This window comes from Lithobates pipiens, unplaced genomic scaffold (genome assembly GCF_037356315.1).
Source record: "Lithobates pipiens isolate NorthernLeopardFrog02 unplaced genomic scaffold, aLitPip1_a1.2 Scaffold_28, whole genome shotgun sequence".
Taxonomy (NCBI): Eukaryota; Metazoa; Chordata; class Amphibia; order Anura; family Ranidae; genus Lithobates; species Lithobates pipiens.
This window is the reverse complement of record NW_027507789.1, coordinates 7,840,810-7,975,818: the sequence shown is the minus strand read 5'-3', so window position 1 is coordinate 7,975,818 and position 135,009 is coordinate 7,840,810. Positions and strand designations below refer to the sequence as shown.

The 135,009-nt window shown below is 46.4% G+C and overlaps 1 protein-coding gene across 2 annotated transcripts; it reads right to left on the bottom strand.

The window, feature by feature from the left end:
* Positions 1–16,456: 16,456 nt before the first annotated feature.
* LOC143935046 (uncharacterized) lies at positions 16,457–78,363 on the bottom strand. 2 transcript variants are annotated; one of them, XM_077458634.1, is made up of 6 exons: positions 78,141–78,363; positions 34,939–35,035; positions 31,086–31,373; positions 27,758–28,042; positions 24,281–24,409; positions 16,457–19,602 (listed from the first exon to the last, which is right to left on the bottom strand). In XM_077458634.1, exons 2-6 carry the CDS (start codon positions 35,000–35,002, stop codon positions 19,538–19,540), a joined length of 831 nt encoding a protein of 276 aa, XP_077314760.1. In that variant the 5' UTR covers positions 35,003–35,035; positions 78,141–78,363; the 3' UTR covers positions 16,457–19,537. The 2 variants fall into 2 exon arrangements, with proteins under 2 accessions (XP_077314760.1, XP_077314761.1); XM_077458635.1 differs by lacking the exon at positions 78,141–78,363 and adding an exon at positions 74,937–75,108.
* Positions 78,364–135,009: the final 56,646 nt, after the last annotated feature.

The window sequence follows — 135,009 nt, the reverse complement described above, 5'->3', positions numbered from 1 at the left end:
CTCCTGGAGAAGAAGAAGAAGAAGAACAGGCGGCGGCGGCGACAGAAGACCGGGCCACCACCTGTAAAAGAGCTATAAGAAGGCGCGGTGGCCCGGCAGAAGAACCGAAGAGGGGGACAAGACCCCCGAAGTCGGAAGAAGAGGCCGGCGGCGAGGAAGAAAGCCGGACTCCTCCGCTAGCAAAAGAGCTACAAGAAGATAGCGGAGGAGTCTGGCGAGAAGACCCCCGAAGACGGAAGACCCCCGGAGCTGTGCAATAAAATATTTTAACCCTGTGTTGTGTTTTTTTTGTACTTTTTTTAACAGGTGAATGGGTAGGGGTACATTGTACCCCATACTCAGTCACATAGGGTGGGGGGCCGGTATCCGGGGCCCCCTTATTAAAGGGGGCTCCCGGATTCCGATAAGCCCCCCGCCCGCAGACCCTGACAACCAACGGCCAGGGTTGTCGGGAAGAGGCCCTTGTCCTCATCAACATGGGGACAAGGTGCTTTGGGGTGGGGGGGCCGCACGCCCCCCTCCCCCAAGGCACCCCCCCCATGTTGAGGGCACGCGGCCTGGTACGGCTCAGGAGCGGGGGGCCGCCCGCTCGTCCCCACCCCCTTTCCTGGCCGGCCGGGTAGCGTGCTCGGATAAGGGTCTGGTGTGGATCTGGGGGGGACCCCCACGCCGTTTTTTCGGCGTAGGGGGTTCCCCTTGGAATCCATAGCAGACCTAAGGGCCTGGTATGCTCTCGGAGGGGGAACCCACGTCAAATTTTTTTTCAGAAATTTGGCGTGGAGTTCCCCCTTCAGAGCTCATTCTCTGATTGGCCACGGCAAAAGTCGCCTGGCCTGGGGAAACCTTTCTGGCTGTGAAAGCTTTTTTCCATTCATTCAGCTAAATGCATGAACATTCTCAACAAAGTAGAAACTAGAAAGCCTTTATGTGGTGACTCACCTGTCTCACTGTCTTGCAGCTCCGCTCGGGCTGAGGAACGGAGCTGCCGACGTCACTTCCGGGTTTCGTGAAGCAGCCGAAAGCCGGAAGTGACCTGCCTGTCTAAGAATGACAATGCTCCCGCCCGTAGAATCACAGTGATTTTACGGGCGGAAGCTAGTCGGCGTTTTGCAGTGCGCCGCAAGGCGGGTTTTTAACCCGCAAATGAAGCACCATGGATGCAATTTTGTGATTGCATCGATGTGGCGCTTCTCATAGTGCACTGTTACCGGCGCCACAGTACACTATGTTAAATTGTTAAATGACATTTTTTTTTTTTTAAATGTCTTAAAGGGCCCGTTTTTTTTTTATTTTTATTTTTTTTACTTTTTTTTTTTTACACCTAGGGGGAGGGGGGGCGGCGCCCGGGCGCCCTCTATGGGCGGGCCGCCACTGCACTTGTGGCCAGAGGCAACTCCATCTATAACAGATACACTCTTCTGCCCGGCTACTCATTGACATTTGTTGCTCGTGGTAACTACATGGGTTACTTGCATTAAAGTAACTCTTTAGTATGTTAACTCTTCATACACCATGCACACCGAAGAGTCAATCTGATTTCCATTTAGGGCCGGTGATCTGTATGGTGGCACACAAACAGAAGCTAAAACAATGACCATTTAAAGGCCAAAATATACCCAGCCTGGCTGCATCTACAGAAATCAATTACAGAGCTCCATTGTGTGGGGTTTATTTTAATTTGTTTGCAGTTGCAGAAGGCATTCCATGGAAAAATATTGTTGGAAAATTACAAGAGCTTTCTGTCAGGCAAGGCATGAAGAGACATAGCCAAGACAACAGAGGACCATGCCAGGCATAATACTGAAAGGGGAACTTTAATATGTTTAATGTTTGTTGTTTATACATGCCATTTTACAGTAAGTCTTTATATCCAGCATAGCTTGTAAAGTATCAGAGTATTAGCTAGATCAGAACCTTGCAATCAGACAAGGCATCCATCAGAAATGTTGGGGCCCCTTGCACATGTAGCACCCTCTAGTGTGCTAGGTGTGCATAGGTTGGTGGTGTAGAAAAATGAAGCATGGCTGAGAGCCTGTCCCCTGCCAGCTCGTTTGCTGGTAATTGGCTGGGGCCCTCATAAATATGGCAAGCAGCTCCTCCTAGCTTCCGCCCACTACATCTGGAAGCATCTCCAAGGTTCCAGAGGGCAGGGTTTAGTGACTCAGTGTAGGCTGGATGACTCAGAAAGCAGCTAACAGCTCAGAAAAACAGCTAGTACTTACCTGAGAGCGCAATGGCGAAGTCCTCAGTGCTGGGTGGCACTGCTCCTCCTCTGTGTCATAGGGGCAGGGAGGGTTCTGTGCCTGAGCCATTAGCAGATGTGTGCCGCTGTTCCTGGTAAACACAGAAGCCGGTAGAGGAAGCAAGTAGTGCAAAAAACTTGCTCTACTGGCTTTTGTGTTTAGCAGCGACAAGTCGATGAGCACATTGCAATACTGTAGGTGGCAATACTGAGTACAGCCATGTTCTGGCCAAAAAAAAAGCCCTGCAGATTTTTAATCAATTCATTATTTTGAGTTAAAAATTACATTAGTCTTAGATTTGATTCAAAGTGGTCCTCGTGGTACAGCCACTGAACATTTTATTCCGTAAGCCCTGAGGGGCCCCTTGTCTATTTGAACCCAAGAAACACAGTTCCAGTTCTTGTAAAGAGAACGTTAGTCTCTGGCCATTGACAAAAACATATATATATATATATATATATATATATATACACCTTATCCTCCCCCTCCCTTGCCAATCTCACCACCACCTCAGATAACACAGCAAATACATCTGGAAGCTCATCACACAATTATAAAGTTCAGAAACCGTATGGGAAGGCTCTGAACGAAGCTGATGGTTTGCCTTGGTAGCAGGGGCGTAACTATAGGGGGTGCAGCAGTTGCGACCGCAACCGGCCCTGTGATGCAGGGGGCCCATGCAGCCCCCTCTACATATGGCTGCTCTTTAGTTGTGCATTACCCGCATGACCTGTGTCCTCAGCCGGCTCCTCAGAGTACCCCTCTCCTGCTCCATGCATTGCCGCTCAGTCCGATGTCTGTTCTCCCCAGCCAGAGTCCCGCCCACCCCGATTCCGGCCCACACTGCACTGCATACTTCTCCCTGGTAAACAAACTTTAAGCACACAGATGCAGTGCAGCCCTATGAGAGCCGGCTCCCCGGAGAACACTGCAGGCTTGTCTGCCAGCCCCCCCTTGGTCATGGTGAATGAGAGGACCCCATCCCCCACACACCATTACATACCCCCTCCATCTCCCCCTGGGGACAGGGACCCCTTCTCACGTGGGGACAGGGACCCCCACCTCCCCTGGGGACAGGGACCCCTTCTCACCTGGGGGCAGTAACTTCATCTGCCCTGGAGAAAAGGACCTCATCTCTTCTGGGGACGGGGACCCCATCCTGCCTAGGGACAGTCCCCCAATGGGGCACCTAAAAAAAAACTAATAAAAAAAAAACTACTGATACCAGTGGTGGAACTACAGGGCTCACAAAGGGAATACCTGTGACCACGCCCTGGAGTTCCACCGCCGGACTCAGAGGGAAGGGCCCTTTCTGGGGTTCAGGGGGGGCCCTTCATGGTTTCTTGCATCGGGGGCCCTGAAGGTTCTAGTTACGCCACTGCTTGGTAGATATTTTTTTCTACTCCTCCTGATTATTTACTGTATGCCTATTCCCCAGGGACAGGGCCGGATTAACATAGGGGCTATTGGAGCTGCAGCTCCAGGCCCCTTTCTCAAGATAGGCCCATTTGCCCAAAAAAAAAAAAATCAAAAAATCAAAAAAAAAAAAAAAGATCGACTTCGAGGATTGTAGCTCGGCGATCAGGAGTCACAGAGACCCCATATTTGGTGGGTAGGTAGCTAAAGACCCACCCCAGCACTGGTTAAAATATGGGGCTGCTATCATATATGGTTCCAGAGATACGGGGCTCCTTGCGCAGCCTGTCAGAAGCTACATACAGAGCGGCAGTATAAATACAAGCTGGAACACTCTGCAGCAGACGGAGAGGATGACCTCACAGTACTTATAATAATTATTTGTATATTACTTATGATAATTAACCCCTCGCCACCCAGCCCCATTCTGAGACTTCTCTCCTACATGTTAAAATCATCATTTTTTAATGCTAGAAAATTACTCAGAACCCTCAAGCATTATATATTGTTTTAGCCGACACCCTATGGAATAAAATGGTGGTATTTGCAACTTTTTATGTTGGAAAGAAACTGTTTTATTCATTAAAAAAAAAACACTAAAGTTATCACGATTTTTTGTTGTGTACTAAGCGATGCTTTACATTTTTTTACAGGTTACATGTTTAGAGTTACAGAGGAGGTCTAGTGCTAGAATTATTGCTCTTGCTCTAATGATCTTAGCGTATGTAACCTGTGTGTATCTGGCTCTGATACTAACCAGTACCTACCCAGGGACTGACTAGTATCTCTCCCCAGCCTGTCCCAGGACACCCTCTCACCTGCTGCCCTGTGAATGGGGCGATCACTCCCGCAGTGTTATTGTGTTCTGCCAGTGAATACAATGATTAGTGTTGCTAACTATAGCTGGCAGCAATGATTGTTTTGGGGAAAACCTGACAGGCTGGTTGCACTCAAGTCGCTTAATAGGTTGACTTGTGTAAAACCAGCTAGCCCATACATAGATCGACTATGGCTGGTCTCTGCTTAATTGGTGTAATTTCAATCCATGTCTGGCCCACTTAACCACTATGCAGTCCCTAAACATCCTTCCACAAACCTTTACATTTTTCCTTCCCAGATTACTTCATCCTCCTCTCCTATATATAGTGCACACTGTCATACTCTCCACACTTCTCTCCTACACATAGTGCCCGCTGTCATACTCTCCACACTTCTCTCCTGTATATACTGCTCACTGTCATACCCTCCACACTTCTCTCCTATACATAACGCCCGCTGTCATATCCTACACTCTCCTCACCTGTACATAGTGCCCGCTGTCATACACTTCTCTCCTGTACATAGTGTCCACTGTCGTACCCTTCACACTCCTCTCCTATACAGTGCCCACCGACATACCCTCCATACTCCTCTCCTATACATAGTGCCCACCGCCATACCCTCCATACTCCTCTCCTATACATAGTGCCCACCGATATACCCTCCATACTCCTCTCCTGTACATACTACTCACTGTCATACCCTCCACACTCCTCTCCTATACATAGTGCCCACTGTCATACCTCCAACACTTCTCTCCTATACAAAGTGCCCACTGCCATACCTCCAACACTTCTCTCCTATACATAGTGCCCACTGTCATACCCTCCACACTCCTCTCCTGTACATACTACTCACGATCATACCCTCCATACTCCTCTCATATACATAGTGCCCACTGTCATACACTTCTCTCCTGTACATAGTGTCCACTGTCGTACCCTTCACACCCCTCTCCTATACAGTGCCCACCGACATACCCTCCATACTCCTCTCCTATACATAGTGCCCACCGCCATACCCTCCATACTCCTCTCCTATACATAGTGCCCACCGCTATACCCTCCATATTCCTCTCCTGTACATACTACTCACAGTCATACCCTCCACACTCCTCTCCTATACATAGTGCCCACTGCCATACCTCCAACACTTCTCTCCTATACATAGTGCCCACTGCCATACCTCCAACACTTCTCTCCTATACATTGTGCCCACTGTCATACCCTCCACTCCTGTACATACTACTAACTTTCATACCCTCCATACTCCTCTCCTATACATAGTGCCCACCGTCTTACCCTCCCTCCACACTCCTCTCCTGTAATTACTGCTTACTGTCCTACTCTCCTGTACATAGTGCCCACTGTCATACCCTCCACACTCTTCTCTTATACATAGTGCCCAATTTCATACCCTCTACACTCCTCTGCTGTGCATACTGCCCACTGTCTTACCCTTCACACTCCTCTCCTGTACATAGTGCCTTCTGCCATACCCTCTGCACTCCTCTCATGTACATAGTGCCCACTGTTAGACCCTCTGCCCTCCTCTCCCTCACCTGCACATACTTCACACTTTTATACCATCCACACTCCTCCCCTATGCCTCTTACCCACAAAAACTGTTCTTTAAAATTATATGTTAAAATGATATGTTAAAATTATATGTTCCTCAATGTTACCAGCTCTAGAATGGGCCCTTTTGTCAGTTCAACTAAAGGAAATCTCACAGTCCTCATATTTGTTCTGCCCCATTATTAGAACTTATTTTATTTTGTAATTACTATTGTGATGTATAGAGGAACACGGGGGATGTCAGCTACTCTAAATATAGCACTTGTAAAAAAAGCGTCCCTAAAATATATTTGAAATGTTGACAACTATGCACTTAGGCACTGCCCAAGGGCCACAGGGTCAGTAGGGGCCCCATGAGAGGCTCCGGTGATGGTAAAGCGGTAGTAAACTTTTCTAACATTACTACTTTTTAGAGGCCCTTGGGGAGGTTATGCCATAATGTACAAGTGTGCCCAGCATATTAGCACATTAGAGTACACTTAAATTGTCAGACCTCCAGTGCTGTGCTGTCATCAGTCCGGCGGTGCCCGGGCACTTCCATCTTCACCCGGTCTTCCTTCTGGGTTCTGTGCCTTCCGTCATTTGCCTTGGCCAGGCTGCGTTGATGTCATTCCCTCTTTCTCCCATCCCCCCCTTTCTCTCTCATCCTCCCTCCCTTACCCCGCACACCTCTTTCATCCCCTTTCTCTCTCTCTCTCTTCCTCCCTCTCTCTCTTTAACCCTTTCCCGCCGAGCGTACGCAGATCTGCGTACTCGGCTTCCGGGGGGTATACCGGGATGATGCCCGCACCTGCAGGCATCATCCCGGTACCGTTTAAAACAGCGGGCGATTGGCTTTCCAGCCATAACAACCGATGCGGCTAAAAGCCGCTCGGCTGTTATGCCGGAGGAGCGGGAGGGGACGTCCCCCCTCCCGCCGCCTCTCGCCGCTGTTACCGGTGCTCCCGCTCGATCGGGAGCACCGATTAGCCATCCGTCGGCTCCGGCTGCTGGGGAGGAACTGGAACGAAGCCGTAATCGGCTTCGTTCCAGTCTCCTCATCGTAAACACGGAAGCGACGTCATGACGTCACTTCCCGTTTACTCGGCTGCCAATGGCGCCGGTTTTAAAAAAATATCCGGTATTCAGAATCGCCGTTTTCGGCGATCTGAATACATTGAAGTGTAAAGGAGGGGTGGGGGGTCTTTTAGACCCCCGATCCCTCCATAAAGAGTACCTGTCACCACCTATTACTGTCACAAGGGATGTTTACATTCCTTGTGACAGCAATAAAAGTGATCAATTTTTATTTTAAAAAACAATTTAGTCATTTTTAAATAAATAAAATAAATAAAAAAAAAAAAAAAAAAATTTTCAAAGCGCCCACCGTCCCCGCGAGCTCGCGAAGCAAAGAAAACGCATACGGAAGTCGCGCCCGCGTATGTAAACGGTGTTCAAATCACACATGTGAGGTATCGCCGTGATCGTCAGAGCGAGAGCAATAATTCTAGCAGTAGACCTCCTCTGTAACGCTAACCTGGTAACCGTAAAAAATTTTTAAAGCATCGCCTATTGAGATTTTTAGGTACCGTACTTTGTCGTCAATCTACAAGTGCGCGCAATTATAAAGTGTGACATGTTTGGTATCTATTTACTCGGCGTAACATTATCTTTCACATTACGCAAAAAAATTGGGCTAATTTTACTGTTTTTTTTTTTTTTTTTATTCATGAAAATGTCCCTTTTCCCAAAAAGTTGCGTTTAAAACACCACTGCGCAAATACCGTGTGACATAAAATATTGCAACAATCGCCGTTTTATTCTCTAGAGCCTCTGCTAAAAAAATATATATAATGTTTGGGGGTTCCAAGTAATTTTCTAGCAAAAAATATGGATTTTAACTTGTAAACACCAAATTCCAAAAATAGGCTTAGTCATGAAAGGGTTAATTAAATTTGTTATAACAAAAAATAGTTTGCATTTTTATTTATTTATTGTTTATAAAAGGCCCCATCAAAATCCTCAGCACCAGGCCCACGATGTTCTTAATCTGGCCCTGCCCAGGGAGTGTTGAGTTTTAAAAGCACCCACACGCACCTATACATTACCTTTCATTTTTATTGCTTTTGGCCTCACAAATATAGCTGCCAGCCTGCCAGAGAAACCCAATTATAGAGCAATGGAGTTTGTGGGAATAGTAACAATCAGTGTTGCCAAACCGTCAGTATTTTTACTGGCAGCCAGTAAGAAACAGGCAATTTTCTCCTGCCAGTAAATGCCAGGAAAAGTAAAAGGTTGCCAGTAAAAAACATGCCTGTGAAGCTTTGTCCGGAGGCCATCCGAGTGCCTTCTACAGTGTGGTCGGGCGGCACTGGCGGGAGATGGTGCAATTGAGCCAAGCGGCCAGAGCCTCGTGCGCGGGTCTGCGGTATGAGAGCAAGGCAGGCTGGGCCCGGGACTCATTGCTCTGGGACCGGGAACGATGTTCTCATTAAATGACAAGTGCTATAAAACACGAATAGTAAAAGAAACAATACTACGTAGGAATATGAAAAAGATAATAGCAGGGTTATCTACCCTAACTTTTTTTTAATACCCAACATGTTATACTTACCTGCTCTGTGTAATGGTTTTGTTGCAGAGAGCAGCGCCGATCCTCCTCTTCTTGGGTCTCCTGGCTCCTCCTTCTTGGCCAGTGCCCCCATAAGCAAGCCGCTTGCTATGGGGGCACTGGTGCATGCCCTACTTTATGCGTTCATAAGACACACAGAGCCGCGGCTCAGTGGCTCAGCCCCGCCCTCCGCTCTCTCCTAAGCGGCTCACTGGCTGTGATTTGGTGCTATATAATATATAATAATGACCAGACACGGCTCCCAAGCCCCAGATGATGTAAATTGTGACGAAAACCCATCAGGTGGAGCTCGTGTCCATGACATCATTGCATTGCATCATTGCATTTTCTGATACAGCACTTTATACAGCGCTGTACTTCACCAATATTCACCATTGTAAGTGTTTAGTACATTTTAGAAATAAATAAAAAACAAACTGCGCTTGTCCAAAAATTAAACTAAAGTCCAAATTTAACCACTTACAGACCGGACCATTTTGCTGGTCAAAGACCAGACCACTTTTTGCGATTCGGCACTGCGTCGTTTTAACTGACAATTGCGCGGTCGTGTGACGTGGCTCCCAAACAAAATTGACGTCCTTTTTTTCCCACAAATAGAGCTTTCTTATGGTGGTATTTGATCACCCCTGCGGTTTTTATTTTTTGCGCTATAAACAAAAATAGAGCGACAATTTTGAAAAAAACGCATTATTTTTTACTTTTTGTTATAATAAATATCCCCCAAAAATATATAAAAAAACATTTTTTCCCCTCAGTTTAGGCCGATACGTATTCTTCTACATATTTTTGGTAAAAAAAATCGCAATAAGCGATTATTGATTGGTTTGCGCAAAAGTTATAGCGTTTACAAAATAGGGGATAGTTTTATGGAATTTTTATTAATACATTTTTATTAGTATTTTTTTTACTAGTAATGGCGGCGATCAGCGATTTTTATTGTGATTGCGACATTGTGGGGGACCCATCGGACATTTTTGACACATTTTTGGGACCATTGTCATTTATACAGTAATCACTGCCAGTGTAAATGACACTGGCAGTGAAGGGGTTAACCAGTGGGTGGCAGTGTAGGGGTTAAGTGTTCCTAGGGGTGTGTTACTAACTGTGGGGGGGTTGGGCTGTCATTTAGTGAACACTGATCTCTGCTCCAATCACATGGAGCAGAGATCAGCGTCACTAGTTGCTAGGCAGAATGGAGAAATGCTGTTTACACGGCATTTCCTCCATTCAGCCGTCCCATGAGACGATCGCGGGGGTGCCTGCGGCGATCAAGTCCGCGGGTCCCGCGACCGGACTCACGGGGGACCCGACCGGCGCGGGAGTGCGCCGCTGGCGGCGCGCTCCCGATGGCAGGGCGGCATTGAATATTGGACGTACATGTACGCCAATATGCCTGCCCGTGCCATTCTGTCGACGTACATCGGCGTGCGCTGGTCGGGAATCGGTTAATTTCAAGTCCCAAGGAAGGAAACGTCTGAATATTTGTAGGAAACATAATTAATGAGATCGCTAATTCCAGACACCACAGTGTGCATGCATGAACTCCAAACAGTGCCCAATCACCGTAAATGTAAGTTATGCTCAACAGATAGCAAGCAATAAGGGCGATTGGCTAAACCCAGCCTAGGGCCTTTACGCTTGCAGATGTCCACACCAGGAAACAGCATACACTAGGTCCGTTCGGAATCCGCATATACTCACAATTCACTCGAAAAGAAGAAAATGGCTTCCATAGTGTAGTATATTAAAAAATAACAAATACATTTGTTTAAAAGTTACACTTACAATTCCGTAAAGCATAAAACGCATATGAACGATATTGCCGGCCGGCATAAATGAACAGAGCCTGTCCTCCTCGAACAAACAGCGTGGTGACGTCACTGTGTACCCTCCCAGACGCACTTCGTCACTAATCTTTCCCCATTGAAAATGTCCGATTAGTGACGAAATGCGTTTGGGAGGGTACGCAGTGACGTCACCACGCTGTTTGTTCAGAGGTGAGATAAAGAAGGGATAAGGGGCTCCAATGTGTAGTACATCAATAGATAGTTTTAGGTAGCCGGGACTAGCGAAGGAAGTCAGATTGACACGTTGCTGGCCCCGTCACCTGGTATGGACTTAAAGGGGAAGCCCTACCCCGGAAAAAACGGCGGTCCCGGCTACCTGGAGCCGCGTTCAAAATGATTGGACTTTTCTCCGTGCGAGAAAGTCCGTTCATTTCAAAAGTACGGCGGACTAGCACACACGCGGCCGTACTGTCCACCGGACTGGAGAGTCTGGCGGACAGTTTTTGAGTCAAAACTTCTTTCTAAGTCCGCCGGACTTTTGGGTAAAAAAAAAAAAAATTCCGCCTGAGCCTACACACGGGCGGATTGTCCGCCGGACTTTTCCGCCGGATAGTTTGATCGTGTGTACATGGCATTGGGAAACTCAGCACATTTATGAGTTGGACACAACATTCTTTGACTTTTGCACTTTACTATTGTGTTTGCACTTTACTTATTGAATATTTATGCACTTTAAGGTTCAAACAGAAGAATCAATATTAGGATTATTGCACATTTATTGCATATCGCACTTAGTTCGCAGGTCATTTTGCACTGCTGTTATATATTTATTTATTTTTATTTAGAAGATTGCTACGGAAGATTGTTTTTTTTTTTGTATATATATTTTTTTATATATTTACCCATACAGGAGGATCGGAGGTGGGTGCAGGGAGCGGCAGTGGAGAGGCTGACAGAGTCCAGGGAGGTGACGGCTGTCTGAGCCCAGGTAGATCAATGAGGTTTACTTACAATTCTTAAACTTCTGAAAGGGTGGCTGGGAGACGAAGAGCCGGCCGAGTGTTGCCCCTCCGGGAGGCACGAAGCAGGAGTCGGGGGGTGGAGCAAGGGGGTCCTGAAGCAGTTTGGAGGATGGTAGTTTCTACCTAGTGTGTGCCTGCAAAGCATGTGATCAGTTGCTAGGATGCCAGCGGTCCTAGCAACAAATGACTTTAAGTAAGGATTGAAGTGGAGGGCGAGCAGGAGAGGCAGAGAGTGCAGGCTGTGCCAGGACAAGGTCATCCGGCGCCCAGGGCAAAGATGTCAAACTGAAACCCCCATGCCCCATTCATGATGTGCAAGCTTGGGGGGGGGGGGGGGGGGTCCTACACCCAGCAGTCACTCACTTGTTAAGATCACTGCTGCCATCACTACTCCTGTCAGCCTTGCAAAAGAAAGAAGCGCCCCGTCTCTACAATAAACCACTGCGCCCAGAGCAATCGCCCCTCCTGCCCACCCCTGAGGACAGGCATGCAGGAATGCTCACTGGGGGGGGGGGCAGTGTGAGAGCATGCATTGCATCCACTAATGCTCACTTCCTCTGAGGGAACCAGCAGTGGCCTCCGGGACTCCAGCCCAAATCCACGGGACACTTGGACTTACTTAATATACCTGGACTGTCCCGCGGAATCCGGGACGGTTGGGAGGTATGTAAACTGACGTCACTAGTGACACCAATACAGTGATCATGCTGTACACTAACACTGTACTAATGACACTGGCTGGGAAGGGGTTAACATCTAGAGGAAATCAAGGGGGTTAACTGTGTGCCTACCAGTGTGTAATGTGTGCTGCTTTTACTTTACTACCTGGCTGTTTTTTTTCTCCCTGCAAAAACACCCAGATTGCTGGGGAGGGGAGGAGAGGGGAAAAGAAGGGGAGGAGAGGAGACTAAGGAAATGCTTCCACCTCCGCGAAACAGACTGATGACATCATCTCAGACTAGGGCTGGACTGGGACAAAAATTTGGCCCTGGACTTCATCCAGACCGTCCCACTTTAATTTTGCAATCGCGCAAAAAACAGTATATAAACTGTATGCAATTGCGCAAAAAAAGCCCCTAGAGAGCCCCCCTTACATCAGGGTCCCCAGAGAGCCCCTCCTTACATTTAGGTCCCCAGAAAGCCCCCCACCTACATCAGGGTCCCCAGAGAGCCTCCCCTTACATCAAGGTCCCCAGAGAGCCCCTCTTACATCAGGGTCCCCAGAGATTATCTGCCTTACATCAGGGTCCCTAGAGAGCCAACCCCTTACATCCGAGTCCCCACAGAGCCCCCACTTACATCCGGGGTCCACAGAGAGCCTCGCTCTTATATCAGGTTCCCCAGAGAGCCTCTGGCTTACATCAGGGTCCCCAGAGAACCCCTCCTTACATCAGGGTCACCAGAAAGAGGGCAGGTAGTGGGCCGGGGACCCTGTGGTTGGCGACTACTGGACTGACTTGTGGCTATGGGCCCCAGATTCGGGGCTATAGCCCCAAAAGCCCCCCCCAGCGATGCCACTGGCTGTCACTGAAACCGGCCCACTGAGCCATCGGCCCACCGGGAAACTCCCTATAGTCCCTATGGCCAGTACATGCCTGGGCACTTGACTAAAGCCTTTTTAATAATAATTAAAAAAAAAGAGCAACTTTTATGAAAATTGATACTGTTGTGTATTGTGACATGCCAGAAATGTAATGCTGCAGACTTGTAAAGTTACTGAAAAAAGTCCAACCATTTATTTTAACATTATACTGTATATCAGACAACAACAAAAAAAAGAAAAGAAAAGACAAATGAAAAGGCGTACAAATATAAAATTTTATTTGTTACAAAAAAAAAAAGGTAAAAAGTGTGCATATATTTACAGATATACAAATTAACAAAAAAAAGTAAAAAATTTACACCATGATACTTACAGTTATATTTCTATATGTTCTCTCTATCTGGGGACCCCTGTTAGGATGATCACCGCAGGGTGTCCCCACAGATTAGTGCACCAAAAAATGGACAAAAATGTCCCCCCCCCATCCCGTCCCCAATGGCCCATAGACAGGAAATCTCTACATTAGAACAGGAAAATAGGTCTAAACCTGGCCATACACTAGTAGAATTTTGAGAAAAATTTTATTGGCTTACAACAAAATTGGCTGATAAGAAAATAACTCTCTAGCAAAATTTCTAAGGGCTCGTTCACACTAATGTTGGTCTCCGAAGAGCAATTTGCATTAAGTGAGCACTTGATAGGTGTACAGCACCTGCTTTGAACCCCCCACTATTGTGCCTGCACGCAGCTGCAGAGGGGCCCCCCTCCCCGCTCACTTGTATGGATCACATTTGGAGAGCCATATGATACAACAGATAGTAGCATCTCAGGCCGCGTACACACGCGGGGACTGTTCGCTGAAACTGTCCGCTGAAACCAAGTTTCAGCGGACAGTCCGCCCGTGTGTGGGCTTTCAGTGGACAGTTTCAGCGAACAGTCCGCTGAACAAGGTTTTTCGGAAATTCCGAAAAACTGTTCGCTGAAACCTTGTTTCAGTGGACAGTCCCCGCGTGTGTAGGCTTGTTCGTCAAACAAAGTTGCGCGCATGCTCAGAAAGGATTTTCACGCCGAAAGTTATAATGCAGTGTATAGGACGTTTTTCGTCCCGTCGTATGTGCCGTTCACGTCATCGCGCACGGTTTCAGCAAACTGTTCGTCCGTCGTGTGTGGCCATGTCCGTCCATGCTAATTTTGAGCGGACTGTTTGCCGAAACTGTTTGACGGACAAAGTTGGGCGAACAGTCCCCGCGTGTGTACGCGGCCTCAGGCACTGCATGTGTCCAATCGTGGTTGCTGCATTTGCAGCTAAAAGGGGTAGGGGGTTGGGGGAAGGGGCAGTAAAAGCAAAGCTCTGCCACAGGGTTTTACCACCTCCAAACCACTGGTGTGGGCAGGGCATGTGGCTTTCATTTGGGAAAGGCTCTTCATTCCATTCGAATGGTAAAAGGAAAGCGATAAATAAGTACTTTGGAGCAGTATTCATTGAGGCATCTGATGTACTGAGAGTTTTCAATTTTTTTTATATTTGCTCAAATATCTACTAGTGTATGGCCAGCTTAAGGATCTTGGTCGTTTGTGTAAGGGTAGACGTATATCCAAAGAGCCGCTTTGTATTGCATCCCAGAAGACTGGAATGATTTGTGAAGGGAATGAGAAGTACAGAATAAAGGTAAATGGGTTTGGTAAAATTTTCGGAAGTGATTGAACAAGCCAACGTGCTAAACCTAGAAACTCTTTGAATTAGCAGCTCTTGTAAACATCCCCCTAGAACAGTGGTCTCAGAACTGTGGCCTGGGGGCCAGATGTGGCCCTTTACTTGCCTTTATCTGGCCCTTGGGGCACAATTCCTCCCTCTGATACAAGACACTATTCTGCCAACTGTCAATAATGGGGCACCGTTTCTCCCACTGACATCAATAAATGGGGCACTATTCTTCCTTATGACACCAATTATGGGACACGATTCCTCCCATTAATACCAATGATGGGACACTATTCCTCCCATTGATACCAATGATGGGACACTATTCTTCCCTATGATCCCAATGAAGGGGCACTATTCCACCCTATGATACCAATAATGGGGCACTATTCCTCCTATTAATACCAACGATGGGACACGATTCCTCCTTATGATACCAATAATGGGGCACTATTCCTCCCGATAATACCACTGATGGGGCACTATTCTTTCCCTAGGATACCAATGATGGGGCACTATTCTTTCCCTAGGATACCAATGATGGAACACTATTTCTCCCTATGATACCAATACTGGGGACAATTCCTCCCATTGATACCAATGATGGGGCACTATTTCTCCCCCTAATAAAAAAAAATGTGGCAATGATTACTTCCGCTAATGCCAGGAAAATTTCCATTCCCGATGGCCACAGTCAAGCCCCCTCAAAGTCTGGAGAACAACAAACTAGGTCTTTGTTTAGAAAGTTTGGAGACCCCTGCCATGGACATTACCTGGCTCTTATGAGGCCAAACAAATCCTTCATCCTAAAAAGATTCAACAACTGCCAGACTACAAGAGGTTCATATACTGTAGTACCAGGGCCTGCCTGGCTGGACAAAAATGTAATGGGTTAGATGGACCCTCACAATTTTGGTAAATCTTTGGTAGAGGAAGCTGTACAATATATGTACATTCTGATTGTGGTTTTTGATGTGGTCAGTCATGGCTGATGCCACCAGCTGGTTTTATGGAAAGATGACATCCACCCATCCGGTATTAGTGAAATTACAAAAAACAGGACCTCAACATCCATAGAAGTTGTTCTACCATTTTTCAGTGTTCATCTTTATGCAATTAACATCTTGTTGACTGCATAACACATATGCAAGAAAGATGGGCTTTAACACCCAGCCACATATATGTGTCAACAGAGGGGCATGAGGTTTGCGTGCTGAGAGCATGCTCACTGCACACCCCCAACATACTGAGTGAGCTCTCACTGATAGCTCTCAGTTGAGGCTTCTGATTGGGAGCCAACAGGATGGGATCCCGATCATGTGACCATTGTGACAGCCAATCACATGATACAGAAGCTGTGCCGCCTCTATGGCATTAAAGCTCACTTAAAGTGCCACCAGGAGGCATCGTTGAGGGCTGAATATCAAAACATTATATATATATATATATATATATATTATATATATATATATATATATATATATATATATATATATATATGTATATATATATATTAAAAAATATATATATATATATATATATATATATATATATATATATATATATATATATATATATATGTATATATATATATATATATATATATATATGTATATATATATATTAAAATATATATATATATATATATATATAAAAATATATATATATATATATGTATGTATATATATATATATATATTTATTAATATATATATATATATATTATTATTATTATTTTTTTTAAACTGATTAACAGTTTTCAAATATGCACTTAATAGTAGATTTCAATTCTTTAAGATATAAAGAATTTGATTCAGAACTCTTCCTTCCCGAATATCTATTATTCTTCCACACAAAGAACAAAGTCAACCGGACTTCCACTTTGGAGCATCTAATTTCCTAAATGTTCTATATTACAACATCATCAATTAAAAAGACCTTCATTTTTCTTGAGACCAAGGTAGCCTCAAAAGAATACCCAATTCAGTATCACCCAACCACCACAATCCTACATCTATGGGATTCGAAAAATCTCTCAATGTTATTTTTATTGACTTCTCTTTGTCTGTTTTTAGTCTTGTGCATGTGGTTAGCCTTAGTTGTAGTTAACCAGCTTCTTTGGTTTGCATCCTCAAGGAACTTGGCTACCACATTGGTAGAGTCCTATTGACCAAGCATTGTCCATACTTTTGGCTTCCATCAGTAGAATAACACATCATACAAAGCCTGTTAGTTCTTCTGGGACCTACAATTATCAAGCATTGGATCTTCATGTGACATTTGCAAATTGGGTCTCCAATGTTCCAGCATGGGTAGTAGAGTCCATTACTATGGTCTTTTGTGAATCCTAAATTATATATATATATATATATATATATATATATACACACACACACACACACACTAGACATTTCTAGTGTAATCCCTTATATTCAAATATATGAAGGCCTTTTTTGGTTTTGAATAAAGTAAGGAATTAAAAATGTACATCCATTTTTATGAATTGCCTAATTCCCTGCCCCTATGACACCAGAAAAAGAAATGGTAGGACAGGAAGACATTTACATTAAAACATTATCAGACATTTTAACTTTTACAAAATTTACTAAAAATGTATTTTTGTCTTTCGCTGATGGAGAAATTGTTCGATAGTCCTTGTCCGAGAGCAAGGGGTCAAGTCTCACCACCAGGAGACAGACCACAATAAAACATCTAATGGGGGCTTTACCCTATCCCCACTCCATTGAAAATGAAAAGGCTGAAGTTGGGCTTGGACAAACCCAAATATGCCATAAGCTGCCTTTTGGTTGGTTCCTATGAGCTACAACTCAAAAAATTCTCCTTGTACTAAATAAGGCCTTAATAATGCCCCAGTAGCAAAACTTTGAATGAGATCATGACTTTGCCCGTTCTTGCCAGCTCACCCTCTGACCTATTTACACACACACTTTTGCTGCACCACCCCACCGATCTGTTGCCCTTTTGGCACCCCGGTTGAAATTCTCGGTGCTTTCAGATATGAAGAAGCATCAGACCTAATCCAATGATACCGTACTCTCGCTTAGGAGATCATTTCCAGGAACAAACACTAATCTGAGCTGGAGACCACGCTGGACCGATTTAAAACGGGCACTGGTAGTTATCAGGTGGTTCCATGGGCGAGTGATAGTGCTAACCCACCTTTTTGAAGGTTTGGGCTGTTAGTTTACTGGTACAATGGGGCCGTTGTTTCAACGTAGACAAAACCAGGGTGAGGAAATATATCCAAAATAATGTGACCCTTGATAGAAGAACACAATAGTTTTGGGGGAAATGCCGCCCCCTTTTATGGAGTGCCCGGTGTCTAAAATAATGCGACTCTTGACAGAGGAATACAATAATTTATTGAAAGGCTAAAAATTTTACAGATCGTGCCAACGTGTTTCGCCTCCCCCTTCAGGACTGTAGGTACATGCTTATGGATGGGCGTTGGTTCTAAGCTTGCTTCCTCTGCATCAGAACAAGCAACTCTTCCAAACTATAGCCTGAAATATAGGACCTGCTTTGGAGCCCACGCCCATCCATAATCACGTACCTACCTGTCCTGAAGGGGGGAGGCGAAACACGTTGGCACGATCTGTAAAATTTTTAGACTTTCAATAAATTATTGTATTCTTCTGTCAAGAGTCGCAGTATTTTAGACACTGGGCTCTCCTTCCTCATTCGAGTTTAGGGCCAAAATACTAACACTTGAGGAAGACTATGTAGTAAACCTTGCGTAAGCTCCAACACCATCTGACACAAAAAAAAATTAAAAATATCCCTAGCGCATTCAGAAGATGAGCATTTCAGTAGAAAATTGTCCCATATTTTTAGTGTTCATTCATTTAAATTACCAAAGCAAGGTTAATATTATGGCCAATGAAATGGACACCCAAACACTCGATAGGCTCAAAAAGGCACTTGCACAATGCTAGGAGTTTGAAAATGTTGGGCAAACGCTCAGTGTGTTTAAGACCTTATTATTCCTGAGGAGGCTCAAAGTTAGGAGATTCCAATGGAAGTTGTCCCCCATCCGCTCCTTGCCCGAAACCTCTTACATACCAGGTCCCAAGAGGCTGTGGTACCATTCACAAAGCGCAGTGCAACTCGCGGGCGCATAGCGGGAAACCACAAGGAGTCACAGCCAGATTCCCACACTGGGCATGCCAGCGCCGGTGACCCGAAGACCGGTGAAGAAGTGGCTCAGGTGAGGACGACACTGCATCCCTGGACTAGTAGTTGTAGCTTCTGACTTCAGGATTAAGTGATAGTCTTTCATAGTCTTTCATAGTTGCCTGGCAATATACAAAACTGTTAGCAGAGAAATATGGAGATTCCCTTGGCCAGACTCCTATTGCAGCGGTCCGGCTCTCTTACTGTATTCAATTCACACAGCCGAAACAAGAATGCAGAAAACGCAGTGACCGCAAACTTTTTAAAGCCACCGCATGAGAGTCAAGGTTTTACCAATTTATGACGGAGAGCTCGGCCATAGCAGCCTTCAGTCTTCCTTTAATGGCCGGTTTCCTTAGAGGTATTTTGAATGGCCAGTGCTGTACATGTGTTGGCGCGTGAAAAAAAAAAAGTACACTCAAAAGTGCAGTGAATATCAACAAAGTATACAAATAACCAAATCAATTTTTACCCCATCGTGACTACAGCGAAATACACCCGATTGGCTGCTTTGGGTCGTTAAACTTTGCAACCGACCACTTGCCATTTTTTTAAACAGGGCCTGTTGGGTTATGCCTTTCAGACTGGACAAGTGTCCTTTCCTGCAGAAAAATCAGTCGCTCTTCAGACTTGGGGCCTTTGAAGTAGTTCTGATGGTGCACCCTCCATGTTCTCTGCTTGATGGTCTTCTGTGAAGACAAAAATAGAACAACCTCAACTGACTTGTTGGAAAAATGGGGCTTTATGGTGTAGTGCATGGGTCTTCAAACTATGGCCCTCCAGTTGTTGAGGAACTACAATTCCCATCATGCCTAGTTATGTCTGTGAATATCAGAGTTTTATAATGCCTCATGGGATGTGTAGTTTCGCAACAGCTGGAGGGCCGTAGTTTGGGGATCCCTGGTGTAGTGTATATCCCAGTCATGGCACCAATATGTCAATGTATACACTACATTACCATAAGTACATCCTATGAACTTTAATAGCGTCTTAGTCGGTAGAGTTCAATATTGAATTGGCTCACCTTTTGCAGCTATAACAGCTTCACCTCTTCTGGGAAGGCCGTCCACAAGGTTTAGGAGGGTGTCTATGGGAATGTTTGACCATTCTTCCAGAAGAGCATTTGTGAGGTCAACACTGAGGTTGGACAAGAAGGCCTGGCTCGCATTCTCCGCTCTACTTCCTCCCAGAGGTGTTCTATTGGTTTGAGGTGGGGGGGGGGGGGGGGGTTATGGTGTGGGAGTTGTTGTTTTTTTCCAGGGGATGGGCTTGCCCCTTAGTTCCAGTGAAGAGAACTCTTAAGGCATCAACATACCAAGGCATTTTGGACTATTTCATGCTCCCAACCTTGTGGGAACAGTTTGGGGATGGCCAAAGTGTACAAAGCAAGGTCCATAAAGACATAGATGAGCGAGTTTGGGGCGGAGGAACTTGACTGGCCTGCACAAAATCCTGACCTCAACCCAATACAACAGCTTTGGGATGAATTAGAGAGGAGACTGAGAGCCAGGCTTTGTCATCCAACATCAGTGCCTGACCTCACAAATGTACTTCTGGAAGAATGGTCAAACATTCCCATAGACACACTCCTAAACCTTTTGGACAGCCTTCCCAGAAGAGTTGAAAAGGGAGGGCCAACTCAATATTGAACCCCATTTGGTAAGGCTGGCATGCAATTAAAGTTGATGCGTGTAAAGGCAGGTGTCCCAATACTTTTGGCAATATAGTGTATACAAGAGATAAACAAACAAGTTACCTTTTGAAAAATGGCATTTACTACAAACAAGTACTCCATAAATACTTAAGGCCCCTTTCGATGTGCAATTATCATTGTTTATGGCCAAATTCCATTCCTTTGTCTTTGATCGCTATGATTCTTTTAAAGTCCGACCAAGCAATAAAGACATCCAGTTGTCTGACAAGTATTTAAAATGAGTCAAAAATAAAAATCCCAAAAAGGCCTCTCGTAAGACCAATAATCACTGACCAAAAAAAGACAACAGACAGTGCACATGAATAATCCCAATGCTACTTCTTACCAAATGACAGCTCCCCGAAATGGGTGGGGATGGTGGCAACATCATTGGCCATAGCTGGTCCATAATGTATTTGGCCAAACATGACTGGTGGCTGCATTTTGCAGTGATGTCACCGCAATCCCTACCTTTTTACTTAAATGGCCACAATTCATCAAACTCACAGAAAATTTCTGAGAGACTTACCTATATTTAGGGTGTAACATGAAACATGGGAAGGAATATACAGTTCTCCTCCTCCCTCCCCCCACTGAATCTCAGCATGCTTCTCCCCACAGGCTCTTGATTTTATTTTTTATTTTTTTAAGAATTCAGACTGGAATTGTGCGACTCCAGCTGCATCATCCATTCACACACACACACACACACACACCTCTGTCATTGGCAACACTACAAGTCCCACCGGCCATGGCAGCCGAGGGACTTGTATCTTATTAAGTAGAACATTGTTCTTGTAGTCCATTGATACTTCCTCCAGCTCTGTAATCGAAGGTACATACCAGCTGCTGGAGAAAATAGTCAGTGTAATGACATCATCACTGGAGGGCTACCTACCACCGGCTCAAGACATGGTGTGAAATGATACAACTGGAGAACCTTCAGACTTGGGTTCTAAATCTCCAACCACCAAAGAGACCCTAACGTTTACTGGCATAATCCACTGTGCGCCTACAGGGGTAGGTGCATGCCGGAACCCCCCCCCCCCCCCTCCGGTCTTTGAATATTTAATTTTATTATGACTTGGGGGCTCCAACACAACCAAGTATGGCCACCTACTGGCTTCAGAGTGATACAAATGATCATAAAAACAAAATTGTTCAGATTTAGTGCAGTGAAAATGTATTTTTAATACATTGTTTTTATTCCATAAGTATTATCAGCCAACTCCTTGATACTTCTAGATTGTTTATAGGCCTGACATCTATACTTGCATGTGATCAAAGTCCCCCAATGAGGGTGCCTGTTCCAATGACAAATGTCAACTAAGAGAGAGCATCCTGCCCCCCCCCCCCCCCCCAACTTTCAGAAGAAAAAAAGAGTGACACCTATTAGTAAAAGTATATCATAGGACACACCCCTTCCAAAAAGGAGAAATATTTATATATCTCTCTATCACAATTGGTTTAACCCAAAGAGTGCTTTTTTTTTACCACCACTATTCCTTTAATAGCTTTTGGAATTTACAAATGCAGCCATTTAGAAATCGGATGAAAAAAAAAGGCATGGCATCATAAAACAAATTTGGATAGATAAATAGTGCATTTTATATACAACTTTATATTCGGGACTTTGTTAAAAATGAGGGACAGCCCCTCGAAATCAGGGACAGTTGGGAGCTTTGCCTCACATTGAGGCTGGGTTCACACTATAGCGATGCGGGAACGTCGCGAATCCGCGGCGTTTTCCCGCAACGCATGTCTCCCGCCGGCAGTTCACACTGCCCTATGTGGACTGCTGGGAGTGTCAATGAAATCTTAATGACACCCCCAGATCCGTCCGCATATCGCAGTGCGATCTGCACACTCGCACAGGAATCGGATCGCATGGTGTGAACCCCCATGCGATCCGATTCTGCTGCGGACCAAAAAAAGGGTCCCGTGCGAGTTTGCTGCGGGAGCGATGCGAACTCAGCCATACTATCTGTATGGCTGAACTCGCATTGCTACGGAGATCGGATGTGATTTGCACTGCAGTGCGGTGCGAATCACATCCGGATCTCCCCCCCGCAGCAGTGTGAACCCAGCCTGAAGGAGATTTCTTCCTCCTTACTGCACAATAAGTGGAGAATAAAAAATTATATTATTATTTATATATATATATATATATATATATATATATATATATATATATATATATATGTATATATATACATATATATATATATATATATATATATATATTTTTTTTTATTATTATATATCCATCCCCTTTCCCCTACACTAACAGCTGTTTTAACTCTTACTTTGTCTACCAAAAAAATAAATAAATAAAATAGATTAAAAAAATTGGCTTCAGATACTACTGTTTAAATCTGCTTTTATTAAGTCTTACTCACCCATAAGACCTGTTTACAAGGTGCGCTCTAAAAATATATAAAATAAAAACGTATTGTTAAGAACTAAATTAATAATTTTGAAATTGAATTTCATTTTAAAATTACATTTTAAAATTGTAGTCACCTGACAATTAATAGATGCTATGAAAATTAACCACCACTGTATTGTAATTTATATTGATTTTTCTAAATAATTTTTTTTTTTTTAAATCATCATTTTCTAATTGACATTATGTTTTGGTGTTAATTAAAAAAAATTTTAAGCTTCGGATGAAGTTATGGGGGGGGGGGGGGGGGGTATTATTACCGGTGTCACGTTTGTTGTCTTGCATCCCCACTAGGAAGAGCTACCCTCTCTATACTAATGATCATTGTCTCTGGTACTGAAAATTAAGTAAAATCCAAAAATTTGAGTGGTCACTAAAAAAAATAACAAATAATAAAATAAAATAAAATAAAAAGCCCCACACAAGAGATTGTTATGAAAACAAATGGATATTGTTTATGGTCATTCATCACATATAATATTGTGAATGATTTTATTGCACAGAGAAATTTAGCATAGTGCGACCCATTAGGGTTGAGTTACTAAAAGACAAATAAGTTGTTCACTTTGCAAAAGGATGTTTCACTTTTCAAGGAAGTTCCTCCCCCCCCCCCCCCCGCCCCCAAGAGCTTAGTGAATAAGGGAAAGCTCTGCTGACTTCCATCATCCAATCAAGTGCAACAGTGGTGGCCCGTCCATTAGGGGTGCCTGAGTGCTGCCCACCTCTATCCACTCATGCGTCATTTTTTTTTTTAAGCAACCGATTAGAGCCAGAGGCACCAATAGGGAGGGCTTGTGGCACAGAGCATTACTGTTTAAAGCCACCCCCAAATATATATATAAAAAATAAAAAAAAACGCCCGCTACTGATGTGCAAGCAAAAATCCAGCTCCTTATTTTCCTTGCACGTGATTGGGTATTCTTTGCCACTCTGCCACATTCTCTAAGCTGTAGGGAAATACTCCCTTGCAAAGTGCAACTTCCCTTTGCAAACTGAACAAGCTTATTGCCTCCGGTACATCTCCCCTCCCCCCCCCATTGTGCTTCTATTGGATATCTGGATGGATTCATTCCATTGTGCTGCCAGCAGATTTTTATTGGAGTATTTTTGATTGGAAGTTTTTGCCCGATCATTTCTTCTTCTATAGATTCAGATTTATTGAATGATTGATTGATTTGGCTCAGACATGCACTTTACCCTCATTGTGAAAATAAAAACGAATATTTACCTCTGTTTTTCTGAGTGAAGGACATTCGGCGACGCCGCAAGATATACAGAGCAACACCGATTGCAAGGACCAGCACCAAGAGAACTGGAATGATGACAATTTTTTTGGTGTCATTCATCTTGTCAGTTCCTGTCAGAATAAGAAAGATAAATCACTTAAAATGGTTCTTTTCGGGGAATATGTACCTTATGATTTTACCAAACTGATTAGAATGCAAAGTGCTTGTGTTAAAGCGACACTAAACCATACCCTTATCCTCCAAAAATAATCCAAGTTTGCCCACTTACAAAAAAAAAAAAAAAGGGAAGGGTCTATCATTTTTATCATAGGTCTATTTATGATCGAGAAAGAATATCAACCAAAAATCCAAAACACACAGGATACAAATGTTATAAATGGAGTTGCAGTTCAGTGAGTAAAATAAGCATTTGATCCCCAAGCAAAACAAGACTTAGTAGTTGGTGGAGAAACCCTTGTTGGCAGCACAGAGGTCAGATGTTTCTTGTAGTTGGTGATCAGGTCTGTAGACATCTCAGGAGGGATTTTGGTCCTCTCTTCTTTACAGATCTTCTCTAAATCCTTAAGGTTTCTTGGCCGTCACTTGGTAATTCAAAGTTTCAGCTCCCTCCATAAATTTTCTATAGGATCAAGGTCTGGAGGTCTGGCTTGGTCATGGACTTCTTCTTGAGCCACTCCTTTGTTGCCTTGGCGGGATGTTTTGGGTCATTGTCATACTGGAAGACCCATCCACCACCCATCTGCAGTGTTCTGAGGGAAGGAGGTTCTCATCCAAGATTTTAAAATACATGGCCCTGTTATGGTTGCCACCTCATCCCTTTAAACCAGAACACATATTAATTACACAGGTTCTGTGGCTGATTAAGGTGGTAATTAAACTCACTTGGTGCCTTATCTGCATTTAATTAGCCTCAGAACCTGTGTAATTCAAAGGTGTTTGGGTTTAAAGGGATGAGGTGGCAACTCTAGGCCCCATCCATTGGCCCCTCAATGTGGAAAAGTCCACCTGTACCTTTATCAGAGAAACAGCCCCAAAGCATCATGTTTCCACCTCCATACTTGACTGTAGGGATGGTGTTCTTAGGGTCATAGTCAGCATTTTTCTTCCTCCAGACCTGGTGAGTCGAGTTAATGCCAAAGAGCTCAATTTTGGTCTCATCTGACCACAACACTTCCTCCCAATCCTTCTCTGAATCATTTAGATGTTCATTGGCAAACTTCAGACTGGCCTGTACATGTGTCTTCTTGAAGAGGACCTTGTGGGTGCTGCAGGATTTCAATCCATGGCGGTGTATTGGGTTACCAATGGTTGGTTTGGTGACTGTGGTCCCAACCGGCTTGAGATCTTTCACAAGCTCCTCCCGTGTAGTTCTGGGGTGATCCCTCACTTTTCTCATGACCATCTTCACCCCATGAGGAGAAATCTTGCATGGAGCTCCAGACCGAGGGCGATTGATGGTTATTTTCTATTTCTTCTATTTGCGAATAATCCCTCCAACAGTCGTCTCCTTCTCTCCAAGCTTCTTGCTGATGGTCTTTTAGCCCATTCCAGCCTTGTGCAGGTCTCCAATTTTCTCCATGATGTCCATTGACAGCTCTTTGGTCTTGCCCATGATGGTGAGGGTTTAAATGGAAGGAGATTCTGTGGACAGGCATCTTTTATACACATAACGAGTTTGGCTAAGATCAAGTGTAGTATCTGTTCTTATCAGTTACCAATAGGGGGCGCTCGCTTCCGTCCCTGTTCTACGGCGAGGTGGAGCAGGGGTGGCAGTTGCTATGCAAAGCCTGTTGGTGTAAAGGTGACCAGGAGCGGTTCGTAGCCGAAAGGGAAGCCTTCTGATGGGGACGGAGAACCACTGGTCGGCACCAGGGGAGGGGACCCTGGCCTTCTGGCCTGGATTGTGGCAGCTCTGGTCAGTTTTTCGGGAGGGAACGTTTGTTCCCCCTTTCCTCTTGGGGGGGAACGGCCAGTACTTCCTGAATGTAATTAGGTGCGAGTGATGGGAGCAAGGGTGTGACCTGATGAGTAAGGGTCTCACTAAGCTCCTGGATCTCCATACCTTCCTGATCAGGGGTGGGGGCTGTTGTGGTCTGGGCTGGGGGCCAGGGACGCTTCTGTTGAAAAGCCTATGGTGATGTGCCCCTGGAGTGGCAGTCCAGGGGTGCCTTATGTTCACTGTGCTTTGCACACTGATATTTGGCACCTAGGTCATGTCACCAGATACACGCTTTTTTACACCTGCCTCTAGGGCCCGGCCTTTTGGCTAGGACCAGAGGAATTTTTGATTCCTGGCCTGAGGGCCTGGTGATTTTATTACACAATGGCAAATTTTTCACTCTCCTCTTCACTATCCCTTTCCTCACTTTTTATTTATTTTATTTGTGTGTGTTTCTGTCACTGTTTGTCACTGCACGTGTGATGAGTAGGGTGTCGGTCCTCGGACCAATCCTGAAAGTCTTTGGGAGAGCGGACATAGGCCTTCTGGCTTGGTCCAATCTCCATTGGGGGGGCCTACCTTCGGGGAAGCCCCCATAGTACCTAGTACCTAGTACCTAGGAGGTTCTGTTTCGGCAGTCCTCCCGGGGAAAGGAGGTCTCCCGGTTTTGTCTGGGAGACCACTTGTTGAGTCTGGTACCTCAGTCCCTGTCCGGAGCCTAACGCCCCGGGGGATCAGGGTATGGTCCTTCTTTTGGAGGACATCAGGCACCCGTCTGCACTTTTTAGTGTTTCACTCTTTATGTGTGTGCACTTTTTTTATGCACCGGGTGGAAGTTTTTTGGGTGTGTTTTGCACGCCATGGGCTTTTTCAATCAAAAAATGAGTTGTCATTAGGAGAACCTTCTTATAAATGACAGGACCATCTGTGTACCACATTAACACCTACTGTAGCCACAATTATTGTTGGCTGGGGATCAATTATTTATTTTACTCACTGAACTGCAACTCAATTTATAACATTTGTATGATGTGTTTTTTTCTGGATTTTTGGTTGATATTCTGCCTCTATCATATAAAATACACCTATGATAAAAACGATAGACCCTTCATTTCTTTCTAAGTGGACAAACTTATAAAATCTGGAGGGGATCAAATTATCATTTTTGCCACTGTAGACTATAAAGGTCACATCCTGCTCCCCGGCTCCCAGCAATACTAGCCTGGCCACAGGTTTACATTAAGGGGAGCCGTCTCAGCTTTGGCTATGCATACTCCCATACCTATAGCCCATGGTCGGGAATCCTCCATTTCATGAATTGAACGTTCAAATGATCAGGAGACGGCAGTAGAACACACTTTATTGATGTTTCACAGCACTAAAGTAGCGCAGGTCAGCTCAGCCCATCCTGCTCCCCCCTCCCAGCAGTGACTTGGCAGCACTAGCCTGGCCAACATTAGAGGAGCCTCCATTTGTAGGTTGCACATTCAAATGATCAGTGGGGGATAGCGGGACTCACCAAGAGGACTGGATTGGTTATGGCAATTCTGTTTCTCCTCCTTTTTGCCGTCTTTCACATAAGATACGGTGCAACAGATACCCACTTCCCTGGTCTCATCCGTCAGTTTAAAGGTGTCTTGCAGCTTTTTCGCGAATTTTTCGGTCTCGCTTTTTGGAAAGGGTTTAATCGCATAAATTTTTCTATGCTTGTCCATCCAGACAATTGTTGAATTGTAAGTGTTTTGCATATCAACTTCACATGTCAGGTTATCTTTACCCAATGAGAGCTTCGGCTCGCACACCCCTACGGAGAATCAATCAGTCAATTAATCCAATCAATCAATAGGTTACAGTTAATATTTAACATTCTTCTGAAATTTGCATTCACTTGAATAGGTTCTGGATTCACTGATACAAAATGTGTCAGTAGTGTGCTGGACCCACATGTGCATGAGAATGGGTATCAATTCTAACCTTCGGGGGGCGCTATCCATCAGATTGGGGCGCTCCTAGAAACCCCCAGAGCAGTCTCAAAGATTTAGTCCATAGAATGTTTATTAATAAACTTCAAAAGGTCATAAAATTACCGGTATATCCAACATGTTTCAGGGGCTTGCTATTCCTTCGTCAGGGCTGGGACTGATAAAGGAGGACCGGTGAGCCCCCCCAAAATTATTATCTGTTCCTAGAGATTAACAAGGCAATTTGAATGCCTATATTTAAAAAAAAGGGATGAATGTGCCACAACTCATGATTTAGGATAGTGAATGTTTATTATTCACTTCAAAAAGGTTCATAAAGTAAATCCAACGTGTTTCAGGGGCTCACAAATCCCTTCATCAGGACTGGACCCAATGAAGGTGGATTTGTGAGCCCCCAAAAATACTAACTGTTCACAAAGTGTTTTGAATGTCTATAATGTATGAAAGATGGGAGTGTCACAATTAAAAATTTTGTACAGTGAATGTTTATTAATCACTTCAAAGGGTTATGAAAGTATATCCAACACATTTTGGGGGCTCACAAAACTCTTTATCAGGGCTGGACCCAATAAAGAAGGAGGATTTGGGAGCCCCCTCAAAATATTAACGGTTTCTAGAGATTCACAAGGCAATTTGAAGGTCTATATAAGATTAACAAAGTGGCACAACTAAAGATATAGTCTAGTGAATGTTTATTATTCACTTGAACTAGTCCTACAATATAGCCAACGCGTTTCAGGGGCTCATAAATCCCTTTCGTCAGGACCAGATTAGGGAGAATTTGTAAGCTCCCAAAAATATTCACAGAAAAGTAGAATTTTTTTTTTTAGTTTGTATAGATTCATTATATTACAAATTTAGTTTTGTCAAATGTATTCATTTTCTAATGAATTCCATTTTTACAGAATGATTCGAATCCAGTTCAGTCAAAAAATAAATATATATTTTTTTTTAAAAAGATCAATTTGAACTCAGTGAGAATAGCTGGTTGTTAGGGAGTGGGCTAGGAAGCTGGTCACTGCATCTATGACAACAGATGGCTCATCAGCATGTCAGCGGGCTTCCCCACTGACAGCTGAAATGTAAACAAAAGAATGCCAGCAATAAATAAAAATAAAATAAATAAAATAAAATTCAGAAATAAGGAAAACAACTGCGTCCCCCCCCCCCCCCCCAATCCATACCAGGAATCCATAGAATCCATCCCTTTGGATGTGGTATGGATTCTAAGTGGGAACCCCACACACCAAAAAAATATATATATATATATAATAGTGTAGGGTCCTCCCCCCAGCTATTCTTCACACAGAATTCGGATGGGTCGATAATTTTTAAACCAATCTGAAAAATTTGGAATTCGTTAAAAAACGAATGTCAACAAAATTCGTAACAATTTTCATTTGGAAACATTCACATCTCCGAAGAATTAAAAAAAAAGTTAATAATAATAAAATGCACATGTCTACTGAAAACATCATTCCGAGGAGGTTCACAAAGCAATTGGCAGCTATATAAAAAAATAAAAATAAATAAAATAAAAATAAAATAAAGGATGAGAGTGCCACGATGCAATATTTAGTCCAGTGAACGTTTATTATTCACTTCAAAAAAGGTCATAAAAACTATATCCAACGTGTTTCAGGAGCTCACAAATCCCTTTATCAGGGTCGGGCCTGATGAAGAATGTGGGAGCTCCTGAAACATGTTGGCTACACCTTTTGTTGTAAATATGAAATATTCTCTGGAATAAGTCTTGAGTTGTGGAGCGCTCATCCTTTTATATAGAGGCATGTCATACTTCTAAAGGCCCCTTTCACACTGGGGCGGTGGGTGCGTCGGCGGTAAAGAGGCGTTATTTATAGAGGTGCTTTACCGTCAATCTCGCTCTGCTATTCGGCTGCTAGTGGGGTGCTTTTACCCGCCCCCGCTAGCGTCCGAGAAAAGGGTTAAGACCACCCGCAAAGAGCTGCTGCAGTAGCACTTTTCCGCTGGTATAGCCGCACTACCCATTAATTTCAATGGGCAGGAGCGATGGTGGAGCGGTATGCACACACCACTCCAAAGATGCTGCTAGCAGGACTTTTTTTTTGTGTCGTGCCAGCGCACCGCTCCAGAGAGAGACAAGAGCGGCTTTTTTCAGGGCGCTTTGCAAGCGCTATTTTTAGCGCTGTAGCGCCTACAAAGCGCCCCAGTGTGAAAGGGGTTTAACAGCATTTACCCCATCTGTACAAGTAACAGCTACACTCGATAGGTCCCTTTCATCGAGCAATAAATAGAAGTCCCAACAGCATAATTATATTAAAAAATGTTTTTTTTAATATATATATATTATATAACTAATAAAAAAGTGAAGCTGTATTTTACTGGGGCTCCCATTGTCCAGTACCCCTCCCCTATCCATATCAATGGCTGCATAAATAAATATAATTAAAGCTGAATGTCAGGGAAAAAAAACTTGGCATCCAACTCTTGCAGCCCTTGTACAGCTCTGAGCTCTTGTACAGCAGAGCTCAGACCGAGGGAAGGGAACATGCTGATGGGTGGGGTAGAGCAGAGTGACAGATGAGTGCATCACTGTGCTGCTTCTGCTTTCACTGTGCAGTCACAGGGCTCGGGGTAGGTCCATGACCGGTCAGAGTAAGTAGGTTAAATGGATGCTGGCCATCATTCAAACTAGAAAACCCAAAAAAGTGGCATCTAGTGGCAGAAAAGGAGTATTGCAGTGCAGCTCTGGATGGAAGGTCTGTAGTGCATCAAAAACCTGGCTTTTGTTGGAAGTTTTGCTTTAAGTATAATATTGCCCCTGTCGCTCGATGTTCAACCACCAAAATCTCCTTTAGCGCACTTTATTTTGCCTTTCCTTACCTGTCACCATTAGATGAAAAGTGTGGGGGTTTAATAAGGTATGTTCATAGTAAAGGGCGTATAGCCCCTGATCCTCGAAGGTGACACTGCGCACATTCAGGGTCATCCGTCTTCTGCCTTCTTCCAACCGAACACAATACTTTCTATCCTCTGTGCACTGCAAATCTTGAGTCTCATTGATTAATGTTTTTTCTGTCCCAGAGATCCCATAGATTTTGAGTCCTGCAATTTTATTTTCCTCATTTGTGGGGATTTCTAGATCTTCTCCACAGTCCTTTGTTATTATTTCTAACATAGAAGGAAAACGAGTCATTTTAACTGAATTCATAATTTTAGCTCTTTTTAGTACAGTATGTGTGAAAAAAAAAAGAAGTATATATATATATATATAACCGGTATATATATATATATATATATATATATATATAATACACGGAGTGTGTGAAATAAAAAAAATTATATTTTTATATATACTTTTTTTTTTATTGGCTGTGTGTGTGTAATAAATATATATATATATACACACACATAGTGTGTGTAAAAATAAAAAAATAAAAAAGTAAAAAAATAAAAATCATATATATATATATATATATATATATATATATATATATATATATATATATATATATATATATATATATATATATATATATATATAAATATATATATATATTTTTACTTTTTTATTTATTTATTTTTACACACACAGTGTGTGTGTATATATATATTTATTACACACACACAGCCAATAAAAAAAAAAGTATATATAAAAATATAATTTTTTTTTATTTCACACACTCTGTGTAATATATATATATATATATATATATATATATATATATATATATATATATATACACACACACACACACACACACACACACACACACACACACACACACACACACATATATATATATATATATATATATATATATATATATATATACACATACATATACACACATATATACATACATATATATACACTGCCATTATTTAAAAAAGCCAGAAAAACCATAAAAATCTTTACCATAGTTAGACGCTATAACTTTTGTGCAAACCAATCAATATACACTTATTGTGATTTTTTTTTTTTTTTTTTTACCAAAAATTATGTAGAACAATACATATTGGCCTAAACTGATGAAGATTTTTTATTTTTTTGTTAAATTGGGGGATATTTATTATAGCAAAAAGTAAAAATTGTCTCCATTTTTTTGTTTATATAGCGCAAAAAAACAAAAACAAAACACAAAAAAAAAATGCAAAAGTGATCAGATACCACCAAAAGAAAGCTCTATTTGTGGGGGGAAAAAAAAGGACGCAAATTTTGTTTGGATACAGCGTCGCACGACCGCGCGTTTGTCAGTTAAAAGCGACGCAGCGCCAAATAGTAAAAAGTGCTCTGGTCAGAAAGGGGGTAATATCTTCCGGGGCTCAAGTGGTGAAAAAAAAAAATTACAAACACCAAAAAGCATTTTCCTTTCCATTCATTTGTAGCCACAACACACGTTTGGGGGGTTTGTTTATTAAGCATTGGTTGGATGACTGCCACAAGGATTTGCAAAACCATGATAAATTCTGACAGTATTCGCGGTGATGCTCTGGGGCAGAGGTCATCAGCTCCTGTCCTCGGGGGCCCATTAACAGGCCAGGTTTGCAAGATAAATACATGACAGGTGATATCATTTGCTGCTCAGTGATTGCCGTATTCTAGTCCGCATCTCCCCCCCCAAGGTAATCCATAAAACCTGGCCTGTTAGTGGGCCCTGAGGACTGGAGATGAGAACCGCCGATCTATGGGCATCAGCTCCATCTAGTGGCCTTAATGTGATTGTTTCCTTTATTGGAAAATTTAAGGAAAAAAATTGATAAAAATTTTAATTAACCCTTTCAGGTCTGTTGCTAAGAGGTACCTTGGAATCTGCCTCTTCCCTGGCGCCTGATATCATTTCCCTCGGCGCCCGTGCTCGCTACTGCTCCTGGGAGATTCTTGTCATCATTTCCCAGAAGTCAGTGGGCAGCGTTGAGGGCTTCGTTGCCATCACAGCGAGGGCGGGCACTTCCGATGGCAACATCAGAAGTGTACGGCGCATGCACGAGAATGGGCACCAGAGCCCGGAAGATAGCGCTTGTGGGCTTCACATGCCCACAAGCAAGATGAAAATTACCAAGAACAAGGAATAAAACATAGCCTGCTCAAAAAAAAAAAATAAATAAATAAAATATATATATATATATATATATATATATATATATATAATTATATATATATAAAAAAATATATATATATATATATTTTTATTTTTTATTTTATTTTTCGGCAATTTCGAGCAGCGATTAAAAAGATAAAAACATGAGTGCTCGTAATAAGTTCTTTAACCGCTTCCCGACCAGCGCACGACGATGTACGTCAGCAGAATGGCTCGGACAGGCGTATGGACGTACAGGTACGCCCCTTTAAATTTGCCGCCGTGCCATCGAGTGCGTGCGCCGGTCGGGACCTCTGTGAGTCGGATCGAGGGTCCCACAGACTCGATCGTTGTGGGGATACCTGCAATCGCCTCACGGGGAGATGCTAAAGCAAACAAGCATCTCCCCGTTCTGCCTAGCAACAGTGATACTGATCTCTGCTCCCTGTGATTGGAGCAGAGATCAGTGATGTGTAAAACACAGCCACGCCCCCCCCCCCCCCACAGTTAGCAACACGCCCCTAGGACACACTTAAAGCGGGATTCCACCCTAAAGTGGAACCTCCGCTGATCGGATCCCTCCCCCCCTCCGATGTCACAATTGACACCTTTCAGGGGGGAGGGGGGTGGAGATACCTGTCAAAGACAGGTATTTACACCCACTTCCGGCCTGCTGGGACACACACGGGTCCCAGTGACAGCGCAGAGATTTCCTATTGCGCGGCGCAACTCCTGATTCCCTCACCTAGAATGGTGGCGGCATCAGCCGATGGCCAAGCGATCGATCGGCCTCGGCTGCCGGCATCGCTGGAACCCGGGACAGGTGAATGTCCATTTATTAAAAGTCAGCAGCTGCAGTATTTATAGCTGCTGGCTTTTAATATTTTTTTTTTTTGGTGGAATCCCTCTTTAACCTCTACACTGCCACCTCCTGGTTAGCCCCATTCACTGCCATTTACACAGGAATCGGTGCATTTGTATAGCACTGATTGCTGTATAAATGGCAATGGTCCCAAAGGGAAAAAATAAATAAATAAATAAATCGCTGATCACCGCCATTACTAGTAAAAAAATAAAAAAAAATAAAAAAAAAAATTATAAAAATGCCTTAAATCTATACCCTATTTTGTAAATGCTTATTGCAATTTTTTTTTAACCAAAAATATGTAGAAGAATACATTTCGGCCTAAACTGAGGAACAAAAAAAAAATGTTTATACATTTTTGGGGATATTTATTATACCAAAAAGTAAAAAATAATGCGCTTTTTTTTTTTTCAAAATGGCCTCTTTCTTTTTGTCCGGTCTGAAAGTGGTTAAAATTAAGATATTCATATAAAAAAAAAAAAAAAACAACCTCCGCTTTCAGAAAAATATGGGTCAGAATTTGTCACAGCTGGCGAGTCGTTCAGGCTTATTATTACGGTTATTATTGTTACTGGACAGGACAAAAAAATCCTAGGGCACAAAATATAGAAGCTGATTGGCTGGATTTTGGCAGGATCAATATTCAACAGATCAAAAGGGAGAAAATGTGAGAGATAATCCCTCTTAGGGTTTATGTATATGGTAGATAAAAGTCACTTTCCCCCACAATAAGTACTTTCATCAGTCTGTAAAAGCATCAAAAATAAATAAATAAATAATAAAAACCTACCTGCACTGAACACACTCATTGACACAAGGAAAATAAATAAAACCAGAGAGGATCCAGAAATCATCCTGCCGGCTTTTCATACAGAGATCAGAAGATCCTGGAGGGAAAACAAAAGCAGACGTCAATGACATGGATTGAGGAAAACGCAGAAATTTCGGTCGGGTTTACACAAAGGAGCGCCTTATAACTCAAGCCAGCTGTTCCTGGCTGCTGTAGGGGGCAGTGTGGAGCGTGATTAAGCCAATCACACTGAACCCCCCCCCCCCCCTTTTTTTTTTCCTTCTTTTTTTTTTTTTTTTTAAATAAACTATGACTTATACAAAAATATACATTTCATTTACAGCAATGTATGGCAGTACAATGGTTTGCACATGCCATTGAGTATCGCAGTGTATCAATGCGTTGTTACATTGTAGCTACTATTTCACTAATCTGTAGCGCAAAAGATGTGACCTGTAAACTGCAGAGATCATCATCACGGCACCATCTGCCTGGAGTTTGCATGTTCTCCCTGCGCCTGCGTGGGTTTCCTCCGGGTACTCCGGTTTCCTCCCAACACCCCAGAGACATGCCGGGAGGTTAATTGGTTAATTGGCTCCTGTCTAAATTGGCCCCTAGTATACGAATGTATGAATGTGAGTGAGGGACATTAGATTGTAAGCTCCTTGATGGCGAGAACTGATCTGAATGTACAATGTATATGTAAAGCACTGTGTAAAATTGTTGCCACTATACAAGTAGCATGTAATATGTAAAGTGTAATATATAAAAAACCTTCCAAGAAAAAAACAAAACAAAAAAAAACCCCCATAAAAAAAAAAAAAAAAAAAAAAAGGACACCGTATTAACAATCCGATAAAAAAAAAAAAAAAAAAAAAAAATATATATATATATATATATATATATATCGGCAGATTGATCGTCAGACAAATTTTTACTTCCGATTTTTGTATTGTATGCACAGGGTTTTACTTAAGTGTTTTTTTTGTTTTTTGTTTTTTTTTATTAAATAGGATGAATTTACAGAATAAAAAAATGTTCATTTTTATTTGCTTCTTTTTTACAGTTATATAATTTTTTTGATGATCAAAGTAGAAAAACAAAAAGACATCCTTTCATGTGTTTTGTCTATAGGATTAAAAAAAATTTATAAATAAAATAAAAACCACAACAAAAAACACCCCATACATTATAATGCGTGTGTTTTTTTTTTTTTTTTTTTTGTAATCTATAGACAAAACACATGAAAAAGGATGTGTTTTTGATGTTCTACTTTGATAGACTAGATCTCTCTCATATATAAATTTTAATAATAATTATTATTATCATTTCAGGTTTTTTACTTTCATTTCCCCCCCCCCCCTTTTTTTATTTATTTATTTTAATGGGAACCAACAATGCTTTATTTTTGCAACATGTTTTGTGAAGTTATAATATTATTATAATTATTATTATTATAAAGATTATCCATTACTTTAAAAATCTCCAGAAATATATTATTATTATTGTTATTATACAGGATTTATATAGCGCCAACAGTTTACCCATCGCTTTACAACAGAGGGGCAGACAATATATATATATATATATAATTGTAATATATAGAATATATATATATATATATATATAATATATGGTTTATTGTGTGTTAGGTTTGCCTTTTATTACACAGCTCTGTGGAATATGCTGGAATTTTTTAAAACTGTAAATATTATTAATATTATTATTATTATTATTATTCGTTTTATATGATGGGATGCAGTACCTCCACACTCTCACTAGATGTCGCTGATGTACTGCTTACACATTGAATGACATTAGAGCAGAGTTATGTAGATTGTTCCCATATGTCGACTTTTCAACGCCATCAGAGGACGGGGATCGTCCAATGAGCAGCTTTGGATTTCTGTTAGAATAAATTGTAATTTCTGGGTTGAGGGAGAATTATATTTGGCTTTTATTCTATTCCGTTCCGCACATTTTCCATGTTTTTCTCACTTTAAAAACAGTGATTTAGTAGGGGTGTAGTAGCAGTGTAGTAGAGATTTAGTAGAGGTGTAGTAGCAGTGTAGTAGTGATTTAGTAGAGGTGTAGTAGTGATTTAGTAGGGGTGTAGTGGAGGTGTAGTAGTGATTTAGTAGAGGTGTAGTAGCAGTGTAGTAGGGGTGCGGTCATAGGCGTGCACAGGGGGGTACACCCTTATTACTCTGTGTGGTGCCAAATCCCCCTACTGCCTGGGCTCCCCCAGCCCCCACCCTGCAGTCCTACTTGGTTGCCTCCTCTCCTCTCCCCCCGGCTGCTGTGGGGGATGTTTTAGGATGGAGGGGGGGGGGGGGGTAGTGAATATGTCATTTACAGGCCCCTTCCTTTTCTTTTATAAATACACTCACTGTGAACTCACCGCTCCTCCACCACTCCTCCCCCACACCTACACCGCTCCTCCACCACTCCTCCACCGCTCCTCCACCGCTCCTACACCGCTCCTCCACCGCTCCTCCACCGCTCCTACACCGCTCCTCCATCGCTCCTCCACCACTCCTCCACCGCTCCACCACTCCTCCACCGCTCCTCCACCGCTCCTACACCGCTCCTCCACCGCTCCTCCATCGCTCCTACACCGCTCCTCCACCGCTCCTCCACCGCTCCTACACCGCTCCTTCACAGCTCCTCCACCGCTCCTCCACCGCTGCTCCACCACTGCTCCACCGCTCCTGCACTGCTCCTCCACCGCTCCTCCACCGCTCCTCCACCGCTCCTACACCGCTCCTCCACCGCTCCTCCACCGCTCCTACACCGCTCCTCCACCGCTCCTCCATCGCTCCTCCACCACTCCTCCACCGCTCCACCACTCCTCCACCGCTCCTCCACCGCTCCTACACCGCTCCTCCACCGCTCCTCCATCGCTCCTCCACCGCTCCTACACCGCTCCTCCACCGCTCCTCCACCGCTCCTCCACCGCTCCTCCACCGCTCCTACACCGCTCCTTCACAGCTCCTCCACCGCTCCTCCACCGCTGCTCCACCGCTGCTCCACCGCTCCTGCACCGCTCCTCCACCGCTCCTCCACCGCTCCTCCACCACTCCTCCTTTGCTCCTCCACCACTCCTCCACCACTCCTCCACCAATCCTCCACCGCTCCTCCACCATTCCTCCACCGCTCCTGCACTGCTCCTACACCACTCCTCCGCCACTACTACACCACTCCTCCACCGCTCCTACACCACTCCTCCACAACTCCTCCGCCACTACTACACCACTCCTCCACCACTGCTCCACATTGAAATCAATGGGGCAGCACTGCGATACTACCAGAAAAACGCTGCACCAGTGGCGTTTTGCGGGCATATTTAACCCTTTTTTGGCCACTAGTGGGGGGGGGGGGTTGAAACCGCCCCCGTTAGTGGCCGAATAGCGCTGCTAAAACAACGCCCTCGGCGGCGCGGTGTGAAAGGGCTCTAAAGCAGAAAATTCTCCCGTCTCTGATAATTCCAGAATACAAGAGGTGCCTCTTTGCCTCTTCCGGGCTTTTGGGCTTTCAGTACATTCCCGATCTGCACCGCGCTCTCTCTGGCTCCGGCCGCTCGCTTCAGGTTAAGACTCAACGTTTTTAGTTTCATTATTTTTTTATTTCTTTTATTTAAAAATATGTCGGAGGCATCATAAAAAGAGACATTCTCATAGCGTACAATCCGTCTCCAATGTATGGAGCACAAGCGAAGCTTTGTGACGTGTTGCAAAACACAGAGAGCAGCACAAAGACCAACAGAAAAACGTGTAAGGAAAGACGTGAAAGAGGATCTTATTCCGCCCGTCAGTATAGCGATGTGTGCCAAGTCATGACTTTCCTCTTCTGTATTCCTGTGCAATATTCTATCTACACCTTCCTAGAAATCTCACTAAGAAAACAGCGAGAGGAAGTGGGGGGTTTATACATAATGAGAGAGCCAGCATCTATATATATATATATATATTTTTTTTTTTAATAAAAAATAAAAAAACTTCCAGCTAAAAAAATAAAAATGGAAAATTGTACTGAGTACTGCGATTGTCCTTACCTGGCACTATGCTGCCATGTTGGAAACATATTCCTAACCATAATTAACTCCTTCCTACCCTTCTCCCCTTAAGCTATAATTTTCCACTGATTATTATTTTTATTTTATTTTTTTATTTTTTTTCCACTAATATTTTTTATTTCTATAATTTTTTTTAAGTTTAGATTTTCTTTTTTATTTGTTTAGTTTCATTATTTTTTTTTTTTTTCACTGTCACATTAAAAAGTGAGTAAAATAAAAAATAAATAAATAAATAAACTTTATAAATAACGAAAAATAAGATAAAATAAATAAAATTAAGTGTCATTTTCTTTTTAAATAGGACAATTTATAAAATAAAATGTAAATGTTTTACAGTTTATTTTTTTTTTTTTTTCAGTAAAACTTCAATACGTTTTTAAACTCTGGTCAAAATAGAAAAAAAAAAAACGTTTTTTTTTGTATAGATTACATTAAAAATCAAATCTATCTATCTATCTATCTATCTATCTATCTATCTATCTATCTATCTATCTATCTATCTATCTATCTAGTGTCTTGAAAAGGTATTCATACCCCTTGTCATGTTACAACTATTGGGATTTTATGTGATGGACCAACACAAAGTGGCTCATAATTGTGAAGTGGAAGGAAAATGATAAATGGTTTTCAATTTTTTTTGACAAATAAATATGTGAAAAGTGTGTGTGTGTGTGGGGGGGGGGGGGGGGGCATTTGTATTCAGCCCCCTTTACTCTGATACCCCTAACTAAAATCTAGTGGAACCAATTGCCTTCAGAAGTCGCCCAATTACTAAATAGAGTCCACATGTGTGTCATTTAATCTCAGTATAAATACAGCTGTTCTGTGAAGCCCTCAGAGGTTTGTTAGGGAACCTTAGTGATCAAACAGCATCATGAAGGCCAAGGAACACACCATGCAGGTCAGAGATACAGTTGTGGAGAAGTATAAAGCAGGGTTAGGTAATAAAAAAAAAAACATCCCAAGCTTTGAACATCTCACGGAGCTCTGTTCAATCCATCATCGGAAAATGGAAAGAGTATGGGCACAACTGCAAAGCTACCAAGACATGACCGTTCACCTAAACTGACTGGGCCGGGCAAGGAGAGCATTCATCAGAGAAGAGCCAAGAGGTTCATGGTAACTCTGGAGGAGCTGCAGAGATCCACAGCTCAGGGGGGAGAATCTGTCCACAGGACAACTATTAGTCGTCTCTCCACAAATCTGCCCTTTATGGAAGAGTGACAAGAAGAAAGACATTGGAGAAAGAAAGTCATAAGAAGTCCTGTTTGTAGTTTGTGAGAAGCCATGTGGGGGAGGGGGCAGCAAACATGTGGAAGAAGGTGATCTGGTCAGATGAGACCAAAATTCAACTTTGTGGCCTAAAAGCAAAATGCTATGTGTGGGGGAAACTAACACCGCCCATCCCCCGAACACACCATCCCTACTGTGAGACATGGTGGTGGCAGCATCATGTGGTGGGGATGGTTTTCTTCAGCAGGGACAACGGAAGCTGGTCAGAGTTGAATGAATGAATGAAATACTTGTATAGCGCACAATGCGAACTGAATCGCCTCTAGAGTTGATGGGAAGATGGATGGAGCCAAATACAGGACAATCTTAGAAGAAAACCGGGGCGGAGGGACACCTTTCAACAGAACAACGACCCGAAAACCTAAAGCCAGAATACCTGAAAGCCTAACAACAAACTATATACAATATTTACAAAAATGGGGAGCACAGAAAAACAAGGGAAACCTGGAATCAGGAAAAAGAGGGAGCAGGTACAAAGCAGCAGGGTTCGGGGTACAGGGCGGGAGCAAGAACAGGATAAATAGCAAAAGATCTCGGCAGCAGAAAAACACTAGAGCAAGGGGCACTAGTAGCAAAGGGCTCAAATACCCTCCCAGCAGCCAGCGTTGTGTATAAGCAAGATTACTGGGATCTGCTGGCTGCTGGTAGACATCTGGTGGTGGACATAAGAACTACAACCTTCTGCTCTGGGAAACACAGTGCCACCAGCAGGTGATCCAGGTCTTTACAATCGGCTTGCCAATAGCACACTATAGTCGTATTGTTTGTTTTAAAATGTTTGCATACATGGTTATACTGTCAATGGCAAGCTAAAATTGATACAGTAATTATTTTTATATTGAATTGTGCACATACAACACACGTTACCGTTAATGTTATTGAACAGCCAACCGGATCTGTAGTTTCGGTAGTGATCCCTGCCTAAACTTAGTTGCCTCGAGACTTACTATGTCCTTTCTGAATTGCACATTCTCAATATGCCTCGGCGGTGGGATGAATGAACTCCTGTATGCATGCAAAGGAGTTGCGTCACCCCGGCCTGACCAATTAAAATGGACACAGCCCCCAAGCTGAGAAGAGGTCGGGATAAGATGTTGGCACTGGTGAGGGAGCCTATTGATGTCACATTGCTGGGGGGGGCGGGGTCAGTGTTGGGTTTAGTTTTGTCTTATTGTAAGTGGCATGTCGCTGTTATCTCTTTTCCCTTTATTCATGGACTTCCTCATATGGTAGCTGCATTTGGAGTGGGCTTTCATCGAGGGCTCCGTGCAGCTTGCCAACAATCTATTGTTTTCAAGTGAATTGTTAGAGCCGGATTTACATCCTTCCTCTTTCTATGAGATGGGACGGGTGATAGCGCGCCGCCAGAAGTATTGGCAGGGAAATATAAATACACAGGAACGCATTGTCTTTTCTTATTTAGAATTAAACTTTAACTAACAGACCAAAAGAAAGAAACTTTCGATGACAACAGTCATGGGAATAGGTAACCGATGACACTCATTCTTCGTTTAAGGGAAGTTCCAGCGCTCCAGTCAAACTTTCTGCTGGAGTAGCACCTTCACCTCAGCACACCACAGATTCATTCCCCTGCTTATCTCCATTCTCCTGCTTCTCTCCATTCCCCTGCTTATCTCCATTCTCCTGCTTATCTCCCATCTCCTTCCTATATGCATCTCCCTGCTTACGTCCATTCTTCTGCCTATCTCCATTCCCCTGCTTATCTCCATTCCCCTGCTTATCTCCAATCTCCTGCCTATGTCCATTGCCCTGCTTATCTTCATTCGCCTACTTATCTCCAATCTCCTGCCTGTGTCCATTCCCCTGCTTATCTCCATTCCCCTGCTTATCTCCATTCTCCTGCTTATCTCCATTCTCCTTCCTATATGCATTACCCTGCTTATGTCCATTCTTCTGCCTATCTCCATCCCCCAACTTATCTCCATTCCCCTACTTATCTCCAATCTCCTGCCTGTGTCCATTCCCCTGCTTATCTCCATTCCCCTACTTATCTCCAATCTCCTGCCTATGTCCATTGCCCTGCTTATCTTCATTCGCCTACTTATCTCCAATCTCCTGCCTGTGTCCATTCCCCTACTTATCTCCATTCCCCTATGTATATCCAATCTCCTGCCTGTGTCCATTCCCCTGCTTATCTCCATTCCCCTGCTTATCTCCAATCTCCTGCCTGTGTCCATTCACCTACTTATCTCCAATCTGCTGCTTGTGTCCATTCCCCTGCTTATATCCATTCCCATACTTATCTCCAATCTCCTGCCTGTGTCCATTCCCCTGCTTATCTTCATTCCCCTACTTATCTCCAATCTCCTGCCTGTGTCCATTCCCCTACTTCCAATCTCCTGCCTGTGTCCATTCCCCTGCTTATCTCCATTGCCCTACTTATCTCCAATCTCCTGCCTGTGTCCATTCCCCTGCTTATCTCCAATCTTCTGCCTGTGTCTAATCTCCTACTGATCTTCAATCTCCTGCCTGTGTCCATTCCCCTGATTATCACCATTCTCCTGCTTATCTCCAATCTCCTGCCTGTGTCCATTCCCCTACTTATCTCCAATCTCCTGCCTGTGTCCACTCCCCTACTTATCTCCAATCTCCTGCCTGTGTCCATTCCCCTACTTATCTCCAATCTCCTGCCTATATCCATTCCACTGCTTATCTCCATTCCCCTACTTATCTCAAATCTCCTGCCTGTGTCCATTCCCTATTTATCTCCAATCTCCTGTCTATATCCATTCCCCTGCTTATCTCCACTCCCCTACTTATCTCCAATCTCCTGCCTGTGTCCATTCCCCTACTTATCTCCAATCTCCTGCTTGTGTCCATTCCCCTGCTTATCTCCACTCCCCTACTTATCTCCAATCTCCTGCCTGTGTCCATTCCCCTACTTATCTCCAATCTCCTGCCTGTGTCCATTCCCCTACTTATCTCCAATCTCCTGCTTGTGTCCATCCCCCTGCTTATCTCCATTCTCCTACTTATCTTCAATCTCCTGCCTGTGTCCATTCCCCCTGCTTATCTCCAATCTCCTGCCTATATCCAGGAGAATGGACGGCCTTCCCAGAATAGTTGAAGCTGTTATAGCTGCAAAGGGCGGGCCAACTCCGTATTGAACCCTACGGACTAAGACTGGGATGACATTAAAGTCCATGTGCGTGTAAAGGCGGGTGTCCCAATACTTTTGGTAAAATAATGTTTATTTCTGTGCCTCTTTTGTATCTTCCTGGAGCTCGGCTTTCAGTTTACTTCCACCAAAGTAATAAACATCAGTGAGAGATAAGATATGATGGAAGGCGGACGTGTTTGGCACATAATCACCAGATGGAATTTAGGCGCTATTCTGAACAATGGACAATGCTTCTCATTAGGGGGAAATAAATTACAATTACTTTCGGGTAATAAACTTTAATTCCCAAATCCACATAAGTCCATAAGTCTTGGCAATACTTTAAATCTTTTTTTTTCGAACTTTGTAATATTGAAATCGAACCCCCCCCCCCCCCCCCCCCCAATTCGTCTCCTCGCCTTGTCTCATCTCACACATTCTGTGGTTATTTCTGATGGATTAAATTCAGGCCAAAAAAATTCCTCTCTTGCAGACACTCTGCTGAGTGAGAACAGACTCAATGAACTCTGAAAGGGAAAGCAAAGCCTCCTCAGATGTATGAGATCCAGGCCTAGCCATTACACACAGTGCAGATCCACCTATAGTCAGGGTCATTGCTGGAGTTTCAAGGAGTTGGTGTGCGTGGCTCGGCAGCGCTTACCGTGGCCACGGCCCCCGAGGGCCACATCTGGCCCGCTACACAATTTTTGCCTGCAGCAGCTCGCCCTGTGTTTGTATCGTATGTTTCAATGGTGCAAGTGAACCAGCTGCCAGCAACATTATAACTAAAAAGGGGGGCTCTGATATAAAGGGGGGGGCTCTTATATAAGGGAGGCTCTGATATAAGGGGGGCTCTGATATAAAGGGGGGATCTTATATAAGAGGGGCTCTGATATAAGGGGGGCTCTGATATAAAGGGGGGCTCTGATATAAAGGGGGGGCTCTGATATAAGGGGGGGCTCCGATGTGAAAGAGGAGGCTCTGGTCTGAAGGGGGGATTGTTGACATGAAACAGGACTCTGATGTGATGAGGAGCTTTTGATGTGAAGTGGGGACTCTGATGTGATGTGGGGCTTCAGATGACAAATGGGGGGGGGGGGGGCTGTGATGTGATGGGGCGCTTTTGATGTAAAGGTGGGGACTTTGATGTGAAGATAATGTAATCTGTAATATAAGGGGGGCTCTGATATAAGGGGGGGCTCTGATATAAGGGGGGCTCTGATATAAAGGGGGGGCTCTGATATAAGGGGGGCTCTGATATAAAGGGGGGGCTCTGATATAAGGGGGGCTCTGATATAAGGGGGGGCTCTGATGTGAAAGAGGAGGCTCTGGTCTGAAGGGGGGATTGTTGACATGAAACAGGACTCTGATGTGATGAGGAGCTTTTGATGTGAAGTGGGGACTCTGATGTGATGTGGGGGCTTCAGATGACAAATGGGGGGGGGGCTGTGATGTGATGGGGCGCTTTTGATGTAAAGGTGGGGACTTTGATGTGAAGATAATGTAATCTGTAATATAAGGGGGGCTCTGATATAAGGGGGGGCTCTGGTCTGAAGGGGGGAATGTTGACGTGAAACAGAACTCTGATGCGATGGGGCGCTTTTGCTGTGAAGTGGGGACTCTGATGTGATGCGGGAGCTTCAGATGAGAAATAGGGGGGCTGTGATGTGATGGGGAGCTTTTGATGTAAAGGTGGGGACCTTGATGTGAAGATAGTGCCATCTGTAATATAAGGGGGGCTCTGATGTTAGAGGTGGCTTGTGATGGGGAGATTTTGATGTGAAGGGGGGACTCTGACGTGAAGAGGGGACCCTGCAATGTAAGGGGGCTCTGATGTGAAGGGGGGTCTCTGATAAAAAAAGGGGGGCCACTAATGGGATGGGGGGGTCTTTTGATATGAAAGGAGGCTCTGATGTGATGGTGGCTTCTTATGTTAAGGAGGGGGTCTCTGATAAGAAGGGGAGACTCTAATGGGATGGGGGTCTTCTGATGTGAAAAGGGGCTCTGATGTGATGTGGGGGCTTCAGATGAGCAATAGGGGCCTATGATGGGAAGGGGGCTGTGATGTGATGGGGGGGCTTCTGATGTGGAGGGAGGTCTCTGATAAGAAGGGGGCCTCTAATGGGATGGGGATCTTCTGATGACAAATAGGGGCCTGTGATGTGATGGGGGGGATGTGATGGGAATAGGGGACTGTGATGTGGATAGGGGACTCTGTTAGTTAAGGGGGGCTGTAATGTAATGGGGAGCTTTTGATGTGAAGGGGTGGGGGGGGCTCTGATGTGAAAAGGGGGCTCTGTTATGTAAAGAGAGCTCTGATGTGATGGGGGGGCCTCTTATGAGAGAGAAGGGCCTCTGATGAGAGGGGGGCTCCGATGAGAGGGGGGGACATCTTATAATAAGGAGGGCTGTAATGTGAAGGAGGGGTCTGATATGTAAGGGGGGTTCTGATGTGATGGACAGCTTCTGATGTGAATGGGGGCTGTGATGTGAAGGGGGGGGTCTTTGATATGTAAGGGGCGCTCTGATGTGATGGGGGCTTCTGATGAGAAATGGGGACTATGATGTGAAGGGGAGGGCTGTGATGGGGAGCTTCTGATGTGAAGGGGGGCCTTTGATGAGAAGGTGGGTGGACTCTGATGTGAATGGGGGCTTTCATGTGAAGGGGAGACTCTAATATGTAAGGGGGGCTCTGATATGTAAGGGGGGCTCTGATATGTAAGGGGGGCTCTGATGAAAAATGGGGAACTATGATGTGAAGGGGGAACTCTGATGTCAAGGGAAGGGCTGTGATGTGGAGCTTTTGATGTGGGGGGGGGGGATCTGATGTGAAGAGTAGACTCGGTTATGTAAGGGGGGCTTTTTTTCTGGCTCACAATTATTTGTAAAATATGCGATGTGGCCCTCGTACTGCAAAGTGTGGAGACCCCTGATCTAGACCAGAGAGGTTTCATGAGCCAATCATGGCCCTTTTTGTGCAGTCAGTCTGACACAGTAAACTTGCTTACAGGAGACAGGGCTGACAAAGCTGCCTGGGATTTCCTGTGGCCGGCAGGGAGGTCCAAGCTCACTGGATTTTTGGCAGATCGGCAGACATGTTTCTGTATTTGCAGTTTTTTAACCACTTGGGATCCGCGCTATTGCCGAATGACGGCATTAGCGCGGACCTAGATTGCCGGGACTACGTCTATTGACGTCGTCCCGGTTACGAGCGGCCTGCGCGCCCCCTGAGGGGCGCGCGCGGCGCGCTCTGTGATCGGCGAGTCCGTGAGACTCGCCTGATCACCAATCCGTGTAAGGGGTCGATCCCGACCCCTTACCACGTGATCAGCTGTCAGCCAATGACAGCTGATCATGTGATAAAACGGAGCCGGTAATCGGCTAGTATTCCTCCTCGCGCTGACAGCGCGAGGAGAAAAAAAAAAAGCCGATCGCCGGCGGCCGTGTTCGGGACATCAGTCCCGATCACGGCCAGCAATTCAAGCGGACACCTGCCCCCTGCCAGTGCCCACCTGCCACCCGCAGTGCCATCCTGAAATAAAGTAAGTGCCCCCCTGTCAGTGCCACCCAGCAGTGCCCATAGTGCCCACAGTGCCACCCAGCAGTGCCCACAGTGCCACCCAGCAGTGCCCACAGTGCCACCCACAGTGCCACCCAGCAGTGCCACCCACAGTGCCACCCAAAATCTGCCTCAAAGGTGCTGCACCCCAGTGCCGCCCATCAGTGCCCAGCAGTGCCGCCCATCAGTGCCCAGCAGTGCCGCCCATCAGTGCCCAGCAGTGCCACCTATCAGAGCCACCTATCAGTGCCCATCAGTCCCATCTATCTGTGGTACCTATCAGTGCCCATCCGTGCCACCCATCCGTGCCACTTATCCGTGCCACCCATCCGTGCCATCTTATCTGTGCCCATCTTTGCCCATCAGTGCCGCCTTATCTGTGCCCATCGGTGCCGCCTTATCTGTGCCTATTAGTGCCGCCTTAACTATGCCTATCAGTGCCCACCAGTGCAGCCTATCAGTGCCCACCAGTGCAGCCTATCAGTGCCCACCAATGCAGCCCATCAGTGCCCACCAATGCAGCCCATCAGTGCCCACCAATGCAGCCTATCAGTGCCGCCTAATCAGCGCACTTCAATGAAGGAGAAAAATGACCCGTTTGCAAAATTTTATAACAAACTATTAAAACATGATTTTTTTTTTTTGCATCTTTTTTTGTTTGTTTAGCAAAAAATAAAACTCCGAGCTGTAACTAAATACCACCAAAAGAAAGCTCTATTTGTGGGAAAAAAATGATAAAAATTTCATTTGGGTACAGTGTTGTATGACCGCGTAATTGTCATTCAAAGTGCATCAGCGCTGAAAGCTGAAAATTGGTCTGGGACTGAGGGGGGTTTAAGTGCCCAGTAAGCAAGTGGTTAAAGGAAGAAACACGGGGAAATATACAGAAATTTCTTTCTTTAAGTTTGTTCAGACACTTTTTGGGCCGGTTTAGTTGTACTTTAATCATTTATCGATATTTATCAATATTTCTGGGTTGTGGATGGGCTGGATCACACGAATCCTAACCCTGGGCGGAGTCAGACCCCGCAGGTGCAAGGCCAGAGCGCAAACCATTTGGGCATTGCCCTATGCGGGTTTCTCTGTGACCCTTCTCCCCCTTTTGCTTTCGCTTTATCTGTTCTTTCTCCTGTGGGATTAACAGGAGGATATCACTGGATTGTCATAATTTCCTCATATCATACAAGTGAGATTTTATGACCTAATTGACTACAACAGCTGTTTATGAGGACAAAGTCCATATCGATAAAGCAGAAAAACAAAGATCGGCATTGAGAACGTGACTCTGCGAGGTCACACTGCTGCTTTCCATAAAATGGATTAGGGGTGGCTTTGCACGCTCAGGTTAGGGTTTGGGTCTGCCTTAGTAGAGGTTCAGGTTTTACATTCACGGCCCCCACAAAGTTATGTGTAGACTAGCTCGGGGTTATTATTTTATACCATAGTGTATGGGCCTTTGAACTATGGCCAGCAGCAGGCTCAGAAGGACCAATAAGAGGGGACCAACCTGTCAGGATCTGGATCACCTGCTGGTGGCACTGTGGTTTCCTGGGAGGAGAGTTGTAATTCCAGCTGGTGTCTCCCACCTGCCAGCAGTTTCTAGTAATCAGTAATCTCCACCTGATGCTGGTTGCTGGGAGGGTACTTAAGTCCCTCTTCTGCTGATATTCCTTGCATCAGTGTTTAACCCCAACTCCTAACCCATAATTACTATCTCTTACCTCATAACACTAACCCTACTCCTAACTCTTACCCTACCTACTAACACTAACTCTACTCCTAACTCTTACCTTACCTCTTAACACTAACGCTACTCCTAACCCTACCTCTTACATGTAATCATACTTCCTGACACATATTCTACTCCTTACTCTTTCCCTACTTCTTAAAACTACCCTACCTTCTAACACTAACCCTAGCTCTTAAATCTAATCCTACCTCCTAACACTAACTCTATCTTCTAACTCTAACCCTACCTCCTAACATTAACCATTCCTCATAAATCTACCCTACCTCCTAACAGTAACCCTGCCTCTTAAATTTAATCCTCCCTTCTGACACTAATCCTTCTCCTTACTCTTACTCTACCTCATAACACTACCCTACCTCCTGACACTAACCCTACCCCTTAACTCTAACCCTATCTTCTAATGCTAACCCTACCGCTTAATTTATACCTTACCGCCTAACACTAAACCTCCTCCTAACTCTTACCCTACCTCCTAACACTAACCCCACTAGTTATTCTTACCCTACCTACTAACACTAAACCTCCTCCTAACTCTTACCCTACCTCCTAACACTAACATTACCCCTAACTCTTACCCTACCTCCTAACACTAACCCTACTAGTAATTCTTACCCTACCTACTAGCACTAAACGCCCTCCTAACTCTTACTCTACCTCCTAACACTAACCCTACGCCTAACTCTTAACCTACCTCCTAACCCTAACCCTCCTCTTAATTCTAACCCTACCTCCTAACTCCAGCCCTACCACCTAACTCCAATCCTACCTCCTAACACTAAACCTACTCCAAACTCTAACTCTACCTCCTAAGACTAGCCCTACTCCTAACTCTTACCCTACCTCCTAACACTAACCCTACTAGTAATTCTTACCCTATCTACTAACACTAAACCTCCTCCTAACTCTTACCCTACCTCCTAACACTAACCCTACGCCTAACTCTTACCCTACCTCCTAACCCTCCTCTTAATTCTAACCCTACCTTCTAACTCCAGCCTTACCACCTAACTCCAATCCTATCTCCTGACATTAAACCTACTCCAAACTCTAACTCTACCTCCTAAGACTAGCCCTACTCCTAACTCTTACCCTACCTCCTAACACTAACCCCACTAGTAATTCTTACCCTACCTACTAACACTAAACCTCCTCCTAACTCTTACCCTTCCTCCTAACCAGTGCCGCGACGGGGGGTGGACAGGAGGGGCGGCTGCCCCTGGCACAATGGTTTATTGCAGGGGTAGGGGGGCACCCTGACCCTAACCCTAAGGGAAAGGGGGGCGCAATTTGGCATCTTTACCTCCTAACACTAACCCTACTAGTAATTCCTACCCTACCTACTAACACTAAACTTCCTCCTAACTCTTACCCTACCTCCTAACACTAATCCTACTCCTAACTCTTACCCTACCTCCTAACCCTAACCCTCCTCTTAATTCTAACTCTACCTCCTAACTCCAGCCCTACCACCTAACTCCAATCCTACCTCCTAACACTAACCATACTCCAAACTCTAACCCTACGTCCTAACACTAACCCTACTCCTAACTCTTACACTACCTCCTAACTCCAGCCCTACCCTCTAACGCAAATGTTTGACCTGAGTGCAATCTTAATGCCATTATGTAGAGTAGATGTTCCTGTTGAGCAAACAAGAGTACAGATACTCAACAAAGAAATATAGGAGAGGCGGTTAAAGTTGTAAACACGACCAGTTCACTTCAGCAGTAATTTATCGCAAGTGATCTTCCTGCTTGGACTGTCCCCGCATAACCATGGCTTTCTTTCTCTGACAACTTCCTGCTAAGTTTAGCTTTCTTAAGGTGGCTTGACAACATTTCTCATTCTTCTTGTTCCTAATACCAAAACATGTCACGGTTTCCCTTGAGGGAGCTGGACAAACAAAACGATTGATCGTTTTATAATGTCAGATCGTAACCCCCACAATGTGACAGCCCATGATTGACGCCAATGGATTATCACGGTTGGTTGAAATGACAATAAGGCTGTCTGTGCTCACTTACCCCCATACATGAAGGGTTGGGAGGCTGGAGCATTTTGGTTCAGGGCAGAAGCGGGGCTATAGGATGTTCTAAGAATTTTGCACAATTGACTACATTGTGCTGCCCATGTCACCCAGTGTGGTGGTCCAGACATCTGAAAAATACAGTGCAAGTCCAGAAGCTGAGTATTAATATAAACATCAAATGAAATTAGCGGGCATTGTTCAGCCGTCAGCTTTTCCGAGACTGGAATGCAGGAGGTCGCACTTGAGTGTAAGTGTGTTTTTCGCTTGAGGGCAACCAAACTCAAGAAGTGAAGATCTGCATTCTATGAGAAACATTGAAAAATGATTTATTACGCTAAGCAGTACACTGAAACGTTTTATTTTTTTTGACTAGAATTCCTCCCCAACAATAGCAGTGCACTTCCTGGTATGTGAGGGTGCCTAGTCACTTCTGTGCCCGCAGCCTCCTAGCTGTATACAGGGCCGCTGATAAGGCAGTACAGCCAGCCCTCCTGTTCTGGGCCCAGGCCCCATCAGTTCAAAATTGTGGAGGGGGGGGGGCAGGCACCTGCTAAGCAGGAGAGCTGGCTGTACTGTCTTATTGCAGACACCGATCCTCTTCTGTCTCCCCGTGCAGAACTGCAAGCTTCTGCTCCTCTCCCTCTGGCTGCACTGCAGGGGGATTGGTTCTAGCACATGCACCCCTTCCATCTGCTGTACGGGCCCCCTTGTGTGCCCCTTTCTTGCTGCTGGCTTCCCTCCTCTCCCATCGACAGCTGCTGCAGGCACACAGGGAGATGTCATTTATTTGCCACTTTCTTTCCTGACTGAACACAGTGAGGAATCGGTACCAATCACTTCTGTGTATATTCATCACTGAAGCAGAATAAACTATGTTTACTACGCTTCGGTTTCTGAATGAGCAGGAAGCCTCAGAGCCATTCCTATTCATTCATCTGTGCAGATGAGACTGTGGAGAAAGGGACTGATAAAGCTATGTCCTCAGTCACTTTCGGCCTGGGGGGCCATGTCTGGTAGGCTGTATGGGGCCCAGTCAGGGCTGACTTAACGCATGGGCACCCCAGGGGCCCCAGGTGCACTGGGGACCCATGAAAATCCTGCATTACATTATACTTGTCAACTGTCCCGGATTTGCCTGGACAGTGATGCTTCTTTCAAATCTGTCCCGGGATGGCTGTGTCTTGGGAAGCACCCCAGAACCTGTACTGTGCCCTCCTGATCTCATTATTGGGCCCTCCTAACCCCCTTGTACTGTGCCCTCCTGATCCCAGTACTGTGCGCTCCTGACCCCCCCCCCCCCCTGTACTGTGCCCTCCTGATCCCAGTATTGTGCCCTTCTGACCCCCCATACTGTGCTCTCTTGATCCTAGTATTGTGCCCTCCTGACCCCCCTGTACTGTGCCCTTCTGACCCCTCCTCTGTACTGTGCCCTTCTGACCCCCCTCTACCGTTCCCGCCTGACCCTCCCTTTACTGTACCCTACTATACCCCTCTCTATACTGTGTCCTCCTGACCTCTCCTGTATACTGTGCCCTCCTGACCACCCCCCCTGTGTACTATGTCCTCTTGACCCCCCTTTACTGTGCCCTCCTGACCCCCTGCATTGTGCCCCCCTGCACTGTGCCCTCCTGACCCCCCATGTACTGTACCCTCTTGACCCCCCCTTTGTACTGTGCCCACCTGACCTCCCTGTACTGTGCCCTTCTGACCCCCTGTACTGTGCCCCCTGATTCCCCCCAGTGTACTGTGCCCTCCTGATTCCACCCCTGCACTGTGCCCTCCTGACCCCCCTGTGTACTGTGCCCTCCTGATTCCCCCCCCATGTACTGTGCCCTCCTGACCCCCCTGTACTGTGCCCTCTTGACCCCCCCTTTGTACTGTGCCCTCCTGACCTCCCTGTACTGTGCCCTTCTGACCCCCCTGTACTGTGCCCCCTGATTCCCCCCACTGTACTGTGCCCTCCTGATTCCACCCCTGCACTGTGCCCTCCTTACCCCCCTGTGTACTGTGTACTCCTGATTCCCCCCCCCCGTGTACTGTGCCCTCCTGACCCCCCTGTACTGTGCCCTCCTGACTCCCCCTGTACCTTGTCCTGACCCCCCTGTACTGTGCCCTCCTCACTCGCCCTGTACTGTGTCCTCCTGACTCCCCCTGGACTGTGTCCTCCTGACCCCCCCGTACTGTGCTCTTTGTGTTGATTAGTCTTTAAGTTCCTTATTGTTTAAAATCAATTTAATTGAAAGCAACAATGAATATTTTTAATTTTATCAACTATTTATACTTTTTTGAGAGTAGGAGCATAAATTTGGGCAGACTGGTAGGAGTTCCGGTGCATTACTTTGCCCAGTGGCCCATAATGCTATTAAGACTAGTGATGGCCGAACGGTTCGCCCGGCGGTCGTTTCGCGGCGAATTTCCGACTTTCGCCGTCCGCGGGTTCGAACGCCTTTTTCCGTCGTTCGCCCCGGCGGACTTACGTGTTTAATGTATACAAGAACTTTAACCTTTCGTGACACGTTTATCATGTGTTACAGGACAACCAATTGAGACATGACAGCTCATGGACACTTGGACATTCCCCCTAACCTATAAATACACCCGATCCGGTGGCCATTTTACATTCTTTCTTCTGTCACTGTAGGGAAAGGATCCTGTGTGGAGTAGGGACAGAGAAAACGCTAGCTATTTGGTACACAAAAGTTCTTTTCAGGACTGGTATAGGTGTTAGGTCAGCAGCCTGAGTTTCTTTTGTCAGTTTAGATAAAGGGACAGAGCGCTGTATGCTGCTATTTTAGGGACAGCTCAGCCAGATTAGTCTTTCTTCATCATCATCATCATCATCATCATTAGCTGTTACTATCAGGTCCACAAAAGAGCTGTTCCAGCTAATCGTTCCAGCCTACTCTTTTTTGCCAATTTGTATAGGGACAGGCAGGAAGCAGTGTGTCAGGCAGTGAGGATAATTTTAAAGACTTGCTGTTACTATTAGTTCCACAAAGGTTCTTTTCAGGACTGGTATCAGTGGTACGGTAATAGGCTTGTACACGTATAATATTCTTTCTTCCAAATATAGAAAGAATATTATACTTGACTGCTGCCCTTCTGCTGCAGTCTGCTAATCATTCACAACTCACTTGTTCCACAAAGCTCTTTATCAGGACTGGTAACTTGGTCTGTCTAGGGTGCTACGGTACATAGGCTTGGGTGCGGTACAGTCTGCTGTTCTGTAAGGACCGCTATCGGTCCACAATACATAGGGTTGCCGTGCACTACTGCTGACCGCTGCCCTATACTGCAGCAGTCCTTCATTGGTATAGGGACTGACGTACAGTCTGCTAATCACTAACACACAACCTGCTTGGTCCACAAAAGTTCTTATAAGGACTGGTAACTTGGTATAGGGTGCTACGGTACATAGGCCTGAGTGCGTTACAGTCTGCTGTTCTGTAAGGACCGCTATCGGTCCACAATACATAGGGTTGCCGTGCACTACTGCTGACCGCTGCCCTATACTGCAGCAGTCCTTCAGCGGTATAGGGACTGACGCACAGTCTGCTAAACACTAACACACAACCTGCTTGGTCCACAAAAGTTTTTATAAGGACTGGTAACTTGGTATAGGGTGCTACGGTACATAGGCCTGAGTGCAGTACAGTCTGCTGTTCTGTAAGGACCGCTATCGGTCCACAATACATAGGGTTGCCGTGCACTACTGCTGACCGCTGCCCTATACTGCAGCAGTCCTTCATTGGTATAGGGACTGACGTACAGTCTGCTAATCACTAACACACAACCTGCTTGGTCCACAAAAGTTCTTATAAGGACTGGTAACTTGGTATAGGGTGCTACGGTACATAGGCCTGAGTGCGTTACAGTCTGCTGTTCTGTAAGGACCGCTATCGGTCCACAATACATAGGGTTGCCGTGCACTACTGCTGACCGCTGCCCTATACTGCAGCAGTCCTTCATTGGTATAGGGACTGACGTACAGTCTGCTAATCACTAACACACAACCTGCTTGTTCCACAAAAGTTCTTATAAGGACTGGTAACTTGGTATAGGGTGCTACGGTACATAGGCCTGAGTGCGTTACAGTCTGCTGTTCTGTAAGGACCGCTATCGGTCCACAATACATAGGGTTGCCGTGCACTACTGCTGACCGCTGCCCTATACTGCAGCAGTCCTTCATTGGTATAGGGACTGACGTACAGTCTGCTAATCACTAACACACAACCTGCTTGGTCCACAAAAGTTCTTATAAGGACTGGTAACTTGGTATAGGGTGCTACGGTACATAGGCCTGAGTGCGTTACAGTCTGCTGTTCTGTAAGGACCGCTATCGGTCCACAATACATAGGGTTGCCGTGCACTACTGCTGACCGCTGCCCTATACTGCAGCAGTCCTTCAGCGGTATAGGGACTGACGCACAGTCTGCTAAACACTAACACACAACCTGCTTGGTCCACAAAAGTTTTTATAAGGACTGGTAACTTGGTATAGGGTGCTACGGTACATAGGCCTGAGTGCGTTACAGTCTGCTGTTCTGTAAGGACCGCTATCGGTCCACAATACATAGGGTTGCCGTGCACTACTGCTGACCGCTGCCCTATACTGCAGCAGTCCTTCATTGGTATAGGGACTGACGTACAGTCTGCTAATCACTAACACACAACCTGCTTGGTCCACAAAAGTTCTTATAAGGACTGGTAACTTGGTATAGGGTGCTACGGTACATAGGCCTGAGTGCGTTACAGTCTGCTGTTCTGTAAGGACCGCTATCGGTCCACAATACATAGGGTTGCCGTGCACTACTGCTGACCGCTGCCCTATACTGCAGCAGTCCTTCAGCGGTATAGGGACTGACGCACAGTCTGCTAAACACTAACACACAACCTGCTTGGTCCACAAAAGTTCTTATAAGGACTGGTAACTTGGTATAGGGTGCTACGGTACATAGGCCTGAGTGCAGTACAGTCTGCTGTTCTGTAAGGACCGCTATCGGTCCACAATACATAGGGTTGCCGTGCACTACTGCTGACCGCTGCCCTATACTGCAGCAGTCCTTCATTGGTATAGGGACTGACGTACAGTCTGCTAATCACTAACACACAACCTGCTTGGTCCACAAAAGTTCTTATAAGGACTGGTAACTTGGTATAGGGTGCTACGGTACATAGGCCTGAGTGCGTTACAGTCTGCTGTTCTGTAAGGACCGCTATCGGTCCACAATACATAGGGTTGCCGTGCACTACTGCTGACCGCTGCCCTATACTGCAGCAGTCCTTCATTGGTATAGGGACTGACGTACAGTCTGCTAATCACTAACACACAACCTGCTTGTTCCACAAAAGTTCTTATAAGGACTGGTAACTTGGTATAGGGTGCTACGGTACATAGGCCTGAGTGCGTTACAGTCTGCTGTTCTGTAAGGACCGCTATCGGTCCACAATACATAGGGTTGCCGTGCACTACTGCTGACCGCTGCCCTATACTGCAGCAGTCCTTCATTGGTATAGGGACTGACGTACAGTCTGCTAATCACTAACACACAACCTGCTTGTTCCACAAAAGTTCTTATAAGGACTGGTAACTTGGTATAGGGTGCTACGGTACATAGGCTTGAGTGCGGTACAGTCTGCTGTTCTGTAAGGACCGCTATCGGTCCACAATAGATAGGGTTGACGTGCACCACTGCTGACCGCTGCCCTATACTGCAGCAGTCCTTCAGCGGTATAGGGACTGACGTACAGTCTGCTAAACACTAATACACAACCTGCTTGGTCCACAAAAGTTCTTATAAGGACTGGTAACTTGGTATAGGGTGCTACGGTACATAGGCTTGAGTGCGGTACAGTCTGCTGTTCTGTAAGGACCGCTATCGGTCCACAATAGATAGGGTTGACGTGCACCACTGCTGACCGCTGCCCTATACTGCAGCAGTCCTTCAGCGGTATAGGGACTGACGCACAGTCTGCTAAACACTAACACACAACCTGCTTGGTCCACAAAAGTTTTTATAAGGACTGGTAACTTGGTATAGGGTGCTACGGTACATAGGCCTGAGTGCGTTACAGTCTGCTGTTCTGTAAGGACCGCTATCGGTCCACAATACATAGGGTTGCCGTGCACTACTGCTGACCGCTGCCCTATACTGCAGCAGTCCTTCATTGGTATAGGGACTGACGTACAGTCTGCTAATCACTAACACACAACCTGCTTGGTCCACAAAAGTTCTTATAAGGACTGGTAACTTGGTATAGGGTGCTACGGTACATAGGCCTGAGTGCGTTACAGTCTGCTGTTCTGTAAGGACCGCTATCGGTCCACAATACATAGGGTTGCCGTGCACTACTGCTGACCGCTGCCCTATACTGCAGCAGTCCTTCAGCGGTATAGGGACTGACGCACAGTCTGCTAAACACTAACACACAACCTGCTTGGTCCACAAAAGTTTTTATAAGGACTGGTAACTTGGTATAGGGTGCTACGGTACATAGGCCTGAGTGCAGTACAGTCTGCTGTTCTGTAAGGACCGCTATCGGTCCACAATACATAGGGTTGCCGTGCACTACTGCTGACCGCTGCCCTATACTGCAGCAGTCCTTCATTGGTATAGGGACTGACGTACAGTCTGCTAATCACTAACACACAACCTGCTTGTTCCACAAAAGTTCTTATAAGGACTGGTAACTTGGTATAGGGTGCTACGGTACATAGGCTTGAGTGCGGTACAGTCTGCTGTTCTGTAAGGACCGCTATCGGTCCACAATAGATAGGGTTGACGTGCACCACTGCTGACCGCTGCCCTATACTGCAGCAGTCCTTCAGCGGTATAGGGACTGACGTACAGTCTGCTAAACACTAATACACAACCTGCTTGGTCCACAAAAGTTCTTATAAGGACTGGTAACTTGGTATAGGGTGCTACGGTACATAGGCTTGAGTGCGGTACAGTCTGCTGTTCTGTAAGGACCGCTATCGGTCCACAATAGATAGGGTTGACGTGCACCACTGCTGACCGCTGCCCTATACTGCAGCAGTCCTTCAGCGGTATAGGGACTGACGCACAGTCTGCTAAACACTAACACACAACCTGCTTGGTCCACAAAAGTTTTTATAAGGACTGGTAACTTGGTATAGGGTGCTACGGTACATAGGCCTGAGTGCGTTACAGTCTGCTGTTCTGTAAGGACCGCTATCGGTCCACAATACATAGGGTTGCCGTGCACTACTGCTGACCGCTGCCCTATACTGCAGCAGTCCTTCATTGGTATAGGGACTGACGTACAGTCTGCTAATCACTAACACACAACCTGCTTGGTCCACAAAAGTTCTTATAAGGACTGGTAACTTGGTATAGGGTGCTACGGTACATAGGCCTGAGTGCGTTACAGTCTGCTGTTCTGTAAGGACCGCTATCGGTCCACAATACATAGGGTTGCCGTGCACTACTGCTGACCGCTGCCCTATACTGCAGCAGTCCTTCAGCGGTATAGGGACTGACGCACAGTCTGCTAAACACTAACACACAACCTGCTTGGTCCACAAAAGTTCTTATAAGGACTGGTAACTTGGTATAGGGTGCTACGGTACATAGGCTTGAGTGCGGTACAGTCTGCTGTTCTGTAAGGACCGCTATCGGTCCACAATAGATAGGGTTGACGTGCACCACTGCTGACCGCTGCCCTATACTGCAGCAGTCCTTCAGCGGTATAGGGACTGACGTACAGTCTGCTAAACACTAATACACAACCTGCTTGGTCCACAAAAGTTCTTATAAGGACTGGTAACTTGGTATAGGGTGCTACGGTACATAGGCTTGAGTGCGGTACAGTCTGCTGTTCTGTAAGGACCGCTATAGGTCCACAATAGATAGGGTTGACGTGCACCACTGCTGACCGCTCACCTATACTGCAGCAGTCCTTCAGCGGTATAGGGACTAAGAGTTTTGTCACAGGGTCATTTAAAAAATGACATGCAGAGGAAGAGGCAGGCCCTTCCGCAGGGGTGGTAGGGGTAGGGCAGGAGCAACAGGCTTGAGCCAAAGTGGGAAGTTGCAGAAGGTGCGTTCAATTACTTTAAAGGATGCACCAGACTTGGTTGAGTGGCTCGCTCAGCCTTACTCTTCTGCACCCTCCTCATCCTCTCGATCTGCACCCTCTTCTTCACTCTCTGCTATGTGCACCCCCAAAGACACTACCACCAACAACACGACCACCACCACCACCACCACATACCTTCCGCTTGAGTCACTGGAATTATTTTCCGATCCATATCAAGAGGACATTTCTGATGCGCAGCCACTCTTGGTATTGGATCAGGAAGAGGAGGTAGCAACAAGCGCTACTCAGCAGTCTGACGCCAGTACCCAGATCAGCCCAAGGAGGAGGTTGGTCCCCGGTGTTGCTGCCTACTCTACTTATAGCGGTGGGGAAGGTGACGTTGATGATGACGTGTCTAGTGATGTCACGTGGGTGCCCACAAGAGAGGAAGAGGAGGGGAGTTCAGAGGGAGATATGGACCAGCAGATAGGGAGGAGAAGCAGCAATGACTTACATTGCACAGCAGGGACAAAGCAGACTGCAAATGTATCAGGAGCGAGTCATCGACCATGTACGGTCACATCTGGCGCTCCCAGGACACCGGCACATGGCTCCGCAGTGTGGGCTTTTTTTAACGTGTCCGCTGCTGACAATAGCGTTGCCATCTGCAATCTTTGCAGTCAACGCGTTAGTCGCGGTAAGCCCAATACTCACCTAGGGACGACCGCCTTAAGAAGGCACATGAGCAGCCATCACCGAGCCCAGTGGGAGCAACGGAACACACAAAGCCACACTGCAGGCTCTCACCGTCCAGCCTCGTCTTCTACTTCTCCTTCTCCTCTCTCCTCACAATTGTCCTCCACTCCACCTTCCATCACGCCAAGCTCACATTTTTCTGCAAAAAGGCAGGCTTCCGTGGGCCTAATGTTTGAGCGTAAAAAAATGATGACGCCGGATAACCCTCTTGCCCAACGGTTGGCGGCTGGCTTGTCAGAACTCATAGCCCGCCAACTACTGCCATATAAACTGGTGGACTCGGAGGCCTTTCGCAAATTTGTGGCCATTGGAACACCACAATGGAAGGTCCCAGGAAGGAAGTATTTCTCAGAGAAGGGCATCCCAGAGCTATATGGCCATGTTCAGCGGCAAGTGAATGTATCTCTGGCACACAGTGTCGGTGCCAAGATACATCTGACCACAGACACGTGGTCTAGCAAACACGGGCAGGGAAGGTATATCAGTTTTACTGCCCACTGGGTGAACCTTCTGACGGCCGTCAAGCATGTAACCCGTGGCACCCGTGTAGATTTGGTTTTACCGCCACGGATTGCATGCAGGCCTGACTCTTCTTCTCCTCCTCCTACTCCATCCTCCTCCCTCTCCTCCTCAGCTGCCTCCTCCTTTTCCGCTGCTAGCGTCTCTTCCACTGCACCGCCCAAGCTCCCCAGAACCTATTCCACATGCCAGGTGAGACGTTGCCATGCCGTGCTGCGTCTGTTGTGCCTGGAAGCAAAGAGCCACACTGGCCCGGCACTCCTTTCAGCTTTGCGTTCACAGGCAGATGAGTGGCTAACACCGCTCAATTTGACAGTTGGTAAAGTGGTGTGTGACAACGGTGCCAATCTGCTTAGCGCATTGAAACAGGGCAAAATCACGCACGTGCCGTGCATGGCACACGTCTTAAACTTGGTCGTGCAGCGATTCCTTGTCAAATACCCTGGGGTCCAGGACATCTTGCGGCAGGCAAGGAAAATCTCGGCCCATTTCAGAAGATCTTACACGGCCATGGCTCGCCTTGCTGACATTCAGCGGCGACACCATCTGCCGGTCAGACGTCTTATTTGCGATTGCCCGACGCGATGGAACTCAACCTTCTATATGCTTGATAGGCTGCTCCAGCAGAAACGTGCAGTTAACGTCTACCTGTATGAACTCTGCGAAAGAAACGGTTCTGGGGAGCTGGGTTTTTTTTCACCGCGCCAGTGGCTGCTCATGCGCGACACATGCAGACTTCTGCGGCCATTTGAGGAGATCACCAAACTGGTCAGTCGCAGCCATGGCGCCATCAGTGACATGGTACCTTATGCCTTCTTTCTGGAGCGTGCATTGCGTCGTGTCATTGATCAGGCTGTGGAGGAGCAGGAGCGGGAAGATGAGGAAGTCGCAATGCTGGATGAATTCCCAGGGGGGGCTACTCTATCTGAGACAAGTCAACAACAGGAGTCTGATGAGGAGTCAGAGGAGGATGGTGCCGGGGCGGATGAGCAGGAGCAAGAAGAGCATGCTTTAAACCTTTCTGGGATCCCTGTTGTGCGAGGATGGGGAGAGGAGAATGAAGAGGACGACATTATCCTGGATGATGAGCAGGAGCCAGGCCACCACACCGCTTCCACTTTAGTGCAAATGGGGGCCTTCATGCTCCAGTGTTTTAATAGGGACCCCCGTATAAAAAGCATGAGGGTCAAGGACCAGTACTGGGTGGCAACGTACTTAGACCCCCGGTACAAACACAAAATGGCGGAAATGTTACCGCCGTCGCAGAGGGCTGTCAGAATGCAGCACTTCCAGGCCTTGCTTCGAGAAATGCTGCATTCTGCTTTTGCGTGCGCTGGCAGAGGAGCAATTCCCACTCCCAGAGAAGGATTTGCGGGTACCAATCCAACAGCGCCTGCAAGAAGAGGCCGGTTTGAAGATGTGTTGGTGACTTCGGATATGAGGTCATTCTTTCAGCCGACCCATCGACAGGTGTCATCCGGATCCAGCATCAGGGAACGCCTAGACCGTCAGGTGTCCGACTACATTGGGTTAACGGCCGATGTGGACGCTCTGAGGAGTGATGAACCCCTAGACTACTGGGTGGGCAGGCTTGACCTCTGGCCAGAGCTTGCCCAATTTGCAATCGAACTGTTGGCTTGCCCCTCATCCAGTGTCCTGTCCGAAAGGACGTTCAGCGCAGCAGGGGGGATTGTGACCGATAAGCGTACTCGCCTAGCTCACCACAGTGTTAACTACCTCACATTTCTAAAAATGAATGAGGCATGGATCTCGGAGGAATTCAACACATGTGATCAGTAGACCATGTATATGTCTATAAACAATTTTTGGAATCAAGCACACAGACCTTCTTAATTCATTTGGCTCACTTCCCTGACCCAAAAAAGCACACCGTACTATATGCCCCTACCCTCCTCTTTGAAGAGGTTGAGCGGTGTCATATTTCTACTGGGGCTGCTTATTATGAGGGGTTCCCACCATCCCTGTGCTGTGCTGACTTCCTCCTGGGTGTTCTTATTATGAGGGGCTCCCACCATCCCTGTGCTGTGCTGACTTCCTCCTGGGGGTTCTTATTATGAGGGGATCACACCATCCCTGTGCTGTGCTGACTTCCTCCTGGGGCTGCTTACGGTGCTGCTGTCAGCGCTGTATGTCACGGAGCTGCTGTCAGCGCTGTATGTCACGGAGCTGCTGTCAGCGCTGTATGTCACGGAGCTGCTGTCAGCGCTGTATGTCACGGAGCTGCTGTCAGCGCTGTATGTCACGGAGCTGCTGTCAGCGCTGTATGTCACGGAGCTGCTGTCAGCGCTGTATGTCACGGAGCTGCTGTCAGCGCTGTATGTCACGGAGCTGCTGTCAGCGCTGTATGTCACGGAGCTGCTGTCAGCGCTGTATGTCACGGTGCTGCTGTCAGCGCTGTATGTCACGGAGCTGCTGTCAGCGCTGTATGTCACGGAGCTGCTGTCAGTGCTGTATGTCACGGAGCTGCTGTCAGCGCTGTATGTCACGGAGCTGCTGTCAGCGCTGTATGTCACGGAGCTGCTGTCAGCGCTGTATGTCACGGTGCTGCTGTCAGCGCTGTATGTCACGGAGCTGCTGTCAGCGCTGTATGTCACGGAGCTGCTGTCAGCGCTGTATGTCACGGAGCTGCTGTCAGCGCTGTATGTCACGGAGCTGCTGTCAGCGCTGTATGTCACGGAGCTGCTGTCAGCGCTGTATGTCACGGTGCTGATGTCAGTGCTCTGTATTACGGTGCTGCTGTCAGTGCTCTGTATCTCCTGCACCCTCTTGTTTGCCTACCCTGGTCCCTGACCTTCCCTCTCCTCCATTGCCTTCATTAGCTCCATAGTCCTGAATTGTCAGAACAATTTCCCAAATAAAAAAAAAATGCTTGTAGTTATCGATCCCAAATTCACCTCATACATGTATTATGCTATTGTCCAGGTGGTGGGACTACGTGCTACCCCCTAATAATTACCCCGTGGCCGCAAATTCGACCTAAAGGTTTGCGAAATTCGCCTCCCATTGAAGTCAATGGAGCCCGCGGCGAACGGTCGTTTTCGCGAACGTTTGTGTCCGTTCGCGTTTCGCGTTCGCGAAACGTCCCGTCGGAAGTTCGTCCATCACTAATTAAGACGGTTCTCGTCCCAGTGATCTCTAACAGCAGCCCTGGCTGTATATCTGCGGTGCGAGAGCTAAGGCACTGCTGTTGCTGACTATAAGTCTCAGAAGTAGACATCTGCACTGCCGAAAAATGTGTTTATTTTCGTTTCATTCATTTTTTTATTTTTTTTGTTTTTTTGGGGGTCATTCGTTATGATCGCAATTCGTAAATTTGAAAATTCATAAATTCGAAAATTCGTAAATTCATAAATTGATAAATTTGAAATGTCAAACATTCATAAATTCATAAATTGATACATTTGAAAATTTGTAAATTCATAAATTCGAAAATTCGTAAATTCATAAATTCGAAAATTCGTAAATTCATAAATTGATAAATTAGAAATTTCAAAAATTCATAAATTCATAAATTGATACATTTGAAAATTCGTAAATTCATAAATTCATAAATTAGAAATTTGGGAAATTGGAAAATTTGGAAATTGGTCAATTCAAAAATACTAAAAATGAGAAAGAAAATTTGAAATAATAACTAACTAACTAATAATAACTAACTATCATCTCTGTTAAAAAATAAATAAATCACTAAATATTAAATTATAGGTATTGGAATTTCGTTTCAAATTTGGCTGTTAGTGAACGTAACGAATACAAATCTATCCGAAGTTATGAATTATCTGAAATAATGAATGGAATGGATAGCGCACTATTCTGGAAAGACTTAATTGTACACCCTCACAGAATTATCTGACCGCACTGTAGCCGTCATTCGGCTATGGCCCGGTCGGCAAGTGGTTAAAAATTTTCACAGGTGATGCTTTCATTTTTTTTTTTTACAGGCTACCAGTTTAGAACTACAGAGGAGATCTGGCGCTCTCGCTTTAACGTCCGTGGCGATAACGCATGTCCTGCATTGCATTCGAGATCTGCATTTGGGGTGTGACAACTACAGTGCGTTTTTGAACATGGTGTGGGGAACGCACACGGATCTTGGGTTTCTGGGTTTATTAACAACATTGCTCAGCCAACACTAAAATAAAAAAAGAAACATTGTTTCTTTTTGTATCTTTCTGTTTCTTCATCTGCAGATCAAAGGGATGAACAAATGTTCCTCTGTTTAACCCCTTATTAACCCTTAATTTACTCTAATCAACTTTAATTTACTCCCTATTCTCCTCCATTTAATTATTATTTTCCTGCTTTTTTTTCACACCTATTTTATAAACGATAAACAATTAAAACTTTTTGTTTTTTGGTTGCTTTGTTAGTGAATATTTTTGCACATATATATTAACATATATTTACACATTTCACATTGAAAAAGCGCAAAATTAAAAGCAAAAATCTATTTATTGCATTTGTAAATAGATTTTCAATGCTTTGTACCACTGCTGACAGCTGAAGTGAAAACAAAACAGTTGCGGTAGGTATCGGTAATTGGCGAGTACAAAAAAAAAAAAAAAGCAGCTAGCAATGTTTATTAACAACATTGCTCAGCCGCTGAAACACTGAAACACTAAAATAAAAAATAAACATTGTCTATTTTTGTATCTTTCTGTTTCTTCATCTGCAGATCAAAGGGCCTCCTTTAGAGAGAATGAATGTAGTTAGCCTGGGAACGGAATTAATATGTGGAAGTGTCCTTTTCATAGATCCGTACTATAGTCATTATCTGATCATTTGCATGGCCATCATTTCTCATCTCTCTTCCCATCACATTTATAAAAACAATCTGAAGGGAAGCAGGAGGAGCGCAGAGTATGACACCATAAATCATCATACTTACCTGCGCAGCCAAGAATGGTGTCATACTCCGCATTCTCCCCCAGGGTGGTAAACATTGGTTATGTCTGTCTGGGACAAACCAATGATGACGCCCTCCATCCATCTTCCACCCATTTATGTTTCATCATTTACACTAATATCAGTAATGTGCTACACAGGAGGCCAATATCAGAGGATGATTATAATGAGGGCGGAAGGAGCCCGAGGCATTTTAATGCTTTTCATTTAGTGGGAAGAATGTTCCTTACATTGGTGATCAGTGAGAAGAATGTTCCTTACATTGGTGATCAGTGGGAAGAATGTTCCTTACATTGGTGATCAGTGGGAAGAATGTTCCTTACATTGGTGCTCAGTGAGAAGAATGTTCCTTACATTGGTGATCAGTGAGAAGAATGTTCCTTACATTGGTGATCAGTGAGAAGAATGTTCCTTACATTGGTGATCAGTGAGAAGAATGTTCCTTACATTGGTGATCAGTGGGAAGAATGTTCCTTACATTGGTGCTCAGTGAGAAGAATGTTCCTTACATTGGTGATCAGTGAGAAGAATGTTCCTTACATTGGTGATCAGTGAGAAGAATGTTCCTTACATTGGTGATCAGTGAGAAGAATGTTCCTTACATTGGTGATCAGTGAGAAGAATGTTCCTTACATTGGTGATCAGTGGGAAGAATGTTCCTTACATTGGTGGTCAGTGGGAAGAATGTTCCTTACATTGGTGATCAGTGAGAAGAATGTTCCTTACATTGGTGATCAGTGAGAAGAATGTTCCTTACATTGGTGATCAGTGGGAAGAATGTTCCTTACATTGGTGATCAGTGAGAAGAATGTTCCTTACATTGGTGATCAGTGAGAAGAATGTTCCTTACATTGGTGATCAGTGAGAAGAATGTTCCTTACATTGGTGATCAGTGAGAAGAATGTTCCTTACATTGGTGATCAGTGAGAAGAATGATCCTTACATTGGTGATCAGTGAGAAGAATGTTCCTTACATTGGTGGTCAGTGAGAAGAATGTTCCTTTCATTGGTGATCGGTGGGAAGAATGTTCCTTACATTGGTGATCGGTGAGAAGAATGTTCCTTACATTGGTGATCAGTGAGAAGAATGTTCCTTACATTGGTGATCGGTGAGAAGAATGTTCCTTACATTGGTGATCGGTGAGAAGAATGTTCCTTACATTGGTGGTCAGTGAGAAGAATGTTCCTTACATTGGTGATCAGTGAGAAGAATGTTCCTTACATTGGTGATCAGTGAGAAGAATGTTCCTTACATTGGTGATCAGTGGGAAGAATGTTCCTTACATTGGTGATCAGTGAGAAGAATGTTCCTTACATTGGTGATCAGTGGGAAGAATGTTCCTTACATTGGTGATCAGTGAGAAGAATGTTCCTTACATTGGTGATCAGTGAGAAGAATGTTCCTTACATTGGTGATCAGTGAGAAGAATGTTCCTTACATTGGTGGTCAGTGGGAAGAATGTTCCTTACATTGGTGATCAGTGGGATGAATGTTCCTTACATTGGTGATCAGTGAGAAGAATGTTCCTTACATTGGTGATCAGTGAGAAGAATGTTCCTTACATTGGTAGCCAGTGAGCGGGTTGCCCTGATTACAGTGCCAGTCAGAATGCCACTCTTACATACAGATTAAAAGATAATTGATGTCATAGAGTTGGTTCTGACAATTGGACCTGGAACTATGCAGACACCATCAGATGGGAGGTCAATCAGAGCCCATAGCATCCTTTGAAGGAACCTCGGGGGTTCCATAGAATCCAGGTTGACAATGGCTGCTTTAGACTAATGGCCACCATGACTGGTCACAGAATTTCCCGTCTTTCTTCTCGTCACATTTTAAAAACAAATGTGAACCAGTAGAAGACAGGAGGAGAGTAGAGTAGGACACCATAAATCACACATACATACTTGCCATTAGGAGCTTCTGATCATGTGACCGATAGGGCAGCCAATCACAGCCAATCATGAATGGAAAGCCTTCGCATCCCGGCATTTAGATCCTTTGCACAGTAAGGGGTTAAAATACTTGATCTGGGCTTCTAGTTTTTCAGATAGGTAATGGGATCTCGTAGAAGCGAGACACTCTTATGCCGCGTACACACGGCCGGACTTTCCGGCAGAAAAGGTCAGACGGAATCTTTTCATCGGATATTCCGATCGTGTGTGGGGCTTCAGCGGACTTGCTTTTTTCAAAAATTCTGACGGATGTAGAAATAGAACACGTTTTAAATCTTTCCAACAGAATCAATTCCTATCGGGAAAACCGTTCATCTGTGTGCTGGTCCGACGGACCAAAATTGGCCCAAGGGCAGCTATTGGCTACCGGCTATTGAACTTCCTTTTCTAGTCCCGCTGTATGTCATCGCATTCGAAACGAACGGACTTTGGTGTGATCGTGTGTGGGCAAGTCCGTTCGGTCGGAAACTCCGTCGCAAACTCCGTTGGAAAGACCGTCAGAATAAAGTCCGGTTGTGTGTACGCGGCATTAGAGTGCAATGCCATTCAGGAGTAATGAAAGACAAAGGGACATTATCAAGGTCAGTGGCGTCACTAGGGGGGGGGGGGGAGCTTTTGGGGCTATAGCCACAAATCTGGGGCCCATAGCCCCGAGTCTCTGCAGGGGTCCCCAAGAGGATGGGAGGCTCTCTGGGGACTCTGGTGTAAGCGGGGGGCTCTCTGGAAACCCTGATGCAAGGGGGATACTCTATGGGAACCCTGTTTTAAGGGGGAGGCTCTCTGGGGACCCTGATTTAAGGGGGGGGTCTCTGGGAACCCTGATGGAAGTGGAGGGCTCTCTTGGAACCCTGATACAAGTGGGAGGCTCTCTGGGACCCTGATTTATGGAGGGCTTTCTTGGGACCCTAATACAAGAGGGAGGCTGTCTGGGAACTCTGATTTAAGGAGGAGGCTCTCTGGGGACCCTGATGTAAGGGGGGGGGCTCTCTGGGACCCTGATGTAAGGGAAGGCTCTCTGGGGACCCTGATACAAGTGGGAGGCTCTCTGGGACCCTGATTTAAGGGGGGCTCTCTGGGAACCCGGATGGAAGTGTAGGGCTCCCTTGGGACCCTGATACAAGTGGGAGGCTGTCTGGGAACTCTGATTTAAGGAGGAGGCTCTCTGGGGACCCTGATGTAAAGGGGGGGGGCTCTCTGGGACCCTGATGTAAAGGAAGGCTCTCTGTGGACACTGATGTAAGGGGGGACTCTCTGGGAACCCTGATGTAAGGGAGGGGCTCTCTGGGGACCCTAACGTAAGGGGGGCTCTCTGGGAACCCTGATGGAAGTGGAGGGCTCACTGGGGACCCTGATACAAGTGGGAGGCTCTCTGGGGACCCTGGTGTAAATGGGGGGCTCTGTGGGGACCGTGATGCAAGGGGGAGGCTCTCTGGGGACCCTGATTTAAGGGGGGGTCTCTGGGAACCCTGATGGAAGTGGAGGGCGCTCTTGGGACCCTGATACAAATGGGAGGCTCTCTGGGACCCTGATTTAAGGAGGGCTTTTTTGGGACCCTAATACAAGAGGGAGGCTGTCTGGGAACTCTGATTTAAGGAGGAGGCTCTCTGGGGACCCTGATGTAAGGGGGGGGCTCTCTGGGACCCTGATGTAAGGGAAGGCTCTCTGGGGACCCTGATACAAGTGGGAGGCTCTCTGGGACCCTGATTTAAGGGGGGCTCTCTGGGAACCCTGATGGAAGTGTAGGGCTCCCTTGGGACCCTGATACAAGAGGGAGGCTGTCTGGGAACTCTGATTTAAGGAGGAGGCTCTCTGGGGACCCTGATGTAAGGGGGGGGGGCTCTCTGGGACCCTGATGTAAGGGAAGGCTCTCTGTGGACACTGATGTAAGGGGGGACTCTCTGGGAACCCTGATGTAAGGGAGGGGCTCTCTGGGGACCCTAATGTAAGGGGGGCTCTCTGGGAACCCTGATGGAAGTGGAGGGCTCACTGGGGACCCTGATACAAGTGGGAGGCTCTCTGGGGACCCTGGTGTAAGTGGGGGGCTCTGTGGGGACCGTGATGCAAGGGGGTTGCTCTCTGGGGACCCTGATTTAAGGGGGGCTCTCTGGGAACGCTGATGGAAGTGGAGGGCTCCCTTGGGACCCTGATACAAGAGGGAGGCTGTCTGGGAACTCTGATGTAAGGAGGAGGCTCTCTGGGGACCCTGATGTAAGGGGGGCCTCTCTGGGACCCTGATGTAAGGGAAGGCTCTCTGGGGACCCTGATACAAGTGGGAGGCTCTCTGTGGACCCTGATGTAAGGGGGGACTCTCTGGGAACCCTGATGTAAGGGAGGGGCTATCTGGGAACCCTGATGGAAGTGGAGGGCTCACTGGGGACCCTGATACAAGTGGGAGGCTCTCTGGGGACCCTGGTGTAAGTGGGGGGCTCTGTGGGGACCGTGATGCAAGGGGGATGCTCTCTGGGGACCCTGATTTAAGGGGGGGCTCTCTGGGAACACTGATGGAAGTGGAGGGCTCTCTTGGGACCCTGATACAAGTGGGAGGCTCTCTGGGGACCCTGATGTAAGGGGGGGCTCTCTGGGGACCCTGATGTAAGGGGGGCTCTCTGGGGACCCTGATGTAAGGGGGGGCTCTCTGGGGACCCTGATGTAAGGGAGAAGAGGAGGGGTCGGAGCTGCTCTGTGCAAAACCATTACACAGAGCAGGTTAGTATTTTTTTTTTTTTTTTACTTTGGCTCTAATCCCGCTTTAATATTTCCAAACGTTCGCTATAACGTGGCAAATCATTTCTTGAACTGTGTTGAGCTGTTCTAGGAAAAGAATACTTTACTTTCAACACAATGAGATTTCACAATTGGCTCTAGACGGGGACGGGGTGACCCGAAGGTGACCTCTTAGCGTGTTTTCAATCTTCACAACTCGTAAATTTCTTTTGGCTAATGGAAAAAAAAAACTGTTTGTGATTGGCCGACTCGCACGTGATAGGAGGGTAAATAAGGTAAATACGGCGCAGTATATTTGCATATATTTTCCTGCTGAAGTTCTCATCTATTCAGGTCCCGGTGGAGCCGCTTGTAGACAATCGCATTTATCTGCACTTGTTCTGTACATTCCTCAATATAAATAACTGCCCCCCCCTCCATCTGGGGACTCTGATTTTAAGAGGAAGGCTCTCTGGGGACCCTGATACAAGGGGGGGTCTCTGGGGACTCTGATGTAAGGAGGGGCTCTCTGGGGACTCTGATGTAAGGAGGGGCTCTCTGGGGACTCTGATGTAAGGGAGGCTCTGATGTAAGTGGGGGGGGCTCTCTGGTGACCCTGATTTTAAGGGGGAGGCTCTCTGGGGACCCTGATGTAAGAGGGGGGCTCGCTGGGGACCCTGATGTAAGGGGGGCTCTGGGGACCCTAATGTAAGGCCGGCTCTTTAGGGACCCTGATGTAAGGGGGGCTATCTGGGGACCCCAATGTAAGAAGGGGCTCTCTGGGGACTCTGATGTAAGGGGGGGCTCTCTGGTGACCCTGATGTAAGGGGGGCTCTCTGGGGACTCTGATGTAAGGGGGGCTCTCTGGGGACCCTGATATAAGGCCGGCTCTCTGGGGACCCTGATATAAGGCCGGCTCTCTGGGGACCCTGATGTAAGAGGGGGGCTCGCTGGGGACCCTGATGTAAGAGGGGGGCTCGCTGGGGACCCTGATGTAAGAGGGGGGCTCGCTGGTGACCCTGATGTAGTCATGGTCTCTCTGGAGACCCTGATGTAAGGGGGTCTCTCTGGAGACCCTGATGTAAGGGGGGGCTCTCTGGGGACTCTCATGTAAGGGGGGGCTCTCTGTGGACTCTGATGTAAGGAGGGGTTCTCTGGGGACCCTGATGTAAGAGGGGGGCTCGCTGGTGACGTTGATGTAAGGGGGGGCTCTGATGTAAGTGGGGGGCTCTCTGGGGACCCTGATTTTAAGGGGGGAGGCTCTCTAGGGACCCTGATGTAAGAGGGGGGCTCGCTGGGGACTCTGATGTAAGGGGGCTCTCTGGGGACCCTGATGTAAGGGGGGTCTCTCTGGGGACCCTGATGTAAGGGGGGTCTCTCTGGGGACCCTGATGTAAGGGGGGGCTCTGATGTAAATGGGGGGGCTCTCTGGGGACCCTGATTTTAAGGGGGAGGCTCTCTAGGGACCCTGATGTAAGAGGGGGGCTCGCTGGGGACCCTGATGTAAGGGGGCCCTCTGGGGACCCTGATGTAAGGGGAGCTCTCTGGGGACCCTGATGTAAGTGGGGGGCTCTCTGGGGACACTGATTATAAGAGGGGGGCTCTCTAGGGACCCTAATGTAAGAGGGGGGCTCTCTGGGCACTCTGCGTATCCCCGCCCAAGCGTATGACTTTCTTTACTACACTGCTATGGGTCTTCTGTAGACCCGGCAACGCCCCTGAAATTTTGTGTTTCCTAGACCTATGTGGTAATATTGGGTGACATAAAAATTTGGGACGGCCACTATTTTATTCTCCAGGGTGTCTGCTTTCAGAAAAAAAAATCACGTCTCAGGTTGTTTTTTTAATGTAATCTTCAGGCCTAAAATGATTTTTTTAAACACGTGTGCAAAAAAAAAAAATCCACAAAAACGGCTCTACCAGCGAAAAGGGTTAAAGGATAAACTTCACCTTCGGGAACACGTCACACGCACGTCACACGCACGTCACACGTTCGCTTTGTTGGTCTTTAGCGGCTCCTGGAATCGATCTCCCAGAATGAAAGCAAATCTGTCAAGCCCCGCCCATGCGTGTCCCACCATAGCTGGACATAAAGCTGAATAACCGGTGTGATGATGAATTGAGGGGGAAACCCCCAAAACAAAGGCAGAAAAAACTCCCTGCAAAACAGTTTCTATGCCGGGAACTCGGCGCCAGGCGTAAAATCTTTGCATGCTGTGTGTTCAGCAAATCTCTCATCCAATTAGATTTAGTAAACAGAAAAAAAAAAAAAAAAAAAACGAGATCGAGTTGACACTTTTTTCCAATTTGCAGCAAATTTGCGCGGCAAGTCTCTAGCATGAGCAAAGTCGCTGCGGTGAGTCTACAGCAAGAGCTCTGCGAGTGTACAGCATGAAAATTCAGCCAGAGTGACCCCCTGTGGTGGGAGGACCATCGCACAACGTGCAGCCGAAAGTAGATCTGGAGCCGTGCGATTCGGACTGCAACTGTGCAGAAAACTTTTGCAGCCGGGAAAGTCTGGCAATCGCTTAGCGGGTCAGGTGCCAACTCGCAGCTCAATTACGTGCGATCCGCGATGTTTATAAAGTGTGAGCTGGAGTTTGGCTTCAATCTGTCAGTGCAACGATCCCCATGCAGCAACAATAGTTCACATCCCAGCAACAATAAACCCCACTCAGCAATAGACGCCATCCCAACAACAATAGATCCCTCACTCAACAATAGACCCCATCCCAACAACAATAAACCTCACTCAGCAATAGACCCCATCCCAACAACAATAAACCTCATTTAACAATAGACCCCACCCCAGCAACAATAGATCCCCCACTCAACAATAGACCCCATCCCAGCAACAATAAACCCCATCTCAGCAACAATAGACCCCATCCCAGCAACAATAGAACCCATCCAAGCAACAATAGATCCCCACTCAACATAGACCCCATCCCAGCAACAATAGACCCCATCCCAGCAACACTAGATCCCCCACACAATAATAGACCCAATCCCAGCAACAATAGATCCCATCCCAGCAACACTAGATCCCCCCACACAACAATAGATCCCATCCCAGCAATAATAGACCCCATCCCAGCAACAATAGACCCCATCCCAGCAACAAAAAACCTCACTCAGCAATAGACCCCACCCCAGCAACAATAGACCCCATCCCAGCAACAATAGATCCCCCACTCAACAATAGACCCCATCCCAGCAACAATAAACCCCATCTCAGCAACAATAAACCCCATCTCAGCAACAATAGACCCCATCCCAGCAACAATAGATCTCCCACTCAACAATAGACCCCATCCCAGCAACAATAGACCCCATCCCAGCAACACTAGATCCCCCACACAATAATAGACCCAATCCCAGCAACAATAGATCCCATCCCAGCAACACTAGATCCCCCCACACAACACTAGGTCCCACCCCAGCAATAATAGACCCCATCCCAGCAACAATAGACCCCATCCCAGCAACAATAAACCCCACTCAACAATAGACCCCATCCCAGCAACAAAAAACCCCACTCAACAATAGACCCCATTCCAGCAACAATAGATCCCATCCCAGCAACACTAGATCCCCCACACAACAATAGGTCCCATCCCAGCAATAATAGACCCCACCCCAGCAATAATAGACCCCACCCCAGCAACAATAAACCCCACTCAACAATAGACCCCATTCCAGCAACAATAGATCCCATCCCAGCTACACTAGATCCCCCACACAACAATAGGTCCCATCCCAGCAATAATAGACCCCATCCCAGCAACAATAGACCCCATCCCAGCAACAATAAACCCCACTCAACAATAGACCCCATCCCAGCAACAAAAAACCCCACTCAACAATAGACCCCCATCCCAGCAACAATAGATCCCATCCCAGCAACACGAGATCCCCCACACAATAATAGACCCAATCCCAGCGTCAATAAATCCCCCACACAATAATAGACCTAATGCCAGCAACAAAAGATCCCACACTCAACAATAGACCCCATCCCAGCAACAATAAACCCCACTCAGCAATAGACCCCATCCCAGCAACAAAAGATCCTCCCACACAATAATAGACCCCCCATCCCAGCAATAGACCCCCCATACCAGCAATAGACCCCCATTCCAGCAACAATAGATCCCCTCACACAACAATAGACCCCATTCCAGCAACAATAGATCCCCCCACACAACAATAGACCGCATCATAGCAATAGACCCTCCATCCCAGCAATAGACCCTCATCCCAGCAACAATAGACCCCATTCCAGCAACAATAGATCCCCCACACAACAATAGACCCCATCACAGCAACAATAGATCCCACATTCAACAATAAACCTCCCCCCACACACACACAGCAGCAGCAATGGACCACCTATCAACAATAGATCCACCCCAGCAACATTAGAACCCGCTCCAGCAGAAAAAAAAGATCTCCCAGCAGCAGCAATAGTCCCTCACAAAAAGAACTCTCCCTCAACAGTAGATCCTTCTCAGCAACATAACCACCCCAGCAATAATAGATCCCCCACACAGCAATAGACCCCAACCCCGCAACAATAAACCCCACACAACAATAGACCCCATCCCAGCAAGAAAAGATCCCCCACACAACAATAGACCCCCCCATACACAGCAACAATGGGCCACCCACATCAAAATACCACACCCGGCAACAATAGACCCACCCCAGCAACATTAGAACCCCCCTCCAGCAGAGACAAAAGATCTCATAGCAGCAGCAATAGTCCCTCACACAAAAGACCTCTGCCTCAACAGTAGATCCCTCTCAGTAACATAACCCTCCTCCCAGCAACAATAGATCCCCCACACAACAATAGACACCATCCCAGCAACAATAAACCCCACACAACAATTAGACCCCATCCCAGCAACAATAGATCCCCCCACACAACAATAGACCTCCCCCCACACAGCAACAATGGACCACCCAGCAACATTAGAACCCCCCTCCAGCAGAAACAAAAGATCTCCCAACAGCAGAAATAGACCCTCACACAAAAATACCTCTTCCTCAACAATAGATCCCCCACCAGCAACAATTGACCCTCACACAAAAAAAACGGATCCCCACCAGTGACAATAGATCCAGCCGCAGCTAGCATCAATAGACCCTCCACGACACCCCACACTCCTCGTCATTACATCATTACATACATTCAGCACTGGAGGTGCCAGAACTGCGTTTTCCCCGCATTGCCACTGAAGCCCCCCGGTTAGATATAGTTACCTGGTTAGGAAAGATTCAGCGCTCTCAACAGAAGCCAATACAGTGCTAGAGTGCCGTCTGCAGCACAGGTGACAAGGTTCAGTGTCTCCTCTCACACTCAATGCATAAGAGAGAAGAGCCAGCAACTCCAAAGTCCTCGATGAAGAAATTTATTGGCTACATATGAGCATTAAAAAAAGCAAACAGCTGACGCGTTTCAGACGAGAGACAAATGCTGGCCATACACTGTACGAAAAATCGGCCGAGATTCGGTCGTTCTGTCAGAGAGAAAGAGATCTTGTCTGACACTGGTGTGAATGATGCCATTGAAAACCGCATAACCTACTTTCCATGCTTTTTTGATGCAGAAAAAAAAATGCACTGAACTGCATCAAAAACACACCAAAAACGCACTGGAACGCATCAAAAACACGCATGCAGAAAAGCACCTGGAATGCATCAGGACTGCGTTTCTATGGTGTGAGCGGGCCCTAAGATAAGGTCAAGTGTGTTGCAGTGCGTTTTTGGTGCATTTAGGCGCGTTCCGGTGCTTTCCAGTGCGTTTTAAAGCGTTCCAGTGCAGAAAAAATGCAGCAAGTTCTACTTTTCTTTTCTTTTTTTTTCTGGAACTGGAACAGCAAGTGCTGTTGTGAACGATGTAATTGAAAACCATATAACCTACTTTCCATGCGTTTTCGATGCAGAAAAAAAACCGCACTGGACTGCAGGTGGTGTGAATTAGCCCTTCACACCATAGAAACGCAGTCCGGATGCGCTCCAGATGCTTTTTTGTATGCGCGTTTTTGATGCGTTCCAGTGCGTTTTTTGCGTGCGTTTTTGATGCAGTTCAGTGCATCCCCCCTTTTTTTCCCTTAACCTTAAATAAAAACCTAGGTGTTCCAGCACATTTTTGATGCATTCAGTGCGTTTTGGTGCATTTTTGATGCAGTCCAGTGCACCCCCCCCTTTTTTTCCCTTAACCTTAAGGGCCAGTTCGCACCACATGCAGTCCAGTGCATTTTTTTTTTCTGCATCAAAAACGCATGGAAAGTAGGTCATATGGTTTTCAGTGGCATAGTTCACACCAGTGCTTGCAGTTTCAGTGCGTTCCAGTTCCAGAAAAAAAAAAGTAGAACGTGCTGCATTTTTTTCTGCACTGGACTGTACTGGAGCTCTGTAAAACGCATCAAAAACGCACCAGAGCGCACACCCAAATGCAACAAAAACGCACTGCAACACACTTATCCTTATTTACGGGCCAGTTCACACCAGATGCAGTTCCGTGCGCTTTTTTTCTGCACTAAAAATGCATGCGCAGTGTTTTCCATGTATTCCAATGGCTCTAGTTCACACCGTTCAGTCAGTTTCTGGTGCACGGAGCTGCATGGAACTGCATCTGGTGTGAACTGGCCCTTAAGGTTAAGAAAAAAGAGGGGGGGAGCACTGAACTGCATCAAAAACGCACTGGAACGCATCAAAAATGCACATTTCTGAAAAGCACCTGGAACGCATCCGGACTGCGTTTCTATGGTGTGAACTGGCCCTTAATAAAAACATAGGTGTTCCAGCGCATTTTTGATGCGTTCCAGTGCATTTTTGGTGCGTTTTTGATGCAGTCCAGTGCATTCCCCCCCTTTTTTTCCCCTTAACCTTAAATAAAAACATAAGCGTTCCAGTGCGTTTTTGATGCGTTCCAGTGCGTCTTTGGTGCGTTTTTGATGCAGTCCAGTACATTCCCCCCCTTCTTCCCTTAACCTTAAATGAAAGCATAACTGTTCCAGCGCGTTTTTGATGTGTTCCAGTGCGTTTTTGGTGCGTTTTTGATGCAATCCAGTGCATCCCCCCCTTTTTTTTCCCCTTAACCTTAAATGAAAACATAACTGTTCCAGCGCGTTTTTGATGCGGTCCAGTGCATCTTTGGTGCGTTTTTGATGCAGTCCAGTGCATTCTCCCCCCCCCCCCCCCCCTTTTTCCCTTAACCTTAAATAAAGACATAACTGTTCCAGTGCATTTTTGATGCGTTCCAGTGCGTCTTTGGTGCATTTTTGATGCAGTCCAATGCATTACCCCCCCTTTTTCCCTTAACCTTAAATAAAAACATAAGTGTTCCAGCGCATTTTTTATGTGTTCCAGTGCGTTTTTTGGTGCGTTTTTGATGCAGTCCAGTGCATCCCCCCCTTTTTTTCCCCTTAACCTTAAATAAAAACATAAGCGTTCCAGCGCGTTTTTGGTGCGTTTTTGATGCAGTCCAGTGCCCCCCCTTTTCTCTTAGCCTTAAATAAAAACATAAGCGTTCCAATGCGTTTTTGATGCGTTCCAGTGCATTTTTGGTGGGTTTTTGATGCAGCCCTGTGCATCCCCCCCCTTTTTTCCCCTTAACCTTAAATAAAAACATAAGCGTTCCAGCGCGTTTTTGTTGCGTTCCAGTGCGTTTTTGGTGTGTTTTTGATGCAGTTCAGTGCATCCCCCCCTTTTCCCTTAGCCTTAAATAAAAACATAAGTGTTAAAAACGTGTATTGGATGCGTTCCAGTGCAGTCCAGTGCAGGAAAAAATGCAGCGCGTTCCACTTTTTTTTTTTTTTTTTTCCAGAACTGCAAGCACTGGTGTGAACTATGCCACTGAAAACCATATAACCTACTTTCCATGCGTTTTTGATGCAGAAAAAAAAAAAACGCACTGCGCTGCATGTGGTGTGAACTGGCCCTTACCCTTAAACTGGATTCGCACCTACGGCATTTTTAGTGCTTTTTTTTGCATTTTGCAAGGTTTGCACTCCAGTCCATTTATCATGGTTTCCTGTGGAACACGTTCTGCAGAGCAAATCTGCAAAATGCAAAAAATGCACCAAAAATGCCCTAGGTGAGAATCCAGCCTAAGGGTGAGGGACAGTTCACACCACATGCAGTGCAGTGCTTTAAAAAAAAAAAATGCCATAGGTGTGAATTCAGCCTTAGATGTGAAGGGGTTAAAAATGTTACTTTTTTTGTTGTTGTTGTTGTTTATAGCACAAAAAATTAAAAAAACGTCAGGGGGTGATCAAATACCACCGAAACAAAAAAAGCTCAAAAAGCAGCGCCGGAGTGTAGATTTGGATTAGCGGAGCTCTGGCACGTCGGCTGTGTAAACTACAACAGAGCAAAGCTGGCAGGAGAAAAATGCTGCTGTTATTGGCGTTGCTCCTGCAGTCGCATTGCAGGGCGATTGTTGCATTTTTTTTTTCTCACCTTGCTTGCGTTTTGATGAGTCGGCTGCAGCTAAGACTCCCCCCACACACACAAGCCAACGATCGTCTCCAGATCCAGATGTTTATTTCCCTGTTGCTCCTTCTCAACCTTCGAAGGTTGTGACAGCGATTGCCACAAACAGATCGACAACACCAACTGTCCGTCTGCAGGCTGCTTTCTGCTTTCACTTTCTTTTTTAGTGTGCTGCAGCTCGTCTTCTAATCCTTGACAAGGTCTACTTCTCCGCTCCATTTATAATCAGGGGAAAGGAAAAATACACATGGGCGGAGTGAGACGCAAAAATTATCTAAAAAAAAAAAAAGAAAAATTCCCCAGAGCGAGTTCCAGTTTTTATGTTTTTAACATGTTTTTTCCCAGCCACGGGGGGTCTCCAAAAATTCTGAACAAAGTGCGTGTGTATGGGGGTTGTAATCACCTGAAGGGTAATTCTCTCCAATAACTCACTCCTCCAGGTGAGGGCACAACAGGTAGGCGTTTTGTTGCTCCTCCAGGAGAGGGCACAACAGGTAGGCGTTTTGTTGCTCCCCCAGGTGAGGGCACAACAGGTAGGCGTTTTGTTGCTCCTCCAGGTGAGGGCACAACAGGTAGGCGTTTTGCTGCTCCTCCAGGTGAGGGCACAACAGGTAGGCGTTTTGTTGCTCCTCCAGGCGAGGGCACAACAGGTAGGCGTTTTGTTGCTCCTCCAGGCGAGGGCACAACAGGTAGGCGTTTTGTTGCTCCTGCAGGTGAGGGCACAACAGGTAGGCGTTTTGTTGCTCCTCCAGGCGAGGGCACAACAGGTAGGGGTTTTGTTGCTCCTCCAAGCGAGGGCACAACAGGTAGGCGTTTTGTTGCTCCTCCAGGTGAGGGCACAACAGGTAGGCGCTTTGTTGCTCCTCCAGGTGAGGGCACAACAGGTAGGCGTTTTGTTGCTCCTCCAGGTGAGGGCACAACAGGTAGGCGTTTTGTTGCTCCTCCAGGTGAGGGCACAACAGGTAGGCGTTTTGTTGCTCCTCCAGGCGAGGGCACAACAGGTAGGGGTTTTGTTGCTCCTCCAGGCGAGGGCACAATAGGTAGGCGTTTTGTTGCTCCTCCAAGCGAGGGCACATCAGGTAGGCGTTTTGTTGCTCCTCCAGGTGAGGACACAACAGGTAGGCGTTTTGTTGCTCCTCCAGGTGAGGGCACAACAGGTAGGCGTTTTGTTGCTCCTCCAGGTGAGGGCACAACAGGTAGGCGTTTTGTTGCTCCTCCAGGCGAGGGCACAACAGGTAGGGGTTTTGTTGCTCCTCCAGGCGAGGGCACAATAGGTAGGCGTTTTGTTGCTCCTCCAAGCGAGGGCACATCAGGTAGGCGTTTTGTTGCTCCTCCAGGTGAGGACACAACAGGTAGGGGTTTTGTTGCTCCTCCAGGCGAGGGCACAACAGGTAGGCGTTTTGTTGCTCCCCCAGGTGAGGGCACAACAGGTAGGCGTTTTGTTGCTCCTCCAGGTGAGCGCACAACAGGTAGGGGTTTTGTTGCTCCTCCAGGCGAGGGCACAACAGGTAGGTGTTTTGTTGCTCCTCCAGGCGAGGGCACAACAGGTAGGCGTTTTGTTGCTCCCCCAGGTGAGGGCACAACAGGTAGGGGTTTTGTTGCTCCTCCAGGTGAGGGCACAACAGGTAGGCGTTTTGTTGCTCCTCCAGGTGAGGGCACAACAGGTAGGGGTTTTGTTGCTCCTCCAGGCGAGGGCACAACAGGTAGGCGTTTTGTTGCTCCTCCAGGCGAGGGCACAACAGGTAGGCGTTTTTTTGCTCCTCCAGGTGAGGGCACAACAGGTAGGCGTTTTGTTGCTCCTCCAGGTGAGGGCACAACAGGTAGACGTTTTGTTGCTCCTCCAGGTGAGGGCACCACAGGTAGGGGTTTTGTTGCTCCTCCAGGAGAGGGCACAACAGGTAGGCGTTTTGTTGCTCCTCCAGGCGAGGGCACAATAGGTAGGCGTTTTGTTGCTCCTCCAAGCGAGGGCACATCAGGTAGGCGTTTTGTTGCTCCTCCAGGTGAGGACACAACAGGTAGGGGTTTTGTTGCTCCTCCAGGTGAGGACACAACAGGTAGGCGTTTTGTTGCTCCTCCAGGTGAGGGCACAGCAGGTAGGCGTTTTGTTGCTTCTCCAGGTGAGGACACCACAGGTAGGCGTTTTGTTGCTCCTCCAGGTGAGGGCACAACAGGTAGGTGTTTTGTTGCTCCTCCAGGCGAGGGCACAACAGGTAGGGGTTTTGTTGCTCCTCCAGGCGAGGGCACAACAGGTAAACGTTTTGTTGCTCCCCCAGGTGAGGGCACAACAGGGGTAGGCGTTTTGTTGCTCTAGAATCAGAGGGGGTCCTCAAACTGGTGGCTCTCTGGCTGTTGGGGAACTACAAGCCCCATCGTGCCTCTGCCTATGGAAGTCATGGTTGTAACTGTCAGCCTTGCAATGCCTCAGGGGAATTGTCGTTTTTCGCAAACAGCTGGAGGGCCGCCAGTTTGAGACCCCCTGTTCTAGAGCATGGGTGCTCAACCTGCAGCCCTCCAGCTGTTGCGGGACTACAAGTCTCATCATGCCACTGCCTGGGGGGGGGTCACGCTTGTAACTGTCAGCCTTGCAATGCCTCGTGGGACTTGGCGTTTCCACAAACAGCTGGCGGGCTGCCAGTTTGAGACCCCTGGGGATGTCCTGTCACCTGAAGGGTGAATCCACACAGTGAGTCACTGTGCCTGTTACCGTGATTGCCCACTAGGTCACTTTTACATTTACAAGAAAAAAAAAATATATATATATATATACATATATATATATATATATATAGATAGATAGATAGATAGATAGATAGATAGATAGATAGATAGATAGATAGATAGATAGATAGATAGATATAGATATATATAGATATATATATATATATATATATATATATATATATATATATATATATGTATATATATATATATATATATATATATACACACACACATATATATTTATATACATATATATATATATATATATATATAATTTATTTAGCCTGTGATCTATACATTAAAACCTCGGATTGAGAGTAACTTGGTTTGAGAGCGTTTTGCAGGACATGCAACATTTTTAAATACATTTTTTACTTGATATACAAGCGACGTCTTGATATAAGAGACGCGTCACGTCACCACTGCGTATAAAAGAGAAGAGAGGCGCCTCTAAGTGCCGGTTCATACTACAGCGACTTGGGATGTGACTTGTCAGACCTCAAGTCGCTGGACATAAGAAATTCCATTGAAGTGAATGAGATCCGTCTTAAGACCCTTTTCACACCACACCGCCCAAAGCGTGGGCGGTAAAACGCTGCTATTTTTTTACCCCCGCTAGCGCCCGATAAAAGGGTTAAAACTGCCGGCAATACGCCGTAATAGTGGCGTTTTGCCAGTGGTATTACAGCACTACCCCATTGATTTCAATGGGGAGCAGCGGTGGAGGAGCGGTAAACACACCGCTCCCTCACCACTCCAAAGAAGCTGCTGGCAGGACTTTTTTCTGACGTCCTGCCAGCGCACCGCTGTAGTGTGATAGCCCTCGGGGCTTTCACACTACACACAATGGTGCAGCTTTTTTAGACCCCTTTCACACCAGGGCGTTTTGCAGGCACTATAGCGTTAGAAATAGCGCCTGCAATTCGCCCTAAAAAAGCTGCACCATTGTGTGTAGTGTGAAAGCCCCGAGGGCTATCACACTACAGCGGTGCGCTGGCAGGACGTCAGAAAAAAGTCCTGCCAGCAGCTTCTTTGGAGTGGTGAGGGAGCGGTGTGTTTACCTCTCCTCCACCGCTGCTCCCCATTGAAATCAATGGGGCAGCACTGTAATGCCGCCGGTAAACGCCGCTATTGCGGCGTATTGCCGGCGATTTTAACCCTTTCGCGGCCGCTAGCGGGGGTAAAAGCGCCCCGCTAGCGGGCGAAATGCGCAGCAAATCTGGCGGTAAAAAATAGCGGCGTTTTACCGCCGACGCTATCAGCGGTGTGGTGTGAAAGGGGTCTTAGGGCGGATTGCAGGCGCTATTTCTAACGCTATAGTGCCTGCAAAACGCCCTGGTCTGAAAGGGGTCTAATGCACCCTACTGAAGCCGCTCTGACTTCAGAAACGTTTCCTGTACTACTTCAAGGCGACTTCTAGCCGACGTGTACCCATAGATTTCAATGGAAGTCGCCTCCAAGTCGGATCCTTATCTTAATTGATGAGATTTGGATCCGACATTGTAGGAAGATTATCCAGGAATTCCCTGAAGTTGCCTCCAGGGAAGTCGTGCCGACTTTCAAGTCGCTGTAGTATGAACCGGCACTAAGTGTAGCAATATGGTTACATTTTGTGAAGGTCCAACATTTAGCAACATATTGCTACACTTATGCCCCGTACACACGGTCGGACTTTCCGACGGAAAATGTGCGATCGGATCGCGTTGTCGGAAAATCCAAACGTGTATGGGCTCCTTCTGACTTTTTCCGTCGGATTTTCCGACGCACAAAGTTTGAGAGCTGGGTCTAAAATTTTCCGCCAACAAAATACGATCGCATAAATTGCGATCGTGTGTAGACAATTCCGACGGACAAAGCGCTACGCATGCTCAGAATAACCTAAGAGAAGAAAGCTATTGGCTACTGGCCCCTTTATAGTCCCGACGTACGTGTTGTACGTCACCTCGTTCTGAACGGTCGGATTTTCCGACAACTTTGTGCGACCGTGTGTACAGGGCATTCGAGGCGCCTCTCTTCTTTTTTTATACTCTGGAGCTCCTGCTGGATCTTTCTTCTAATCCCCTTGTGGATACTTCATATATAATTAATTTTGGTGAATTAATTAAGGTATTAAAGAAAAATATCTAAAGCAAAGTCCTTTAACCGCTTGCCGACCAGTCGCTAAAATTTTACAGAATTGCACGGGTGAATCGGCATTATGCTACGTCGCTTCCTTAGGCGGCCACTAGGGGCGCCTGCCTGCTGCTCGCCCCCGGAGCCAATGCGAGTGTCCGGCAGTGACCACACCGGGCTCTCGCGATCGCTCGTTACACAGCGAGAACCGGGATCCCTGTGTGCCTCGTGGCCGTCGGGTTCCCGCTGATTGCTCGTGACACGGTGAGAACCAGGATCTCTGTGTGCCTCGGTGACCGCCGGGTTCCCGCTGATCGCTCATTAAACGGTGAGAACCGGATCTCTGTGTGCCTTGGTGACCGCCGGGCTCCCGCGATCGCTCGTGACACACCGAGAACCGGGATCTCTGTGTGCCTCAGGGACCGTCGGGTTCCCGCTGATCACTCGTGAAACGGTGAGCACCAGGATCTCTGTGTGCCTTGGTGACAGCCGGGCTCCCGCGATCGCTCGTGACACGATGAGAACCGGGATCTCTGTGTGCCTCAAGGACCGTTGGGTTCCCGCTGATCGCTTGTGGCACGATGAGAACCGGGATCTCTGTGTGCCTCAGGGACTGTCGGGTTCCCGCTGATCGCTCATGAAACGGTAAGAACCGGGATCTCTGTGTGCCTTGGTGACCGCCGGGCTCCCGCGATCGCTCGTGACACGATGAGAAACGGGATCTCTGTGTGCCTCAGGGACTGTCGGGTTCCCGCTGATCGCTCATGAAACGGTGAGAACCGGATCTCTGTGGGCCTTGGTGACTGCCGGGTTCCCACTGATCGCTTGTGACACGATGAGAACCGGGATCTCTGTGTGCCTCAGGGACCGTCGGGTTCCCGCTGATCGCTCGTGAAACGGTGAGCACCAGGATCTCTGTGTGCCTTGGTGACAGCCGGGCTCCCGCGATCGCTCGTGACACGATGAGAACCGGGATCTCTGTGTGCCTCAAGGACCGTTGGGTTCCCGCTGATCGCTTGTGGCACGATGAGAACCGGGATCTCTGTGTGCCTCAGGGACTGTCGGGTTCCCGCTGATCGCTCATGAAACGGTAAGAACCGGGATCTCTGTGTGCCTTGGTGACCGCCGGGCTCCCGCGATCGCTCGTGACACGATGAGAAACGGGATCTCTGTGTGCCTCAGGGACTGTCGGGTTCCCGCTGATCGCTCATGAAACGGTGAGAACCGGATCTCTGTGGGCCTTGGTGACTGCCGGGTTCCCACTGATCGCTTGTGACACGATGAGAACCGGGATCTCTGTGTGCCTCAGGGACCGTCGGGTTCCCGCTGATCGCTCGTGACACGATGAGAACCAGGATTTCTGTGTGCCTTGGTGACCGCCGGGCTCCCGTGATTGCTTGTGACACACCGAGAACCGGGATCCCTGTGTGCTTCAGTGACTGTCGGGTTCCCGTTGATCGCTCGTGACACGGCGAGAACCGGGATCCCTGTGTGCCTCGGTGACCGCCGGGCTCCTGCGATTGTTCGTGACATGCCGAGAACCGGGATCTGTGTGTGTAAACACACAGATCCCGATTCTCTGATGCGAGAAGTGACAGATCATCTGTTCATACAACGAATGAACAGCCATCTGTCATCTCCCCCAGTCAGTCCCATACCCCCGTCAGTTAGAACACACACTAGGGAACACAGTTGATCGCACCCTAGTGTTAACCTCTTCCCTGTCAGTGACATTTTTACAGTAATCAATACATTTTTATAGCACTGATCACTGTATTAATGCCAATGGTCCCAAAAATGTATCAAAATTGTCCGATGTGTCTGCCACAATGTCGCAGTCAGGATAAAAATTGCAGATCGCCGCCATTACTAGTAAAAAAAAAATAATAATAATAATAATAAAAATGCCATAAATCTATCCCCTTATTTTGTAGACAATATAACTTTTGCACAAACCAATCAATATATGCTTATTGCGATTTTTATTCCCAAAATATGTAGAAGAATACAAAAAAAAAAAAAAACGATCAAAAGAAGGAGCCCAGCCTAGTGCATTATCCCACCATATTTATTAGAATACAAATTAGAATACAAAAGAATATATTACAATAGAAAAGAATCTGATAGAATAGAAGATAAAAGAATAGAAAAGAAAAGAAAAGAAAGAAATAGACTAGAAAGTAAAGGAATAGGAAAGAATAAAAATAAAATAAAATAATTTGAAATAACAATGAAATTCAAATAAAATCCAAACTGTTTTTCAAATAAAATCCGAACAAAAAAAAAAAAAAAAAACGATTACAAGAAGGAGCCCAGCCTAGTGCATTATCCCACAATATTTATTAGGAAATATTCATTAGACATGTGCAGTTTATTTCATTCTGAATCAAAATTTGGACACATTTTTCATTATTCGGATGTATCCGAACTATACCCGAAAAATACCCGAACTATTTTCAAATTCGATTCCAATCATGTTCGAATTTGAAAGGTTTTTTAAATTCAAATTTCTGAATACCATCGAAATTTGGGCACATTTTTGGGGAAATTCGGATGTATCCAAATTTTAATAGTAATGAATTTAAACTAATTTGAAATAGCGAAACATAATTTTGGATGAAAAATCAAAACAGTTTTCAAATACAATTTCAAATTCGAATTTCCCAATACAATAAAAAATAGAATGGGAAATAAATGAATAGAATACAAAAGAATATATTACAATAGAAAAGAATCTGATAGAATAGAAAATAAAAGAATATTCATTAGAAGGTTTGCTTCGTTCTGAATCAAAATTTGGACACATTTTTCATTATTCGGATTTATCCGAATTTCAATAGTAACAGATTTAAACTAATTCGAAATCACAAAACAACATTTTGCATGTAATTTGATTAAAATTCGGCGAACGGGGGGGGGGGGGGAAAGACCCCTCATCACTAATACTTTCCAAATCCGTACCCCACCGCCCCAGACTATTCCCCTGTGTACTAGCGCTAGTTGTTGTTTGTAGCGAAGAGTATAGGTGGCTGATAAGTCCCTGTTCGGAATTCCTTGTAGACACTGCCGTAGTTACATTTGTAGAAGGAATTTAGATTTCAATGGGAAAATTGCTGCCGGACTCTGTGGAGAATTGCCGCGTCTGCCAGTGCTGCAAGAATCATTTATTAGTCAAATGATAATTCGAAATAGCAAAACAAAATTTTGGATTAAATTTGAATAAAACCCAAACTATTTTCAAATTCGATTCGAATCATGTTCGAATTTGAAAGGTTTTCAAATTCGAATTTGAAAGGTTTTCAAATTCGAATTTCGGGCATACAATAAAATAGAACAGGAAACAAAAGAAATAGAATACAAAAGAATATAATACCTTAGAAAAGAATAGGATAGAATAGAAAATAAAGTAATAGAACAGAAAATAAAGAAACAGTATAAAAAGTAAAGGAATATGAAATAATATAGTAAAACAAAACAAGTGGGCCAGTTTACTATTCCTAGTAAGGAATTTAAACTAATTCGAAATAACGAAACAACATTTTGGCTGAAATCCGAATTAAAATCCGAACTATTTTCAAATTCGAAAACGTTTTCAAATACGATTCAAATTCGAATTTCGGCATACAATAAAATAGAATAGGAAATAAAATAATAGAATACAAAATAATATAATACAATAGAAGAAGAATAGGATAGAATAGAAAATAAAGGAACGGAACAGAAAATAAAGAAATAGAATAGAAAGTAAAGGAATAGGAAAGAATAAAAAAGGCTAGTTCATTATCCCACAATATTTATTGGGGAATATTCATGAGACGTTTACAGTTTGTTTTGTTTTGAATTGAAATTTGGACACATTTTTCGAGGAATTCGAATGTATCCGAATTTCAATAGTAACAAATTGTAACTAATTCGAAATAACAAAACAACATTTTGGATGTAATTTGAATAAAATTTGGCGAACGTGGGGGGGGGGGAAGACCCCTCATCACTAATACTCTCCAAATCCGTACCCCGCCGCCCCAGACTATCCCCCTGTGTACTAGCGCTAGTTGTTGTTTGTAGGGAAGAGTATAGGCGGCTGATAAGTCCCTGTTTGGAATTCCTTGTAGACACTGCCGTAGTTAAAGGATTTTATATTTCAATGGGAAAATTGCTGCCGGACTCTGCGGAGAATTGCCGCGTCTGCCAGTGCTGAAAGAATCATTTATTAGTCAAATGATATTTTTCGGCCAGTTTATTGAATGGTTGTGGAGCTTCATTATCAAGAAGCCGATGAAGAAATACGATGCCAGCCTTCTTCCGTGAGTCAAAGTTTTTTTAAGTTTCGCTACCTCTGGTATCTCTTGGATCACTTACCTGCTTTAATATTCTGTTATCTGTTAATAGAGTCCTTTTATCTATGTTGCATTTACACCCCTGAAGAAGGAGACTACCTACAGCTCCGAAACGCGTAGGGTGATCGCATCTACATGGACTATGTATAGTCTTGTGTTTTGTTACCCACTGTTATAAATTTATATGATATGTATCCATTTTTTTTTTTTATCTGTATGTGATTTTATACATATTCAATGAAGTAAATTAACTGTTTTTGATCTTAGTTTGTACGTGCCAGTAAAATCCACCACCAGGGGGCTATCTCCATGCAATTGTATTTCTGGATGTGGCACAACCACCTCACACAGCCCTGCCAAAACATATCATTGTCTGGTAATCGTAGATGATTCCATACGGGCATATATTGGGTATGTCCCTCAGGAGAGAAGTAAGTTGTTGGGCAGTAGTATAAACTTTATGAATTGAGTGATATGTAGGGAAGCACCGTTTATGATAAAAATAACGGGCTACCATTAAATACACCAGGGGGCTCCACCGCAAATTCAGAGAGTAGAATTTGTTGCATTGGGTCTTCTAAGTCTATGACATTTCACCCATATAAATGTCGGAGTTGTGATGCCAAATTTTATAATCTGGCATTAGGGAGACCTTGACCCACCTCCGCCCTTGGGCCGCTGCAAGACTCCCAACCTGACCCGGGGGTGTTTATACCTCCAGATAAGATCTCTAAAGATGGTGTCTACCTGGCGGAAGAATTTCCGTGGGCAACCCTACTGGAGAATTATGTAAGAAATACAATTGAGGCTGATAAAGTTGTTGTTAATATTTATTTTTGTAACTTAAAGGGGTTGTAAAGGTTTGTTTTTTATTTTCTAAATAGGTTCCTTTAAGCTAGTGCATTGTTGGTTCACTTATCTTTTCCTTTGATTTCCCTTCTAAATGTTTTTTTTCTTTGTTTTCTTTGTCTGAATTTCTCACTTCCTGTTCCTCCTCAGTAAGCTGTTCTGGCTGACTAACCACCGCTCGGATGATGGTGTGAAGTTTACTGAGGAGAAACAGGAAGTGAGATATTCAGACAAAGAAAAAAAAACATTTAGAAGGGAAATCGAAGGAAAAGGTAAGTGAACCAACAATGCACTAGCTTAAAGGAACCTATCTAGAAAATAAAAAATTAACCTTTACAACCCCTTTAATTCCCCATAAAACATTTAAGTGTCATTTCATGAGATGATTTATGAGGGGCGTGTTTAGGGGCGGGATTAGGGGTGGGGCAGGGTAGGGGTTGGGTGGGGCAACTGGTGGCGAGTAACCCTTAAGGCCATCTGGCTAGTAGCTCCGGACTTGAAATTTTGAGCTCTGGTGTATGACATGTTTGAAAACATCGGGACATGGGGGGGGGGTAAATAAGATTCCAGGGGGCAGTATTTTCAATATGAAGCCAAGATTAGGAACACGGCTTCAAAATAGCAGGAGGGGAGTTCAAATTTTTTCCATTGTTGGTGTCATTGAGAGAAATTGCACCCCAGCATTGGTATCAGTGGGACGAATAGTGCCCCATCATTGGTATCAGTGGTAGGAATAGTGCCCCATCATTGGTATCAGTGGTAGGAATAGTGCCCCATCATTGATATCAGTGGGAGGAATAGTGTCCCATCATTGGTATCAGTGGTAGGAATAGTACCCCATCGTTGGTGTCAGTGGGAGGAATAGTACCCCATCATTGGTATCGGTGGGAGGACTAGTGCCCCATCATTGGTATCAGTGGTAGGAATAGTGCCCAATCATTGGTATCAGTGGGAGGAATAGTGTCCCATCATTGGTATCAGTGGTAGGAATAGTACCCCATCGTTGGTGTCAGTGGGAGGAATAGTACCCCATCATTGGTATCGGTGGGAGGACTAGTGCCCCATCATTGGTATCAGTGGTAGGAATAGTGCCCAATCATTGGTATCAGTGGGAGGAATATTACCCCATCATTGGTATCGGTGGGAGGAATAGTGCCCCATCATTGGTGTCAAAGGGAAGAACTTTCGAGCATTATTGGTGTCAGTGGGTGCAATAGTGCCCCATTGTTCCTGTCATTGAAAAGAATTATGCCCCGTCATTGTTGTCATTGGGAGGAATAGTGCACCGTAATTGGTGTCATTGGGTGGAATAATGCCCTATCGATTGTGTCAGTGGGAGGAATAGTACCCCATTGTTCATGTCATTGGGCAAAATGGTGCCCCATTATTGGTGTTAGTGGAAGGAATTGTGCCCCATCATTGTTGTCATTGGGAGGAATAGTGCCCCATTGTTGGTGTCATTGGGAGGCATAATGCCCTATCGTTTGTGTCAGTGGGAGGAATAGTGCCCTATTGCTGGTGTTAATAGGAGAAAATGTGCCCCATCATTGGTGACTGTCAGAGGGAGGAATTTTGCCACATTATTGGTGTCAGTGAGAGGAATAGTGCCCCATTGTTGGTGTCAGTGGTAGGAAATGTGTCCCGTCGTTGGTGTCATTGGGAGGAATGGCACCCTATCTTTGGTGTCAGTTGGAAGAAATTGTCCCCCATTATTGGCGTCAGTAGGAGAAATTGTGCCTCACCCTTAGTGTCAAAAGAAGGGATAGTGCCCCATTGTTGGTGTCATTGGAAGCAATTGTACCCCATTATTGATGTCATTTGGGGGAATAGTACCCCATTGTTGGTGTCATTGAAAGGAATAGTGCCCCATTTGTGATAGTGGGAGAAACAGTACCCATTGTTGGTGTCAGTGGCAGGAATTATGCCCTGTTGTTGGAGTCAGTGGGTAGAATAGTGCCCCAAGGGCCAGATAAAGGCAAGCTAAATCCAGAACTTGGGCCACAGTTTGGAGACCACCGTTCGAGACCATCATCTTCTCAGCTATGGGTGGCCAGGAGCTTCCAAAGCCATTCTGCCCAATTTTGCATTCTTTGCCGCTCTGTAATATACACTTTTGTGACTTGGTTTGGATTCCTATTGACTTGAATGTTACTTTCGGGTCGGGAGTTCCAAATTTCGGTTTCTCTTTTTTTTTTGTCCAAAGCACTACCTAAATGGACTTTGTGGATGTTCCTCATCACTACTGGTTAAAGCGGGAGTCCGCCGGGACTCCGCGTTTTTTTTTTTTTTTAAAAAGCCAGCAGCTACAAATACTGCAGCTGCTGACTTTTAAATAGTGACACTTACCTGTCCAGCGCGCCCGCGATGTCGGCACCCGAAGCCGATCGCTCGCTCGTGCCGCCGCCATCTTGGGTATGGGAATCAGGAAATGGAGCCTTTCGGCTTCATTTCCCGGTTCCCTACTGCGCATGCGCGAGCCGCGCGGCGCAATCCGGACGGTCCCCGTTGCCTCTGGGAGCTGTGTGTTTCCCAGCAGGCAGCGGGGCACTTGCTGAAGGGGGCGGGCGCTTGCGGAAAGGGGCGTAACGTACGCCCCTTTCCGCAGAGAGCTAGCCCGGAAGTGGGTGCAGTTACCTGGATTATCCAGGTAACTGCACCCCCCTCCCCCCTGAAAGGTGCCGATTGTGGCGCCGGAGGGGGGGGGGGGATTCCGATGAGCGGAGGTCCATTTTAGGGTGGACCTCCGCTTTAAGTACCAACTCACTCCTGACTGGGGCTGGTTTCAGATTTTCTTTTTAAATGCAGTTAACTCTTCAAGACGACCAGGAAACTTCTAGGGTCCAAAAAAGAACCCGGGTACCCCTAATACATAGAATGGTCAATTGTTTGTAGCTTGAGCCCAAGGTTTTCAGACCACGACCATCTCACCAGTCATGGGGTCACGGATAAGGACAAGTCTATGCAGATATTTGTGTTTCACTTCTGATAATAAATATTTATGAAGGACCAGGAGAACAGGTTCGAACTTTGGATTTTTTGGTAGGACAATTGCATTTATTGTTGTCATGCATTTGTTTTTCTCATTTCTGTTTCTAATCTGATCATGGCCTCAAACACAAACTAGTTAATCCGAAGAACACCTAAAATGATCCTTTTGTATGTACTCCAATTTACACAAGCACACCAATATTTTTGGAGAGCACCTGGAAGCATTTCATGTTTCTCTACCCACATCCTAGTAAATTAAAATTAATTAAGATCATTCCAAAAATTCTTGCTCCATAAAAAAGGTCGCCTCTCGTCAGCCGCAGACAAGCCTAAAGGCTTTCTGGTGAAGAGGAGCAAAAAGTCCCCACTGGTGTCCTGCTGAGCTCAGGATGAGGACGAGGAACGATGGTGTATGCCGTGACCTAATGGAGGCTCTTTATTTCACGGCGAGCCTCAACCGAGCCACCGCCCCCCCCCCCCCCCCCCCCCCCAGTTGCCCCCTGCCGGCCAGTTCAGGGAACCTGGAGTCAGTGCAGTAGACGCTGTCCGGCCCAATCTGCCTGGTAAGCAGAGTACACCTGGAGTGGAGCTTCAATCTGCTATGGGGGGGGAGGTCGGGAGGAGGCAGGGAAAAGGGAGACTGGGAGGTGGGGCCAAGTCACAGCACCACACCATGGGCCTCTTTGGTTGGGAGTTGGGGCCAAGTCACAGCACCATGGGCCTCTTTGGTTGGGAGTTGGGGCCAAGTCACAGCACGATGGGCCTCTTTGGTTGGGAGTTGGGGCCAAGTCACAGCACCATGGGCCTCTTTGGTTGGGAGTTGGGGCCAAGTCACAGCACCATGGGCCTCTTGGGCTGGGAGTTGGGGCCAAGTCAAAGCACCATGAGCCTCTTTGGTTGGCAGTTGGGGCCAAGTCACAGCACCATGGGCCTCTTTGGTTTGGAGTTGGGGCCAAGTCACAGCACCATGGGCCTCTTTGGTTGGGAGTTGGGGCCAAGTCACAGCACCATGGGCCTCTTTGGTTGGGAGTTGGGGTCAAGTCACAGCACCATGGGCCTCTTTGGTTGGGAGTTGGGGCCAAGTCACAGCACCATGGGCCTCTTTTGTTGGGAGGTGGGGCCAAGTCACAGCACCATGGGCCTCTTTGGTTGGGAGGTGGGGCCAAGTCACAGCACTATGGGTGTCTTTGGTTGGGAGTTGGGGCCAAGTCAAAGCACCATGAGCCTCTTTGGTTGGCAGTTGGGGCCAAGTCACAGCACCATGGGCCTCTTTGGTTTGGAGTTGGGGCCAAGTCACAGCACCATGGGCCTCTTTGGTTGGGAGTTGGGGCCAAGTCACAGCACCATGGGCCTCTTTGGTTGGGAGGTGGGGCCAAGTCACAGCACCATTGGCCGCTTTGGTTAAGAGCAGGCATGTACAGTGGGCCACTCTGATGTAAGGAGGCTGGTGATGGGCCACTCTAATGTAAGGGGGTGTTGATGGGACACTCTGATGTAAGGGGTGCTGATTGGGACACTCTGATGTAAGGGAGTGCTGATGGGACACTCTGATGTAAGGGAGTGCTGATGGGACACTCTGATGTAAGGGGGTGCTGATGGGACACTCTGATGTAAGGGGGTGCTGATGGGACACTCTGATGTAAGGGAGCTGGTAATGGGACACTCTGATGTAAGGGGTGCTAATGGGACACTCTGATGTAAGGGGTGCTGATGGGACACTCTGATGTAAGGGGGGTGTTGATGGGACACTCTGATGTAAGGGGTGCTGATGGGACACTCTGATGTAAGGGGTGCTGATGGGACACTCTGATGTAAGGGGTGCTGATGGGACACTCTGATGTAAGGGGGCTGGTGATGGGACACTCTGATGTAAGGGGTGCTGATGGGACACTCTGATGTAAGGGGTGCTGATGGGACACTCTGATGTAAGGGGGCTTGTAATGGGGCACTCTGATGTAAGGGGTGGTGATGGGACACTCTGATGTAAGGGGCGCTGATGGGACACTCTGTTGTAATGGGGGCTTGTAATGGGACACTCTGATGTAAGGGGTGCTGATGGGACACTCTGATGTAAGGGATGCTGATGGGACACTCTGATGTAAGGGGGCTGGTAATGGGACACTCTGATGTAAGGGGGCTGGTAATGGGACACTCTGATGTAAAGGGGTGGTGATGGGACACTCTGATGTAAGGGGTGCTGATGGGACACTCTGATGTAAGGGGGCTGGTGATGGGACACTCTGATGTAAGGGGGGTGTTGATGGGACACTCTGATGTAAGGGGTGCTGATGGGACACGCTGATGTAAGGGGTGCTGATGGGACACTCTGATGTAAGGGGTGCTGATGGGACACTCTGTTGTAAGGGGGCTGGTAATGGGACACAGTGATGTAAGGGGTGCTGATGGGACACTCTGTTGTAGGGGGGCTGGTAATGGGACACTCTGATGTAAAGGAGTGCTGATGGGACACTCAAAATGTAAGTGGGCCGGTCTGGATGAAGTCCAGGGCCAAATATCTGTCCCAGTCCAGCCCTGGTTGGGAGGTGGGGCCAAGTCACAGCACCATGGGCCTCTTTGGTTGTACTTGCCTCCTGGGCCAAAAGTTGCCAGTCAGACCCTACATCTGCCCCAACCTGCTCTGATTCGGCCAGGGATCTTTACGTGACATCTGTGTGAAAAGAAGCCTAACAATGTTCTCCAAAAATGTATCTTTGCAAAACACAGCAAACACGGCAACTCCAGGAAATAATGTGGAAATAATGTTTCCAGGTGCAGGAAATGACAAACGTGTAAATTTGTGATCAAAAGAAACCTGTCAGGGGAAAATCCAGAGGCTGATGATGCAGTTTCTTGCAAAAATGGATTTCGATCCCAAAGTCTCCTAACAAGTTCTAAAGACTCTAGTGATGACATGGTGGTGACATCATGATGAAGGGTACCAGGAAAACTGGCCGGCGACAGGCCTCCAGGAGAGGGATGGTGACATGATGGTGGATTCTAGTCATTTTGCTCAATGATTGCTTTTCATTTCCTCTAAAATTCTTAGCCAGGATACAATCATAACACTAATAATAGAAATGTGAATTGTAAAAGAGGATGAATTAAAACAATGTTGCCTTATTTATCCTTATTGTTGGGTTTAGAATTTATTTAGTAAATGCAATTAAATATTTGTAACAAAGCCTCTTTTGGCACTGGCCCAAATCATTTGGTGGAGGGAGATTATGGTGTGGGGTTTGTTTCTCAGGGGTTGGGATTGGCCCCTTAGTTCCAGTGAAGGGAACTCTTAAGGTGTCATCATACCAAGACATTTTGGACAATTTCATGCTCCCAACTTTGTGGGAACAGTTTGGGGACGGCCCCTTCCTATTTCAACATGACTGCCCACCAGTGCACAAAGCAAGGTCCATGAAGGCATGGATGAGTGAGTTTGGGGTGGAGGAACTTGACTGGCCTGCACAAAGTCCCGACCTCAACCCAGTAGAACACCTTTGGGATGAATTAGAGCGGAGACTTCGAGCCAGGCCTTCTCGTCCAACATCAGTGCCTGACCTCACAAATGCGCTTCTGAAAGAATGGTCAAACATTCCCATAGACACCCTCCTAAACCTTGTGGACGGCCTTCCCAGAAGAGTTGAAGCTGTTATAGCTGCAAAGGGTGGGCCAACTCAATATTGAACCCTACGGACTAAGATTGGGGTGCCATTGATGTGTGTGTAAAGGCACCCCAATACTTTGGTAATATAGTGAATGTATTTTATCTGTATATTTAGCGGTTTGGCTGAAGTTTAGCCTTAAAGTGGATCTTCACCCTCCATGACATGTTGCCTCCCATCCTCCCTTCGGCTGTATAAATTGGGCTTTCTTTTATCCCATATACAGTATTTGTGAGTGAAAATGGGGGAGCCTATACATAAAGGTGTAACTGGGTGTCACACTGCTATACTATATGTCAGGGACATTTCTTGGGTCTTACTAGACCGGGGGCACCTCTGGACACACATATCCAAATGTTGAGGGACTGCTAAGATACCATGATGACCACTTTGGAACAAATCTAAGACTAATACCATCTTTTTAACTGAAGAAAAATGAACTAGTCTGAAAACTGTGAGCTTATGATGACAAAACAATTAATTGAAACTTAGATAAATTATACAATGTTCTTAACTTTAGAATGCATAGAATGCAATCATCTCCATATCGCAAAGGAGACCTAGGGCACTCAGTAGAAGACCTGGGGCACTAAACAGAGGATCTGGGGCACTCAACAGAGGATCTGGGGCACTCAACAGAGGATCTGGGGCACTCAACAGAGGATCTGGGGCACTCAGTACAAATTCTGAAATACTCAATAGAACGCCTGTGGTATTCAGTAGACCTGAGGCACTTAGTAGATGAACCAGGGCAGTCAGAGGAGGACCTGGGACACTCAGTGGAAGACTTGGGGCACTCAATAGAAGACCCAAAGCATTCAGCACAACAGCTGGGACACTCAGTAGTCAGTCAGGCAGTCAGTAAAAGTCCTGGGACACTGAGTGGAAGACCTGGGGTACTCAGTACAAGAACTTGGGCACTTAATGAAAGACCTGTGGCAGTCAATGGAAGACCTGCAGCACTCAGTAGAAGACCCAGAGCCCTGAGTACATGAACAGGGCACTCATTAGAAGACCTGGGCAGTTATGAGAACACCTGAGACACTCAGTTGAAGACCCAAGGAACTCAAAAGAAGACCTGTGGCCTTTAATATAAGACCCAGAGCACTCAGTACAAGAACGAGGCACTCATTAGAAGACCCAGGCAGTTATCAGAAGACCTAGGACACTCAGTTGAAGACCCAGGGAACTCAGTGGAAGACCTGTGGCCTTTAATATAAGACCAAGAGCACTCAGTACAACAGTTGGGACACTCAATGGAAAACCCTCAGTAAACAATCTGGGGCACTCATTAGAAGACTTGGGCAGTCAGTAGAAGAAATGGGGCTCTCAATAGATGACCTGAGGCATGTGCTCTGGGTACCAGGGTCTAGAAACCAGTGTCGGGACAAGATCATCTAGAGCCCAATGCGGAAATGCCAAACAATGCCCCCCCCCCCACCCACCAAGATATATGAGCATTATATGTCAGCAAAAATCCCGCCCCCCCAAAAAAAAAATTGAGCACTAATCTGCATGCTTTCCCCTTAAGCATAACCCTTCCCCTCCTCCAAGTACAAATCTGCCTCCCTGCTGAAATCCTCCTCCCATTCCTCAAATCCCCCCTTCACTCCAAATACAGTACACATCCCCCTTCACTCCAAATCCCCCCTCCCAGTACAAATTCCCCCCAATACCCCCAAATTTCCCTTCCTAGCAAAAAGAGCATGACCCCCCCCCCCACACACACCTACCATATCACCTCATCTAGCACCCTTCTAGCGCAAATCCTCTTCCTCCATCCCCTCTCCCAACACAGATCCCCCTAAATAACCATCCCAAAATTTCTCCTCCATAACAATTCTTATCCCCTGCTGCCCCCAAAATTCTCCCTCCCAACACAAATTCCCTCCCCCAATCTCTTTGCAGTGTCGTTCCCCCCCCCCCCACCTCACATGAAACCACAGTGCCCAGGGCAGCCGTCCCTCCTGCCCACCCCTTGTCCCAGCCCGAAACACCCTGCTATATGTGTATTGTTAATTCCCAAGGCAACATGCATGGCATAGTGTACTGCGGGTAAAAAAAGTGTAATATATCCAATATTTGAAGTGGCAGAAGCCAACTTCATTTAATTGTCTGCCCGCCGGTAAAGTGTGGCATAACACAGTAAACACAACACAGAGATGTAATTTCTTTCTGAGAAAGAGGTTTGGCACTGGCAGATGTTTTAGACAATTTACATAAACCGAAACTGAAAAAAAAATTCTTCCTCTATTTGTATTGTCCTGAAGTGTCTTTCATTTAGTCTTTCATTTTCTGCAGCCTTTTTTTCAGCATTCAGCACTGTGATGGGTTTATTGGAACAGAAGGTTTTCCTGGAAGAGTGCTGCGGTCAAAGCCAATATATGGAGTGTTTGAAGGCTCTTTATCTAGTGAGCCCACCTATATTTACATGCAAAGCCGCGCTTTGTCCATGACGGGAAAAGTACCGATTTCACTTTAATGCCACCACACTCAGCTGCTTATACTCACCTTTCCTTCACTCCCCATTCCCCGCATTCCATTCCCTGGGAAAAGTGGCAAACCCTGTACCCATTCATCAATATGGCAGGGGTTGGCAGTGTGTGCATAATAAATATTTGGTCAGTCCGATCCAATATATTAGCAAAAAAACAACCTAGTGCACAAGGCACGGTACGACCCCCTCAGGATTTTAAATGGCTGATCAAATGTGTAGTAAAAAATATATAATATTTATTAATCACAATATGATATGTAATTCAAGTAACATACATAGTATCAAAAAAGTTAGTCATAAAAATGTAGACAATAACAGGCATAGTAGACATGAAACTTGGCTGCCCTGTACAGAAATTCTGGGCTAGCAGAGAACAGAGATCAATGCCGGAAACTACGCCTGACATGTTTCGGACGAGGACGTCCTTCTTCAAAGGCCTAATGTCCCTTATAATAATCGTTTAGTCTTTCTACAATATAAATATAATAGAAATTATTACAACAATAGAAATAATAAGAAAAAAGAAAAAAATTGGCTATTAGAGTTATACTTTAACCATTTGCTGACCGGCTCACGCCGATATACGTCAGCAGAAGGGTACGTACAGGCAGAATCACGGACCTGTACGTGTTTCGGACGAGGACGTCCTTCTTCAAAGGCTTAATGTCCCTTATAATAATCTTTTAGTCTTTCTACAATATAAATATAATAGAAATTATTACAACAATAGAAATAATACGAAAAAAGAAAACATTTGCCCATTAGAATTATACTTTAACCATTTGCCGACCGGCTCACACCGATATACGTCAGCAGAAGGGCACATACAGGCAGAATCACGGACCTGTACATGTTTCAGACGAGGACGTCCTTCTTCAAAGGCTTAATGTCCCTTATAACAATCGTTTAGTCTTTCTACCATATAAATATAATAGAAATTATTACAGCAATAGAAATAATAAGGAAAAATAAAAATTTGCCTATTAGAGTTATACTTTAACCATTTGCCAACCGGCTCACACCGATATACGTCAGCAGAAGGGTACGTACAGGCAGAATCACGGACCTGTACATGTTTCGGACGAGGACGTCCTTCTTCAAAGGCTTAATGTCCCTTATAATAATCGTTTAGTCTTTCTACAATATAAATATAATAGAAATGATTACAACAATAGAAATAATAAGAAAAAATAAAAAAATTGGTTATTAGAGTTATACTTTAACCATTTGCCGACCGGCTCACGCCGATCTACGCTGGCAGAAGGGCACATACAGGCAGAATCACGGACCTGTACATGTTTCGGACGAGGACGTCCTTCTTCAGAGGCTTAATGTCCCTTATAACAATCGTTTAGTCTTTCCACCATGTAAATATAATAGAAATTATTACAACAATAGAAATAATAAGGAAAAATAAAAATTTGCCTATTAGAGTTATACTTTAACCATTTGCCGACCGGCTCACACCGATATACGTCGGCAGAAGGGTACGTACAGGCAGAATCATGGACCTGTACATGTTTCGGACGAGAACGTCCTTCTTCAAAGGCTTAATGTCCCTTATAATAATCGTTTAGTCTTTCTACTATATAAATATAATAGAAATTATTACAACAATAGAAATAATAAGAAAAAAGAAAAAAATGGCTATTAGAGTTATACTTTAACCATTTGCTGACCGGCTCACGCCGATATACGTCGGCAGAAGGACATGTACAGGCAGAATCACGGACCTGTACATGTTTCGGACGAGGACATCCTTCTTCAAAGGCTTAATGTCCCTTATAATAATCGTTTAGTCTTTCTACAATATAAATATAATAGAAATTATTACAACAATAGAAATAATAAGAAAAAAGAAAAAAATTGGCTATTAGAGTTATACTTTAACCATTTGCCGACCGGCTCACGCCGATATACGTCGGCAGAAGGACACGCACAGGCAGAATCACGGACCTGTACATGTTTCGGACGAGGACGTCCTTCTTCAAAGGCTTAATGTCCCTTATAATAATCGTTTAGTCTTTCTACAATATAAATATAATAGAAATTATTACAACAATAGAAATAATAAGAAAAAAGAAAAAAATTGGCTATTAGAGTTAGACTTTAACCATTTGCCGACCGGCTCACACCGATATACGTCGGCAGAAGGACAGGTACAGGCAGAATCATGGACCTGTACATGTTTCGGACGAGGACGTCCTTCTTCAGAGGCTTAATGTCCCTTATAATAATCGTTTAGTCTTTCTACATTATAAATATAATAGAAATTATTACAACAATAGAAATAATAAGAAAAAAGAAAAAAATTGGCTATTAGAGTTATACTTTAACCATTTGCCGACCGGCTCACGCCGATATACGTCGGCAGAAGGGCGCGTACAGGCATATTTACGTACCTGTTGCCCTTTAAGAAGCAGCTTGTGGGCGTGCCGGCCGAGGAGCTCCGTGAGTGTGATGTTAGGTGTGCTAGGAGTGATGTTTTAGGGGGATTTGTGTTGGGGAGTTGTGTGTGAGTTAAGAGGATTTGTGCTAAGAGGGGGGATTTGGTAGGTTTGTTCTAGAAAAGGGACTTTGGAAGAGAGAAAGGGGAATTTACTAGGAGGTGACACTTCGGGGGGGGGGGGGGGGACCTGGGGGGGGGGGTTGTGCTAGTAGCAATGAATGCTGGATATTCTGGCCAGGACGGGAAATCTGTGTGCGTGTGTGTGTGTGTGTGTGGGGGGGGGGGGGTAGGATGTTTGCTATGAGACGGATTGGGGAGGATTTGTGCAGTAGGAGGGGTGGGGGGAGGTGGCGTACTTGTAGAGAAAGTTTGAGGGGTTTGAAGGGTGGAGGATTTGTGCCAGGAGTTGGAGATGTGGTTGGAGGATCTTTTTTTTGGGGGGGGGGAGTGATTCTAGGAGTGGTGTTTTCGGGGGATTTGGGGGGTTTGTGCTAGAAAAGGTGATTTGCTAGAGAGGAGGAGGAATTGTATTGAGAGGGGACATTTTTTTTTTGGGGGGGGGGGGGGAACTAGTGCTAGCAACAATGAATGGTGGATATTTGTTCTAGGACGGGAAATCTGTGTGTGTGTGCTGGGAGGGGGGATGGGGGAAGAGGATCCGTACTAGGAGGGGAGATTTTGGGGGTTTGTGCTAGAAAAGATGATTTGGTAGAGGGGGAAAGGAATTGTGCTAGGAGGGGACATTTTGGGGGGGGGGGATTTGAGGTGTTTTAGGGGGGTTTGTGTTGAGAGGGGGGATGGGGGAAGATGATTTGTGCTAGGAGGGGGAGATGGGGTTAGAGGATTTGTGTGAAGAGGGGGGATTTGGGGGGCATCAGGGTGTAATAATTGTTCTAGGAGGGGAAAAAAGTCCCTCTAGGAGTGGTGTTTTAGAGGGATTTGTGTTGAAGGGGGGGGAGGATTTATAGCAGGAAGTGGATTTTGGGGTTTATTCTAGAAGAGGTGATTTGGTAGAGGGAGGAGAGGAATTGTGCTGGGGTGGGGAATTTTCTTTTTGGGGGGGATTTATGCTAGTAGCAGTTAATGGTGGATATTTGAGCTAGGACGGGAAATCTGTGTGTGGGGGAGATTAGGTTTTTTTCTATGAGGCGGATGGGGGGGATTTGTGCAGTAAGTGTGAACTTGGTGTGGTGTACTCGGAGAAAAAGTTTGAGGCATTTGAAGGGTGGAAGATTTGTGTCAGACGGGGGGGGGGGTGTAGTTAGAGGATTTGTGTTAAGAGGGGGGATTAGAGGGCATCAGGGTGTAATAATTGTTCTAGGAGGATTTTTTTTTGGGGGGGGATGTGCTAGGAGAGGGGGGGTTTTAGGGGGATTTGTGTTGCAGGAGGAATAGGGTAAGAGGATTTGTACCAGGAGAGGGGGGGTTTTATGCTAGAAGAGGTGATTTGGTAGAGGGGGAGAGGAATTTTTCTAGGAGGGAAAATGTATGGGGGGGGGGGGTATTTGTGCTTGTAGCAATGAATGGTGGATATTTGTGCTAGGACGGGAAATCTGTGTGTATGTGAGTGGGGGGGGGGGGGGGGTAGGATTTTTGTTATGAGGGGGAGGGGGGGGGGGATTGTGCAGTAAGTGGGAATTTGGAATGGGGGTAGAGGTGGTGTACTCAGAGAGAAAGTTTGAGGGATTTGAAGGGATTTGTGCTTGGAGGGGTGATTTATTTGGGTGGGGGTGGGGCATTTTGTGCTGGTTTAAGCAGAGGAAGCAGATTTCTACTGGAAGGGGGGGGGTTTGTTTATAGGGAAAGCATGCAGACTCGTGATATTTTTTTTTTTGAGGTGGGGTGGGGCTTGCTGACACATAGCGATCGTACCTCTAGATGACCTTATCTTGACACTTGGATGGTTAGAACCCCTGTCACGTTTTTGTAGGAGGAGGAGGACTTTGGTATGAGGAGGCGGAGTTCCAGGCTGTAGTATCGCTTATCATAGTATTGGAAGTTCCTGGTCTGTCCGGTAGAATTCCCGTGTGGGTGAACACAACCCTCACCTATGCTTAGTAAGGGCTGAGCTGGGTGTTTGTATCGGTTTTGCATTGTGATTTTACTTGCACCGCAGGCCATGTTTTGCTTCAGAAGCAGTTTCATCATCGCCGTTGTGAAACACAAAGGCGTGTCTGAACACAAAGCAAAAGAGAACCACAAGATGAAAAACTGGTAAAAAACAAAAATGTGAACCTAAATGAACTATAAAAATATCAATTTTTCCCTCTGAATTCAGATTTTTGGTTGCTCTGTTTGGCAGAGAAGCTATCAATCAATTTTTGGTCTCCCAACTGACAGCTGTTTGATCTGAACCACGTATCAAACACAAGGCCAGGCCATTTCATGTGGCCCTCGCACCAGGGGCTTTTTTTCAGTCGGAAACGTGGCGGAACCCTTAAATCCTGCACTCCCTCAACCCTGCACTCTGTACACAGCAGACTCCTCAACCCTGCACTCTGTACATAGCAAGATTCCTCAACCCTGGACTCTGTACATAGACGCCTCAACCCTGGACTCTGTACACAGCAGACTCCTCAACCCTGCACTTCTGTACATAGACTCCTCAACTCTGCACTCTGTACATAGCAGACTCCTCAACTCTGCACTCTGTACATAGCAGACTCCTCAACTCTGCACTCTGTACATAGCAGACTCCTCAACTCTGCACTCTGTACATAGCAGACTCCTCAACCCTGCACTCTGTACATAGCAGACTCCTCAACCCTGGACGCTGTACATAGACTCCTCAAACCTGCACTCTGTACATAGCAAACTCCTCAACCCTGCACTCTGTACATAGCAGATTCCTCAACCCTGGACTCTGTACATAGCAGATTCCTCAACCCTGCACTCTGTACATAGCAGATTCCTCAACCCTGCACTCTGTACATAGCAGACTCCTGAACCTTGCACTCTGTACACAGCAGACTCCTCAACCCTGGACTCTGTACATAGACTCCTCAACCCCTGGACTCTGTACATAGCAGACTCCTCAACCCTGCACTCTGTACATAGCAGACTCCTCAACCCTGCACTCTGTACATAGCAGACTCCTCAACCCTGGACACTGTACATAGCAAACTCCTCAACCCTGGACACTGTACATAGCAAACTCCTCAACCCTGGACTCTGTATATAGCAGACTCCTCAAACCTGCACTCTGTACACAGCAGGCTCCTCAACCCTGGACTCTGTACGTAGCAAACTCCTCAACCCTGCACTCTGTACATAGCAGACTCCTCAAACCTGCACTCTGTACACAGCAGACTCCTCAAACCTGCACTCTGTACACAGCAGACTCCTCAAACCTGCACTCTGTACACAGCAGACTCCTCAACCCTGCACTCTGTACACAGCAGACTCCTCAACCCTGGACTCTGTACATAACAGACTCCTCAACCCTACACTCTGTACATAGCAGACTCCTCAAACCTGCACTCTGTACATAGCAGGCTCCTCAACCCTGCACTCTGTACATAGCAGGCTCCTCAACCCTGGACTCTGTACATAGCAGATTTGTCAACCCTGCACTCTGTACATAGCAGACCCCTCAACCCTGGACTCTGTACATAGCAGACTCCTCAACCCTGGATTCTGTACATAGCAGACTCCTCAAACCTGCACTCTGTACATAGCAGACTCCTCAACCCTGGACTCTGTACATAGCAAACTCCTAAACACTGCACTCTGTATAAAGAAAAGTGATCGAAAAGTGAAATTTGATCTGCAGAAGAATCTCTGGTAGAACAATTTTACAATCACTAAGTTATGAGCCTCCAAGATTATTGTCAGGATCAACAGGTATTTTTTTTTTTTCCACTGTTTGAAATAGATAAAACTGAAGGCTTTCAATTGTTTATTTATCAGATGTAGAGCGAGTAAATAAAATAAGTTCCTTGTCTGGGTGTATATAATATATCAGCACTTTTGTTAAAATGTCCAGGTATATACATTGTAACAGGTGATTGATCTCTTCTATGCAATGAATACATGACTACAATTGATAGGGCAGGTTCACTTTACACCCATTGTGTTTACTGATCAATCTACTGATAATGCAAACAGACATTATATGACTACGCAGTCTGTATTTGTTTTGTTTACTTTCACTTTCTCATATGATCGGCCTGCCAGGTGTCATTGTCAGCTTTACAGAAAAACAAAGCAAAATAAGAAGGAGGAAAGGGTGAGGACAATCGACATGGCCCTACGGGACTGGGGGGATTTTCAGAATGTCGGGTCCAGACAGGAATTAGTTCAAATTCTCACATTCCACAGTCCCTTCCTTGCAAAAATCCACCCCCCCCTTCAGATTTCCACTCCTAGCACAAACCTCCTCTCAATCATCCCTCCTAGCACAAATCCCCCCCATCTCCCCTCTGAACAAAAATCCCCTCCAAATCACCACTCCCACCACACCTCCCCAAATTTCCCCTCCTAACACAGGTGCCCCCCAATCATCTCTACTAGCACAAATCCCCCTCCCAAAGAAAAATTCCCCTCCTAGCGCAAATTAGCCCCCCTCCCCATCATATTATCTTTTCTAGCACAAGCTCCCCAAATCCACCCTCCTAGCACAAATCTTCTTCCCCTCATCTCCCCCCCCCACTCCAAATCCCCCCCCCAGCACAATTTCCCCTCCCCCATCCTCACGTGAATTCCCCTCTCCCAATCCCCCATCCTAGCACAAATCCCCCCCCCCCCCCCAAAAAAAATTCCACTCCTAGCACAAACCTCCCTCCAATCATCCCTACTAGCACAAATCACCATTCCAGAAAAAAAAATCCCCCTCCCCACCATGTTACCTTTTATAGCACAAGCTCCCCAAATCCCCCTCCAAGCACAAATCATCTCCCCCCCATCTCCCCTCTGAACAAAAATCCCCTCCAAATCACCACTCCCATCACACCTCTCCAAATTTCCCCTCCTAACACAGGTGCCCCTCAATCATCTCTACTAGCACAAATCCCCCTCCCAAAGAAAAATTCCCCTCCTAGCGCAAATTAGCCCCCCTCCCCACCATATTATCTTTTCTAGCACAAGCTCCCCAAATCCTCCCTCCTAGCACAAATTTTCTTCCCCTCATCTCTCCCCCCACACTCCAAATCCCCCCTCCCAGCACAATTTCCCCTCCCCATCCTCACGCAAATTCCCCTCCCCCAATCCCCCATCCTAGCACAAATCCCTACCCCCCCTCACAAAAAATTTCCATTCCTAGCACAAACCTCCCCCCAATCATCCCTACTAGCACAAATCATCATTCCAGGATAAAAAAAATCCCCCTCCCCGCCATATTACCTTTTCTAGCACAAGCCTCCCAAATCCAGCCTCCTAGCTCAAATCTTCTCCCCCCATCTCCCCTCTCAACACAAATCCCCTCCAAATCACCACTCCCACCACACCTCCCCAAAATTCCCCTCCTAGCACAGGTGCCCCCCAATCATCCCTACTAGCACAAATCCCACTCCCAAAAAAAAAATGTCCTCTCCTAGCGCAAATAAGCCCCCCTCCTCACCCTCTTCCAAAGAAACAACATCTTCCCCCATCCCCCCTCTCAACCCAAATCCCCTCCAAATCACCACTCCCACACACCTCCCCAAATTTTCCCTCCTACCACAGGTTGCCACAAAATATCCCTACTAGCACAAGTCCCCCTCCCCCCAAAAATCCCCTCCTATCACAAATGCCCCCCAATCACTACTAGCACAAATCTTCCTTCCAAAAAAAAAAACCCCTCCTAGCACTAATTAGCTCCCCTGCCCACTCCACCATATTACCTTTTCTAGCACAAGCTCACCAAATCCCCCCCCCAGCACAAATCTTCCCCCCCACCTCCACTCTCAACACAAATCCCCCTCCCCCAAATCACCAATCCCTGCACACCTCCCCAAATTTTTCCTCCTAGAACAATTCTTACCCCTCCCCCCCCCCCCCAAATTCCCTCTCCCAACACAAATTTCTTCTTCCCAATCTCCTTGTAGTGCCCCCAAACCTCACATGATACCACAGTGCCCAGGGCAGCCGCCCCTCCTGCTCGCCCCCTTGTCCAGCCCTCCCCCACTCAATCTCAGAGCTGTGCTCTTAAAACAAAAGAAAATCTGCCTCTAAGCAAATTGCATATTCCATAGGAATAGAGGGCATGTCAGGAGTGAGGACCATTCCTTGCAGCACTGGGTCCTGGGCTCAATCACCAGCAAACACATGCACATAAAAATCAGAAAGTACCCCCCCCCCCCCCCCACTCTACTATTTTTTTTCTACCTGGAAGGGCAGGGGGTGCCATCCTCTCCATGGTGGTTCATAGAATGTCCATCATAGGATAAAGTGCCCGTAGGCATTGTGGTGGCCCAGCGGGATTATGGCCAGGGACGCACTTGTTCCCTTTAAAGCGTTTCCCCATTTCTACCCGGGTAATTTTTTAATCCTTTAAATTTTTTGCTCGACATAACTTTAACCTCTGACTAACGATTAGCAGAGGCCCTAGAGAATAAAATGATGGTAGTTGCAATATAATACGAATTTTGTTGGCAAAATAATAAAAGATGTGATTGCATCAAATAAACAGATCATTTTTAAAGACAACAACAATGTGGGATTTTAAAGGTGTCAAAACACAAATATTTGTAAAAACATCAATTTTATTATCAACCGATATTAAAATGTAATTCTAAATACATATTGAGATGAACTATCATATATAAAATTTTTAGGTAGTTAACAAGTGCTCTTCGCTCGACGTGTTTCGCCTCGTTGGCTTCTTCAGGAGCTAGCAAAGCATTACATGTATTGCCACAACTATAAAGATACAAATGCAGTATATTAGAACACCATTTTTCAAGTATACATTGATCATGGTATTGAGACGCCTGCCTTTACACGCACATGAACTTTATTGGTATCCCAGTCTTAGTCCGTAGGGTTCAATATTGAGTTGGCCCTTTGCACCTATAACAGCTTCAACTCTTCTGGGAAGGCCGTCCACAAGGTTTAGGAGGGTGTCTATGGGAATGTTTGACCATTCTTCCAGAAGCGCATTTGTGAGCTCAGGCACTGATGTTGGACTAGAAGACCGCTCTAATTCATCCTAAAGGTGTTCTATCGGGTTGAGGTCAGGACTCTGTGCAGGCCAGACAGGTTTTTTTTCCACCACAAACTCGCTCATCCATGTCTTTATGGACCCTCCATGCACAGCCAGTGAGAGGACCAGATCGCCTCCACTGCTGCCGACGGCTCCGGTAAGCGGATCCGCCGCAGAGACCACTTTTATCTTGTAGCCGACCGCCGGGCCGAACATAGGGATACAGGGGTTATGGCAGCTAGCGGCTGCCATAACAACAATATCCATCCTCAAAGTGAGGATGTATATTGGCGGCCGGCAAGTGGTTAAGAACGAGTCCGACAAACATTTTAAAACTTGGACACCATGGTTAATATAAGAACTCACTCCAATACCTGACGACTTTGATCAGGATTTGCCGCAGAGGGAAGATTACTTTTTCTCCTCTTACCCCCTTTTTTTTGTTTCTCATTCCTTTTCTTTCTGTTTTTTGTTTCTCATTCCTTTTCAGTCCTACTCCTAGTTACTGCTTATTATATGGGACTAGTCTAAAATACAGATCTAAAAACCTATTGACCTACCGTATTTTATTTTCAACTTACTCGACCTTTACCTACTATTTTTGAAATAGTGATTTTGCTCTAAATACCATCATATTTCCTTGTATAAAAATGTATTGTTTTAAATCTCATGAATACGTATGTAATATGCCTGAAACTTGTATTTACTTGAGGTCAATTTGATCAGTTTTTTTGTTCATCTTTGACAAATAAAGAATAAAAATAAACAAATAGAAATTTGCCAAGAAGTAGTGGATTTGCGCTATGGATAAGCAACAGAAAAATACCATAAAAGCAAAAGGGCTGCCACTACCCAAGGTTCACAACCATAAGTTGGAACAATATACAATAAAAATGGTAAAGTAAAAAAACGACTCACAAAGGTGAAGATAAAAACGCAGTATACAGATATGTACAAGTAATGCCGCTTGAAGGAAGAGTCTGTGTATGTCCTAGGCCACCCTCTACGCGTTTCGTCATACGACGTCCTCTGGAGCCCTTTTTATTTCTCAATATATGCACTTTACTGTTATTCACCAAGTTTGCACATCGCACTTTATATATATATTTTTTGGCACAGATTTTTAGATGAAGCACTTATAAATGTCCTTTTTAGATGAGGAACTTATAAATTCTCTCAATGGGGATTTATGATTACAGTAGAGCGCCCTTACTATCTAAATAGAAATTTGCAGCACTAAAAATAAAGTCCAATAAATGAAATCTAATATCCGTAAATATCCCAAACAAAGCGACAGTTCATCTGAATGTCCATAAATCTCCGGAATAAGGTGGTAACTCACCAGAACTCAATGCTGTCTCAACCAAGAGCACACCAATCCCGCTTATCAGGGACTTGTCCAAAGATCCCCTCTTCCAGATTGTGTTCTCTTATCCACACGATATATAACAACTACTAATAAAAGTAATAAGGATATTGGCACCAAAAGCCCTACCCCGTTCCTGTCTTTGTTAGAAGAATACTGTCCCTCTTGCTGAGGCCAAACCCTCCGCCATATATTGTGCCCAACTCCTTTGCCAGAGACCTCCGAATGAAATTCCTGGCCGTTGACCTTTATATCCTCAAGGAAGAAATGTCCACACATAGGTAAGGATCCAAATAGAAATTTGTAGCGCTAATAATAAATTCGAAGAAAGTAAATCTGCTATCCGTAAATATCCCAAACAAAGAGACAGTTCACCTGAAAGTTCATAAAGCTCCGGAATAAGGTGGTAACTCACCAGAACTCAATGATGACTCAACCAAGAGCACCCCAATCCCGCTTATCATTGACTTGTCTAAAGATGTCCCTACCCCACTCCCAGTGGCGTAACTAGAACCTTCAGGGCCCCGATGCAAGAAACCATGAAGGGCCCCCCCTGAACCACAGCCAGGGCCCTTCCCTCCGAGTCCGGTGGTGGAACTCCAGGGCGTGGTCACAGGTATGCCCTTTGTGAGCCCTGTAGTTCCACCACTGATATCAGTAGTTTTTTTTTATTTTTAGGTGCCCCATTGGGGGACTGTCCCTAGGCAGGATGGGGTCTCCGTCCCCAGAAGATATGAGGTCCTTTTCTCCAGGGCAGATGAATTTACTGCCCCCAGGTGAGAAAGGGTCCCTGTCCCCAGGGGAGGTGGGGGTCCCTGTCCCCACGTGAGAAGGGGTCCCTGTCCCCAGGGGGGGATGGAGGGGGTATGTAATGGTGTGTGGGGGATGGGGTCCTCTCACTCACCATGACCAAGGGGGGCTGGCAGACAAGCCTGCAGTGTCCTCCAGGGAGCCGGCTTCTCATAGGGCTGCACTGCATCTGTGTGCTTAAAGTTTGTTTATCAGGGAGAAGTATGCAGTGCAGTGTGGGCCGGACTCTGGGTGGGCGGTACTCTGGCTGGGGAGAACAGACATCGGACTGAGCGGCAATGCATGGAGCAGGAGAGGGGTACTCTGAGGAGCCGGCTGAGGACACATGCGGGTAATGCACAACTAAAGAGCAGCCATATGTAGAGGGGGCTGCATGGGCCCCCTGCATCACAGGGCCCGGTTGCGGTCGCAACTGCTGCACCCCCTATAGTTACGCCCCTGCCCACTCCTGTCTTTGTTAGAACACTGTCCCTCCTGCTGAGGCCAAACACTCCGCCATATATTGTGCCCAACTCTCCAAATAGAAATTTGCAAAGTTAATAATAAAGTCTAATAAATTAAATCTAATATCCGAAACAAAGTGAAAGTTCACCTGAATGTCCATAAATCTCTGGAATAAGATGGCAACTCACCAGAACTCAATGCTGTCTCAACCAAGGGCATGCCAGTCACGCTTATCAGTGACTTGCCTAAAGATATCCTCTTCCAGATTGTGTTCTCTTATCCACGATATATAACAACTACTAATAATAGTAATAAGGATATTGGCACCAAAAGCCCTACCCCGTTCCTGTCTTTGTTAGAACACCCTCCTTCACTCTGAGGCCAAACCCTCCGCGATATATTGTGCCCAACTCCTTGCCAGAGATCTCCACATGACTTTCCCAGTCATTGACCTTTATATGCTCAAGGAAGAAATGTACACACATAGATAAGGGTCCAAATACAAATTTGCAAAGCTAATAATAGAGTCTAATAAATGAAATCTCATATCCGTAAATATCCCAAAGTGGCAGTTCCTCTAAATGTCCATAAATCTCCGGAATAAGGTGACAACTCACCAGAACTCAATGCTGACTGAACCAAGAGCACACAAATCCTGCTTATCAGTGACTTGTCCAAAGATGTCCTCTTCCAAATTGTGTTCTCTTTTCCACGATATATAGCAACTACTAATAATAGTAATAAGGATATTGGCACCAAAAGCACAAGTCCCTACCCCGCTCCTGTCTTTTGTTAGAACACTGTCCCTCCTGCTGAGGCCAAACCCTCCGCCATATATTGTGCTCAACTCCTTGCCTGAGATCTCCACATGACATTCCCGGTCATTGACCGGGAATATCCTCAAGGAAGAAATCTACACACATAGATAAGGGTCCAAATACAAATTTTGCAACGCTAATAATAAAGTCTGATAAATTAAATCTCATATCCGTAAATATCCCAAACAAAGTGACAGTTCACGTGAATGCCCTTAAATCTCCCGAATAAGGTGGCAACTCGCCAGAACTCAATGCTGTCTCAACCAAGAGCACACAAATCCTGCTTATCAGTGACTTGTCCAAAGATGTCCTCTTCCAAATTGTGTTCTCTTATCCATGAGGTCAATGTATGTCAGGTTGGTCAGTGTGTGTCAGGTTGGTTAGTGTGCGTCAGGTAGGTCAATGTATGTAAGGTTGGTCAGTGTGTGTCAGGTTGGTCAGTGTGTGTCAGGTAAGTCAGTGTGTGTCAGGTAGGTCAGTGTGTGTCAGGTAGGTCAGTGTGTGTCAGGTAGGTCAGTGTGTGTCAGGTAGGTCAGTGTGTGTCAGGTTGGTCAGTGTGTGTCAGGTAGGTCAATGTATGTCAGGTTGGTCAGTGTTTGTCAGGTAGGTCAGTGTGTGTCAGGTAGGTCAGTGTATGTCAGGTAGGTCAGTGTATGTCAGGTAGGTCAGTGTATGTCAGGTAGGTCAGTGTGTGCCAGGTAGGCTCGGACTTCGGGCTGAATCCCCTCGCCTATTTGCCACCTAGCAACGCCCCCACCCATAGGATTAGAACTTATTTACGTTTGTGCAATAAAGGGTGTCTACTGTACTTTTGTTACGCGATTGTTTGTAAAGAAGGTGTATACAGCTATTCTTGTGTAGGTGATACGAGTTGTTTCTTCCCTATGTGTGACCTGGTTGGGTAGTGAGCTTTATGATTTTTAGAATATAACTTTTTGGTAATTTCTGAACCAGATGTATGTGAAGAACTACAGTATATCCTCCACCAAAGTTTCTCAGGATTCCTTCAATCAAATTTGTGTCCCCAATTATAGGCTCTTCCCCTCTTACAAGCTTGTGAATCCTTTTCAATATTTTTATCTTTCTTTTTTTTCTATTCAAAATTCTATATTTTTTAACCACTTGACCTCTGAAAGATTTACACCCCCCCCCCCCCCCCGACCCAGGCCATTTTTTGTGATACTGCGGTCGTGGACCCAATTGGATATATTATATATATACATCTATATCTATCTATATATATATATATATATATATATATATATATATATATATCTAGATATATATATATATATATATATATATATATCTAGATATATATATATATATATATATATATATATATATATATATATATAATACATTTATATATATTTTTGTTAAAAAAAAAAAAAAATCCCCAATAAGGGTATATTAATTGGTTGGCGCAAAACTTATAGCATCTACGAACTATTGGGTATTTTCATTTATTTTTATTTTTATTTTTTGCTAGTAATGGCGGTGATCAGCGACTTATAGCAGGATATTGTGGTGGACAATTTGGACACTAACTGAAACTGTTGACACTTTTTTTGGGGACTGTCACTGTACTAATGACACTGGCTGGGAAGAGGTTAGCATCAAAGGGCGATCAAAGGGTTAAATGTGTGCCTAGCCAGTGTTTGTGTACTGTGGGGGAGGTGCTTTTACTAGGGGAAGGCACGGATCCATGCCCTTCCTACTGACAGAACTGTGATCTGCCTCTCACTTTAGCAGACGAATCCGCGGTATGTGTGTGATCACGGCAGAGCGCATGCGCACGCCCTACCCAAAAGAGCTGGATCACGTACAGTATATATAGTATCTCACAAAAGTGAGTACACCCCTCACAGTTTTGTAAATATTTTCTTAGATCTTTTCCAACATCATCATCTTTAGAAGAGGCTTCCTTCTGGGATGACAGCCATGCAGACCAATTTGATGCAGTGTGCGGCGTATGGTCTGAGCATTGACAGGCTAACCCCCCCACCCCTACAACCTCTGCAGCAATGCTGGCAGCACTCATACGTCTATTTCCCAAAGACAACCTCTGGATATGATGCTGAGCGCGTGACCTCAACTTCTTTGGTGGACCATGGCGAGGCCTGTTCTGAGTGGAGCCCGTCCTGTTATACCGCTGTATGGTCTTGGCCACCGTGCTGCAGCTCAGTTTCAGGGTCTTGCCAATCTTCTTATAGCCTAGGCCAGTGATGGCGAACCTTGGCACCCCAGATGTTTTGGAACTACATTTCCCATGATGCTCAACTACACTGCAGAGTGCAGAGCATCATGGGAAATTACAATAAAAACATCTGGGGTGCCAAGGTTCTCCATCACTGGCCTAGGCCATCTTTATGTAGAGCAACAATTCTTTATTTCAGATCCTCAGAGAGTTCTTTGCCATGAGGTGCCATGTTGAACTTCCAGTGACCAGTATGAGAGAGTGAGAGCGATAACACCAAATTTAACACACCTGCTCCCCATTCACACCTGAGACCTTGTAACACTAACGAGTCACATGACACCGGGGAGGGAAAAATGGCTAATTGGGCCCAATTTGGACATTTTCACTTAGGGGTGTACTCACTTTTGTTGCCGGCGGTTAAGACATTAATGGCTGTGTGTTGAGTTATTTTGAGGGGACGGAAAATTTACACTGTTATACAAGCTGTACACTCACTACTTTACATTGTAGACAAGTGTCATTTCTTCAGTGTTGTCACATGAAAAGATAGAAGAAAAGATTTACAAAAAATGGGAGGGGTGTACTGACTTTTGTGAGATACTTTACATGTGATCCGGTGCACAGGTCCGCCCTGTAGCAGTAAAATTGCAATGGGACAGACCTGAAGAGGTTAAAATATAAAAAGAATATTCATTTAACTGTTCTAATCCCAAAAGTGTTTGTTTTTTGTTTGTTTTTTTGTTTGTATTTATTTCTCTACTCCAGTTATATCAATATTTTCCCTCTGGGATTGATAAAGTATTCCTATTCTTCTGATTTGTTGGCTATAAATCTCACATAGTATAAGTATCATTTTTTTTTTTACAAGATTCTATATTGTCTTCCTATCTTTGTTACAAAAAAAAAAAAATGCCCATAATCTAGTTCATAGTAATTTTGTTTCTTTTTTATTGGATATACATATTCATATAAGATACTCATAAAGATACACAGTAGCAGAAACTTTTTTTTTTTCCTATTGTTTAAATAAATTAGGCTAATTACAGAACTAGGTCACAGGTGACGAACAAGCAATCCAAATGGCCCACACACGTACATGTGTGTACACGCTCCTCCCACAACACGCACATATTAACCACTTGGGATCCGCGCTATTGCAAAATGACGGCAATAGCGCGGACCCACATTTCCGGGACTACGTCTATTGACGTAGTCCTGGTTACGAGCGGCCTGCGCGCCCCCTGAGGGGCGCGCGCGGCGCGCTCTGTGATCGGCGAGTCCGTGAGACTCGCCTGATCACCGATCCGTGTAAGGGGTCGATCCCGACCCCTTATCACGTGATCAGCTGTCAGCCAATGACAGCTGATCATGTGATAAAACGGAGCCGGTAATCGGCTAGTATTCCTCCTCGCGCTGACAGCGCGAGGAGAAAAAAAAAAAGCCGATCGCCGGCGGCCGTGTTCGGGACATCAGTCCCGATCACGGCCAGCAATATAAAAGGACACCTGCCCCCTGCCAGTGCCCACCTGCCACCCGCAGTGCCATCCTGAATAAAGTAAGTGCCCCCCTGTCAGTGCCACCCAGCAGTGCCCATAGTGCCCACAGTGCCACCCAGCAGTGCCCACAGTGCCACCCACAGTGCCCACAGTGCCACCCACAGTGCCACCCAGCAGTGCCACCCACAGTGCCACCCAAAATCTGCCTCAGGTGCTGCACCCCAGTGCCGCCCATCAGTGCCCAGCAGTGCCGCCCATCAGTGCCACCTATCAGAGCCACCTATCAGTGCCACCTATCAGTGCCCATCAGTCCCATCTATCTGTGGTACCTATCAGTGCCCATCCGTGCCACCCATCCGTGCCACTTATCCGTGCCACCCATCCGTGCCATCTTATCTGTGCCCATCTTTGCCCATCAGTGCCGCCTTATCTGTGCCCATCGGTGCCGCCTTATCTGTGCCTATTAGTGCCGCCTTAACTATGCCTATCAGTGCCCACCAGTGCAGCCTATCAGTGCCCACCAATGCAGCCCATCAGTGCCCACCAATGCAGCCCATCAGTGCCCACCAATGCAGCCTATCAGTGCCGCCTAATCAGCGCACTTCAATGAAGGAGAAAAATGACCCGTTTGCAAAATTTTATAACAAACTATTAAAACATGATTTTTTTTTTTTTTTTTTTGCATCTTTTTTTGTTTGTTTAGCAAAAAATAAAACTCCGAGCTGTAACTAAATACCACCAAAAGAAAGCTCTATTTGTGGGAAAAAAATGATAAAAATTTCATTTGGGTACAGTGTTGTATGCCCGCGCAATTGTCACTCAAAGTGCATCAGCGCTGAAAGCTGAAAATTGGTCTGGGACTGAGGGGGGTTTAAGTGCCCAGTAAGCAAGTGGTTAAACACGTGGGAGACGCCCTTTTTGTTGCACAAATATATTCCAGTCCTTACGGCCCCACACAAAGCACACAGCTCTCTGCGAGATTTCTCTGCGGGGTCAAACACAACAATGTTCATACACAAAACTTTGGTTTGAGAGCAGTTCCAAAAATGGGAATTCTGGACCCTTTTTTTGTAAGAAACTATAAGAAAATAAAGTTATAAATCTTTTTTCAAGAACAGGGGTCTCTAAACTGCAGCCCATTGCTTGCCTTTTTTGGCCCTTGGGGGGACCTCCCACTGACACCAATGATGGGGCACTATTCCTCCCACTGACACCAATGATGGGACACTATTCCTCCCACTGACACCAATGATGGGACACTATACCTCCCACTGACACCAATGATGGGACACTATTCCTCCCACTGACACCAATGATGGGGCACTATTCCTCCCACTGACACCAATGATGGGACACTATTCCTCCCACTGACACCAATGATGGGGCACTATACCTCCCACTGACACCAATGATGGGGCACTATACCTCCCACTGACACCAATGATGGGGCACTATACCTCCCACTGACACCAATGATGGGGCACTATTCCTCCCACTGACACCAATGATGGGGCACTATTCCTCCCACTGACACCAATGATGGGGCACTATTCCTCCCACTGACACCAATGACGGAGGACCATTCCTCCCACTGATACCAACAATGGGGCACTATTTCTCCCACTGATACCAACGATGGGGCACTATTTCTCCCACTGATACCAACGATGGGGCACTATTCCTCCCACTGACACCAACGATGGGGCACTATTCCTCCCACTGACACCAATGATGGGGCACTATTCCTCCCACTGACACCAATGATGGGGCACTATTCCTCCCACTGACACCAATGATGGGGCACTATTCCTCCCACTGATACCAACGATGGGGCACTATTCCTCCCACTGACACCAATGATGGGGCACTATTCCTCCCACTGACACCAATGATGGGGCACTATTCCTCCCACTGATACCAACGATGGGACACTATTCCTCCCATGAACACCAATGACGGGGCACTATTCCTCCCACTGATACCAATGATGGGGCACTATTAATCCCACTGACACCAATGATGAGGCACTATTGATCTTTTATTAAAAAGAATCAAGCGACCAATTTTATACAAAAGTAAAAAACAAAAACATATTATAAAACGTCAACAGAAAAACAAAGGAATACACATCAACGTTCAGAATATATACAATATATACATAGTCCATCAGCAAAACATGAAAACTATTTACATAAAGCAGCAGAGAGGGCCTAAGAGGCACAACCCATCACCTATGTACGCAGCCATTTATCAAAAATGAATCATAAATGAAAAAATCTAGGGTGATAAGAGACAGAAGCCACACCCGGGAAAGAGACTCCTGGCAGTCAGGGAGGCTTGAAACCCCTCCACGCCTTCAACCAAGCCCCCCGACTCCGCTTGTCCCTCTCAAGCCCCCGAATCTTCTCCACCTCATGCAGAATGTTATACACCACCACCTCAACAGGAAGGATTTTACGCCGAATGCTGACCTGACACCGTGCGCTCCAGGTGAAATAACGGACTACTAGGCTAACTAGAAAAAGTGTATCCAAACAAAAAACCCCACCAGTATTGAATGCTCCGTACACCCACTCAGCATAACCCAGCCTGGAGAGGAAAGGGACACCGAGGGCCCGCCCCACCTGTTTGTACACCTCTATGTTAAAGGGGCAATGAAGCAGAAAATGGTCCATAGTCTCCTCCTCACCTGCACACTCCTCCCGAGGACAGCTACGATCCACCCCACTGCGGAATTTCAAGTTGCCCCGAACATAGAGCCTCCCATGGAAGCACAACCAGGCCAGATCCCTAAATTTAGGGGGTACTCTATCCAAATTAATCAATCTTAACCCCACCCTCAAAACTGGGCCTGGGCAATCCCTTAAGGCCAGTGGATCATGAAAGACTTCGCTCAAGATTCGACTCATAAGGACTCTCCTCGGAACCGATCTGAGATCTTCAGCCGACAATCGCCACTGCCGCAGTAACTTCAGGCACGGAGCAACATAGGCTGGTAGCTGACCACGATGACCCCTGAGATTCTTCACTTGGCCACCTTCTTCCCAAAGTCGCAGAAAAGGCCTAAACCAAGATCTAAATATGCCTACCCATCCAGGAGGTTCCACTGCAAGCATATTACCAATGTTAAATTTGAGAAATAGCAGTGAAAAGAAAAGAACTGGGTTGACCATACCTAAGCCACCCTCCCTCCTAGATAGGTAGGTGACATTCCTCTTGATGGGGTTCAGTCTGTTCCCCCACAGCATCTGGAAGAACACACTACTGACCCTAGCATAGAGAGACACTGGCAAGATGCAGACAAAGCTGACATACAAGAAGATCGGAATCAGGTAAGTCTTAATCAGATCAACCCTTTCCCTCAGAGATAACTTCCATCTCTTCCAGCTGACCACCTTAGTATTGGCAATTTCCAGTCTGCCTTCCCAGTTTTTGAGGCCATAATCGCCGGGTCCAAATTCAATGCCTAGAATCTTAATTCTTTCCTGGGGCACTGGAAAGGTGTCCGGGAGATCAAACCCCTCACCTTCCCTTCCCATCCAAAAAACTTCACTCTTTTCCTGATTGATCTTGGAGCCTGATGCTTCAGAATACCGTGATGTCAGAGAGACCACCTCCTCTGCTTCATCTGCCCCAGTGACAATCACCGACACGTCGTCCGCATAGGCAACAACCCTCAAAGGTGGCTCACCCGGGAGCCCCACTGGCACCCCACACAACATGCCGCTCTCTAGCCTCCTGATGAAGGGGGTCGATTGCAAACACATAGAGCAGGGGACTCAGAGGACAACCCTGGCGCACCCCGGAGCCAACCTCAAAGGACTGCCCAACCCAACCATTAACAAGAGGAAAGCTTTCTGCCCCCTTATACAAGACCTTTAACCAATCGACAAAACCACCCGGCAGACCGTACTTACTAAGGAGCAACCACAGGTACTCATGGTTAACACGATCAAAAGCCTTTGCCTGATCCAATGTCAGCAAATACTTTCCCCAGCCTGCAGCCCTGCACCGCTCCAAGGCCTCCCGGACAGCTAAAACCGCTGTGAAGGTGCTTCTACCCTGGACCGAACAGTGCTGATGGCGAGAAAGCAAAGACTCTGCTACTGACGATAGGCGCCAGAAAAGAATCTTTGCCAGTATCTTTCTATCGACATTAAGAAGGCTGATGGGGCGCCAATTCTCAATCATCGAAGGATCTTTACCCTTTGAAAGAAGAATCACAGCCGAGTGCCTCATGGAAGAGGAAAGCACCCCCTCAGCAAGGCAACTGTTAAAAACCTCTACCAAGTGTGGGGCCAGAATAGACTTAAAGGCTTTGTAAAACTCAGCCGTCAAGCCATCCGGTCCAGGTGACTTTTTGATGGCAAGCTGATCAATCGCCCTCATCACCTCTTCAACTGTGATCTCCTCTGTCAAATTCATCAATGGAACATCTCCACCATTCAGACCTGGAGTAGAGTCCAAAAAGCTGTCCATCTTGCCACGGTCAAGCTCTTTCCTCCCAAGAAGGTCAGCATAAAAGGACCTCACGACCTCCAGGATCCCTGACCTGGACTTTGTCAAGGAACCTGTACTGTCCTTAAGGCCAACAACCGTTTTAACAGCTACACCGTGTTTGCAGTTCTGGTAAGGGTCAGGCGAGTGGTACTTCCCATAGTCCCTCTCCAGAACCAAAGAGGCATGCCGGTCATATTGACACTTCCTGAGGAGGAGTTTCACTTCGGAGATTGCCCCAGGATCTCCTCCTCTCGAGACAAGAATATCCAGCTTCCTCCGTAAACTTTGGTAGGTCATGTATTTATTAAACTGTTTTCTATTGGCTAGGCCCCTGAAGAATCCAGCGATCCTCTTTTTGGTCAGCTCCCACCACTCAGCCTTGCTGCTACAAAAGTCCAGGATGGTCACCTGAGCCTGAAAGAATTCCTCAAAGGATTGTCTAACATGTTCTTCCTTGAGTAGAGTCGAATTCAATCTCCAGATGCCCTTGCCCCTCTGAGGGGCGTCTGAAGCATTCAGGACCACAGATAGCATACAGTGATCAGAGAACTCTACTGCCTGCACCACTGGGGGCGAGAAAGCAGAGGTCTCCTTCAAAAAAAACCTATCTATCCTACTCTGACTACTACCTCGATGAAAGGTGAACCCGGTGTCATCCGGGAGGTGCTTAATGTGCACATCCACAAGACCAGCATCCCTAACCATACTATTTAAAAAAACGCTATCATATCCCAGCCTGTCCTTGAAGTCCTTCCTGTCCTTGGGCCTAGTTACTGTATTAAAGTCACCTCCAAAGACCACTTGCCGGGATGTAAAATGAAATGGCTTGATCCTTGTAAAAAGGCATTTCCTGTCCCACTTTGTGTGCGGCCCATAAACATTAATTAGGCGCAGGTCTTGCCCCCCCACAAGGACGTCTAAGACCATACATCTCCCAATCTCCACCTCAATAACCCGCCGGACATTTACCATACCGGTTTTAAACAACACCGCCACACCGCCGTAAGGCTCGGCCGCAAGAGACCAGTAAGATGGACCATACCTCCACTCTCTCTTGGCCATATGAATATCTGCCAAGGAGGTGAGCCTAGTCTCTTGCAAAAATAAAATTTCAGCATCTAATTGGCTGAACAAAAAGAAGGCCATAGAACGAGCTCTTACTGACTTAATGCTGGCGACATTTATTGTCACCGCTTTTAACGGAGGGGGAACCGCCATCTGGGTTATTGGGTGGATTGCTTCTTAGCTCCCCTCTGCTGCTCATCACCAGAAGCCTCTCTCTTTCTTGAGGCCGCCTCAAACTCCATTTCAGAATCGGAGCTTCGTTCCGAAGAAGCTCCAGATGAAGAAATATACCATCCAGAGGACCTACGATGGTTGGAGACAGGCACTGGAGCCCGTTCCGTCCTCACCACCTGCTTCCGCTTCCCAACCTTCCTTCTCTCCTCCAGGTACCGCAGGTCAGCTTCAGAGATGCCATCATCTCTTGTTGTTTTCTTTGGAGTCTTCACGGAAGACTCCTTTACAGAGGAAGAAGTGACCTTTTCAGTACCTGCTACCACTCCTGGTGGGGGTGTTGTTCCCTTTAAGACAGATTTAGAGGGGGGGGTAACTGACCTGGGGGGCACAGACTTGGAAGGTTCTGACACAAGAGGAGAGGATACAGTAGGCTGGGGGGACACAGAGACAGATACAGAAGGAATATTTACAGACACAGGAGGGGTGGCCACAGGAACTGGGGAGGGATCCTGAGCAGGACCAGGGGAGTCCGTCACCGCAGAGGGGGATGGTACACCAGGGGCCTCACCCTCCATCCCGTCCAGCCTCGACAAGTCATTCATTACCTCCTTCTCCATATTGTGCCAGGCTTCAGGACACTTGCTGTAGGGATGGCCAAGGCGCAGGCACAGGTTGCACCTGATCATATCGGTGCAGTCCTTGGCCATGTGACCCTGACCCCGACACACTGAACATATCAAGGCTGAACAGGAGGAGCTCAAATGCCCCTTTTCTCCACAGCGGTGACACAGCTTCGGCTGACCAGGGTAGAAAATAGTCATCCTATCCCTCCCTATAAAAGCCGAGGAGGGCAGGTGACGGACAACATTCCCATCCCTGGCCAACCTGACTGTTACTGACCAACCCCCAGTCCAGATGTTACGCTCATCAAGGATTTTGCTGGGCTTAATCAAAACCTCCCCATAGTTCCGCAACCAAACCTCTAAATCCCGAGCGGGGACGCTCTCATTGGTCAGAATGATTGTTATTTTTTTAACAGTTGACCTCTGAGAGATCGCAACAGGGGCCAGACCTTCCCATTCAGGTCTTGACCTGCACCGAGCCTCATATCGCTCCCAGAACAGGTCAAGACCCTCTGGCCTGGTGAAGCTAACAGTATAATCCCTCGTTCCAGACACATGTATAAAGGCATACAAGTCATTTGCCCCAAAACCCATTTCTAAAATGAGATCCACCACCGCACGCCGCGCTGGAGGGACTGCACCACCTTCCCATTTTAGAATCACTACATTACGTCTGGGACCTCCAGCAGAAGCCAGAGACCCAAGACCAGGTCCTGGGGTGCCCAAAGTGGTAGCCTGTAGGGGAAAACCCCGCTTGGGAGCGGAGCTACCAGGGGCAGAGCGTACCACCTGAGCAAACGTGGGTTTATTAGGGCCAAGGCTCCACACTGAAGTCACATTGGTCTTTAAATTATTAGCATCATTAACTGTCTGAACTGGATCAGCAGAATCCACAGCCAGACGATTGTCCATCACACTGGTGCTGGGGTGATTGTTATCAGTCACAGAAATTTTCCCATCAGGAATGGTCATAGTTTCTGCTGCAGTACCAGCTGTCTCCTGATGCTGCGCTGTGGAGTCCTCAGCAGCAGTGGGGCAAACAGCTTTGGATTCTGCCAAAGAGGGGTTAATTGGCTCTGCTGACACCTGTGGTTCACCCACAGAAATAACACTTTTTATATGTAAGTTTTGCTGCATTGTAGCATCATCATCCGGCACAACAGGGCTGCACACAACATTAGCAGTCTGACTGTTATCAGGCACATTGTCATTATCAGTAAAAGACACAAACACAGTCTTATCCACAACATGGGGCTTCACTGGCTTTATATTATCAGGTACATTGTCTGTAATGTCCTCCTCATTAAACACCAACCGATCCCCCCGCATAGGAGACTCCATTACCTGGATGGCCCTCAGCATGCCTCCTGAGTCCTGGGAAGGCATGGGGCTGCTTACCTCTCCTTGGGGGGGCAGGGGGGCGGAATTGGGGGTCTCCTCCTCCTCCACCTCCATCTTTGTCACCCTTCCAAACCTCCTGTCGTTACTAAACTTTTCCTTGAAGGGCCCATCTCTACCTTCCATCATGGCCACGATGGTCTCCTGGTGGTCCACACGCACTTTAGCCAATTGGATCTCCGGATCCATGGATCCTCTCTTCTGGCTGTGTAAGCCCTCACGCTGCCTTCTCAGGCGCTTCAGCTCTGCACGCAGCTTGTACAGCTTATCCCTCTCCCGATTCAGGACCTTTATCCCGGCCACCACTCGCTCACGAATGGCATGCGAGCCTTCGTCCTCACCAGGGGCAGAGAGATCCGCTTGTCCACCAGAAGGCATGTCAGGAGACGGCCCAGGAGAAGGCCGAGAACCTCCAGCAGGAGAGGCCCTGCTGGCCTCCATGGCTTCCCCAGAAAGGGGCCAGGAGAGCTGGGAGAGATTTCCTCACGACTCCCCTCTCACACCGATCACCTGGAGGAGCTGCAGACACCTTCCACCTGAGACACCTGTGCTCAATGATGGGTGGGGCACTATTCCTCCCACTGATACCAAGGATGTGGCACTATTCCTCCCACTGACACCAATGATGGGGCACTATTCCTCCCACAGACACCAATGATGGGCCACTATTTCTCCCATTGAAACCAATGATGGGGCATTATTCTTCCCACTGACACCAGTGATGGGGTACTAATCATGGGGCACTTGTTTTCCCACTGAAGCCAATGATGGGGCACTATTCCTCCTACTGACACCAAAGATAGGACACTGTTCCCCCCAGTGACACCAGTGAGGGGGCACTATTCCTCTCACTGACACCAATGATGTGGCACTATTCCTCTCACTGATACCAATGATGGGGCACTATTCCTTCCAATGACACCAATGATGAGGCACTGTTCCCCCCACTGATACCAATGATGGGGCACTATTCCTTCTACTGACACCAATGATGGGGCACTATTCCTTCCACTGACACCAATAATGAGGCACCGTTCCTCCCACTGATGCCAATGATTGGGCACTATTCCTCCAACTGACAACAGTGATGGGGTACTATTTCTCCCATGACACCAATGATGGGGCACTATTCCTCCCACTGATACCAATGATGAGACACCGTTCCTCCCACTGATGCCAATGATGGAGCACTATTCCTCCCACTGACACCAGTGATGGGGTACTATTTCTCCCATGACACCAATGATGGGGCACTAGTCCTCCTACTGACGCCAAAGATAGGACACTGTTCCTCCCAGTGACGATAATGAGGGGGCACTATTCATCCCAATGACACCAATGATGGGGCACTATTTCTCCCACTGAAGCCAATGATGGGGCACCATTCCAAACACTGACACCAGTGATGGGGCATTATTTATTTTTTCCAATGACATCAATGATGGGGCACTTTCCCTTCCAATGATGGGGTGTTGTTAAAGACACCAGGATATTTTCTACTCCCACTGACCACAGTTTTGCCCCTCTAAAGTCTGAAGGATAGTAAACTGGCCCTCCATTTAGAATGTTTAGAGACCCCTGCTCTAGAACAATGGTCTCTAAACTGTTGACTGTGGGCTGGATGTAGCCTTTTACTTGTCTTTATCCGTGGGGAAACATTACACCCACTGAAACCAAGGATGGGGCTCCATTCCTAACAGTGACAAAAGTGATGGGGCACTATCCCTCTCTCTGACACCAATGATGGGGCACTATTCTTCCCACTTACACAAATCATGGGACACTATTCCTCCCTCTGACGCCAGAGATGGGGCACTATTCATCCCAATGATGCCAAGGATGGGGCACCATTCCACACACTGACACCAGTGATGGGGCATAATTTTTTTTTCCAATGACATCAATGATGGGGCACTTTCCCTCCCTCTGACACCAATGATGGGGTGCTGTTAAAGACTAAATAAGGGAAGAAATTGGTGGCACACTGACATAGCTAAAATCCACTTATTGAAAGTAGAGAGAGAGAGACCCCCCCCCCCCCTCGTTTCAGTTTTAAATTGTTTAAATGCATTTATTCTGTTTTATTAAATACAAAAAAATCCTACTTTTTGTCCTCCTCTTTGGACCTACATCATTATGCTCTTACGTTTCCTCACATCCAAACCGGATGAAGGAGTCTGGAGCAGACTGGCGTCGGGCATACCAACAGAGCGGTGTTAAGAGCCCAGGGCCCAGCCACGGGTATGCCCCAGTGGGGGGGGGGAGAGGCAGCCTGTGTATGCTTAGGAGGAATCGTTTATCGTGGCTGGCAAGATCGGGAGTCTTCTGTTCGTTGTTCTCCATGGCAGTGTTTATGTTGTTTTAACCCTGTTTGCCTTTCGCCCCCCCCCCCCCCCCTTCCTTCCCCTGGCCCTGTTTCTTCCCTTCATGACACATGGAGCGCTTCTGCATTCCAGGGCCGTGGCCGCGGCGAGCTATTGCGCATGCGCAAAGCCACGGGTGATCCCAAGCCTTGGTTCACATGTGCGCAACTCGTCGGAAAGGCCCAGGCGGGGATTTCAAATAGGCTACACATTGCCTCTGTGGGATCTCCTGCGGGCAGTGTGCGGCAGCTTCCCCCAAGCCCTGGGCCGCCATCCAAGAGGTAGGCACTGGCTCAGGGCTGGGCTTCTGTGGGACGTCAGAGGTCTTAGCCCTTGTACACACGGTTGGAATGTGTTCTATCGGACCGTTTTGTCGGATAATCCAACTGTGTGTGGTCTCCATTGGACTGTTTCCGTCGGAGTATCCGACGGACCAAGTTTTCCAACTTGTCCGCAAAATTTTCTGACAAAATGCTCGGAAATACGGACATACTCCGATCATGTGTAGCCTACTCCGACGGACAAAGTGCCACGCATGCTGAGATCAAATTCCTAGACCAAAGCTATTGGCTACTAGCCTGAATGTAGTCCCGTCGTAACGAAATAACGTCATCACGTTATGTACAATCGGATTTTACAAGAACTTTGTCCGACCGTGTGTTTGCAACAGTTTCGGACAAAATCCGTCGGACAAAATCCAACGGATTTGGTTGTCAGAATGTCCGACCCGTGTGTACAAGGGCATAGAGGACAATAGTCTCTTTTGAAATATTATGTATTTTTCCCTCTTTTTTTGGCCCAGGACCATTCGGAGTCCTCCTGCATATTAGCCTGGTATTAAAGGGGCACCATGGACAGGTCACGCCTTCATGTGACCAGCCCTCACACTCAAGGTACGTGAGGGGAAGGGGTCAGGTGGATTCATGATGGGACAGGCGTCCTAATGTCATGCATTTGTTTCCCATTTCTTTCCATTCAGCCCTTCCATGTCAGCTTGCAAGGGACAACAGAGACCTTGCACGGCCGCAACAGCAGCATTCATCATCCAGATCCAGACGTGATTCTCCGTCTAGGGCCCGTCAAAAGAGGAGGTATTCCCATTCTTCCTCCAGACACCGCACCCACCGCCACAACAGCCGATCTGATCACAGAGCCTGCTGAGGACGGGGGACATGAGTCCCGGAGGGCAAATCGCTATGTGACCCATGCTTTGCCCAGGCGATCCGGGAAAAGAGACTGACAACCTACAGATGGAGTCTCCAGTTAAGCGTTGTCCACCACTTTATCTGGCTTCCTGGCTGACGAGGCCCAGGAGGATCCCGGACCATTCCAGCCTCATGACCCATCTCCCGAGTCATCAGACAGCTAAATAGAGGGAGATGAATTTGCTGGAGGCTTCGACTTCGCCTTCGTTTCACCACTAATTAAAGAGGTCAAGGAGGCCCTTAAGTGGGAAGACTGTTCCGCTCCCCCCGGCTAAGCAAAACAATTCTTTAAGCATCTGGGGAAGACACGCCCCAATTTCCCTCTCCTTTCAGAGTTAAAGGATATCATTGATGAAGAAAGTAGACAAGAAAACGTCTTTGTCAAGCAAAACCTCCAGATTATACCCCTTCAAGGCAGAGGAAGAGAAGCATCTGGAAAACGCTCCCCTGGTAGATGCAGCATTGATGCGGTTAGCCAAACATTTCACTCTTCCTTTAGAGGACTCTGTATCCTTTAAGGACAGGCTTAAAGGAGAATAGATCAAGAACTCAAGAGGATATATGGGCTAGCCAGTATGGCTTGTAAACCCGCCTTGGCCCTCGCGGCCATATCCAAGACTATGGGAGCCTGGACAAAAAAAAAAGTGGACTCAAGGGCGTTTCAGAAGAACTGGCCAGAGGGTCGGCAATCCAAGAACTAAAGCTGGCAGTGGCCTTTGTGGGGGAAGTTTCTATCGACCTGATCTGCCTGTTGGCCCGGACTATGCTGTCCTCAGTCACGGCTAAGCAGGCCTTATGGTTACGCCCTTGGATCGCTGATCCAGCGTCTAAACAAGCCTGGTGTAGGATCCCCTTTTTATGGGCCCTCGTTGTTTGGCAACAGGCTAGATAGCACTATAGCCCAGGCCATGGGTGGGAAGTCGGGCTTCTTGCCCCAGGATAGGCATCTGTTCGGCCAGAAGAGGCCTCAGCGGAAAGGGGGCAGTTCTGCACTCTTGCCTGTCGTTACTGTGACTGATGGTCTGGTTCTTTAGAGGGAGAGGTTGGAAATTCTCGGGTGCAAGCCAAGAGTGATTTCCACCCTCATGAGCCTCATGAAAGGTAAGCACAAATAAAGTCCACAGGAGAATATGGGACAATTGTGTTGAATTTTCATCTTCTATGGGTAGTTTGTTCAGAGACCTGGGAATCCAAAATATCCTGGGCTTCCTCCAATCCGGCCTAGATCTGTCTCTATCCATCTGCTCCCTCAGGGTCCAAGTCTCAGCCCTGGCTTCCTTCTCCGGAACATCATGGGCCAATCACCCTCTAATTTGGAGTTCTTCTGTGGGCAAGACTCAGGCCCCAAAGAAAGCCGAGATTCCCCAAGTGGGATCTTCCTCTTGTTGACTCACTGACTGGACTCAGTATTGTGGAATCCGCTCCGCTTTCCATCAAAGACCTTGCTGCAAGAGTCGCCTTCCTAGTTGCCATTACTTCGGCCAAAAGGGTCTCTGAGATCTGGTCCTTAGGTCATAAAGAACCATTTCTGACTTTCTTCCCAGACCGGGTGGTCCTTATCCCTATGCTCGGCTCAAACCCGAAGGTTACATCAGCTTTCCATGAGAACCAAGAAATTGTCCTATCTACATTCAGGGCCCCAGGGTCCACTGAAGCTCACCCTGTGGATGTGGGGGAAATACTGAAGGAATACCTGCAAGTTACTTCCATCTTTAGACGTTCTGACTATCTGTTTATCCTGCCCTCCAGCAATAACAAAGGGAAGCAGGCTTTGACCAGAACGATCGAGGCCTGGATCATCCAATCCATCCAGCAGGCTTATAGGGCTAAGGGCTTGGCTCCTCCAGGATGGCTCATTCCACCAGGGGTATGGCGGCTTCCTGCACAGCAGCCTGTCATGTGGCTCCAGATGTCCTCTGCAAAGTGCCCTCCTGGACCTCCATTATGTCACAGTATTGCATAGAACCTGCTTCTCTATCATCTGTGAACTTTCGTTTAAGAATCCTGTTGGTTGATGGGGCAAATTAAATTTCTTTTTGATCAGCATACCCGCCCGTGTGGTTTGGCTAGTTATTTCCCACACATAGATTGCCATGGAGTCTGTCAGGAAAATGGATTATTAAATACTTACCGTCATTTTCCTTTCCTGATGGACTCCATGGCAGACGGAGTTCCCACCCATTGGTCAAGAGTTGGCTAGTTATGGAACTCGGCAGTGAGCTAAACATTTTTGAGAGTGGGGTACTATATCATTGGAGAGGAAGCGGGGTTAATCCACATGTAGACTGCCATGGAGTCCATCAGGAAAGGAAAATTACAGTAAGTCTTTGATAGTAAATTTTCAGTTTTTCATGTTTATATAGTTCCTTTTTTTTTTTATTTTATTATGGGAGATACTGTATATAAGACATTCTTTAAAATACAGTCTCTTGAATAGGACCCCACGCCATCTCCCGCAACAGGAATTTCATGGGTTATTAAGAAAGCAACACAGAGAATCTTCATTCTCAGCCTCTGATCGGGCCAACTCTACTAGGAATAGATAGATCAGGGATATGCAATTAGCGGACCTCAGGGGCGTAACTATAGGGGGTGCAGCAGTCGTGACCGCAACTGGGCCCTGTGATGCAGGGGGCCCATGCAGCCCCCTCTACATATGGCCGGCAGGGGATCCCTTCTCACGTGGGGACAGGGACCCCTTCTCACTTGGGGGCAGTAACTTCATCTGCCCTGGAGAAAAGGACCTCATCTTTTCTGGGGACGGGGACCCAATCCTGCCTAGGGACAGTCTCCCAATGGGGCACCTAAAAATGTAAAAAAATAAATAAATAAAAACTACTGATACCAGTGGTGGAACTACAGGGCTCACAAAGGTCATACCTGTGACCACGCCCTGGAGTTCCACCGCCGGACTCGGAGGAAAGGGCCCTGGCTGGGGTTCAAGGGGGGCCCTTCATGGTTTCTTGCATCGGGCCCTGAAGGTTCTAGTTACACCACTGGTGGACCTCCAGCTGTTGCAAGACTACAAGTCCCATCATGCCTCTGCCTCTGGCTGTCATGCTTGTGGCTGCCAGAGTCTTACTATGCCTCATGGGAATTGTAGTTCTGCAAAAGCTGGGGGTCCACTAATTGCATATCCCTGAGATAGATGTTACAAACCACTAGAACCAGCCTTTCTCAGCCTTTGCAGCACAGAGCAACCCTTGAAATGTTTTTTTATTTCCCAGGGAGCCCCTGCTAAGAATGACTATATCTACAACTCATGATACATTAGTGTGATGGTCAGTTGGAAGAATGTTCCTTACACTTCTGGCCATTGGGAAGAATTCCGCCCTTACAGATAGCTAAAAAGATCAATGGTGGCAGGGGGAAGCTATGTGATAGGCAGAAATTGCTCATTGCTCAAGGAACCCTGAGCAACATCTGAAGGAACCCTAGGCTTCTCTGGTTAAGAAACCCTGCACTAGATGTGCAGAGTTTTCCATCTCCTTTGACCCTCACAATAAGACATCCAGATTTTGCTCCAAGTCTTTCAGACAGATACTTTAGAATCAGGTCTGAATAGGGATTCATGCACGCTGCAAATTTTTTGAGATCTGACAAATGGGCGAACATTACAGACCTTCGCTTCAACTCTATGACCCCAGACCTGGGAATGTTGTGCAAACCAATCTTCTTCCAGAGTCAACTTACGTCATTCGAGGAACTTTGCTAGGACAATATATTACATTTTTGTTCTTGGGTTTTCGGTGTGCTTTCCTTTTGCCTTCTCATTGACATGTCTTTATTTTAATTTGATCGCTATATTTTGAAGGTCAAGGTACCAGAGCGAGGAAGAGATAATGTTAATGATGCAATGCAAGTCAACAGGTTTGTTTATTTAACTTCAGTAATCGCTTTTCCAGGAAGATACAAGAGAAGAAAAGTTAATATATGAATGTGAGTTAGGGGCTTTAGATTGTAAGCACCTTGAGGGTAGTGTCAGGAACCATGAAACAGACTGAGACAGAAGTACAATCAAATCACACTTGTTTATTAATAATAAAAATAAAAGGTAAATAGAAGAAAGCGTAGTCAAGCATTGCCAGAGTCCAGTAGCCAGATCGGGTAATCAGGCAGTCCAGGAGTCCAAGGAGAGCAACTGCAAGCAGGATAGAAGCCAGGAGGGATGTCAGCAAGCCAGTCTTGAAACAAACAGCAGGAGATGGTTCGTTGGGATGTGACCAAATGTGAAGGCAATGGAGAAATGAGCTGGAAGGCTTTAAATAGGCAGGCCAGACGAGCATCATTGGGAACAGCTGGTAACTGTGGAGAGAGAAGAGAGCTGGCAATTAGCCGACAGCTGAGCGGCCAGCCCAGAGGAGGAAGGGCTAAGCCAGCCCTGACAGGTAGGGACCGATGGGAATGTACAATGTATATGTAAAGCGCTGTTTAAATTGACGACGCTATATAAGTATACCAAATAATAATAATAGCGAAGAGCAAGAAGATAAAGGAAAACAAAGGGGGGACTTCTCAGGAGATACTTGTAGATGTTCAGCATAACAAGCACATTTTACCATAATACATTTTTATTCTGAAGAATTCTTTCTTACTAAAACTACATTCCTATATTTTAAAATAACATTGAAAATCTAGGAAATACAAAATATAGATATCAGCCTCATCAAAACATATAACATTTTGCACACTGTAGTATACAAGCATTAATCCACAGATACTACCCTATAACTTTCTACTGCCATCGGGTCTTTCCCCTCTTTCGAGATCAACGTGATGAGTGCCATAAGTGTCTCCTCTCTGAATTTCCCTCCTTCCCTTACCATGTTAAAATAATCACGTAATTTCGGCGCTAGTTGCTTACAAAACTTTTTATAATACAGGATAGGGAATCCATCGGGGGCCCGGGCTACCTCCTGAGTCGCTACTTTTAATTGCATTCTCTACTTCCTCTAACAATATGGGGGCTTCCATTGCCTCCCTCTCTTCTTTCTCGCCCCTGGGGAAGTCCAGACACCGTAAATACTCCTGCACTTCTTCTCTCTGTTTAATCCTCCCCTGCTTCTTTCTGCTTAATGTTATATAGAGAACTATAGTAAGAATGAAATGCGAATGCTATATCTGGGGAGGCAATTTGTATGTCCCCTCTTGCATCCCTCACCCTCGCTATAAATGTCCTATTCTGTTTTCCTTCACCCTTCTGGCCATCCATTTACCCGATCTACTGTATTTCCCCATTGGTATCCTTCTTTATCTATTATATGGTACGCAGCTTTCCTCTCTTGTTCTATATATTCCTCTAATTCTCTCTTTTTCATTATCAACTCCTGCCTTTCCGGGATCCCTTTGGGCCTTGTTCTTTGCTCTAACTCGTTTATTTCGGTATATAACTCCTCTTGATGAAGGGGTGTGGCTGACTCACTATCTCAGCCCGTACGCTCACGAAAAACCGGTCGCAGCATGCCAGTGACGTCATCATCCTCCGCCTGTGTTCCTCCAACTGCTCTATCCGCAGCAGTTTCTTGGGTTTGACAGCTTCCAGTGTCTCAGCCGGCAGGATGTGCAGACTGATCTGATGACTCCAACTCCCTGGATTGTTTTATCCATCGCACTTTTTTAACCTTTGAATCTTTTTAAATCTACACCGAGAGGCGCCTCTCCTTTTGTGTATCTTTTCTTTTTTCCCTTACTTTTTTTCCCCCTGCACCAATCCCTATTAGGATCCCCCTTATTACCGCTTTGTGCGTTTCCCATAGGATTGCAATGGAGTTTCCTGGTGTCTCGTTGAGCCTAAAAAGAGTCTCCAATTCCTGTTCAATCTTATTAATTGATTCTTGATCCTGAATCAGTGAGTCATTTAACCTCCAGTTTATCCTCGGTCCGGAGTCCCCTTTTATCTCCAGTTGTATTCTCACTGGGGCGTGATCAGATAAAGTGATTGTTTTTATTTCTGCCTTTTTAAGCGCTGGCACTAATTGATGCTCTATGAAAACATAGTCTATCCTTGAGAAGGAACTATGGCCTGAGGAGAAACAAGTATAATCTCGCTCCTTTAGGTGGGTGGTCCTCCATGCTTCTTGTAATTGCCACTTTGCTAGTGCTTTTATGAGTATTTTCCGCCTATGTTCTGTGAAGTGGTTCCTTCCCCCTGAGGTATCTATCTTTGGGTCTATACTCCAGTTCAGGTCCCCTGCAATAATCAATTTACCCTCCTTAAAGCCCTCCAACTTTCTCAGGACTTTCTTAAAAAATTTATCAGGGTTTTTATTCGGAGCATACACATTAACAACTGTTAATTACATTTACATTTCATATTGAACAATTTTCCTTTCAAGAACATTTATCTTCCCTCTGGATCCACGAGACGCTCCTCGACCTCAAACTTTAACATCTTACTAAAGCCAATTGCAATACCTCTTGAGTGGGGGGACGGGGTATCTCCATAGTGGCATGTCGGAAAATGGTGCGTAGTCACTTTGATCCCAGCTGCATTTGTTATGTGTGTCCCCTGGAGGCACACTATACTAGCCTCTAAATATTGGAGTTCCTTATTTAATGCATATCTTTTTTTTTTTTTGTATTTAGACCCCTTACGTTGTATATAATTAAGTTAATCACCACCATATCTTATTTTTAAATTGGTCTTTTGGAGCATCTAGTGAGAGCCAGGGTTGTCCGAATCTGGTACTGCCAAAGCGAGACACAAAAAAAAAAAAAAGCCAATGGAAAACAGTAACCCCAATTCCCTCCCCCTCTCCCAGCAACAACGCCCTCCCACCCTCCCCTTAACCCACCCTATCCCCTTCCCTCCCCCCCCAAAAAGAAAGACCCCCCCCTCCCACCCTCCCCTTCACCCACCCTATCCCCTCATGCTGAAACAACACACCTAGTAGGCTGGGCAGAATTTTTTTGTTTATTCTTTGGGCTGAGTCGGCACCTTCCTGGTGTCGTCCTCTCTCCATAGTTCACAGGTGGTTCCCACCCAAGGGCGTCCAGACCCCTCCATGTGTCCCCTACCCCCCTCCAGTCTCCCCCCTGCCACACCTCTTGTTATTTAGCTTCGCTCCCCCCTCCCCTTGTTTCTATCCCATTTATGTTTGTTTTGCATTAACTGAGCTCCCCCCTCCTCTTCCCATCCAGGTAATGGGGGGGGGGGGGGGGGAGTGTATACCTAATCGATTGCAAAACTCTCTCATATCTTCTAGTGAAGCGCAATACTGCCGTACGGCCTTCTTTTTTCCCTATCAGACAAGCGGGGAAACCCCATTGATATGATATCCCAGATGCCATCATCAACTCGGTTAAAGGCTTTAACCATGTCCTTCTCCTCAATGTTTCCACCGCTAAATCTGAATAAACCTGCAATTCTGCCCCTTCTGCCCCGGAAGACTGCAGCGTGACATACACCAGCAACATCCCCCACCCCCTACGGACTGTGGTGTGACACTGACATCAACCCACCCGGGAAGACTGCGGCGTGGCACACACCAGCCACACTCCCCCCCATGGACCGCTGTTTGACACTGACATCATCCCCCCCCTCCCCCATCCGGGAAGACTGCCACGTGACACACACCAGCCACATTCCCCCCACGGACCGTAGTGTGACATTGACATCAACCCCCCTGGGAAGACTGCGGCGTGGCACACACCAGCCACATCCCCCCACGGACCGTGGTGTGACACTGACATCAACCCCCCTCCCTCACCCGGGAAGACTGCAGAGTGGCACACACCAGCCACATCCCCCCATGGACCGTGGTGTGACACTGACATCATCCCCCCTCCCCCACCCAGGAAAACTGCCACGTGGCACCCACCAGCCACACCCCCCCCCCGCAGACCGCGGTGTGACACTGACATCCACCCCCCGGAAGACTGCTGCGTGACACACACCAGCCACACCCCCCGCGGACCTCGGTGTGACACTGACATCAACCCCCCGGAAGACTGCGGCATGACACACACCAGCGCCACATCCCCCCGCATGGACCGTGGTGTGACATTGACATCAACCCCCCCGGAAGACTACGGCGTGACATACACCAGCAACATCCCCTACGGACTGTGGTGTGACACTGACATCAACCCACCCGGGAAGACTGCGGCGTGGCACACACCAGCCACACTCCCCCCCATGGACCGCTGTGTGACACTGACATCAATCCCCCTGGAAGACTTCGGCGTGGCACACACCACCCGCACCCCCCACCCCCCTCAGACCATGGTGCGACACTGACATCAACCCCCCTCCCCCACCCGGGAAGACTGCGGCATGGCACACACCAGCCATACCCCCCCACAGACCGCAATGTTACAATGACATCAACCCCCCTCCGGAAGACAGCGGCATGGCACACACCAGCCACACCCCCCCCATGGACCACGGTGTAACACTCACATCAACCCCCCCGGATGATTACGGCGTGACACACACCATCCACATCCCCCCCTGCAGACCACTGTGTGACACTGACATCAACCCCCCCAGGAAGACTGCGGGTGATACACACCAACCACACCCCCCGCAGAGCATGGTGTGACACTGACATCAACCCCCCCAGAAGACTGCGGTGTGACAGACACCAGCCACACCCCCCACGGACCCTGGCGTGACACTGACATCAACCCCCTGGGAGACTGCGGTGTGACACGCACCAGACACCCCCTGCGTGCAAAGCATGGTGTGACACTGACATCAACCCCCCCATCCCGGGAACACTGCAGCGTGGCACCTAAGGCTAGAATGCTGCTGTGTCCTCCCCTCCTCTCCCGGGATAGGATAGGGGCAGCAGTTCCGGTGTGTTCTTCTTCCTGTTCCTCCAAAGCTAGGTATCCAATAGGATTGCCTGATGCTTTGGCCAATCGGGAGACAGATCTCACTGACCTGCCTCCTGATTGGCGGGGGAGGAACGTTAGTGTGAAAATATCAAAAATTCATTCACTACCATCACACAACAGGGTGGGATCGGGACACAATGCCCTGCCCCCCCCAGCCCACCCTACTTTGATGCCTATTAGAGCCTCTGGGTTTAAAATGCACCCCCCTGCCATAGTAATTCATGTGCCTGGTGTCCTGAAAGGGGTGGGGCCACTGGTAAAGATTATATTATGAATATGGGTGGAACTTTGCTTTAAATAAAGCGCTACCAAATTATATTGATCAGTGTTTGCATCCCATGTGTACTTAGCTCGGCCGTATTGTCAACCCCTGGACAAGCTTCAGGGTCTGTTATTGACCCTTTTCTTTTCTGTCACCGGGGGGGGGGGGGGGTATGTTGCTGTATGCTATGCCCTAATGGCAGTGGTGGGGTCCTTGGTGTCCACCCTCGAGACTTGCTTCTGCATGTATAAAAATTTTTAAGACCCTCCACAATTTCCTAAAGAATCAGGCAGAAAACCTACGAAACGCGTCGCACCTTTACACACCCTCCCCCCACAGAGTTACAACGATCAATTATTCAGACAAAAGAAATGTGTTTCTGTGCCAACACTAATCTGTGAATTCATACTCCGGGGTCAGATCCGGCCACTATGATGCTTTCCAGTGGGATTTCCTTATCAGCAAATTTATCTGAAATGTCAACTATTTGTCTCAAATGGTGAAAACGTTGTGACCGGAAAAACAACCTGTCTGGGAGG

Coding starts and splice junctions, on each gene's coding strand:
- LOC143935046 (XM_077458634.1), bottom strand. CDS start 35,002: ATGATTTCTGGATCCTCTCTGGTTTTATTTATTTTCCTTGTGTCAATG. Junction 31,374..34,938: donor AATGAGTGTGTTCAGTGCAG/GTAGGTTTTTAT, acceptor CTTCTATGTTAG/AAATAATAACAAAGGACTGT. Junction 24,410..27,757: donor TAACCAATCCAGTCCTCTTG/GTGAGTCCCGCT, acceptor TTATTCTGACAG/GAACTGACAAGATGAATGAC.